General features: G+C 36.1%; 1 protein-coding gene across 5 annotated transcripts; it reads left to right on the forward strand.

The window, feature by feature from the left end:
- The first annotated feature begins 41,327 nt into the window (after positions 1 to 41,327).
- On the forward strand, positions 41,328 to 121,351 carry LOC150109983 (uncharacterized). Of its 5 annotated transcripts, none has more exons than XM_090397469.1 (5): positions 41,328 to 41,391; positions 58,168 to 58,342; positions 85,521 to 85,700; positions 94,272 to 94,466; positions 114,377 to 121,351. In XM_090397469.1, the coding sequence occupies exon 5, from the start codon at positions 114,456 to 114,458 to the stop codon at positions 119,880 to 119,882; it is 5,427 nt and encodes a 1,808-aa protein (XP_090253595.1). In that variant the 5' UTR covers positions 41,328 to 41,391; positions 58,168 to 58,342; positions 85,521 to 85,700; positions 94,272 to 94,466; positions 114,377 to 114,455; the 3' UTR covers positions 119,883 to 121,351. The 5 variants fall into 5 exon arrangements, with proteins under 5 accessions (XP_090253595.1, XP_090253605.1, XP_090253624.1 ...); XM_090397489.1 differs by lacking the exon at positions 41,328 to 41,391 and adding an exon at positions 41,553 to 41,670; XM_090397479.1 differs by lacking the exon at positions 94,272 to 94,466.
- Positions 121,352 to 142,293: the final 20,942 nt, after the last annotated feature.

Consider the following 142,293-nt stretch of genomic DNA (forward strand, 5'->3'; position numbering starts at 1 on the left):
AATTTCTGATTAGTTGGTTTGTTTCATTATGATTTTTAATTGTGGGGTCTCTGTCTAGGATTTTATAAGTTGAGGTGTCTGATAGTAATACGTTTAACTTATCATAATAATCTTTAGAGTTGAGGATAACTGTAGAATTTCCTTTATCAGCTTTTGTAATAATGATATCTTTATTTTTCTTCAAGTTGAGAATTGCCTTTCTTTCATAAGGAGACATGTTGAGAACAGGTTGTTTTGCTTTGGCTAGGATTATTGTACTTTTGAATCTAATAGTGTCTGCAACGTTTTTTGGTAGTGGATATAGGCCTTTTTCAATTCCACACATAAAATCCATTTTAGGAATGTTTTTGGGTGTAATCGCGAAATTAAAACCTTTTTTTAGAATATCAGATTCATTTCTTGTGAGGTTATGATTTGACAAATTGAAAATGACTTTGTCATCCGGGAGGTTGTTTTGTGTCTGATATTTTTTCTTGTAAAGTTCGTTGAATTTCCTAATTTGTTTATCCTTATAAAGTTTGAAAGTTTTTTCGTAATTGCGTTGTATCATTTGGTCTAGTTGATTCCATATGGTGTATTCTACGTTGTTGGAAATTTCATCAAATAACTTGCGGCAATTACTATCACTTTTATTAAGTTCGTATCTCGTGTGTTGTATCCTTTCTCTAACAAGCGCTAATGAAGTGTGAAAATAAATTTTTTTAGCTGATATAGAGTTGATATGACCTCTGATTATAAGGAACTTAGGAATTATGGAGAATTCCCGGCAACGTTTAAGGAACGTTAAGTGGTTCAAAAGTTTGGCTTTTCTGCATTTTTCTCTTTCCATACACCGAACTTTGTGTTTCATTAAACTATTCAAGGAATACATTTTTGGTCGTTTTTATAGATAGAAATACACTTTTATTAATACAGACCAGTATTTTACAAATAAACATTTATTAAAACCTACCAGTTTCGCCAGCAAACTGTCTGGCTTTTTCAAGGTATTACGGAGATATGAAAGTAAATGCAAATTAAAAGGAACATAAAAAACGTTGTAAACCAAACTAGTATCTATGTTTACACGTTTCGCGTGACAAAGATGGCTTATTGTTCTTATTCATTATCACGCATGCGTGTTTGTTGTAGACTTGTAATGTTATTACTGGCTAGCTGTAGTTCAGATTGACTGAGAGAGAGGATCAAGTTTTTCCACGAACTGTTGAGAATTATACCCTGATTTCTGTTGAGGTTTCCGCCGGTTATTAGTACTATTGTGGCTTCCTTAAAAACACGATGCCTGTAGTCGTCATCGAGATATGGCATGGAGCTGTTTTGCTAGGTTTTAATAAATGTTTATTTGTAAAATACTGGTCTGTATTAATAAAAGTGTATTTCTATAAACAAAACCTTTTTTTGTACCTGTCATGCCCGGCGCTCCATCGGTGGCAATAGATATTATTTTGTTAATATTAATACACTTACTTTTCAAGCAAGTGGTAACAGCAGATTCAATGTCTTCTCTACAAGTTTGTGCTGTAAGTGGCAGTATATCGAGTAATTCTTCCTGACGCCCCTGAGAGTTTACGTATCTACAAATAAGTACAATCTGTGCAATGTCATCCACATCACATGATTCGTCACAGGCAATGGAGAATCCTGGTGTTGAATTTAGATCTGTAACCTGATTTGTTATATCTTCTGCCATTCGTACAGTTCTGTCCCTTACAATCTTAGCAGATAATGGCATGTCTTATTTCTGTAATTATTTCCGCTTTGTTTTTAAAATCGCAAAAGAGAAATTCGGATATTTTAATAAAACATATTTTCACATATTCGCTGTCCGTAAAAACTTTACCTCGTTTAACAACTTCTTGAGCGGCCACAAAACTAGCAATAGTTGTATTTCTTGATGCTTTTATCCATTTGGAAAACGAATATTTAGTTAGGTTTACTTTGCGTTGCAGCTCCTCTACTGCATTTTTTCTTTCATCTCTCTCAGTGGATATGCTTTGTCAAATGTATTGTGTTTATTTAAAAAATGTCTTAGTATATTTGGTTTTTTTTATTGTTTGAAAGCTTTTCATGGCATATTAAACACATTGGAAATTCTGCTGTATTTGCTACAAATGCGTAGGCTTCGGTCCATTCACTTGTAAACTTCCGATTTTCTTGTTCTATCTTTCTCTTTTTTGCTGACATTTTAAATACTATAAAAATATTTTTATGTTGTTAATATTTAATTTATGTTACAATATTCGCGTTACCTAACACAAATAAATGAAAGCACTGCAACGTCCATTACAAAACTTCCTTTTTTTAGCAAAGCGAGCAGATTTACAGTCCACACCTGCACTATATATACGAAGACAATGGGCATGTTCAGACAGGCCAGCGCTACAGGTGATAGCCTAGCATGAACTATTTGATTTAATAAATTAAAACAACATAAAACATAACTTAAATAATTTTAATTGGCATGAATAATTAAAACATATTTGACAAATTAGTGGGTTTATGAATTCTTGCATTATCAATGATAATCCAAGACGAATGTAAAGAAGGATTATCGCTTATGATTTCAAAGAGTTCACACATGAAAGTATTAAACTTTTCAACATCGCATGTACTATTTTCAGTTGTAAAATATCCTTGACTTAGTGTAAAATGTCCTTAATTTATTGCAAATGCTATATTTAGGGACCCTGCAGAGGAAGCGGGAATAACGCATAGAAGAAGAAAGAAGTTTCTAATTTAATAAAAAAACATTCATTTTGCTTTATTAAAAAATAGATTGTTTAATAACGCAATTATTCATTCAAAGAGCCGTATGCTGCTCCTGAGCAGCAGGTTGCCGACCCCTGGATTAAACCATATCTCAACTATTGTATGCAAATCTTATCACCTCTGTTTCAAGAAGATAAAACTTCAAAAACAAGATACAAAGGTTAAGGTTAATACTAGGCATTTGAAATGTCAACTATGATGCTACATTAAAGGGAGGATGATATTGAGTCAAGCTGTGGAGATGTTCTAACCAACAATACTGGGAAGATTTACCAAAGGATTGCATGGTAAGAATAGGTCATCCTTTAAAGTTGAGGAAAGGATCGATAAATAGGTTTTTGAATGGATAGGGTGCATTTCTATGAAGGAGAGAAGAGAATGTGAAGAAATTGATTTTAAAGATCATTTGTAATAGTGGTGTCGTAGTATGAGAATTGAGTAGTAGGAAGGATGAGATGTATTATTATAGAGGCAACCCCATGGAGTCCAAAGACATCGTGGGATACTCAATCTATCCACGCAATCTATCATACCTCTTTTTTGAACCCATTAAAAGACAAAGCACTCAACCGACTTGCAACCATTCCACTCATTCACCACTCGAAGCAAAAAATCTAGTCCTTACTAACTATACCTTTATTCAACTTCCAGGGATGACCTATTGTTTTGATTCCTCTAGCCAAGTGCTGAAACATTTCCACTGCATCTATCCTATAAAATCCTTTAATTAGCTTAAATGTTTCTATCGTATCCCCTCTTTTTCTCCTATCAACCAAATTCTGCAATCCACACACACACACACACACACACACACACACACACACACACACACACACTTGTTAATCTATTGTCATAGAGAACATTCCACAGGCCACCTACTGCCGTGTCCTCATCCTCAAGGGGGGGGGGGGGTAATCCACATGTGGGCAATCAAGGCCTTTTAAAGAGAAATTACAACTTCCTTGTTTCTGCCTGTTAATTTGTTCTTCACTAGGAAAGTAATCTTATGGACTAATTTAGCAAAATTAGTAAAATGTCCTCTAAACTTTAACTATGTCTACCACCATCCTTAAATCTCGAGCTTCATCTATTTTCTGGAGTACAGTGCCAACAATGTGATACACAGCTTGTAATCTATTTCTTTCAAAATACATAACTACATTCATTTGTTTGCTGATGATGGTACCCATCATCAGCAAACAACTGAATATTCCCTTTCAAGTTATTTCCTATATCATTTATGTACAAAATATTTAGTATTTAGCAAAGTATAGTAGCTGCCCTCCTTTGATAAGTTTGGACTCCCTGGAGTTGTCACCTAATAAAAAAAACCGTGGAGTTAGGTCATAATCATTAAAGCTGATATTCAAACATAAGATATTGAACTTTGTGTATACTCTGTGTATGTCTATATGTGTGCACATACATAATCCTATAATGGAACATTTCAGGTTTGTTAATAACATCAAACCGGTGTACAGATGATAAGAAGCAGTATTTCACTGGAACAGTTGAATACTGGTGGTATTGCAATACAACGTGAGCTCAGTGACTTCGAGAGGTGTCATTGGCTGTCACATTGGCTTCTATGTGTGCCATTGCCACTCAACTGGAGCATCCAAAATCAATGGTTGGAGACGTGATCAACAAATGGAGACGTTCCGGCTAGTATAGGAAAACACCCAGGGCACCGGCCGAAAATGACTTACAAGGACAAGGTGGTGTTAAAATAGGTGGCACCCAAAAACCGGCTACAATCGGCACAGACCATCACAGATGGTCTGTGCAGATTCCAGAGAGTCAATAACACAATGAAGAATAATACTGTACAATAAGAGCTCCATTTACTGGGTTTTTTCATAAAAGAGCAGTAGCACACAAACTGAACATCACTACAATGAGCAAGGTGGGTCATCTGGCCTAGTGCAAAGAGCATATAAGCTGGACGATTAACCAGTGGAAAATGGTACTCTGGAACAATAAATGAAGGTTTGTCTGTTCCCAGTCTGATTGCAGGCTCGGAAAGCAGCCAGGCCAATGGCTGCTTTCCCAGCCGGCAATTAAAAAAAAATAATTACCACAGTGTTCTACCCACAGTGAAGTTTGCTTTGGTGTGCATTCAGCTGGTTTGGAGTGTCACTACTGGTCCATGGTTCCATGAAGGTAGCTCAATACCTTGAGAAATCTGGATAATGAGGTGCTGCCTACACTGGAGTTTTTATGGAATACATCCATGTTATTATCAAGATGACAATGACCCATGCTGCAAAGCTGCAGCTGTTATGGAACGGTATGAAGAGATGGGTGTTATACAACTGCACTGGCCTGTGCAGAGTCCTGACATCGGCCCCATCGAACACCTATGGGACGAATTGTAGCCACGATTGAGATCCAGGGCAGTACGTCCTCAATCTGTCATTGAACTCAGTGTCACTTTAATGCAGGAATGGAGACAAATTCACCTAATGTCTACAACACATTGGTGAAAAGCCTCCCTCAAAGGGTGCAGGAGGTGATCAAAGCCAAAGTTGGATATACCTAATATTATTAGGTTTCACCTGCTGGTATCAATGGTAAATTGATAGTGTGTCCATACAATTATTAGTAGATTGTGTGTGTGTGTGTGTGTGTGTGTGTGTGTGTGTGTGTGTGTGTGTGTGTGTGTGTGTGTGTGTGTGTGTGTGTGTGTGTGTGTGTGTGTGTGTGTGTGTGTGTGTGTGTGTGTGTGTGTGTGTGTGTGTGTGTGTGTGTGTATACACACACACGATCTCACTTTCAGTGCAGGTAGTCTGCCCAAATAATCCGTTTGAATTGGTTTTAGTTTTGTAATAAAAAATCCAATTCATACAGATCATTTAAAGTCAAGTTGTGCAGGGCTCTCACCAAATATACTGGTATGATTTGTCAAACGATTGCATGGAAAAAAGAAAACAAGAGGACATTCTTTGAACTTGTGTAAGGAATCAAGAAATGTAGTTACCAACATCTTTCATAAACCTTTTCACTTCGTTTATTTTATCGATATATCAAATGTAATACAGGGTAACCAACCTTAGTAAGTTACAAAGGAGTGTAAACATTTAATGACATTTTTATTTATTAATTACTTTATGTGAACTATGGGCCACCCTGTATATATCCCTCATATCATCTGTGCCAGGCTACCAGAAAACTTAAGTTTATTTCAAGTCTAGTCACCCACTGGAGGTGACTAGACTTGACTAGAGCCTTTTTTCATACAGTTCCCGAGTTAGTCGATCTCTGGCATCCGCAAGGGGATTTTTTTGTCCCATAAACTGAAGAAAATCGACTGTAGAACCCACATTATTTTAGACAGTAATAAATATATCCTCGTAGTATGGAAATGACTTCTATTGGGATTTATTGATCAAATATTTTTTTAGAACAACTATGTAATACCAACTAGTTTCACCAACTGAGGCTATTGGCATCTTCAGGGTTAACTGATATAAGGCACTTAAAGCTAAAAACTGTTACAGACTATAAATCAACCGATTCCAATTATATTTGATAAAACAGAACGCGTTCAATACATGCATAACGCGTGTATGATTTCACTTGTTGTTATTTAGGAACGTTCTATAATTGGCACTATAATTCAGTTCAAGTATGTTTAGAGATCTAATCTAATCAGGGTCTTCCAGATCTTCGGAAAGATTAATCTTTGGTTCCTGTTAAGGTTTTGTTCAGAACGGGCAACTGTTGTGGCTTCTTTAATAATTCTGGAGCGGAAATCCTCTATGTAAGCAAAGGTGCTTTTGTCCCACACTATGATATGGTTAGTTCTTGAGAAATGAAAGGATGAACCTCTTCTCTGTTGTTATTAACGTCTCCAAGGTGCTCCCTTTGTCTAATCTCAAGGCTTCTTGAAGTCTGGCCGATGTAATTGAAACCGCAAGAGCAGAGTATGTTGTGAATTCCAGCATATTTGAAGAAAGGATGGCCATCTTTTGGAGATCTTAAGCGTTGTCTAATCATTTCTGTAGGTTTAAAATCACTCTTATTCTATGGGGTTTGAGGAGTCTTGCAACCTTATTAGAAACTGTTCCCAGGTATGAAATGATGACTGTATCGTTCCATTGTCTTCGTGGGGGTCAGAGAAAATTATCTTGTGGACGAGTCCCTGAGGGTAGCCATTCATGATGAGATTGTTAGATATCAGAGATAATTCATCTTGGAGATCTTGTTAATCTGTTGTAATGAGGGAAGGCTTGCTTTTTTAGCATGTGTACAATGCTAAGTTTCTGAGAAATGTGGTGGGAGGAGCTAAAGTGCAAATAACGTCCTGTATTTGTGAGTTTTCGGTAAACTAAGTGGCTGAGGCGACCATTTATTTGCTTCTTAATTAGGGTGTCCAAAAATGATAATTGGTTATCTTTTTCAAGATCTAGAGTGAATTTGATTGTATGGTGTAATGAGTTGATCTTGTTCAATAGTTTTCGTGGTCAAGAAAATAACCTTTTAACATATCCTGTTAGTGTTAGGCACCAAGAGATGGCAGCACTTGTTTTCCCATCTCTCTCTCTCTCTCTCTGGGCGGCTACCAGTCGAGATTGAAATGTCCACTCCATCTCTAAAAGCTAGATGGGGGATAAAAAGGCCTCTACACTTTATAAGGAAATAAAAAGTTAGCTGATTATATACACTGCTTGGAAAGGTCAACATATCCCCCTCCCCTGTAGGTAAGGTGAATCATGCAATGTAACAAGTAATACAAACCCCCACATTGCCCGTGTTTGTAGCTGGTATTGGAGGAATATGCATCTCCCAAATCAGTGCACCTCTGTCTGGGTGAAATGGCTGCAAGATGGGAACCAATGAAGTTTAAAAGAGGCACTGTGATAGTATGCTATGTTGCAGGTCTGTCTGTTTGGCAATTTCTTGACAAATTAGGCCATCCAGGTCAACAATCAGTGATAGCATACTGAGATGGAAGTGCTTGAAGCCAACTGCTATCTGCAGTGGACAGCCCAACCATATTCACCGAACATGATTATAAGTTGCTATGAAGGATATTTGAAAACTTCCAATTGTCGGCCGAGACATTGAATGTGGAGTTCCAGGCATTGGCTGCAACAAGAATTGCACAAAAACACTAAGAACCGAGGCTAACAACACTGGTTTCTATGGCAGGACTGCAATATGCAAGCCCAACATTCAGTGATGACATTGAACTCTGAGAGTTAGTGTCGTAGCAAGGCAGATGCAACTGGTGCACAGGCACAAGGCATAAGACGAAGGGACCTGAAATGGGTTATCAAAAAATAATCAGTATTATTTTCATTTTTGAAAATTAAATTTTGCTGCCATCAGAGTTAATTCTGTAACATGTATGATGCCGTTTAGAATTTTTATTTGTATAAAATTCGGTGGCACAAATATCATTATCTACACCATCAGTCCAGTGTAGCATTTGCATACCACAGCGCTTGACCACATGAAGGAAGACTTGCTTTCAAATTTAGTTGGTGACCAGAGGAAAATTTTCTGAGCCTTTTTTTTCGACCGATTCCCGAGTTAGTCGATCTCTGGCACGGGCAAGAAGATTTTTTCCTCCTGTAAAGTCGGATTTTTCGTCTCATAAACTCAAGAAAATCGACCGTATAACCCACATTATTTCAGAAATTAAATATTGTTTTCGGGTGAGGGACCATGAGATTACAGCACTTGTTGAGCTGTCTCTCTTCACTGCATGCCGCTTAATTAGCCCAATCAGAGATAGCCTTGGACCAGCTATCTCTGATTGGGTACCAGTGGAGATTGAACTGCCCACTCAGCCTCTAAAAAGTTAGGGCTAAAACAGCCTCGCCTACTGCTTATACGGAAATTAAAGGCGTTATCTGATTTTTTTGACACCATCAGTCAGAGCAACTCATTAATCATCGCAGTATTTTCTTCAAGTATCCTCACCTATATTCGAAATTTCCTTGAAACTGGATAAAAACTGAAATATGTTAAAGTGACATATAAAGGGATCAAACCTTTCAGCTAAAGAATTAATAATAGTGTCCACAACTGGAAGAGAAAATGTAACTTTACAGTTATATTGCGGATCAACTGGCGCTTGGTCCGAACATTTACAACAGATCAATTTTTTTGTACATCTGCTTTAATGTACTGCTTTTGAACTCAGGAGAAATTTCTAAATCTAATGCTAACACGTTTGCCGATTCAAGTATATCATTAAAATTTTCATCCGACCTAAATTCTTTAGTAAATTCGATTGCATTCTTTAGCGCGTTTATGGATTCACTTAAATTTGTGTTTGGATTCGGAAGTATTTTACTCACCAGATTGATCCAAAATTCTAAGTAAACACAATCCATTAATATTGGATGAATGATTAATAATTGTAATGACTGGATAATTGGATTAACTGTATTAATGTTTGAAACGGAGATTCTTTTTTTAAAATTTACTTTTTATGTTGAGCCCATATATGAGAGGTTGGTCGATCAACCTCTAATACGTTAATACCATGTATAGTTCTTTCTGTAAAAGATATCGTCTGAAGAACAAAAGGAGTGGGCCCGATGAACCAGTGTTTTAATAGTTCCTGCCTTTTGACTGGGATGGTGATGAGATTCCGCATGGATTGTATGAGTAATGGCCTGTATGAGTCTTCTTTCTATAAACTGAGAAATGTAGGTTACCATCTAGTTGGCGAAGAATTAGAAGATCTAAAAAGACTAACTGCTTATTTGATTCTACTTCTAGGGTAAACTTGATCCTAGGATGAAATGCGTTTAACTAAGTGAGAAATTGTTGAAGTTCATCAGAAGAGCCATTCCATACAGCAAAAATGTCATCGACATATCTGAACCAATGAGTAGGTCTGAGAGAAATGTTGTCAAAGATACGTTGTTCAAAATGTTCCATAAAGAAATTAGAGATAGCTGGAGAAAGAGGATTTCCCATTGCTGTTCCTTCAATTTGTTGATACAACTTATTTTTAAAGGAAAAATAACCAGAATTTATTACAAAATCAAATACGTTTACAATGTCTGAAGGAAATTCCTGTTGTAGTAATTCAATACTTTCCGAAAGAGGCACATTTGTAAATAAAGAAACAACATCTAAACTGATCATGATATCAGAAACGTCCAAATGAAGATCTGAAATTTTATTTTTGAAATCCAAAGTATTTTTTATATAAGTATCCGTTCTTCTAGTTGAAGAAATTGAAAAATCTCAAAATTTTTATCAAATTTACTCTCCTCTTCAACTAGAAGAACTGATACTTATATAAAAATACTTTGGATTTCAAAAATAAAATTATAGATCTTCATTTGGACGTTTCTGATATCATGATCAGTTTAGATGTTGTTTCTTTATTTACAAATGTGCCTCTTTCGGAAAGTATTGAATTACTACAACAGGAATTTTCTTCAGACATTGTAAACGTATTTGATTTTGTAATAAATTCTGGTTATTTTTCCTTTAAAATAAGTTGTATCAACAAATTGAAGGAACAGCAATGGGTAATCCTCTTTCTCCTGCTATCTCCAATTTCTTTATGGAACATTTTGAACACCATATCTTTGACAACATTTCTCCCAGACCTACTCATTGGTTCAGATATGTCGATGACATTTTTGCTGTATGGAATGGCTCTTCTGATGAACTTCAACAATTTCTCACTAAGTTAAATGCATTTCATCCTAGGATCATGTTTACCCTAGAAGTAGAATCAAATAAGCAGTTAGTCTTTTTAGATCTTCTAATTCTTCGCCAACCAGATGGTAACCTACATTTCTCAGTTTATAGAAAGAAGACTCATACAGGCCATTATATCCATGCGGAATCTCATCACCATCCCAGTCAAAAGGCAGGAACTATTAAAACACTGGTTCATCGGGCCCACTCCTTTTGTTCTTCAGACGATCTTTTACAGAAAGAACTATAATATATAACTTCTTCCTTTCTATGTAATGGTTATAACAATTGCTTCATTAAAAGAACTTTGAGTAGTTTTGATATGTCTTCCTCTTCAAACACAGAGGAAATAACGCGCATTACTATCCGTTATGTACAGGGCATCAGTGAACGTATAGCAAAAGTTTTTAAACCACTGAATATTTTTGTTGCCTTTCGGCCGTTTAGAAAAATCTCCACCTTTCTCACTTCTCCCAAGGACAAGCTTCCACATCTTAATCATCCAGGTGTCTACCAGATTCCGTGCGCTTGTGGATTATCTTATTTCGGACAAACGGGAAGATCTGCCTCCATTCGGCTAGAAGAACACCAATCTTATATTGAATACTTTAAACCTGAAAAGTCTGGACTTTCTGAACATGCCATCTTCACTAGACACAGAGTTCATTGGAGAAAGACAAGAGTTCTTCACAAAAGTCAGTTTCTCATGGAACGCCTTTATAAAGAAACATGCGAAACTCTACTTCATTCTCCTAACTTAAACAGATCCGATGGCTTACGTCTATCCCCTTTATGGGAGATTGTACTTTACAAATCAGCTAATTTTTCCTAACTTTTTATTGTATTAATTTTTTTTAGGAAAGTTATTGACCTTTTTGTTATCTTACACCAGCTACTTATGTGGCGCTTTTTGGAATTGTCAGTTAGTGTTTAATTTTGAGCTTAATATAATGAAGATACCTGTGCCACAGGCGAAAATTATACTATTAAATAATCTTTTTACGTGAGTTTTTTCCGTTATTTATTTTGTATCGATATGTCTACTCACGGTATACCTCTTTTAAAACTTAGAAACTTGTTCTGTGGTTTTCAAGGTGTACTGTAAAGTGATGCTGGGTGGCAGATGCATGTGTACCCAGCAGACTTAGTAATGAGTGGAAATAGCATCAATAATTATAATTATTGATGCTATTTCAGATGAACATTTGCCATGGAAATATTTATAGAATACACATTGCAGAAACCAAACGTCTGTGCGAAAGTGAGAGGAGTGAGTTGGTAAGAGATGGGTCATTAATCAATCTAATTTATCTCTGTATCGAGTCAATCATTTCGAAGTGAGCTCTTAGGGGCACCAATCCAAATGTGAGCAGTATCAATAGTTTGGCACAGGCAAATTGGTTTTTCCACTCCCTAGAAAATGGGGCTTTAAACTCCATAACTAAAGAAAACGCATATAGTACATACCATTCTAGACAATAATATACAGTGGTTGGGAGCATGAGATTGTTGGAAGTTATCTACCATACTTCCTTGATAACCTTGACCTGACTGCCAGTGAAGCGAATGATGTATATTGGCTGCCTGCTATTTTCAAAAAGATGTTACATAAATCAACTTAACCCTTTTATTCCCTAATAGGGAATAGGCGAGGCCTTTATACCCTATCTAGCTTTTTGGAGACTGAGTGGGCAGTTCAATCTCCACCGGTAGCCAATCAGAGATAGCTGGCCCATGTCTATCACTAATTATAGCAGCTGCCGATGAAGAGGCTGGCAAACAAGTGCTGCCATCTCTTTGTACCTAACCCTAACAAGATATGTCACTGTCTGAAATAATGTGGGTACTACGGTCGATTTTCTTGAGTTTACGGGACGAAAAACCCGAGTTTCTGGGAGGAAAAACCCGCTTGCCTGTGCCAGAGATCGACTAACTCGGGAACCGGTCGAAGATAGGCTTAGAAAAAGTTCCTCCAGTCAGCGACTAGACTAGAACCTAGGTCTAATTTCAAGCGGCCAAGCGCAGAGGACGCAAGATGTTACATTGCCTCGACTATTTCCTTTGTGGCATCAAAAGCATTAGCGGTTTTATTTAGTTTATTTCTTAATACTGCCTAGATAAATTTAGGACATTAAAATTAATGGCAATTATAGTAAAATAAAACTAATTATATTTTTGAAAGTAATTGCATGATGGAGATTTTGTACACATCTATAAAAATGCCAGTTGCCAGTTATAAATATAAAAAAATCAGTTACTCCTTTTTATTCCTGTATAGGGAGTATGCGAGGCTGTTTTTAGCCCTATCTAACTTTTGGAGACTGAGTGGGTAGTTCCATCTTTACTGGTAGCCAATCAGAGATATCTGTCCCAAGGGTATCACTAATTAAGCAGCTTGCAGTGAAGACCGACTCGGCAAGTGCTGCCATCTTGTGGCCCCTACTCTAACAAAATGTTTAAATTTCTGAAATAGTGTGGGTTCTATGATCGATTTTCATGAGTTTATAGGACGAAATTCTGTGTTTCTTGGAGGAAAATACCCGCTTGCTTGTTCCAGAAATCAACTAACTCAGAAAACAAGGGAAATAAGGCTTAATAAAAGTTCCTCAAGTCATTGACTAGACTTGAACTTGAAGTCTATCTTTGAGCGGTTTAGTACTGAGGAGTGCAAACACCACTTCCACTGAGCACAGGTTCCCGTTGCCTGCTATATTAAAATGAAATTTTTGCATATTATGTTACAGTTCCATTAAAGTCTTTCTATATAGTAATATAGAGTTTTAATCAGTAGCAAAATTGGAAATCATTTTCATTATTATTACGTGACACCTTCAGGAAGTCCAAAGACTCATCAAGGGAGGACACCAACTCTACATCTCTTTGTCTCCACCACTTAATCCATCAACTACAACAACACCATCTACCACCCACCACCACCAGTAGTATTTTCACAGACAATCACAAACATCCATGCCCATGGTGGGATTCGAATCTGCAGCATTTTGGCTGGAGATCTGATACGCTAACCTCTTGGCCAAACAGGCCAGCAATCAACCGGATTAGGCACACTGCAGAGTGATCCACAATATAGCAGGAAATAAGGTTTTCCCTCCCAAGAAAATGAGATTTTAACCTCCATTACTGAAAAAAACCAAGCGTATATAATTCATACTATTCCAGACAATAATATACAGTGGTTGGAAGTGCAAGGGTGGGGATGTATATTATTTTCCCAATAAATAATAATAATAAACAAAATAAATTCGAGAACTGGCTGAAGAAAAACTTATAATAAGTTAGTATAGTTGGTGACACATGTCATTAGAAAAGTTGAAAAACATTTAATAAAAACTCAGATATGATAATAATAATAAATCAGCAGGACAGTTAGGAAGCTATAATAATAATAATAATAATAATAATATATATACATAATGCTAATTAATAATATTATGAATAATAATACATATTAGCCAAGCTGAATGTAACAACAAAAATGGAATATAGTACAGTGATTATTCTACTCATTAAAAAAGAAAGAGCTGCCTTTCTTGTTCCACCAATTTATTACTATTACTATTATTATTACTATTACTATTATTACGGGCAACTCCAGGGAGTCATTAGACTCATCGAGGGAGGCCCCAAATCATATTCATCACAACTATTTGACATTCATACAGTATCTATCATACCTCGCCTTAAACTCATTCACTGTCACAGCATCCACCACAGACTCAGGGAGTGCATTCCACTCATTCACTACTCTAAAAGTAAAGAACCCAGCTCTAACACCTTTACTAACCACACTTTTGCCCAGTTTCCATGCATGTCCCCTAGTCCTCCCACAACCAACCCTGTTCTCAAAAATATCTTCTGAATTAATTTTATAGAAACCCTTCAGTAATTTGAATGTCTCAATCATATCTCCCCTTCTCCGCCTATCAACCAATTTTTGCAACCCACAAATCCTCAACCTGTTCTCATACTGTTCATTCCACAGACCTGCTATCATCTTGGTCACTCGCCTCTGGATCCTCTCCACCTCCTCCCCATCAAGAAGAAACCTAGGTGACCAAATCTGAGCACAGTAGTCTAGATGGGGTCTTATCAAGGCTCGATACAGAGCAACAATAACCTGCTTGTCTGCTTGTCAATGTATTCTTCAGCAACCAAGTGATTTCATGAGCCGTTTTGGTCACTTTTGCAATGTGTCCCCTAAATTTCAATTCCTTATCTACCAACACTCCTAAATCTCGTGCCTCATCAATTTCCTGGAGCATAGTTCCACCAATGCAGTAAACTGCCACCAATCTTTTCACCCCAAAATGCATAACCTTACATTTTGCCACATTAAACTGACATCCATTCTTCTTAGCCCAGACCTGCAATCTATCCAAATCATCCTGCAAAATTCTGACGTTATCTGCATTCACTATTGCCCTACCCAACTTCGCATCATCCGCAAACAAATGAACTGTTCCTCTCAGATCATTTCCTATATCATTTATGAACAAATTAAACAGCAGTGGTCCAAGAACAGATCCTTGTGGCACACCACTAGTCACAGGCCGTCTTGTGGACTCTACTCCCGAGTAAACCACTCTCTGATATCTCTCCGTCAACCACCCTCCTATCCATCTCACCAACCCTATGTCCATTCCCATATGCTGCAATTTACTGATTAGAATTCCATGTGGAATCCTGTCAAAGGCCTTGGCAAGGTCCAGTAGAATCACTGAAAACCCATTACCCTTATCCAGTTCAGCCGTCACTGTGTTATAATACGTGAGCAAGTTACTGAGGCATGACCTACCCTTCACAAAACCATGCTGTCCCCGATACAGTATCCCATTTTCTTCTATCCAATCTTGTATTTTCCTCTTGACTATTTTCTCTAAGACCTTGACAATGATTCCTGATATGCTAATCGGTCGGTAATTTACAACAGCAGTCTTGGAACCACCTTCATGCAGTGGAACTATTTTCCCCTCTTTCCACCCGCTCGGGACTAACCCAGACCCGAGACTCAAATTAAACAAAATGGTCAAGGGTACTGACAATTCTTTAGCTGCTTCTCGTACAACACGAGCTGGTATACCATCCAATCCCACAGATGTATTGACATTAAGGTTATGCAATACACTACTCATCTCCACTTCATTAACCACAATTCCCGTATAATCTACTGGAAGCTGACCGTCTCCTTGCAGCCTTCAAACAAAAGGTGAGAAGTCGGATCCTACACGAGCATCACCACCACCACCACAGGCAAAACACAGACCTTTTCCACCAAGACTGAAATCCATGGAATCAACTCCTGGCTGAGCATTGCTACTGCATCATAGTCCACTTTTCGGCATAGAAGTGATACCATCCCCCCCCCCCCCCCAAAGAAAGGGAGAAGAAAGTTTTTTTTGTGATTAACAGTACGAATAATAATCAGCTGTCACTCTCATGTAAATAGATAATATTGTCCTATAGCAACTGTTATGTTCTTCCACATATATGACAGATTTTATGTTCTTATACAGTATCAGGTCAAAATAACTGTTATTTGCTAAAAAAAAAATTTATTTACCTTATAACTTATATTTCTATGTAATATACCTCAACAAGAGTATGATCATTTTACCTCTCTGCCTGATTGCAGAGAACCAAAAACCGGTTACAGGTTAATCCTATATATAAGATTGTTATATTTGCAATAAAAAACTCTCTCCCTCCCCCTCTCTCTCTCTCTTACAACCTGCAACATAAACTAAATCTACAACACTCTAACACAACAGTCGAATATATATATATATATATATATAAGAAGACTAAATATAAAATTTAAAATTTCTTAGTATTATAAAATACTAGCCGCAGATGGCAATTTAGCTTATGTTGCTGTACATAACAATGATCCCATTGTGAATTAATTTTATTATAATTTCCTTTAATATAATTATTCAAAAGTGAACCCACGATCTTAAACTAGCTCTAACGATAGCAGCTTACAACATGTCTTTCATATGGAGCAAAAGTGGAGTCATTTTCAAAATACACTTGTATTCAATAACTGAAACAGGTCACCTTCGGAATTAGTTCAGATAAAAAATATATCATACCTGGATGGATGTCTAAATGAGCAGAACATAAAAATAGTGAACGGTTAGAAGTTTAAATATTCTTAAATATTGTGCCCTTTCTCCTTAAATATTCTTAAATATTTTATTCTCCCTAATAACTATTCTAACTAGTAATAGAATAGTTAATAAGAATAATAGGAATATGTAAATAGTTAACTATAAATATTAGTTGGATATAACTATTTTCCCTAAATATTCTTGAATATGGTGCTCTTCTTCCTAACCATCCTATCTCAGTTCGGCAACAATTAATATTCCATTGTAATATTTATTCTTTTCTCTCCTAACGTCGTGCTTTATGATCTTAATCCTTACTTGTTCCCTCATATAATTTCCTTAGCCTAATTTCAATAAAAGTTCTTTACTCGATGCATCAAGTTAATATAGTGTAATTCCTATGCAGTCTCAATATTTAAACTGGGCCGTTAAACTTTCTTAAGAGAGTAGTGCAAGTGGATTGAAGACAAAGGGATTGCCGTTGGATAGCGCCAATTCCTTTGTTTCAGTACTGGAACCAATTCCTTTTCCGATTCAGAGAAAATTTCGATTATACTGAGCCACCCTAAATCCTATACTATTGAACAATGCAAAATCAAGGAACCAGAACTCAGTTTAGTACACTGTCTAATATCTCTTAAGCCCTGTCGTTAAACTCTAAATTCATCAAATAACTAAAATTCATTTCACAGTCGTAGCCTTCCTTGTATTTTACCTCCCGCCTTGGTTCTAAGTTTATGAGTGGTGCAATAGAAAGGAAATCAGGCAAGTCATCAATTAATACTAAAGAAAAACATTTAATTACAAAATCAGACAATTTACACTTTATGAACAAACTCTGACATAGAACTGCACTAACTTTAGGGAATGGGTATACTCAACTAAAATTTCTAATTCTCCAGTAATATGTTACAACATTATTTCAAGTAGGAAATTCTATCAAAGGTCAATTATCCATTTTACACATAACAATGCTAAAGGTCATTCATTTTTCAATAACAGACTTATCTCAACGAGCTTCCACACAATTTCTCCATTCAAAACTTAAAAAATTCCTCTACTTCCTTTAGCATAATCTCTAAAGTCCTTTCATTAGTCGAAACATTATAAACCTAAAGTCCTTTTTACAATTACAGGTTGTTCCCCTCAACACGATGATAAAACAGATCGAAATACTACATTACCAAAGACTGGGGAATTATTCGACCTTCGCATACATCTCGACAGAACTTCGTTTCCTTGATCTTTCTATTAATTAATTTCATCTGCACTATTCGATAGATGGACTCGGACTAGACACATCTCCACCACAAGGTAAATCTGGCTCGCCGCTCTCAGGTCGACTGTCTCGGCATAGCGTATCGATCTCTGTGGTGATCGGGAGCTTCGATCCGCTGGGCTACTCGTTGACTGTGGCGAACTTTCCATAGACACTTCAGTGTGCTCCAACGACCTCTATCTCGATGACCACTCCTGGGTGGGAAGAGAATAAAAAGCCAAGAACTAGCGCCGCTACGCTTTTTAAATTACGCACCCGATGTTTCCTCCCTACGTCATCCTGCTCTCACCCTTGTTTTTTTCCACGATACCTTACTTTTTCCAGCACCTAGCACCACACTCTCCCCTAGCATGCTTTACAGAAGGAACCCGCGTACGCGACCTACTTGGTGCACCTGTACTTGGTGCAAGAGGTTTAGTTTCAGGCCATCACTATCTAATCCGATTATCTTTCTCTCGGCAGTACACAAGTATTTGCACAAAATCCAGATAGTTTAAAACTTTCATTGCCAAGCTGAAAATTGGAATTTCGTGTGGTGACCAATTTTTTTTTATAATTTTATTTAGTTAGCGACGTCCACGCGATAACGCGTGATCAGCCGTTTGGTGAGAACTCGCATCGCGCGATATCGCGTGATTGGCAATGAACATGTTAAACATTAGAAAATTTACAATAATTATTTACAACATAATGCATAGACAAGTTTTACTTAAATTACTAATGCTGCTTATAACTTACAATTAGCTTTATTCCTTCTGATATACAGGGGTGTAGTCCTAATAGCAATAACACCAGGGCTCTACCTTGGAAACAAAAATCCAGTGCATAAAGTGCTGCATTTATTATTATTATTATATTAATTTTCATTATATTATATTATATTATATTATATTATATTAGATGATAATATTATATATTAGATAATATAATAATAGTGGCAAGCTGCTATTTTTTGACCGAAAGCAGGAACTGCATTATAAGTCTTATTATTATAATTCTGATAATTTATTATAAGACTTATAATAAGATTCAGATATATCTCATATACATAAATCAGAAATGAAGTTTATGAGAAAATTGGATTTAGAAAATTGGATTCAGAATTAGATTTAGAAAAGGACGATCATGTATAGACCCGGCCTTTTGCCTAAAATTAATAATAGAGAAAAGAGGAAAATACAATTTAGAAACACATATTGACTTTGAAAAAGCATTTGACAAAGTTAAAATAAACATATTATTTAACATATTAAAAGAAAGACAAATACCAAATAATATCCTAAAAGCTATCACAAGTATATATGAAAATAATCAAATACAAATAAGATTAAATCACGAGCTATCATACACGAGAGAGACAAGCCAAGGGGTCCGACAGGGATGGCCGCTCTCAGCGACCCTTCTTAATATCTACTTAAATGAAATAATAATAAAATGGAATTAAAATCTACTTCAAGGAATTAAACTTTCTCCTACAGTACACTTAAAAACTCTCCTCTTTGCCGACGACCAAATAATAATTACAAATTCTGAAGATAATTTACAGAAAGCTATTTTAGATCTAAATGAGGTATTCAAAGATTATGGTATGATAATATCAACAGAAAAATCAAAAACTATGGCCTTTAAAGGACAAGATCCAGCAAGAACTAAAATAGTAATAGATAACAAGATCTTAGAACAGGTGAATTCATTTAACTACCTAGGATGTATGATCACATATGAAAATGAAAAAGATATAAACGTAAAAATTGCAAAATATTTAAAAATAACAGGTGTAAGTTACTCTACATTTAAACCAAACCTAGTTCAAAAACAAATCAGACTAAAAGTATACAATACATTAGCCCTACCAGTGTGAATGTATGGAAGCGAAATGGACAATAAAACAAAAAGACAAACAAAGATTAACAACAGCAGAAATGAAGTTTATGAGAAAAACTGCAAAGTATACCCTATTTGATCACAAAAGAAATGAAGAAATTATGAAAGAATTAAACCAAGAACCAGTAATAGAAAAATTTTAAAAAATATAAACATAAATGGATAGAACACGTTCAAAGAATGAAAACAGAAAGATTACCAAAACAAGACTTAAAGTACAAGCCATTAGGAAAAAGAAAACCGGGACGTCCTCTTAAACGATTCAACGATGACTTCTAAGACCAGAACAGGCTATGCTAGGCCTAAATCCTTGATACGCATTATGATGATGATGATGATAATAATAATTTATTATAATGAATTTAAAATTTTTGATAGTTTTAAAAATGTACCAGGGCGTCGCCCAGGCCCGACTACACCCCTGCTGATATACCAATATTGGCCCAGGGAATGTTGTTGCATGTTAAATCTGAATGAAACATAAATGGATTTAATTTCAGTTTCATTCAGAATTTAACACCATCTATAGAGCCTGTAGTAAGAAAGAATATTAATAACTTTATACCGAATAAAAATTTTCAGAAAGCTAAATATAATCAAAATAATAAATAATACATAAAATATTTCTGAACTTTTTTTTAAATATTTCTTATATGGGAAATACAGTACTTAAATGATGCGATATCAGAATTTGTCCCGAGAGTTCGAAGAATAAATAGCGTAGTAGTCAAACGGTTGTGCAATTTATTAAATAAGAGATTCGTAAGAAAACGATGATTATGACGAAGGAATACCTTGTGCATAAGAATGATGTTCGTTATGAAAATTATAAGCAGTAGGCTAGAATGGTCGAACAATCTCAGAGCAAAGTCTGAGTATGAGAAGAAACTGGCTCTGCCTGCTAAAGACAACCTACAAGAATTCTATCGATATGCTGCAAGTAAAAGAACGAATGCATATAAAAGAAACTCTTCTAACTGCAGATGACCTGAAGGTTGCAGATGCAGAAGAGATTGTTCAGTTAATGAGCCCGTTTGTTAAAAGCTATCAACGTGGTGTGCAACATTGAGCTCATTGCTACCTCTTCACTGGATGAAGAAAACTGAGACGTATGAGGAAGAGGCATCAGATCTTGCATAGCTTGTTGCGTAGATCTGGGATATCAGCACGTGTAGTAAAAGAATGTTCAGCTGACCTGGCTATTCCTTTGACCAGACTGTTTAATATGAGTCTCAGAACAGGAAAGATTTCTCAGGAATGGAAATAATGTATGGTAATTCCATTGCACAAGAGGGAATGTAAAGGTCCAACTATAAACTAATTAGTATCTCAGGAGTGGTGGTGAAGATTTTGGAAAAATTGGTTAGGGCTTGGATTCAGAATTGGATTGACCATGCATCTCAACTTTGCAATTAGTTTTAGTATGTTTTATCATGTTTTGGCAACTTATTCACTTCTATAACAATGTTACCATTGAACTGACAATGTGATTGGATCCACCATGATACTTTTTGGTTTTTGCTAAGTGTTTGACAGAATACAGCATGGTAGACTGTTACATAAATTGCAGAATATGGGTTTGGATTATAGAATATTAGCATTGATGACAGGATGGTCAACTGTCAGATATCAAAAAGTGGTATATGAGGGATGTGTGTGTCTGCAAGATTTTAGGTAACCAGTGGTGCACCACAAGGATGAGTGCTTGGATCACTATTATTCAATCTCTGATAAGGACAATTTGTCTCCAGTAAAAGGCCATTAAACATTTTCATTTGTTATCATCCTCCTAACAAAGCTGGACCAAATCTTTGTTTAATTTCAGCATTTGTTTTGTTCTACTCGATCCTGGTTTCTATGGCGACCCTATCCCATCTCATTGAAGAAAATTCCATTATCTGAGGAGATATGAATAGCATACACCTGTTATAGGGTTCCAAGGAAATAAACTCAAGAGGAGAAAACCTGAGTAATTTCTTAGATGAAACAGGATTAATAACACTCAACAGTGGAGAACCCACTTATCTGTCTCATTCTTATTACACAAAAGGTGCCCTAGATGTTACTACGGTTTCTCCAGATCTTCATGACAAAGCTATTTGATCTTGGAATCATTAGGTTTTGGAACCATTAGGAACCATTTGGAACCAACCTGAACCCAAAAATGGCTAGATCTACCGACAACAGAAAATGTCATTGGAAATTCCAAAAGGCAAAATAGGAGAAATATGAGTATGGATTAAACAGAATGCTGAAAGATCACACGTACCATGATGACTTACACAAAGATTACATAACTTGGAAGAATAGGAAAGGTATTTTAAACTACACAAAGGTTCACCAGGAACTTGTCAGTAAAATAACTAAAATAAATGAATTATTTAACTTCTTAAATATTGGAAGCTTTCCAGAAATCAGGATCGAGTACAACAAAACAAATGCTGAAATAGTATATTACAAAGAACTAGCTGGCAAGAATTTTCCACAACTTAAATCCAAACATTTCAGATACCAAACTTTCGAAACTGACTGCTAATTTACAAAGAGACCTACCAAAAGCAAGTAGACTAACATGTTGAAAGACCCCGATGAAAATATCATCAGGGAAATCGCAACCTTGCCTTTCATTTTCAAAATATAAGAAACGCTGCAAATTCCCCAAAATATAAAAACAATTATTCTGGAATCCATTTACAATCTCTAAATTGAGAGATGTCTTGGAGAGGCTAGCTATAAATAAATCATGTGGACGAGATAACATAGAAGGAATTATGATCAAGCATCTTCCTTCCCTAGCCCTAGATTGGCTACTTCGCCTATACAACAATATCTTAAAACAAGAAAAAGTTCCAAAAGACTGGAAGACAGCCAAAATCATACCAATTTTAAAGCGGAACAATCCTCAAGACCAACCAGGAAGTTATATACCAATTTCACGGACTTCAATTCCAGGCAAATTGATGGACAAAATGATACTCCAAAGTTTCAATTACGATCTAAACAAAAATAGTATACTACCATATTTTTAGGCTGCCTTTGAAAGAAATCCCTCAAGAACTGATCAACTTTTCTACTTAACCCAGTCAATTCAAGAAAACATACAAGTCAAACCTAGCAAATCGACCATTGCAGCTTTCATAGATTTTAGAAATGCCTTTGACAAAGTGTGGAGGCAGAAATTCTTTTCCAAACTTTGTCATATTGGAATAGAAGGGAAAGTTCTAAACTGGATTTATGACTTTCTAAGAAATAGAACAATTCGAATTAGAATAAATAATACCTTTTCCAAGAAAGTGAAAATTAAACAGGGAGTCCCTCAAGGCAGAAGTTTGAGCCCACTCTTTTTTTTCCATCTACTTAAACGACTTAGACAAAAATATAAATTAAGAAACAGAGATAGCTATGTTTGCCGATTCTCGGACAACAACTTAGAAATAGCAGAAGGTCACTTAAACAAAGCCATTGAAAGTTTATCTACATACTGTGAAAACCAAGAAATCAAAATTAACCCTACTAAATCAGAAATTTGTGTATTTACCAATAATAATCACCTCAGAAAGTGGAGACCGAAGATTAAGCTAAACAATCAACTAATTACATTTAATGAAAACCCCAAATACCTTGAAGTTACTCTGGATCCATCACTAAGCTTCATTAAACATATCAACAGTGTTGCAGTCAGAGCAAAAAGAAGACTAAATATCATGAAATGTATCTCTAGGTGGGGACCGATGCTAACACCTTAAAAGTCACATATACCTATATTATCCGATCCATAACGGAATAGGCTTCGCCCATCTGGATGCAAACATCACAAGCCAATTTAGACAAGCATATGAAAATTCAGAAAATGAAATGCAGATAGAATCATAGGTGGACTAAGGAATATAACTCCTGGAAATATAGCAGAATTGGAATCCAACTTTGTTCCTTTAAAAATTAGGTGGCAAGAACATCTTACTAAATTTGTAAAAAAAGTGCCAACTTTGCACATTATAGAACAAGTGAACTTTTAAAAAGTGGCGACCAACAAACAGCATAAAGAAAAATCAACAATGCATGAAATCATGGAAAATAAAATTGCCTTGGACTGTCCAAGTAAAATTGCCTCCTACCCAGCATTTCTTCCAAATCAAGACAGGAGAAATTAGTTATTAATTTTGATATAGGTAAACATAAGAAAAAAAGTCTAGAAAACTCTGAAATCTTGAGATTATTATCTCTTTCAAAAATAATGAAATATGGACTTGACTCAATAAAGATCTACACAGATTGCTCCAAAAATCCAAATGGCAATTCTGGGGGTTGTGTACTCATCTATGGCTCTGAAAATATAGAACTCTAAAAACAACCAACGGTATAAAATGCAACTCATACCATGCAGAATTAATAGTCATTGACAAAGCACTGAAACATTTGGATAAACAAAACCAAAAGCAATTTATATTTTGCACAGATTCCTTAACAGCCCTTCAAGCCATTAGGAACTGCTACACTACTTATCAATAAATACTTAGAGACATAGCAAAAACATAGACAAACTACATACGGATTCCGAAATAATTTTTCAATGGATTCCTTCCCATGTGAGATTAAAGGGAAATGAAACTGCAGATGAAGTAGCAAAAATGGCTGCAAGATCAAGATATACCATAGATTTTGATATTTTAAAAACTACTCAATAAATTATTAGTTTTATAAATTGATTATCTAGGACATGACTCACCACTGGTATTCAGCAGAAAAACCGGGAGTTACATTAACTCCATTTATTAACTTGTATGAATATTTCTAAATGTGAACTTTATAACAACCCAGAAAAGGTGCTGTATAAAATACATCAATTTGACCTCAATGATCTGGTGCAATAAAACCATGGGATAATAATAATAATAATAATAATAATAATAATAATAATAATAATAATAATAATAATAATAATAATAATAATAATAATATTCTTAAATATATTTTATTGTATTTTATTGATTGCTAAAATATTTATACATACAATAAACATCTTGTGTGACATTGCATCTTATAATTTTACAGAATTCAGCACTAAGTGCTGCAATTCCTACATGGGATTTCAATTAAAATTTTTAATAATACTTTTTTGCCTTTATATTATGTATTTACAACACGTTCTAATATTAACAATGAGGATTATACAGAATGTTTTCGTATAATTTTTTATTTTTTGTTTAATTTTTATTTTATTATTATTTTTTTTTTTTAAGTTTGAGAAAGAGTGATTATACATACAAATTTCTGCATTTGCTTATAAGGATTACTTGTAGATGAGTGAGGCAAGTTAATCCCACCTACTTCGAAGCTTGGGTTAGCTTTTATGAAGAGAGTGGGATTTAGCCTTCACTATTTGTGTTGTTGCTACTGTTTATGTATGGGATGTATGCATTGGATGCTAGTGATTTGTGATGTGTATATTAGTGTTAAAGGTTTCTTAACTTTGTTGGTATATTTTCTAGAGTTCGTTTTTTAATGTTCTCTAGTTATCTACGTGTTTTAACTTTCTTGGTAGGTTGTTGAGTTGCGTGGGTATCTGATGTGATCTTACAAAAGAACTGTATGAGTTGTTGAAGGGTGTGGGGATGTAGAGAGTTGTTGTAGGTCGTGTTATACGATATGTGTCTCTGTTGTTTCGATAGATGATGTTGAAGTAATTCCTTGTTAATGTCATGTAGTGTTTCAGGTTTTTAATGATCAGAATCCTGTGTATCGCCATGTCCTTGTCGGATATTGGTTGTTGCGTGTAAGGTGTCCAGATCACTGTTGACACGATTTTCCTGTGTAGTGTTTCTAATTTTTTAGGTGGCTGTTTGATGTATTTGTATAGACTGTTATTCTGTATCTGAGTAGGGATTCGCAGATACCGCGATATAGAAGTTTTTTATGTTGGGTGGAATAATGTCTTTAACTTGAAAGAGTTTTGCTGCGATGATCCGGGGTTTGGTGTGTAGGTATTCTATATGTTTTGTCCATTTACGGTGGGAATCTATATACAGACCGAGGTATTTTGCGTGTGTTACAGGTTTGATTTCGGAACATTGGCAGGTATTTTTGTTGTTAATGCAGCGGTATGTGTGACAATGTATCGATAGTGTTGCGGGGCGTATGATTCTTGGGTTGTGTATTATCAGCATCTGTGTTTTGGTGCCGTTGATTAGAATTGCGTTTTGGTGGAAGTATGTTGTGATTTCGTTTAGGTCTTGTTGTGCTTTGCAGAGAGCGATGTTAATGTCTTTGTGGATTGCTAGTAGTGCAGTGTCATCTGCATATTGAAATATTTGACTTCTTATGGATATGTTATGAACATCGTTAATGTATATGTTGAATAGAGTGGGTGATAATATGGCACCTTGAGGTACATCGTGTTTTACCTGTATACTCCGACTGTGACATGTACCTATTTTTGTTACTTGTGTTCTGTTTGAGAGGTAGTTCTTGAACCATGTATGCAGTGTTCCTCTTATACTTATTGAGTATAGTTTGGTGAGTAGTATGTCATGTTCAAGTGTGTCAAATGCTTTGGTTAGGTCCAGCAGTATAAGCACGGCGTACATGTTTTTGTCGAGAGCTTTGTTTATTGTGTCGGCGATGTCTTCTAATAAAGTAATGGTGCTTTTTGTTTTCTGAAAGCCGTATTGGTTTTGTGAGATGATGTTGTACTTCTGTAAATAGTTCTGTAGTCTGGTGTGTGTTATTTTTTCTAGGATTTTTGAGATGACTGGTAGTGTAGCTATTGGTCTGTAGTTCTGAGTATCGTTTCTTTTGCCGTGTTTGTATATTGGCGTAATTACTACAGTTTTTAGTTGTTGTGGAATAATGCCTGTCTCGAATATTATGTTCACGAGTTTCGAAAGTATTGGATTTATTTGTTCAAAGTGTGTTATAAAGTCTGTGAGTCTTATTTTGTCTATTCCTGGAGTGGTCTTTGGTTTTAGTTTTAGGAGTGCTTCTTTCAGTTCCTGTTTTGTTATGGGTGGAAAATACATCGTTTGTTGTTGACTTTGTGTTGGTAGTTTTTTGTTGATCGTTGGTAGTTTGTCTTTTTTGAGTTGTGTTATGTTGTTTGTGAAAGCATGGTTGAATGAGTCTGCTAGTTCCTCTTGGTTTTGTGTCCTGACCGAAACTTTTTGCAATAAAATCTTGTGCTGAAGTTTTCTTTTTTCGGGTTACCAATTCGTTGAGTGTAGCTCATGGTTGCTTAATGTTGTCGTCGTTATATTCCATGAATTTTTGGAAGTAGTAGTGTCTTTTTGCCCTACGAAGTTTTTCTGTTAGTTGATTTTTTGTGTTTTTGTATAATGTTTGTAAATGTATGTTACTGAGTGACTTTTTAAGTTTTTTCCATAGATTTTCTTTTTCAGTAATAGTATTTAGTATGTCGTGATTTATCCATGGATTGTTGTCTGTTTGTCGCTTCGTTTGTGTAGGTTTTATTGCTTTTTTGTATATTTCTGTGAACTTTCTCAGAAAATTCACAGAAAAGAATTTTCACTGAAAATTCTCGTATAATGTTACAGGATCGTTTATTTTAAGTAGGGAATTCCAGTCTTTATTTTTTACTTGGTTATCGACAATGCTCTTTTCTATGATCGAGTTTTGTCGACTTTTGTGGTGGTGGGAGAGGGGGGATAGGAAACGTAATAAAACGAAGTTGAGACAAAGTAGTGATCGGCAATTTTTACGTTAATTACTGATGATGTATATGTATGGATGGGAACCCGTATATTGATATGATCAATGCATGATTGTGTTAGTGAGTTATTGAGTATTTCTTCTCTTGTTGGGGAGTTAATGGTAGGGTTTATGTTGTACTGACTTAGTATATCAAGATATGTGTTAGTGGTTGAAGAAGCGTGGTCAAGAGTAATAATAATAATAATAATAATAATAATAATAATAATAATAATGAGAAGGATTTGAAAAGCGACATAAAGCTATGTTGTTTTCAGCTATGGATTCCATTTCAATGTCAGTAAATGTAAAGTCATTCGCTTCGGCATGATTAGAAGAAATTGGTGAGCCTAGGGATCTTGGACTATTAGTAACATAGAAAGTTGCAGTTTATGGGCCATGTAGCAAAGATTGCAAATACAAAATACAAATACTAAAAAGATAATTGCAATGCTGAAACGAAAGATAAGGATGTTATTTTGCCTAATTTAGCCTTGATCAGTCCTCACTGGGAATACTGTGCGCACGTCTGGTCTCCTGGCTTCCTTTGTAATTCAGATATAGTTGAGACAGAATGCAGTGCAACGGTGAGTGCTATAAATGATATCAGGATTGTAGAATACTGATTATGAAGACAGATTGAGAATTTGTAGACTGCAGACACTAGTACACAGGAGAAAGAGAGATGATATGATTAAGATTTATAAACTTCTGAAAAAAGTTCATACAGGATTTCCGTTTTATTTATTTATTCATATGGAGTTTTCTCCCTTTTCTCCCCCATCCCTATTGGGGCGAGTTGAGCCCCCTCATGGGGGGTTAAGTATTTCTGGCTATCGATCCGTGTGTTCACGGGGCCGGTTTGCCTGCTTGCGGGATGAATATAACCCCGGATAAACTGGGGGGGAAATCCCTGTTGTCCACACCCAAGACCGGCTAACTTGGCTATGGCTGAGGAAGATCCTTAAGCTCCTCACGTCAGCGACGGGAATCGAATCAAGGACACTCCTTCCCCAGGCATATGGTTGCGAAGTGCAAAGCCACTAGGCTAACAGCGCAGACAGGATTTCAGTTGATTTATGGAGAATGGAGAAAGAAAAAGAGGGTATCCTTGGAAGTTAAGAATGAATGCCGCTCAGAAGGGAGCGATGGATAAATGTTTCTCTCATAGGGTGATACGTGATTGGAATAGATTGCTGTTGGATGTTGTGAGTGCCAGCAGTGTGAATGAATTCAAGAATAAGTATGATAGCTGGTGTGTGTATTATGTGGCCTCCCTCGAAGACTCCTGGAGAAAAAAAATCTGCTAATGCCTTTTATTCCCTTATAGAAAGTAGGCGAGGCCGTTTTAGCCATATCTGACTTTTCGAAACTGAGTGAGCAGTTCTATCTCCACTTGTACCCAATCAGAGATAGCTTACCCAAGGCTATCACTAATTAAGTGACATGCAGTGAAAAGACAGCTCAACATTGCCTTCGTGTCATGGTCCCTAAAACAATATATTTAATGTCTGAAATAGTGGGGGGTTCTACCGTCGATTTTCTTGAGTTTGCGGGACGAAAAACCCGAAATCCGGGAGAAAAAGATCCGCTTTCCCGTGCCAGAGATCGATCTGTTCCCGATCGATTAACTCGGGAACAGGTCGAAAAAAGGCTTAGAAAAATTTTCTCTAGTTCTAGTTGCTGACTAGATTTGAAAGCAAGTCTTCCTTCGTGCGGTCAAGCGCGTCTGATGCAAACGCTACATCCACTGAGTATATTTTATTAAACCAATAACAAATAAATACATAGTAGTAAAAATAAATGCACATCTTAAATAGATATATACATCATATATTTACATATGCTTTAACCTCCTTAAGGGTATTATTATTTGTTACAAGTAATTTATTTTGTGAATATACTTGTCATAGTCATTAACAGTGAATAATTACATGACATTATATTATTAGTTGCATTCAGGACATTAATCTTAATACCTTTGTTTCACTGTTATTAACTATTTAATTGTTAGCTATTTTAACACATCATTATTTGATTACACATTTTGAAGTTTTAAACTTCACTTAGCATTCCAGTTAATTGATGCTCTCTCTCTCTCTTTCTCTCTCTCACACACACACACACACACACACACACACACACACACACACACACACACACACACACACACACACACACACACACACACACACACACACACACACACACGCACGCACGCACGCACGCACGCACGCACGCACGCACGCACGCACGCACACACACACACACACACACACACACACGCACGCACGCGCAAAATTATACATAAAGGTTCTTTCTATTCAGCTATCTGAAAGGTAGCCTTAGTTAATTTGATTCACGTAAATTCCGAAGGACTCGCCTTCCTCTGCGTTCATCTTTTTCAAAAGGATAAAGTTCCTCATGACATGTTGAAGGTATCTATGGAACTTTAGAAATTTTCATCGCTGTTCTGTGAAACCAGTGGCGCACCCAGGATTTAATCTTAGGGGAGGCCAAGTTGAACGGATAAAAATATTTTTAATGTAAATTCATTGCATTAAAAATATTTTTATCCGTTCAACTAAAATTCGATAAATTTCATTCATTCGATAAAATTCATTAAATAAAATTCATTAGGTGATTATAAAAATTTATTTAAAGTTTTCTTTTCTTTTTACAAAGCTCTTGAATTATTTCGGTCGTGGTTATATTAATCTCTCTGTGTGAGTATATATAGCAAACCAGTCCGTTAAATCGTGATTGTGTCATGGTAGATCTTAAATAGCTTTTTAAAAGGCGTAAGTTAGAAAATGACCTTTCACTGACGCATGTTGTTACCGGAAGCGTTGCAAATATTTTTAAAAAGTTATAGATGTTAGGATATATCATTTTGTCACACCTTGAAACTACATCAACGGCATTTTTGCATGGAGCTATTGCAAACGGTTTTTCAAATTTCTTATACCACAACTTGAATTCGGATTTTTTTTCATTATATTTCATTATATTTCAAAATGTTGTGATGCTGAGTGAAACGTTCGTGAAGTTGAGTCAATATATTTGGTCAATAAATGGAATGAAATAGTTCTGAAATACTCTTCTACAGAATCGGCTGGAACATTGGACCTGAATGTTTCTTTTGATGTAGTCCTTGACTTTCTAATGCCTATATTAAAATTATTGGCTTTTATACATGCTTCATCGTAAATATCTTTAAACGAAGAATCTGGTGTTTCACGTACGGTATTTAGTTGAACGGTATTCATCAAAAAATTTAAGGCAATTAAGAGGTCACTGTCAGATTTTTTGCATTATTTTAGACAATGGTCAGGTCAGGGCCAGCTCTACCGACGGTGCAAGACGTGCATTTGCACAGGACAACAAGTTTTTTTGGGGCTGCAAAGTTGGCATAAACTATAGGAAAAATAAGGGAGAAGAAGCGGCAAAATATGCCACTGCACGGGGCAAAAAAATTCCTAGGGGAGGCCCTGGGTCAGGTGTACGCAAATATTTTTTGCATGCTAAAATTTGTCACAGATACAGCATTTCCAAGTGCCAAATTCAAACTATGTGATGAACAATATATATAAAGTTTAGGGATATTATTTTTATTATATAACACCTCCAAGTAGTCCAATGACACATCAAGGAAGGGCACCTACTCTACAACTCTCCACCAACCACAACTATAATCATCATCATCTACACCAATGCTATCTACCGCACACCACCACCACTAGTATTTTCACAGACAATCACAAACATCCATGCCCACGACAGGATTGGAACCTGCAGCCTTTTGGCCGGAGAGTGGATACGCTAACCACTCGGCCAACCAGGCCGGATATATTTTATTAAAACTTTGTTTCAATAGAAATTAAAACAAAGTTTTAATTTTTATTAAACAAATAAATAATATAATTTAATTATGTTATTATATACTTTTAATCAGATGGATGAGCTTCTCAGCCTTTCAGAGTTGCTGGATATCTGGCTCAATATTGGCCAACTTCAGTCGAAGATTGGCACACACACACGAAGACGATTTCTGTATTTTGTTTTATATGAAGGAGCGATGAAAATCCTTTCTCACAAAGATACCTTGTAGAAAACTGCATGACGATTTTCTATGCTTCTTCAGATAATTCGGGAAATTTACTTCTCACTGAAGGCGAGATCCAAAATCGAGACAAACCACGATCATTGAATTGCATTTTAAACCCACTGTCACTTGAAAGTCCAATGAGTTCTTTTTTCGATAACGAAAGGTCATTCTCGTGATTGCAAGCCTGAAATGGATCGTGACCCCACAGAAATTTTTTATAAAAGTTATTCGGAAAATATGTTTCCAAATTCAATTTCAGAGTTTTGAGGTAGACAGAAACCCTTTTCCAGTGGTTAAATTCTAAACTAGTAAGTTTCGGGGGCCCTATACAAAATAACCAATTGTATTTACCTTTTGAATACTATCCAGGGTAGCTCCAAACCTACCCTTCCCTTTCATCACGCGTTTGTAATCAGGCTACTGTTGATATTGACTTTATATACATATTGAGAACTGTAAACAATTGTTGAATAATAACACAATAATGGCATAATGACCATATTGGGAGAAAAGTCACAATACAGAAAAATGTTCCTACAAAATAACCAATTGTATTTACCTTTGAATGCGATCCACTGGTCGAGTGTCCCGCAAGTCAGCAAATTTTTCCGTTCGTTCAGCGTATTAATATTATCGCATTGCAACTGATGGGAATTCTGTGTTTCTGTGGATTCGTTACAGACCTCTTTCTCTTCGGAAACTACACACAAACTCGTTTTGTAATATCACTTTCATCCGAGCTATTTTTCCATTTGAAGAAGGTACCAATGTACTTATCCATAATGGAAATACCATACTTACTCACATATAACTCATAAAACGCATATAAGGACACATCGGAGGAAGGAATTAGATTTTATGCGGTTATTAAGGGATAACTATCTGGGACAGAATATAATGGAAAATACCAGGAGTCAGAAAGTTCTTAAAATATTACGAGTCAGCCAAATTCTCAGCTGCAATTACCAAGATGTTCTAGTTATTGCATCTGATAATTTGGCTCTAACGAATATGACCACTTTGCCGCCATTTGGTGAGAGTGATCATAGAGTCATGACTTGGGAGGTGGCTAAAGGTGTGGAATTTACAATTAAGACAGGGTACATGTGGAATTATCGGGCTGGTAAATATGACAAGCTTAGGAAATTGATTGGTTCAGTGCCATAGCATGTACAACTGCAAGGGCTAGAAGATGATAGTGCATGGAAGGCGGTTAAGACGTCTTTGCATGAAGCAATGGCTGGCTGACTATATACCTAGAGTCCGAATAACAAATCAAGTAAGGGTTAAATGGATGAATAACACCATTAAGTTTGAGCTGCAAAAAAAGAAACAACTATGGAGGGAATTTAAGGAGAAAGGTGACCGGCAGGCACATGAACGGTATAAAGCGCAGACCAGAAGAGTAACGAGTGTGGTAAGAAGGCAAAAAAGGATTAGGATAGAACATTGGCCATGCAGGCTAAAGAGAATCCTAAACAGTTTTTTCGATATGTTGCAAGTAAAAGAAAAAATGTATATGGCAGAATGATTTTAAAGAATGCCGATGGTAGGGAGGTAACCAAATCGGTTGATATAGTTGAATTACTGGGCGAGCATTTTGCAAGAATATATCTTCCAGGTGATGACATTGCAGAAATCAATGAACCACTAGATTACACGGGAATTGTGGTGAATGAAGTGGAGGTGAGTAGTCTATTGCAAAACCTCAATGTCAATATATCTGTGGGATTGGATGGTATACCAGCTCGTGTTGTACGTGAAGCGGCTAAAGAATTGTCACTGCCCTAGACCATTTTGTTCAATTTGAGTCTCGAGTCTGGGTTAGTCCCGAGGGGTGGAAAGAGGGGAAAATAGTTCCACTACATAAAGGTGGTTCCAAGACTGCTGTTGTAAATTACCGACCGATTAGCATATTAGGAATCGTTGTCAAGGTCTTGGAGAAATTATTCAAGAGAAGAATACAGGATTGGATAGATAAAAATGGGACACTGTGTGGGGGACAACATGGTTTTGTGAAGGGTAGATCATGCTTCAGTAACTTGCTGACGATTTATAACATAACACAGAGACCGCTGAACTGGATAAGGGTAATGGGTTTTCAGTGATTCTACTGGACCTTGCCAAGGCCTTTGACAGGATACCGCATGGAACTCTAATCCAGTGGATAGATATAGGGATGGATATAGGGTTGGTGAGATGGATAGGGGGGGGGGGGTTGATGGAGAGAGATACCAGAGAGTGGTTTATTCCGGAGTGGAGGCCAAAAGACGGCTTGTGACTAGTGGTGTGCATGGTTCTGTTCTTGAACCACTACTTTTCAATTTGTTCATTAACGATATAGGAAAGGATCTGAGAGGAAGCATTCACTTGTTTGCTGATAATGCAAAGTTGGGTTGAGCAATTGTCAGTGCACAGGATGTCAAAATTTTGCAGGATGATTTAGATAGTTTGGAGGACTGGGCTAGGGAGAATGGATGTCAATTTAATGTGGCAAAGTGTAAGGTTATGCATTTTGGAGTAAAAAGATTAGCAGCAGTATATCACATTGGTGGAATTGTACTCCAGGAGATTGATGAGGCCAGGGATTTGGGAGTGTTGGTGGATAGGGAGTTGAAGTTTAGGGGCCACATTGCAAAAGTGGCTAAATCAGCTCATCAAATCACTTGGTTGCTGAAAAATACTTTAACATGCAGAGACAAACAAGTTATTATTCCTCTATATTGAGCCTTGATAAGACCCCATCTAGACTGCTATGTCTAGATATGGGCACCATGGTTTCTTCCTGATGGGGAGGAGGTGGAGAGGATCCAGAGACGAGTGACCAAGATGATAGCAGGTCTATGGAATGAACCTTATGAGAACAGGTTGAAGATTTATGGGTTGCAGAAATTGGTTGATAGGCAGTAAAAGGGTGATATGAAATTACTGAAGTGTTTCTATAAGATTAATCCAGAAGATATTTTTGAGAACAGGACCGGTGGTGGGAGGACTAAGGGCCATACATGGAAGCTGGGCAAGAATGTGGTTAGCAGGGCTACTGGAGTTAGGTTTTTTACTTGGAGAGTGGTGAATGAGTGGAATAAGCTGCCAGAGTCTGTTGTGGGTGCTATGACCGTGAATGAGTTCAAGGCGAGGTATGATAGATACCGTGTGAATGTCGTATAGTTTTCTTGACATGATGTTAGGGCCTCCATTTATGAGTTCTGTCGACTCCTTGGAGTTGCCCGAAATAATAATAATAATAATAATAATAATAATAATAATAATAATAATAATAATAATAATAATAATAATAATAATAATAATAATAATAACTCGCACCCCTGATTTTACTTTAAGTATAAAGAAATTAAAAAGTTTTGGATATACCTCACAAACGAAAATAAGCTGAAACAGGTTCAGAATAGGGCGATAGCAACTTGCTCTCACGGTAAACATCATGCCCTCCCAAAAAGCCACTATATTGTACAAGCAAGAAAACCAAGTACTTTTATTATGTCAGCGAATGAGGTATAAGCAGTCTGTGTAATATATTTCTCAACAAATAGTACAATTAGAGACAACTGGGATAACAACTAATTAATGAATCACATGTCCCCTCATACAGAAACTATGGTGTATAGACTCAAGCACACCCATATGTTGCACTTTATATATTTATATATTTTTCGGAAATCACGTGAGGGAAATATAAAAGCAAGCTCACAATTGAGTTGAAGTTCTAACTGTCTTCAACCGAATTCCAATAATATGTGAAACTGCCATAACAGCATTCATCATATATATATATATATATATATATATATATATATATATATATTCAACATATATATGATATATATTCCAATAATATGATATATATATATATATATATATATATATATATATATATATATATATATATATATATATATATATATATATATATATATATATATATATCATATTTATATATATATATATCATATTATTGGAATTCGGTTGAAGACAGAATTTCAACTCAATTGTGAGCTTGCTTTTATATTTCCCTCACGTGATTTCCGAAAAATATATAAATACTGGGGTTAACTAACAACACATTTTGTCAAAGTATTACTTAGCACTTCTGAAGATATATTATAAATATACAATAAGCCTTGGAGGAAAACCTTCAACAATAAAAATTAATAAACAATAAGCAATTGGTTGAAATGTGGTCATGTGGATAACAGATGTTCACTTCAAATCTGTCAAAACAGCAAGGGAAGTTGGAAGCAATAAAACTACATTGTTCATCACTTCACCCCTCTTTTATTACTCGTCATTCCGTCGCTACAAATTAAAATAGTGTCAGAATGTTCATGAAATGAAATTTTTTTTAAGTATTCTTTTTATTTCAATAATTTTTACTTACTTATTCAATTTTAATTTCTTTTGTATACATAATTAAAATATTTAGATTTATTTGGTTAATTTAAGACTGTGGACCACCTGTCTCATCATCGCTGACCATTGAATGAGAAACGCTGCTAAGTGGTTCCCTGACCTATGTGACCCCTAATTCATAAGTAGTATAGAAATAGAAGACATGACACAACATAAAAAAAATGAATTTTAATTTGGAAAAGTATTTTGGAAAATTTTCTTGTGTTTTTGAACTTTTTATTTTCGGGGGGCCTCCTCCCCCTTGGTCCCCTCCCTGGGTGCGCCACTGTATGAAACATATGGTTAACATCTGATTGTTCAAATAGTAAACATAGTTATGATAATTATGATTGTTTGTACTCTGCTTAATTTTTCTTGTTTAGCCAAAATATTAGATTTTCATTTGATTCTGTGGCATCCATTGTTTCGCAAGACTTCAGATTGCTTCTGCTTTTTTACTATAAATCATCATGTAGTAAAATGTTGCTAGCTGTTTACACAACTGACAGGTTTAAATGACCATCCAATGGTAGTATTCCTTTTGCCACAACCCATATTTTGGTTGGCAAGCATATATGATGAACTTAAAAAAAAAATGTTTTATAGAACAGACTTATTGGAAGATGAAATACATTGTTTAAGACTGAACTTAATTTAATCACTCCTTTTTTTTGTTCTCGATGCTGAGGTATTGGAAAAATTGTTCTAATATGCTTTGCACGTATTGCTCTTGAATTGGTATCCAGTTACTTCTCAATGCCGTAATAAAATAAAAAAAATCAGCTAACGCTTTTTGTTCCTTTATAGTGAGTAGGCGAGGCCGTTTTAGCCCTATCTAACTTTCGGAGACTGAGTGGGCAGTTCAATGTCCACTGGTAGCCAATCAGAGATAGCTGGGCCCAAGGCTATCACTAATTAATCGTTATTCAGTGAAGAAGGCGGCTAACAAATGCCGCCATCTTGTGGTCCCTAACCCTAACACAATATGTTTTTTTAATGTCTGAAAATAGTGTGGGTTCCACGGCCGATTTTCTTGAGTTTACAGGACCAAAAACTGAGTTTCTGAAAAAAAAAAACTCCGCTTGCCGATGCTAGAGATCGACTAACTAGGAAACCAGTCTAAAAATGCTTAGGAAAACTTCCTCCAGTGAACGACTAGACTCAAACTTATAGGTATTCCTTCGTGCGGTCAAGCATCGCAGAGTGAAAACCCCACTTCTATTGAGCTACACAGGCCTTATTTTCTTCTATAAACCGGTATCCTTCAACCATTTCAGTAAACATTCTTGGGGTCTTTTTTTGATCCAAGAGAGAGATCCGATGACTTTGTCAGGAAGGTACTTTTGTAGAAAAGCATTTGAGTATGCGTGGTACGATTTATTATATGCTCTTACTGCAGTTATAGCTCTCATTATCACTGTTTATAGATGTATATTCACTAGAACGAGACCTCTAACTTCTATTTCGTGGAAGATATTGCGAACATATGCATGTCGCAAAGAGCCTATGAATTTTATCTGCCCATTGTCAGTGGTATGGAATGTTATGAATTTTGTACCACAGTCGAGAGGCTAAGTACATATTGAAAATCCTAGCTTTGTCTCTCACAAAAAGATGTCTATTTCTCATATTATTAATTTTTTAAATATGGCTTCATATAACTCTTTCCATTGATCTACATATGTATCTGGGTCCCAATTTTTTTTAGGGAAAAAAAATTGGGACCCAGATACATATTTATTCCAAATACATATTTATTCCAAATACAAATTATTCCAAATACTTGCAAGTAGTTTTTTTATCAACATTCCCACCAGTATTATAGGTTTCTATTTTCAGTCACCGACCACCTAACAGCAAGACTTCCCGACGTTCACATTAAGAGCTGAGGCCTTTGCAAAGGAGTCTAATATTCTTACTGTTTCCTCCATAGACTTTTCATTTTCTCGGGTGAGTGTTATGTCATCGGCATAAGCTAGAAATTTTCCTTCACTTTCACCATGAATATTTGTTCCTTGAATTTGTTTATTTATGTTTGTTGCTGTAATTAGTGGTTCAAGTGCTAATACAAAGAGGGGGGCCATAGAGAGAGGGTCACTTCGTCTTATGGAACAATTGATTTGGATAGGTTCGGAGAGTTTTCATTTATGATTATACGACTTTCTGCATTTTCAAAAAAAAAATTTATCCAGTTCTTGAAGCTTGCTCCAAATCCTATTTCTTTTATTACTTCAAATATGTATTCATGACTCACTGTGTCAATAGCTCTTTTGATGTCTAGACTTAGTAATATGCATGGTCTGTTATTATTGTTATTATTGGTATTATTGATCGTATTCGTATATACATCTAAGATGTGTTATGGTATCTGTTATAGTTCTTCCTTTAATTGTACATGCTTGATTAGGCGATACAAGTTTCTGTAGAAATCTCTGTATTCTATTTTTGAGAAATTTTGAAATTATTTTATAATCTGTATTTAACAATGTTATACCTCTCCATTTTTTATATCCTTCAGTTTTCCAGGATTGAAAACATTTAGTTTTAAGGTGATGTATCCATTGTTGAAGTTTTCTTGTTTTGTCTATGTTTCTAGCATTTGTTTAATCATCATAGACAAGTTTTCGAACTTTTGAAAATATCTTTTGTAGAATTCACCAGTTAAACCATCTGCTCCGGGAGATTTTCCTTTTGGGAGATACTTTATTGTTTTCTTGCATTCCAATATTATAATTGGGACATCAATCTCTTCAGCCTCCATTCTAGTTATCTTGGGTAAAAATGACACGAATTTATTTCATTCAATGGCATCACTCTCTTTTTCTGTGCATAGAGCTGTAAAGTGTTTATGAGACACCTTCAGTAAGCCTTCTTGCAATGTTTCTCCTTCATAATGCAGAGCATTTATCCTTTTTCTTTCGTTGCTGTCTCTTTCGAACAGCCAGGCAGTATATTTTTGCTTTTATCATTTTCTACAGCTTTCAAACACGCCCATAGCCATGCACCTTGCATTTCCGTGTATTGTAGTTGGAAACAGAATTTGAACAAGAGATTGAAAAGATTAGAAAAAAAAAACAGAAGAAAGTATTAAAAAAAAAACAACAACAACAGAAAATGTGTATAAACACACTGGAAACAGAATATGGACAGGAAAAGGATATTGAAATAATTTAAATTGATAAAAAATGAAGAAACAAAGGGTGTTTCTGGAACCACTGGTAACAGTAAAATGCCAAGAGGAATAAAGTATACACCTCCAGTGATAACGAGTGGCCTTTGTAAACCCAAAAAAGAGAAGGATGAAAAGAAAAGTCACTCCAAATATCACAAAAGCAAGAAATAAAAAAAAAAGCAGTGAAAAAAGCAATCTGCACGAATAATAATAAGTAACACACGCATGAAAGTTACGAGCCAAAATTGTAATGGTCTAAATCATGAGGTTGCTCAAAATTTACTATTAAACCAAATATTTAAATGTTTTCCAGATATTATAATACTACAAGAAATAAAAATTTGCTCTTATACCCATTAAAAATTTTGAAAAAAAGAATAACTGCCTATTATATCTTAATCCACGAATTCGCAAATAATAGTTATAGTGATGGGCTGATAACTCTAATAAAACCCAGACATTCAGTTACTTTCTCATGAGGTACCCATAAGGCATAAAATTGTAGAAACAGATATAGTAGTAGTAGTTCAAAACAAAGTATGCACATTTATTAATGTATATGGACCAACAAAACCTGCAGGAAAAAAAAAATTGGAAACAGATGAAACATCATCTACTGCAAAATATATTGCCATGGTAGCAGGAAACATGAATTTTATAGAAAATAAGCTAACTGACCAAGAAAAAATAACCGAAGCATCAAAAAGAAATACACTAACACCTTTAAAGACTCTTGACTTACTGATGGTTTCAGGATTTTATATCCGATGAATAAAGAATTCACCCACTTCACTCCAGGCAATTCATGTAGAATAGACAGAATTTATCTTCCAATACATCGAGGAATAACTGTAAGGAATGTTAAACATACTCCAGTCGTATTCAATGATCACCAAATGGTTGAGGCTAAATTTCAATATTACTCAAAAGAAAAACTAAAAACTTTTATTAATCGTAACTGTCCATTACGGAAATTCAATGGAAAACTAACAGAGGGAAATGAATTTAATATGGAAGTAGAAAATATAATAGCAGAAGCCGAAAAACATGAAAATGTAATCAGTGCTTTTGAAAAATTTAAATTAAATATCAAAAAGGCAGCTATCCGAATAGGAAGTAGAATAAAGAACCAGGAAAAAAGAGAACAAGAAATAGATCTTAAAAAGTTATCTAGCCTATACTACTCAGACAGAAGAAAAAGATAAATTATATATTTAGTTTAATCCTTTATCCAAGTGTAAGCAAATAAAGTTTGCACCTGAATTATCTTCAGGACTGGGACAACTCATAGCAAAGGTGAACAAAGCTTCACATCACTTGCCTTAGTATCCCATAATGCAAAGCACATTTCCTTGCAGACATGTTTAATGCTATGCATTATGGGAAGGGTCAGCCCACCTTTGCTACGAGTTGCCCTGTCCTGAAAATACTTCAGGCACAAATTTTGTGTGCTTACACTTGGATAAAGGATTAAACTAAATATATAATTTCTAGTCTAACCAAGTGGAAAAAAGCTTCCAACATCTTTCTCTAATCCAGAGTAATTTAATAATAAGGTGTGATACTTTTTGGCAATTCGTATAGGTAATCATGACTTCTGCATTGCTTCAACCTTGGTATGACCTCCAAGTCTAGCCTCCCACTGAAGAGAGACCTCCATAAAGGTCAACACCGGTCTGGGTAGTGACCCTTCCCATAATGCATTATCATTATACATGTCCGAAAGAAGGTGCTTTGCATCATAGGATACTAAGGCAAGTGATGTGAAGGTTTGGTCAGCTTTGCTACGAGTTGCCCCAGGCTTGATACTTCAGGCACAAACTTTGTTTGCTTGCACTCGGATCAAGGATTAAACTAAATATATAATTTACAGTCTAACCAAGTGGAAAAAAAAGAAAAACTTTCAAGAAAAAATCGATTAAAGAATAAAATAAAATCGAAAAAAGGAGAAAAAAATCGATTAAAGAATAAAATTAAAGAGCCACATCCACTCAGCTACACAGACTCCCTGGAGTCTCTCTTAATAATATATACATATAGTCAGCTGCTGTGAATTCTCTTCTTTATATGTATATATATGACTATATTTATCAGTTCAAGTCTCTTTTCTTTTTCTTTTCTTTTCTTTCTTTTTTTTTTTTTTTTGTGTGTGTGTGTCCTCGTTTGTTGCCACCAGATGGTTCGTAATCAACGAAAAACAAAAGAATGTCAACCATTGGTAGAGTACGTGTACAAAATTATTTGTTTGGAATGTTTTGAGGCTGTAAGTAAAGCTTAAATTTTGTAACGGCTTCGTAACATTTATCCAACGTTTTATCTATTAAGTTTTTATAAATATTACGTTATTTGAAAATTATTAACTTTTTATTTCTGACTTTTGGAGTAGTGTGTTCTAATGGGACGTTATCCGCCATGTTATTGTCAACACAGATTTTATTTTTCCTTGTTTTGTCTTTACACAGTTTTTCCCCCCATTCATCTTTAAAAGGCAACAATTAAGTATATTAGTATTTAAGATGTGTAAAAACTTATATTTTTCTTGGTAGGTAGTGGTATGTTTAGATTACCTTTAATTTCCATTTTATTCTATTATTAACTTAACTCCTCATACATTCATTATGCTAGACTTGAGAGATGCTCTTGCCTAATAGCTTCTTCATCTGCTAGGAAACTGTCTACTTTTCCACCCAAGGCATTACTTTTTTGTCTATACAGTTGATAGTGCTTTATAAATCCTAGTACCTACATATTTGGGATAGCATACTCAAAACCTCTCTGAAATTGCTCGATTCTGTCCAGAAGAGGATAATCCAATTAATTAGTGCTCTGTTTCATGCAGATTTTCCATTCTTTCTCATCAATGACACAGTTTCTGCCTTATACCTCTTCTTCAGGCACTCCCGTGGACAATGCGCTGCTGGGCTCACTGCTCTCATTCCTCCAATTCTTGTCTAGCATCAGACTAACTGTAATGTCTCCAAAGACTATAACCTTCAGCTGTTCATTACAAAAAAAAATTGCCAAGCAGGCTCCTGTCTTCTTACCTTCATGCACACTGAGAGCTGTTAATCTTGGAATCTTTCATTTATGGAGCAGATATGTATATTTCCATACTCAAATTTCCATACCAGTGGCAATTCTTGTTTAAGGCTGAATAAAATCTATGTGGAAGTAGAATGAAAATAAATAATTTATTAACTAAATTTACTAAACTGAAAAAGAGCCTCCGTAGCTCAGTCGATATAGAAGAAGCCCTTTGGTCAGAAAGACTTGGATTTAATTCCCATCAGTGATGTGAGGAACCTTTATCTTGTCTCTCTTTTGATGAAACGTGAGTTAGCTGGTCTCATACTGAGGTAGGAGGGTTTTTTCACCCAGAAACTAGGTTTCTTTGTCCCACAAGAACAGGCAAACCGGCCCACTGAACACATGCATCTACAGACATAGAACAAACCACGTTATCTTCAGAATGGGTATGGTTTAGAAGGGCTAAGGAGGGCTCTGTAACAGGCCACTAGGCCTAATATATATAAGGAAGAACTAAATTTACACAATCTCACTTCACCATCTCATGTTAGCATTATCAAAGGCCCTTTAAAGACAGATTCGGCAAAGACTATGAATGACGGTTATGTGTATTAAGAGGGTGATAGTGGTATCCTCTCTCATATGCAAAAAAAAAATTGTAGGATTACACTATCGGTTCTGTTTCAGTTTGCTGAGTTCTGTAGAACATGAGCCATTTCAAGAACAGTCTTTGATCTGAAATGGGATCTATGTAATAGCCTGGCTTTCATCCGCCTGATAAAATTGTTTATTCATCCAATGCATGTTGTGCTAGTCTGCTTTTAGGTTAGCCATGCTGGAAATACCATGTTCTTTTCTTCTTAGCAGTGTGTTCATCAGTCTGTCCAAATTATTTGGACCTACGTTGACAGGGAATACTGTGATATCCTGGAAGTCCTTGATTTGTCCCAAGATGATGAACACTATATAGATCCCATTTGAATTTGTAGAGACTGGTCCTGAAAGTAGCTCATATTCAATGAACCCAGTGAATTGCAGGAGAAATGGTGGTGTAATCCAACCAAATTTTGGCACACTGCCACATCCTCAGAGTAATCGCAGATTATCATGGAGACTACCACAATTGTCCTCTACACACGTGACTGTCCTTTTCTTGAGGTTGTTTCATTCCTAGTCTTTGTTGAGCGTGTGTCCTTAATGGGACTTTGATAATGCTAACTTATGCTAGAAAAATGCCATTGTGCAAATAAAATAATTTAGTGAAGTATTTTTATGGAAGTATTATATAGTTTTTATTCCAGAGACTTCAGCATGAAAAAAAAACAAAAAGTGTGTAAAGCTGGCAAAATGTCGAGGATATTGAAAAGAAAGAAAGCTCAGAAATGGACGAAGGATTACTGTAAAAGGAATCAGGAATGATAAAGATTACATGAAAACTGAAAATAAAGATATTCTAGGTGTCTTATGTAATTACTAGTGTAATAAACAGATTTTTTGCATGGAGAGTTGTGAATGATTGTAATGTATTGTCTGATAGTGTGGTGTCTGCAGAGAATCTGAATGTGTTTAAGGCAAGGTATGATAAGCTGTGTGTGTGTGACAAAAGGACCTCTTATATGAGTCCATGTAGTCTTAGGATAATAATTACTTGGAAAGATTGCTGAATGAAACAATATAACAGAAAAGTTATACCATTACTAATTTCCAATCAACAACTTTCCTCCAAATTAATCTGTTATTTGTTAAGATTCCAATATTATCAGATCTTATTTCTGTCTTTTAAAGCACTTTTACTGTATCAGTTCATCTACATGTTGGTCTTCCTCTGGATCTTTTTCCTGCCAACCTGACAAAGAACATTTGTTTTGCTAATCTTTCTTTTCCCATTCTGTTTAAATGATCATACCACCTGAGATTACCTCTACTAACACATTCCTGAATGCTGACAATTGCAAGTTCTTTCCTAATATCCTTATTTTTAATGTGATACTGCCATTGATGCCATCTGTTCATACCACTAATCTTCCTAAGAACTCTCATATCAGAGCTCTCCAGTCTTTGATCAAGTGTTTTATTTATAACCATGCTCTCAGATCCATAAGTTAAATCCGGTTTGAACACTGTGTGGTATTCAGCTAGTTCAGTGTTTTGACTAATTTTTTTAAAATTCCATATAAATTTATTTACCTGACTTCGTACCATACCATATCATCACTAATTCTGTTGTCTGTCTAGTTTTGTCATCACTAAAAATTGTGCCTAAATAATTGAAATGTATTACTTGTTTTATAGGTTCACCATTGAGGATATAGTTGATGTTTTCAATTTTTTTTGTTTATCTTCATTGTTTTTGTCTTTTTATCATTGCTAGTTTTTATACCAAATTTATTACAAACGGTTATTCAGTTTAGTCAGGGAATCTTGCAGACTTGTGCTGAATAAATTCAGCACAAGTCTGCAAGATTCCCTGATTAAATCCTTTATGCAGATGATTATAACATCATCTGCATAAAGATGATATCCATTATGTTCTGTTATTGATATTCATTATGATTTGCCCATCTCTTGGTGCCTAACACTAACAGGATATGTTAAAAGGTTATTTTCTTGACCATGAAAACTATTGAACAAGATCAACTCATTACACCATACAATCAAATTCACTCTAGATCTTGAAAAAGATAACCAATTATCATTTTTGGACACTCTAATTAAGAAGCAAATAAATGGTCGTCTCAGCCACTTAGTTTACCGAAAACTCACAAATACAGGACGTTATTTGCACTTTAGCTCCCACCACATTTCTCAGAAACTTAGCATTGTACACATGCTAAAAAAGCGAGCCTTCCCCCATTACAACAGATTAACAAGATCTCCAAGATGAATTATCTCTGATATCTAACAACCTCATCATGAATGGCTACCCTCAGAGACTCGTCCACAAGATAATTTTCTCTGACCCCCACAAAGACAATGGGACGATACAGTCATCATTACATACCTGGGAACAGTTTCTAATAAGGTTACAAGACTCCTCAAACCCCATAGAATAAGAGTGACTTTTAAACCTACAGAAACGATTAGACAACGCTTAAGATCTCCAAAAGATGGCCATCCTTTCTTCAAATATGCTGGAATTCACAACATACTCTGCTCGTGCGGTTTCAATTACATCGGCCAGACTTCAAGAAGCCTTGAGATTAGACAAAGGGAGCACCTTCGAGACGTTAATAACAACAGAGAAGAAAAATCAGGTTCATCCTTTCATTTCTCAAGAACTAACCATATCATAGTGTGGGACAAAAGCACCTTTCCTTACATAGAGGCTTTCCGCTCCAGAATTATTAAAGAAGCCACAACAGTTGCCCGTTCTGTACAAAACCTTAACAGGAACCAAAGATTAATCTTTCCCAAGATCTGGAAGACCCTCATTAGATTAGATCTCTAAACATACTTGAACTGAATTATAGTGCCAATTATAGAATGTTCCTAAATAACAACAAGTGAAATCATACACTCGCTATGCATATATTGAACGCATTCTGTTTTATTGAATATAATTGGAATCGGTTGATTTATAGTCTGTAACAGTTTTTAGCTTTAAGTGCCTTATATCAGTTATATACCCTGAAGATGCCAATAACCTCAGTTGGTGAAACTAGTTGGTATTACATAGTTGTTCTAAAAAAATATTTGATCAATAAATCCCAATAGAAGTAATTTCCATACTAAGAGGATATATTTATTACGGTCTAAAATAATGTGGGTTCTACAGTCGATTTTCTTCAGTTTATGGGACAAAAAAATCCCCTTGCCGATGCCAGAGATCGACTAACTCGGGAACTGTACGAAAAAAGGCTTAAAAATGTCCTCCAGTGGGTGACTAGACTTGAAATAAACTTAAGTTTTCTGGTAGCCTGGCACAGATGATATGAGGGCAATATACAGGGTGGCCCATAGTTCACATAAAATAATTAATAAATAAAAATGTTATTAAATGTTTACACTCCTTTGTAACTTACTAAGGTTGGTTACCCTGTATTACATTTGATATATCGATAAAATAAACGAAGTGAAAAGGTTTATGAAAGATGTTGGTAACTACATTTCTTGATTCTTTACACAAGTTCAAAGAATGTCCTCTTGTTTTCTTTTTTCCATGCAATCGTTTGACATGTCATACCAGTATATTTGGTGAGAACCCTGCACAACTTGACTTTAAATAATCTGTATGAATTGGATTTTTTATTACAAAACTAAAACCAATTCAAACGGATTATTTGGGCAGACTACCTGCACTGAAAGTGAGATCGTGTGTGTGTGTGTGTGTACACACACACACACACACACACACACACACACACACACACACACACACACACACACACACACACACACACACACACACACAATCTACTAATAATTGTATGGACACACTATCAATTTACCATTGATACCAGCAGGTGAAACCTAATAATATTAGGTATATCCAACTTTGGCTTTAATCACCTCCTGCACCCTTTGAGGGAGGCTTTTCACCAATGTGTTGTAGACATTAGGTGAATTTGTCTCCATTCCTGCATTAAAGTGACACTGAGTTCAATGACAGATTGAGGACGTACTGCCCTGGATCTCAATCGTGGCTACAATTCGTCCCATAGGTGTTCGATGGGGCTGATGTCAGGACTCTGCACAGGCCAGTGCAGTTGTATAACACCCATCTCTTCATACCGTTCCATAACAGCTGCAGCTTTGCAGCATGGGTCACATTGTAATCTTGATAATAACATGGATGTATTCCATAAAAACTCCAGTGTAGGCAGCACCTCATTATCCAGATTTCTCAAGGTATTGAGCTACCTTCATGGAACCATGGACCAGTAGTGACACTCCAATCCAGCTGAATGCACACCAAAGCAAACTTCACTGTGGGTAGAACACTGTGGTAATTATTTTTTTTTAATTGCAGGCTGGGAAAGCAGCCATTGGCCTGGCTGCTTTCCGAGCCTGCAATCAGACTGGGAACAGATGAACCTTCATTCATTGTTCCAGAGTTCCATTTTCCACTGGTTAATCGTCCAGCTTATATGCTCTTTGCACCAGGCCAGATGACCCACCTTGTTCATTGTTGTGATGTTCAGTTTGTGTGCTACTGCTCTTCCATGAAAAAACCCAGTAAATGGAGCTCTTATTGTACAGTATTATTCTTCATGGTGTTATTGACTCTCTGGAATCTGCACAGACCATCTGTGATGGTCTGTGCCGATTGTAGCCGGTTTTTGGGTGCCACCTATTTTAACACCACCTTGTCCTTGTAAGTCATTTTCGGCCGGTGCCCTGGGTGTTTTCCTATACTAGCCGGAACGTCTCCATTTGTTGATCACGTCTCCAACCATTGATTTTGGATGCTCCAGTTGAGTGGCAATGGCACACATGGACGCCAATGTGACAGCCAATGACACCTCTCGAAGTCACTGAGCTCACGTTGTATTGCAATACCACCAGTATTCAACTGTTCCAATGAAATACTGCTTCCTATCATCTGTACGCCGGTTTGATGTTATTAACAAACCTGAAATGTTCCATTATAGGATTATGTATGTGCACACATATAGACATACATAGAGTATACACAAAGTTTAATATCTTATGTTTGAATATCAGCTTTAATGATTATGACCTAACTCCACAGTTTTTTTTTATTAGGTGACAACTCCACGGAGTCCAAACTTATCAAAGGAGGGAAGCTACTATACTTTGCTAAATACTAAATATTTTGTACATAAATGATATAGGAAATAACTTGAAAGGGAATATTCAGTTGTTTGCTGATGATGGGTACCATCATCAGCAAACAAATGAATGTAGTTATGTATTTTAAAAGAAATAGATTACAAGCTGTGTATCACATTGTTGGCACTGTACTCCAGAAAATAGATGAAGCTCGAGATTTAAGGATGGTGGTAGACATAGTTAAAGTTTAGAGGACATTTTACTAATTTTGCTAAATTAGTCCATAAGATTACTTTCCTAGTGAAGAACAAATTAACAGGCAGAAACAAGGAAGTTGTAATTTCTCTTTAAAAGGCCTTGATTGCTCACATGTGGATTACCATCCCCACACTTGAGGATGAGGACACGGCAGTAGGTGGCCTGTGGAATGTTCTCTATGACAATAGATTGAAGGTGTGTGTGTGTGTGTGCGTGCGTGCGTGTGAATTGCAGAATTTGGTTGATAGGAGAAAAAGAGGGGATATGATAGAAACATTTAAGCTGATTAAAGGATTTTATAGGATAGATGCAGGGGAAACGTTTCAGCACTTGGCTAGAGGAATCAAAACAACAGGTCATCCCTGGAAGTTGAATAAAGGTATAGTTAGTAAGGACTAGATTTTTTGCTTCGAGTGGTGAATGAGTGGAATGGTTGCAAGTCGGTTGAGTGCTTTGTCTTTTAATGGGTTCAAAAAAGAGGTATGATAGATTGCGTGGATAGATTGAGTATCCCACAATGTCTTTGGACTCCATGGAGTTGCCTCTATAATAATACATCTCATCCTTCCTACTACTCAATTCTCATACTACGACACCACTATTACAAATTATCTTTAAAATCAATTTCTTCACATTCTCTTCTCTCCCTCATAGAAATGCACCCTATCCATTCAAAAACCTCTTTATCGATCCTTTCCTCAACTTTAAAGGATGACCTATTCTTACCATGCAATCCTTTGGTAAATCTTCCCAGTATTTTTGGTTAGAACATCTCCGCAGCTTGACTCAATATCATCCTCCCTTTAATGTAGCATCATAGTTGACATTTCAAATGCCTAGTATTAACCTTAACCTTTGTATCTTGTTTCTGAAGTTTTATCTTCTTGAAACAGAGGTGATAAGATTTGCATACAATAGTTGAGATATGGTCTAATCCAGGGGTCGGCAACCTGCGGCTCAGGAGCTGCATACGGCTCTTTGAATGAATAATTGCGTTATTAAACGATCTATTTTTTAATAAAGCAAAATGAATGTTTTTTATTAAATTAGAAACTTCTTTCTTCTTCTACGTGTTATTCCCGCTTCCTCTGCAGGGTCCCTAAATATAGCATTTGTAATAAATTAAGGACATTTTACACTAAGTCAAAGATATTTTACAACTGAAAATAGTACATGCGATGTTGAAAAGTTTAATACTTTCATGTGTGAACTCTTTGAAATCATAAGCGATAATCCTTCTTTACATTCGTCTTGGATTATCATTGATAATGCAAGAATTCATAAACCCACTAATATGTCAAATATGTTTTAATTATTCATGCCAATTAAAATTATTTAAGTTATGTTTTATGTTGTTTTAATTTATTAAACCAAATAGTTCACGCTAGGCTAGCACCTGTAGCGCTGGCCTGTCTGAACATGCCCATTGTCTTCGTATATATAGTGCAGGTGTGGACTGTAAATCTGCTCGCTTTGCTAAAAAAAAGTAAGTTTTGTAGTGGACGTTGCAGTGCTTTCATTTATTTGTGTTAGGTAACGCGAATATTGTAACATAAATTAAATATTAACAACATAAAAATATTTTTATAGTATTTAAAATGTCAGCAAAAAAGAGAAAGATAGAACAAGAAAATCGGGAGTTTACAAGTGAATGGACCGAAGCCATTCACTTGTAAACTTGTAAACATCCACATTTGTAGCAAATACAGCAGAATATCCAATGTGTTTAATATGCCATGAAAAGCTTTCAAACAATAAAAAAAATCAAATATACTAAGACATTTTTAAATAAACACTATACATTTGACAAAGCATATCCACTGAGAGAGATGAAAGAAAAAATGCAGTAGAAGAGCTGCAACGCAAAGTAAACCTAACTAAATATTCGTTTTCCAAATGGATAAAAGCATCAAAAAATACAACTATTGCTAGTTTTGTGGCCGCTCAAGAAGTTGTTAAACGAGTGAAAGCTTGTACGGACAGCGAATATGTGAAAATATGTTTTATTAAAATATCCGAATTTCTCTTTTGTGATTTTAAAAACAAAGCGGAAATAATTACAAAAATAAGACATGCCATTATCTGCTAAGATTGTAAGGGACGACTATACGAATGGCAGAAGATATAACAAATCAGGTTACAGATCTAAATTCAACACCAGGATTCTCCATTGCGTGTGACGAATCATGTGATGTGGATGACATTGCACAGATTGTACTTATTTGTAGATACGTAAACTCTCAGGGGCCTCAGGAAGAATTACTCGATATACTGCCACTTACAGCACAAACTCGTGGAGAAGACATTGAATCTGCTGTTACCACTTGCTTGAAAAGTAAGTGTATTAATATTAACAAAATAATATCTATTGCGACCGATGGAGCACCGGGCAAGAAAGGTACAAAAAAAGGTTTTGATTCTTTATTTAAAAAAGAAATTTTGCATGACGTGTTTTCATTTCACTGCATAATCCATCAAGAGATACTTTGTGCACAAACCTTTCCAAAAGAGATAACATTAGTGATGGATTTGGTTGTAGAAATTGTTAACAAAATAATGGCAGGACCGCTACATCATCGGCAATTTTGTGAACTTCTTAAAGAAATCAATTGCGAATATTCCGATCTTCTTTTGCATAACAGAATAAGATGGCTTTCCAGAGATGTGGTGTTGATGCGATTTGCCACCTGCCTTGGAGATGACAAAAGACCTTGAATATGCACAGTTAGAAGATACTCGATACTCCTTGGTTACAAACATTCTACTTTATGGTGGATGACTTCCCATTTAAACACGCTAAATAAGAAACCACAGGGAAAGGAAAATACAGCAATTCTGCTTTTAGAAGAAGTGATTTCGTTTGCGACAGACTTAGAGAAAGGCACATTATTACATTTTCCTACGTGGAAGACAGTGGCGCACCCAGAGGGGGGGAGGGGCCCGGCACCCCCCAAAGAAAACGAAAAAACACTAGGAAAATTTCCAAAAATCTTTTCCTAATTAAAGTTTATTTTTTTTATTTATGTTGTGTGCTACTTATGAATTAGCGATCACTGCAGATGCTCAGTTATAGGTCATATGCGATGTGTAGTGGGTATTCGCAAAACGTCTACTCAACTCTGCCCCCCCCCCCCCCCCCAAGGTTAAATTCTGAGTGCTCGGCCCCCCCTCCAAGATTAAATCCTGAGTGCGCTACTGGTGGAAGAAATATCAACAAGAAAACAAGCTGATAATAATTCCATAAATTTAACTTATTTCAAAGAAATTGTGGTAAATATGCGATCTGAATTTAATGGGAGATTTGAGGAGTTTAGAAAGAACAAGGCTATGTCATTTTTATTGCAACCACTTGAAATTAATCCTGCCGGATTAAATTTTTCACCTTTTGCTGGAATTGATGAGGCTGCATTTCAACTTGAGTTAGAGGACTTGAAAACCAAGGATTTGTGGAATTCAAAATTTAGAATTCTTGAAGTTGACCCGGAGGAGTTGGAAAGACAAAAACCTACCCTTGGAATCTGAAATAGGAGATCTTAAAAAGCAAGATCAGATTGTATTTGACACGTGGAATTGTTTACCGGACACTTGCATCCAATTAAAAACATACTTATTTGGACTTCTACCGATTTTCGGATCGACATATTTCTATGAGCAAATATATTCTAATATGAATTTGATTTAAGTAAGTTGAGATTGCTATAAGTAAGATGAGAAACCAACTAAACAACGTGAGTCTTCATGTTTGAAAATGAAAATTACTGCTTATTCGCTGCATATTGAGAAACTACCCCAAGAAATTCAACAGCAAAAGTCGCACTAAGAAGATATTTTAAATTAAAAAAAATTAAAGAAATAGTTACGTCATTGGATTTTATACATCTGTTTGCGTAAGGAGGAAATCTTTTATTTAATATTTAAAAATATCGTATAATTTCGTGTGACATGCCACCCGTGTTTTAAAGACAAAAATCCTAATTCTGCCGTTTTATAGTAACACGTTATCAAGTATGATAACGTGTTAAAAAACTGAAAAAAAAAACTGAATAAATAATTTAATTATAATATTTTTCAATGTAGTTTCTAAATTTAAAGCAGTGATGAGAATTAAATAGTAAATCAAATACTATATTCGACCTGCATAAAGAATATTTTCTTCTTCTTTGATAAGAAAGTATTAATTTATTTTCCATTATGTATATTTTAATTTTTTAACCTGCACAAATAAATCCACATGTAAAAATCAACATTCATAAAATAGATTTTTAATTAAAATATAGTAATTCTGCCGTACAAAGAGCCTGTGTAGCTCAGTGGATGTGGTGTTTGCACAAAACGGCGCTTGGCCACACGAAGGAAGACTTGGTTTCGAGTCTAGTCGCCGACTAGAGGAAATTTTTCTAAAGCCTTTTTTCGACCGGTTCCCGAGTTACTCGATCTCTGGCACGGGCAAGCGGGTTTTTCATCCTATAAACTCAAGAAAATCGACCGTAGAACCCACATCATTTCAGACATTAAATATATTGTGTTAGGGACCACGAGATGGCGGCACATTTGAGCCGTCTCTCTTCACTGTGTACTGCTTAATTAGTGAGAGCCTTGGGCCATCTATCTCTGATTGGTACCAGTGGAGATTGAACTGCCCACTCAGTCTCCAAAAGTTAGATAGGGCTAAATGGCCTCGCCTACTCCCCGTATACGGGAATAAAAAGGCGTTAGCTGGTTTTGGTTTTTTCGTAATTCTGCCGTACAAAACGAACATCGTGGACCGCATGTAGCCTGTGGAACATTGGTTGCTCATCACTGCGTGCGGCTTCCTAATTATTTTTTTTAGCAGATATAATTTTAAAAATGGCTCTTCACTCCAAAAAGGGTTGCCGACCCCTGGTCCAATCTAAGGTGCTGTACAACAGAACAACTTTCTTGTATATATATATATTAAGATAAATCTATCTTGGAGACTACATTAAGGAAATTTCTCTATATTCATCTCTTGTCAGATGCATTCTCAATGTCTACAACTTAACTTTAGTTTTGTTCCAAACTTACTTTCAGAGCAGAAAACAATGAGCAAAACTGAAGCATTTGACGGATTTTTCTGCATTAAAAGACAAGTGGTGGTGGTGGTGATAATCACCAAATACTTCCATATATTCAAATAAAAAATATAAATTGAATGAGAAAAACAGATGCAAGACACTCCCAATATCAGCCTATTTAAATCATTATTATGATTATTATTACAGGCTACTCCATGGTGTCTTTAGACTTGTCGAGGGAGGCCTTAACCATCATGTCAAACACTATCCAATGTGTGCAGTAACTATCATACTTTGCTTTGAACTCATTCGCAGTCATGGCGCCCACAACAGATGCAACCTATTCTACTCATTCACTACTCTCTAAGCAAAAAAACTTAGTTCTAATATCCTTGCTAAATATTCTCTTACTCAGCTTCCAAGGATGGCTCCTAGTTCTCCCACTGCCTTAGCTGTTTTGAAAAATTTCCTCTGAATTAATCCTTTAAAAACCCCTTCAGTAAATTGTATGTCTCAATCATATCATCCCTTTTCTGCCTGTCAACCAGTTTCTGTAACCCACAAATCTTCAAACCCACAATCTTTCCCGTTAAGTTCATTCCATAGACCTATTACCATTTTGGTCACTTGCCTCTGGAACCTCTTCACCTCTTTCTCATTGCCAAGAAATCCTGGTGCCAGATCTGCACACAGTAGTCAAGATGTAGTCTTATCAAGGCTTGATGAAGAGGAATAATAACCTGCTTGTCTCTGCTCATCAAAGTATTCTTCAGTAACAAAGTTATGCGATGAGCTGCTTTAGCCATTTTCGCTTTGTGGCCTCTATCCACTAACACTCTCAAATCTCTTGCTTCATCAATTTCCTGGAGTAGTACAGTTCCATCATTGTGGTATATAGCTGGTAATCTTTTCACCCCAAAATACATAACCTTACACTTTGCCACATTAAACTGAGATCCATTCTCCTTTGCCCAGATTGCCAGTCTGTCTAAATCATCCTTCAAAATTTTAACATCATTTGTGCTAACTATTGCTCTACCCAACTTTTCATCATCAGCAAACAATTGAACAGTTCCTCTCAGATCCTTTCCTATATCATTAATGTACAAATTAAACAGTAGTGGCCCAAGAACAGAGCCATGCAGTATGCCACTAGTCACAGGCCTTCTAGTGGACTCTACTCCTGAATAAACAACTCTCTGATATTTGTCCATCAACCACCCTTTTATCCACCTTGCCAGCCTTATATCCATCTCCCATGTGCTTACATTTACTGATTAGAATTCTATGTGGTATCCTGTCAAAGCATTTACAAAGTCCAGCAGTATCACTCTAAACCCAATCCAACTCAGCTGTCACTGCAGTATAAATCATCCTGCAAACGTTCTGCATCACCATTAACTATTACCTGCCGAACTCTGCATCAGCAAACAGCTGTATATCTTGCTGAATATCAAATTATTTCTTTTGTCATTTGTGTGCAAATTAAACAGCAGTGGTCCAAACATAGAGCCCTGCTGCACACCACTAGTCGCCTGCCTTTCCTTGGATTCCTCTAATCTATATGCTACTTTTTTAGTATCTATCCATCAGCCATGTTTTTACCTTGCAAGTTTCATATCCATTCCCATTTTTTTGTTGCAGTTTGCGTAACAGAGTTCCACATGGTATCCTGGCAAACACCCATTACCTGTGTCTGTCCCATGTTGAGCATTGATGTCATTGTCTATTACGGTACATTGTCACCCTAAAAAAAAAAAATATATATATATATGTGTAGAAAGTATTTTACCTTGGGTATAATAAATGTTAAGAATACCAAGCAATTTTTTGAACTGGTTTTACTCCATTTCCCAAGTAAGCAAACAGACAAATAAGTCAAGTTTGCGCCTGCAAGTGATGCAAGTCTAGCTGATCCTACAGGTAGTGCAAGACCAAGGCAACTCGTGGTAAAGGTGGCATGAGCTCTGATCACTAATCTTTATATTTACCCTTAATGCCAAAACACATCTCCAAGAAGGAGATGCATGATGTTTTGTATTAAAGGCAAGAGGCCACTACCCAGACCGGTTTCGACCTTTATTGAGGTCTCATCAGTGGGAGCTAGGCTAAGCTTTGGCATTAAGGGTAAATATAAAGATTAGTGATCAGAGCTCATGCCACATTTACCACGAGTTGCCTTGGTCTTGCACTACCTGTAGGATCAGCTAGACTTGTATCACTTGCAGGCGCAAACTTGACTTATTTGTCTGTTTGCTTACTTGGGAAATGGAGTAAAACCAGGATTAAAAAATTGCTTGTTATTCTTAACATTTATTATACCCAAGGTAAAATACTTTCTACATTTATATCTCCTCCAGAGATTTTTATTTAATAAGGTTAAAACACCTTATGGCAACTTGTTCTGGTAAAATACTTATGAGCTCTGTATTACTAAATCTTGGTATTTCTAGCCTAGCTCCCACTGATGAGATCTCAATAAAGGTCAAAACCGGTCTGGGTAGTGGCCTCTTGCCTTTAATACAAAACATCATGCATCTCCTTCTTGGAGATGTGTTTTGGCATTAAGGGTAAATATAAAGATTAGTGATCAGAGCTCATGCCACCTTTACCACGAGTTGCCTTGGTCTTGCACTACCTGTAGGATCAGCTAGACTTGCATCACTTGCAGGCGCAAACTTGACTTATTTGTCTGTTTGCTTACTTGGGAAATGGAGTAAAACCAGGTTTAAAAAATTGCTTGGTATTCTTAACATATATGTATATATATATATTATTATTACTATTACTATTATTACGGGCGACTCCAGGGAGTCCTTAGACTCATCGAGGGAGGCCCTAAACATCATGTCCACACAACTATTCGACATTCTCACAGTATCTATCATACCCTGCCTTGAACTCATTCACTGTCATAGCACCCACAACAGACTCTGGCAGCTTATTCCACTCATTTACCACTCTAAAAGTAAAGAACCCAGCTCTAACATCCTTGCTAACCACACTCTTGCCCAGCTTCCATATATGTCCCCTAGTTCTCCCACCACCAGTCCTGATCTCAAAAATATCCTCTGAATTAATCCTATAGAAACCCTTCAGCAATTTGAATGTCTCAATCATATCTCCCCTTTTCCACCTATCAACCAATTTTTGCAACCCACAAATCTTCAACCTGTTCTCATAAGGTTCATTCCATAGACCTGCTATCATCTTGGTCACTTGCCTCTGGATCCTCTCCACCTCCTCCCCATCAAGAAGAAACCTAGGTGACCAAATCTGGGCACAGTAGTCGAGATGAGGTCTTATCAAGGCTCGGTACAGAGGAACAATAACTTGCTCCTGATCATCATTATATATATATATAGATAGATAGATATATATATATATTTTTTTTTTTTTTTTTCAGTTATCGATGATTAACCTGTGTTTTCTTAGTTATACTGTTATGCTGCTGTATGTATAAGATCATGACTCTTTCTGTTTTAAATCAATCCATTGTTGGCATTCTACCTTGTAATAAATCTTCATTGCCACCAAAGATGGTCTGTAATTCTCAGACCAAAATATTTGGCTTTATCTAAATACATAGTATTATAAATAGCATGTGTTAAGTTTGGATAAGGAAAGAATAGTCAGATCAAGTAAGGATGGAGTAGAAATTCCAGAGGTCATCCTATATGGCATCTTTGTAGTGCTAGAGGATGCAAGGTTGGGAGTGGTTTGAGAAAAGCATGCTCTGAGTTGCCATTTAAATACACCTGTAGAGGTCACCTCGATGGTGTATCTGGAAAGATATCTAGAGTATCAGGAGAGCGAAGAGTGTTATTAGGAATTTGTGTTAGGTCATTGCTTATGGCAAAGATTTCTACTTCTCGTCCAACTTGGTCAATGGTGTTGGAAAAGTGGAGCCAGTTAGAATTGTGGACATTGTGGTCGCCTAGGAAGATAACCTTGCTATTTGGATGGCAAGGATTGCAGATGGTTAAGTTTCATGGAAAGGAATCTGAAGATATTTGAGTGGTTATAAGAGTTTGGATAATGGTAAATGCAGAAGGTGAATATTATTAAATGAGGGAAGGAAGCTAGAGGAGTTCAAAAGCAGGAGATTCTAACTTCCCTTCTCTGATGCGCAGTGTTTGATATCACAAAGGCACATGTCACTCTTGTGGCAAAAGGAATTGTAAAGTGTATAATTTGGAATGCTGGAAGTGGACAATAGTGGATGTGGATGCTATTTGGGTTTCTGTCAGGAGTAAGAGGTGTGTCTTGGATGACTAAGTGATAGCAAATGTCATTTATGTTGGTGTTAATATCATGGATGTTTGTAAAGTGGATGTGAAGATGAGTTTTTATTGAGGAGATTCTGGCATGGTTTGTATGTTTTGATTTGTGTGTTGAATCTTTTTTTGTTGTTGGGATTAGTTTGAGGGAAATTCCTTTTTGTCACAGTGCCACGGTCATTGTAAGATCGTAATTAATTCATTTGTCTCCCATAATGTGGCCTTAACAGTGTCTCCGTCATACCACTACTCCGACTCCTCATCCAGGTACAACCCAGCAGAGTATGGCTTACCTTAATAATTTCGTTCATGAGTCGGCAAGATTTTGATGGTCAAAACATGAAAAAGTATATGAAAAATAAAAAATCTTGCTTGCTCTTTTGCCTAACTTTGCACAAAACGTGATGTTAATGCACTGTTCTAAATTCTGTTTACTCATTTTTCTGCTGAGAGCAACAAGATGCACATGCAAACACTGCCACAGCTCATCAGCTACTGGCTTGATTGTTTTTATATGACTCAAGCCAATAGCATAGATATATCCAGACATACAGTCACATGGCTTTGCATGACTCTTTATATGTATGATAGCATGTGGTCATTGTGTGAATTTAATTGTCACATCTTTTATTAAAATCATAAGACAGACAGTTTTCAGATAAGTGTGATTAGTACGTAAGCTTTATTTTGTTTATCCATGTTTAGGACCGTTGAAGGAACGGATCACAAATATTCTCTTAATGAAGGCTTATACCAGGAACAGATGAAAAAAAAAAATCTACTCGGGTTGCCATTATGACATAGCAATAACAACATGCTACCAGTGTTGGATATCATCTCTCTCTAATGTGGCAGAAACCATCAGAAGTTTTTCTTAATGGTTTGTTTCATACCTGTAATTTTTTCTTTCTTTCTTTCTTTTTTTTTTTTAATAAATGTGTAAAGATCATTTGTATTAATCTACATATCTTGAGTAAAATAAAATAAATAAAAAAACATAGGAAAAGTGGGTATTAGATCCAACATTATTTTGAAGCCAAATTTAAAAAAAAGTGAGTCCTAGTAATTATTTTTATGCACCAACAGAGAGTTTACTTACAAAAAATACATTTCTCTGACATTTGATTTCCTTGGTACTAAATGAGAGGTTTTGCTCTCTTAAGATTTCTGCCTGGTCTCTGAAAAGAACCAACCAGTTTTTTACGGCTTGTTTCATTTAACAATTTTTCAAAATAATTACTTGATACACCAAGAATATCTTTATCTTCAGTCAGTACCTTCTACAGCACTGTTTCTCAAAGTGTGGTACGCGTCTTGAGAAAGGGCTTTGGGGGGGGGGGGGGTATGTGGAAATTTTTGGCTATGCATCATTAATGCATGGAATCATATTATATGCAATTAGAGACAGCTGGGATAAAAACAGCACTAACTAATGAATCACATCTCCCCTCCAACAGAAACTGCTATATAGACTCAAAGCAAAACCATATGTCGGCGGTGCAACATATGGTTTTGCTTGACACCACCTTGTCGTGAACATGTTAAAACTAAGAAATGAATGTGTTTCAGATATTATGGAATTCGGTTGAAGAGAATTAGCATTTCAACTCAACTGTTGAAATGCTAATTTGTCTTTGGTTCGCCTGATCTTTTGTTAATACCGCACCAATAATATACACCTCTTCATAGCTGCTCTACATATCTCAAGTCTCGTAAATTACTGGTAATTTCTGCTTGAAATAATGGGAAAGAAGAATGAAGCTATTTATTATTATTATTATTCTTCCGGGTAACTCCAAGGAGTCGACAGACTCATCGAGGGAGGCCCTAACATCATGTCAAGAACAACTATTCGACATTCACACAGTATCTATCATACCTTGCCTTCAACTCGTTCACGGTCGTAGCACCCACAACAGACTCTGGAAGCTTATTCCACTCATTCACTACTCTCCAAGTAAAAAACTTAGCTCTAACACCCTTGTCAACCACGCTCTTGCCCAGCTTCCATTCATGGCCCCTAGTCCTCCCACCACCAGTCATATTTTCAAAAATATCTTCTGGATCAATCTTATAAAAACCCTTCAGTAATTTGAATGTCTCAATCATATCACCCCTCCTTTGCCTATCGACCAATTTCTGCAACCCACAAATCTTCAACCTATTCTCATAAGGTTCATTCCACAGACCTGCTATCATCTTGGTCACTCGTCTCTGGATCATCTCCACTTCCTCCCCATCACGAAGAAACCCTGGTGCCCATAACTGGGCACAGTAGTAGATGGGGTCTTATCAAGGCTCGATACAGAGGAACAACAACTTGTTTGTCTCTGCATGTTAAAGTATTTTTCATAAACCAAGTGATTTGGTGAGCTGTTTTAGTCACTTTTGCAATGTGCCCCCTAAACTTCAACTCCCTATCCACCAGCATTCCCAAATCCTTGGCCCCTCTCCTGGAGTACGGTTCCACCAATGCGATATACTGCTGCTATTCTTTTCACCCCAAAGTGCATAACTTTACACTTTGGCACATTAAATTGACATCCATTTTTCCTAGCCCAGTCCTCCAAACTATCCAAATCATCCTGTAAAATTCTGACATCCTGTGCACTCATAATTGCTGTACCCAACTTTGCATCATCAGCAAACAAGTGAACACTTCCTCTCAAATCCTTTCCTGTATCATTGATGAACAAATTGAAAAGCAGTGGTCCAAGAACAGAGCCCTGTGGCACTCTACTAGTCACAAGCCGTCTTTTAGACTCCACTCCTGAATAAACCACTCTGGTGTCTCTCCTTCAACCACCCTCCTATCCATCTCACCAACCTTATATCTATCCCCATCTACTCCAGATTACTGATTAGGGTTCTATGTGGTATACTATCAAAAGCCTTGGCAAGGTCCAGTAGTATTACTGTAAACCCATTACCCCTATCCAGTTCAGCCGTCACTGTGTTATAAAACGTGAGCAAGTTACTGAGGCATGATCTACCCTTCACAAAACCATGTTGTTCCCCATACAATATCCCATTTTCATCTATCCAATCCTGTATTCTTTTCTTGACTAATTTCTCTAAGACCTTGACAATGATTCCTGATATGCTAATCGGTCGGTAATTTACAACAGCAGTCTTGGAACCACCTTTATGCGGTGGAACTATTTTCCTCTCTTTCAACCCCCTTGGGACTAACCCAGACCCGAGACTCAAATTAAACAAAATGGTCAAGGTTACTGACAATTCTTTAGCCGCTTCTCGTACAACACGAGCTGGTATACCATCCAATCCCACAGATGTATTGACATTGAGGTTATGCAATAGACTACTCACCTCCACTTCATTCACCACAATGCCCGTATAATCTACTGGTACATTCGTTTCTGCAATGTCACCACCTGGATGATATATTCTTGCAAAGTGCTCACTCAGTAACTCAACTATATCAACTGATTCAGTTACTTCCCTACCATTGCCATTGTTTAAAATCATTCTGCCATGTACATTTTTCCTTTTACTTGCTACATATCTAAAAAACTGTTTAGGATTCTCTTTAGTCTGCTGCATGGCCAATGTTCTTTTGTAATCCTTTTTTGCTTTTCTTACCACACTCGTTACTCTTCTGGTCTGCGCTTTATACCGTCGTGTGCCTGCCGGTCACCTTTCTCCTTAAATTCCCTCCATAGTTGTTTCTTTTTTGCAGCTCAAGCTTAATGGTGTTATTCATCCATTTAACCCCTAGTTGATTTATTATTCGGACTCTAGGTATACAGTGAGCCATTGCTTCATGCAAACACTTCTTAACTACCTCCCATGCACTGTCGACTTCTAGTCCTTGCAGTTGTACATGCCATGGCACTGAACCAATCAAACTCCTAAGCTTGTCATACTTTCCAGCCCAATAATTCCACATGTACCCTGTCTTAATTGAAAATTCTACACCTTTAGCCACCTCCCAAGTCAAGACCCTATGATCACTCTCACCGATTGGTGGCAATGTGATCATATTTGTTACAGCCAAATCCTCGGATGTAATTAGTAAGTCAAGCACTCTCTGACCCCTAGTATTTTCCATTACATGCTGTCGCAGATAGTTGTCCCTTAATAACTGCATAAAATCCAATTCCTGCCTCCCGTGTGTCCTCTCCTCACTCCAATCAATGCGACCATAGTTGAAATCTCCCATAATAATCACCCTCCTTCCACTCATTTCTTCTATTTGCTTGTGCATACTGTCACCACCATCTTTTCCATCACCTGGTCTATAGCAGCACCCAATTGTATATTTAGTTCTGTTAGCCACAATCTCACACCAAATGGCCTCAAATGTGCTCTTTTTCTCTATCCTGCAATTCAACTTCTATTTTCCTTGGCTGCAGCTCATCAGCTATCATCAACAATACTCCTCCCCCCATTTTATTCTCCCTGTCATTCCTGAACACACTATACCCATCACATTCAATCCCACTAGCTATGTCATCTACAGCCAGCCATGTTTCACTAATACCAATAACCTGTGGTCTGATAGTGCCAACCATGGCCAAAAACTCTTCCTTCTTGTTCTTAATACTCCTAGCATTAGTGTACATGAATTTAAGACCCCCATTAGCCCCAACCCTACCTTGATGCCTTATATTAACTATCCCACTCTGATTTGTTGTCCTTATTTGCTCGGGCATATTATATTCATTCTTACATTTAACTGCCTCCCTAAGGATTGTATATCTACCCCCCCCCCCCCCACTTAATAAATCTAGTTTCTCTGAATTTGCAAATCGACCACATTCAGCAACACTTTCTCAAGTCTTCTTACACCATAATCATTCAAATGCAAGCCATCCATCTTATATAGATCCTTTCGCCCATCGAACTCACTCCACACGTCCACAAATTCCACACCACTCGTCATACATAACCCACGCATAAAATCATTCGCAATTATGGCCCTCCTTTTAAACATTTCACTGTGATACCGCGACAAAAGACTAATCATTCTAACTCTCTCACTCTTTTCTTTTGCTACCTCAAACAATTCATTCAGGTCTTCTATCATTTCCATTTTGTCTCCTTTCAAATCATTCGTACCTGCCGCAACAATCATTTCTTTCACCCTTTCCTTTTGCTCTCTAATAGACTCAGTGACATCCTTTATGGTCGCACCAGGTTGGTACGATTTTGTCAAATCCTCTACTATCACACCTCGTACTAACAAGTCTCCATACAGCACTCTATCCTTCATTTTGTTCATGATCACACTCATATGTCTGTTTTTCATGTCATACTTTTTATTATTGGCTGGTTCATTCAGTCGACTTTTGCTCATACGCTCTAGCTGCTGTTTTGCCCTTTGTATCGCGCCATTCAACGACGAATAGGTCATCAAAGATACAGATGACAGAATAGGTCATCTGTATTTTTGATCATACAGATAGACGATGTTGTATGTAAATTCTGGAAATTAAGCAACACTACTCCATCCCAGGATGACATCCTCTCCTCACTAGATGCGACTTCATTATACACCAACGTGGATGTTCCCAAAACTTTAGACATCGTACACACACTACTCTCTGAGGACCACACCCTACACACATGCACAAAATTAACACCAAATGACATTATTAGTTTGATTAAACTCACTATCTGCCAACTTCTTTAAATTCAACAACTCCTTTTATGTTCAAATTTTCGATCTCCCAATGGGCCAAAACATCTACAATTAGGTCGTTATGGACTAGACTACAAGAGCACTTCAGGGATTGCAATATTCCCATTCCAGAATACCTGAACACAAAAAAAACATCGCAACATCAAAAAGAAAAACAAAACTCAGAATACAGGGAAGACAGAAATTGCAGCTCACACCCTTGAACTAAAACACATCCCCCAAATTGACAAAGCCATAATCATTGACATACAAGAAAACAAAACAATGCTTAGAATATCTGAAACTATTGCCATAAAATGCGATGGAAATTCTATCAACGTCCACCGCCCCTACCTAATTTCCGAATGTTGGACGTTCCAAAACTTACAAATTAAGTCACGCCTCTGGCCATTTAGCGAGCCAATGCCCAAATTTGGCAGATGCAACTTGCAGCCTTGACATAGCCCTACAGTCATTCCCACAAAGTTCCGACGATGGTCAGACGATGACCAAAACGGTCCACACCCCGTAAACCCTTGCCCCAGTTTCCACATAAGGATACCCTTCCCCTTCGTTTTTCCCCCTTCTCCCTCCATCTCCCCTCAACAAAATAATATATATATATATATTTATATATATATTATTAATAGTAAACTGGGTTTCCAAACTTATTTCCCCGTGTCTCAAGCACATCCCCATGTTCTCCCCCCCCCCCCCCCCCCGTTTACATACAACATTTCAGCAAGAGCTTGGATTTAGAAGGCATCTTTAAACCAAAAACAAGGTATGTACAATATTTTTCCACGTTTTTTATTCTGCCATAATTGCCTTCTATACTCGCCCGTAATGCCCTAAAATATATATATATACCCCTTTTTGAGTTATGTTAGCCAATGTATTAAATATAAGTGACACTCCTAAACAAAAACAGGCTAAAATAGCTGTTAATTTTATTAATACTTTATTTATTTGTTTATTATTTTGGTAAGAGGGTACGTGGTAATAATGAAAATTTAAGAAGGTGTATGCGGATATCTGAAGTTTGAGAAACACTGGTCTACAGGGTGTAGCATAGGGCAGCCTGCCTTATGGCGCAGCTTAATAAGGGCACTCGTTCAGCCATATTGCAGTAGGTGCCTTCACTACACTAACAATTCCTGTTAGCATAGCAAGTGCAGAAAGAAGTTTTTCCAAGTTTAAACTGATTAAAAATTATTTGTGAACAGCAATGACCCAAGAAAGATTGGTTGGTCTAGCAGCTATATCGATAGAGATGGACATAGCTTATTATTTAAATTTAAAAGAGCTTATAAACAGTTTTATTGTGCGATATCCTATCCCCATAGAGGAAACATTTAATTAATATTATGTAATCATTTTGCATTAATGTTTCTCCTGTAATAAAAACGAAATAGCAATTGGAGATTTTCTTTTATTTTTGTCTTATAATCCATCTGGGAGGAATTTAATTGTTTGCCTCAGGGCAAGATCTAATCTGGCAACGACTCTGTTCTTCAGTTTTCATGTCCCCTTTATCATCTCTGATTCTTTTTACAGTATTCTTTCCTCACTTTGTGAGCATTTTCAATTACCTCCAGAATATTTCACTAGCTTCTTGATATTTATTTTCTGTGTTCTTACCAAAGGCTTAACATGGCTTGTTTAGCTAATTTTAACAAGGCTTTGCTTTCTTACATTTTTACAAGCTGACTTACTTGCCAGGAACTTTTGATATATTTCTTCTTGTGTTTTGACTGCTTCTTTAACTTCCTGAGTCCACCATGGAGTTCTGATTTTTTTTCCTATCCTTGCAGATTACTTCGCCACATGCCTTTCAGGCTGAATCAATCAAAGTTTACTTTAGGGTTTGCCACTGTATCTCGAAGGTTAAGTTCTTGTTTTAAAGCTTTCAGTTTTTCTTGAATAATGTTTGTCTATTTGAGGCCTACTGTTCACATCTCTCAGCTATTCAACTTTGATTTGTTTCAAAACTTTCTTACACACCCTTCTTTTCAATATGAAGTTCAATTTTACTCTGCTCAACACTAAATGGTGATCACTTTCTATTTCAAATTCTCTTTATTGTAACGATAAGAGGTGTTTTGAGTGTTTAATGTTTAATGCGTTATTGTAATATCTTTACTATTCTACACTTTTTCTATATATTTTCCTTTCTTACTATTGTTTATCCACCTTTTGTATTTACTAGTCGTATGCCTATGAACATTGGAAAATTTATTTGTTGAGACTGCGCAACCAGTATTTCTAAATTGACATAAGATTCAGTAATACGTCTGGTAGATCTCTCACTAGCATTAGTTCCTTCAATAAAGTTAATGTAAGCAGTCATGGTTTCTTAAGTATTTAAACTACACTTTTAATACCTTAGTTGTTTCCTGCTCACAATTCAGAGTTTATTTAGGAGCAGTGCATTGTAATTTAAAGAATCAGGCGGCACTCTATTGACATTTAAATAAAACACATTTATTTACATTAATATCAAAGTACATTAATTAAACGATAGGGAGGTTACTCTCTACCTATTTGTTAGACTTTCAGCATAAAGAAACAAACTTTCCCTTTTCAATACTAATTAACTATACAATATAATTACTCAATTACTTCTCTGCTTATTAAATCAAGTTATTGAAACTATATATTTACTCACAAAGAGGTAGCTAGCTATGCCAAGTTATCTCACAAATTATATTCCAATTAATAATAAATCAGAATATTAATAAATTAATAATAAACAATCATCTAAAGGTCTTGCACTAAAGTCTATGCTTTTTCCTTTCATCTTGGACCTTAGGCTTCCATCTGGTGAGTCTTGCTTCAGGGGGCGTTTCGGCTAGATGTTGACAGGGTTTTGGACTGCAATTTTCCAGTACTCGAAAAGCTCAGGCAAGAAGTTTCAGCATATGGGCAAATTCTCTGGCAATTGAAAAATCGCTCTTCATTCCCAAATTTTCTCCTCTGGCATGGGCTCGCCGTAACGTCCAGTCCTCTGGATCCTACTCCCGATATTTTTCTGATTCTAACTGCCGCATCCAATGGCTGTAGCTGTCGTCGCTCACTGGCTCCCCTGATATTATTATTATTATTATTATGTGACACCAACAGGGAGTCCAGAGACTCATCGAAGGAGAGTGTGCTTTCTATGAAATTGGAGAAATCATTAAAAATTAATACGATTTAATGTTTATTACCTACTTATGATACAAAAACAGATAGATTTATAAATCATAAGTCAAATCTTTATTGAGAACTCAACATGTGCTCTGAATGTATTCATGCAAATTTCATATCTATCCTTAGCATTGCGAAACACATTTTCAAGCATTTCAGGAGTTATGTCCTGCACTCAGTGGCATAGCTAGAGCAGTTGCCACCTGGGGCGGTCCCCGAGTTTGCTGCCCCTCTCAATACACACCAAAAAACTACAAAAAGTTAAAACAACGTATAGGGAAATAAATTAAAAACACTATGTTTATTTTTGAAGTAAAACTTTAATTTCAACATTCTAAAATGTTATATTTCTTACTTTTTTGTTAGCAAAATCGCCGATGACATTGGCAAATTCTATTTCATAGTAATTCTTAATCAAATTTTATTAAAAAAACTCCTCCCTCAACTAGCAACACTTACAGCAATTGTGAAGAAACTTCGCAGTAGTATTATACAATATTTGGAACTGAGTTCTCGAGACTGTATTTTAGAATTAACTAAAAGTTCAAAAAGGTTCAAAGTGCCGCCCAGGGAAGACCCCCCATCCAGCTACGCCACTGCCTGCACTGCCAACCAAATGCTTTCTTAAGTTTGGCTAAACTATTGATCTTTTGGCAATAAACCTTTCATTTTCTGAAATCCCATGCAAAGAAATCCAGGGGGTGTTGGAGAACATGGAGGCCAAGTTCAAGGTCCTCCATGTGCAATCCACTGATTCGGAAAGTGTCTGTTGACATATTCTCAGACATTTAATGCAAAATGACATGGTGCTCCATCTTGTTGAAACACATCTGTTGCCCTGACTGCCGATAACGAAAACTCTCACTGCCGCTCTGATTCTGGTTGCTGACCCCAATGTTTGCTTCAGTCCCTTTTTATTTCCTGTTCTCTGGGAACTTAGATGAAGGGTTGTAACCTCCCGAAGAATTCGGCATGTCTCCTTGATCTTCTGTAAAGACCGACCGTGCATTCCTTTAATCCCATCTTGTCGGGCAGCGGAAATTTATCTGAACTTTGCCAATCTCTTAGACACTGATTTTGAAGGTGTGTCTACATGCAGAGCTTGTAAGCAACTTTCTCATGCACTAAAACTTAAACAACTCTCTTATTCCCCTACATAGAGCTGTTATACAAAGTTCCAGTGGCAAAGCATTGTTTTTGTTTTTGACATTCTAAAATATTCTTGTTAAAGGAGTAAATACAGTTAATTCCTATAGGGTTATTTACAATGATATTTAGCATAAAACATATAGAGACAAAGAAGGTTATTTTTGTAACATTCTCATGGGAAATTTTACCTATTTAAAAATAGATGTAAATCGCGTTGGTATTTCCAAGCTACATTAGTTTTACAGTATATCCTTTTATTATTATTATTATTATGATTCAGTAACATCAAGTTAAAATGGAGTCAAAAGACTCATCGTGGGAGGTCCTTCCTAGAAAACACAAAGTCTATCATACCACTCCTTGAGCTGATTGACCTTTCATGCTCTCCCCACTATCAGACAATGCATTCCATGGTTCAGCCACCCTCAATGCAAAGAGACAACTCCTCTCCCTCACAGCTTCCTTTCATAACTTCCAGGGGTTCCCCTTGTCCTCACTCCGTCCCCCGTTCCACCAAGTCAAAGAGTTCCCCAGCGTCAACCCTGTAACTCCCTCTCAACAGCTTAAAAGTCTCAATCATATCACTTCTCCTTTTATCTGCCAAACTCTGCAGTCCACATTCCCTCAGCCAATCCTCATACCCATTGTATAGTCCTGAAACCATCCTTTATTATCCACCTCTGTACCCATTCCACAGTTAATTTATCCCCTTGAAATCAGGGCTTTATACAATGAAATGACAACTCTTTTATCTCTGCAGATCAGTGTCCTTCTCAGTATTGCAAGAATCCTCTGTGTTACCTTCACCTTTTGCTATATGTTCCCTAAATTTCAGGTTTCTATCAATCATCATCCCCAGATCTCTTGTCTCTCCTATTTCCTCCAGTACATCTCCAACAAAGTATGCTGCCTCCCATCTATGTATCCCAAACTTTTACATTTTGCTGCATTAAATTGAAACCCCCATTCATTTGCCCATCTGTCCAGTTTATTCAAATCCTCTTACAGGGCCACCACATCTGCACTATTACTAATAACCCTTCCTAGCTTCATATCATGCGCAAACAACTGAATATTCCCCTTCAATCCACTGACAATGCCATTGATATAAAGGCTAAATACAGATCCCAGTACTGGTCCCTGTGGGACTCAACTTGTAACCTTCTGCCTCCTTGATATTGTCCCACCATACATAACTCTGATACCTATCAGATAGCCAATCCTGAATCCATTTGACTAACTTGGCATCTAAACCCATGTGCTGCAACTTAAATATAGCTTATCATGTGGCACCCTGTCAAATGTCTTTGCAAAATCCAAAAAAAATGGTAGTATATGCCTTTCCCTCATCAACCACTTTTGTCATGTTATTATAAAAGGCAATCATATTACTCAAGCAAGAGCACTCCCCCCCCCCCTTAACATATCTGTGTTGACTCTCACAGATAACATTACTCTCATGTGCCCAACACTGTATATATGGTTCTTCACTAATTTCTCCAAGATCTTAACAATTACTGATGAAACACAAACTGGTCTATAATTTGAACATTTACAGTCTGCTGCCACACTTATGCAATGACACTATCTTACCTTCCTTCCATTCCTTGGGTACCTTTATCATAGCAAGACTTTGAAAAGCCAGGTCAACTGAGCTGTTAGTTCTTTACGACATTTCCTCAAAACCATGGCGAAATTCCATCCAGTTCCACAGCTTTATTAACATCCATAGTACTCAGAATTTGAAACACATTCTCCTCTTGCACCTCGAACCTGCCCTATCCCTCTAGTATTAAAACCTTCTCCAGGATGAAATACTCCAATTAAGTGTTTTGAACAACTATGCTATATCCTCTGCATCAGTCACTCTATTCCCATTTTTATCCAACAATGTCATTTCTTCCACAATAATTTCTCCTCCTACTGGCCCCATAACTAAAAAATTCCCTAGGATTTTGTTTGAATCTCTGGGCCTTTCTCTTCTCATATTCCTGTTTTGCCTTTCTTACCATACTAGTCACTCCCCTGGCGTGAGTCTTATATTCTTCATGCATCTGCTCTCCACCTATTCTCCTTATATCTCTTCCATAATCTCTTTTTCACCTACAGTTCCTGTTTGATATAGTTTGTCATCCACTTTAAACCAATTTCTGTCCTCTTCTTCACTCATGGAATACAGCTTACTATGGCTGCTAACAAATATTCATTCATAATTTCCCGAGCAACAATCCAACTCGCCCTTCCAATTCCTCCCTCCATGTAACCAGCCCAAGTTGATTTCTAAGTCTATTATAATCACCTGTCTTATAATTCCACATATATTCCCTTCTCTTTGATACTCCTGCATGGCTATTCATCTTCCAAGTCAAAACTACATGATCACTCTCTCCAGCTGGGGGAAGAGATGCCATCTCAGTTATAATCAGCCATTCTGATGCTTGAACCTTGTGTTCCTTCTATTACATGTTGCCTAAGACAGCACTTCCCAAACTGTGGGCTGTAAGTTTTGTTGAGAGGGACTGTGAAATAATGAAAACAAATTTAAAATGTTTTAAGACTAAGTAGATTTTTTTTTTAAATCTTAATAGAAATGTATTTAATTTTTTTAATTTATTATTTCTTTTTTGTTCTTTTTTGTTCTTTTTTATATTTCATCATCATCATCATCAAATTCCTGCCATGTACCCTCAAGGGGTGTACAGAATATGATAGTACTACATGAAAAGAAATTACATCATTATTAATTTCCTATCTATAATTTTCCTCCAAATCAGTCTGTTACTTGTCAAGACTCCAACATTATCAGATCTTATATTTCTATCGTCTAAGGCACTTTGTACCGTATCAATCCACCTACATCTTGGTCTTCCTCTGGGTCGTTTTGCTGCCAACCTGGCAGAGAACACTTGTTTTGCTAATCTTTCCTTGCCCATTCTGTTTAAGTGACCATACCACCTGAGATTAGCTCTGCTAACACATTCCTGGATACTGACAATGTCAAGTTCTTTCCTAATATCCTCGTTTTTAATATGATATTGCCATTGATGCCATCTGTTCACGCCTATAATCTTTCTCAGAACTCTCATATCTGTGGTCTCCAGTCTTTGGTCAAGTGTTTTACTTCTGACCCAGCTCTCAAATCCATAAGTTAAAACTGGTTTGAACACTGTCTCGTATACAGCTAATTGAGTGTTCTGACTAATTTCTCTCTTATTCCATATGAATTTATTCAATTGAATTACAACACCATACCAGCTTTGTTGATTCTGTTGTCTATTTCTATATTTAATTTACCATCTTCACTAAAAAGCGTGCCTAAATAGCTGAAATGTTTTACTTGTTCCACAGGTTCTCCATTGACAACACAGTTGACATTTTCAATGATTCTGCCTATTTTCATTGTCTTTGTCTTTTTATTGCTGACCTTCATACCATATCTATTACAACAGCTATTCAATTTAGTCAGAGAATCTTGCAGACTTGTAGCAGATTTATTTAGAAGTATAACATCATCCGCAGAAAGCAAAGAGCTGACATTAACATCTCCAATTTTGACATCATGTTTAATACCACTTTCCTTCATAATGTGATCCATATAGATAATGAATAACAGAGGGGATAATGTACATCCTTGTCTCACACCAGATTTAACATTAAACCATCTTCCTGTACTTCCTTCAATTCTAAACTGCTGACTTACAACTCAAATAATGACTAAGTATTGCTTGATATAATGCCCTATTGACACCATATAACTGCAGCATATTGAATAGCTTCTCTCTTGGCACCTTGTCATATGCCTTTTCCAAATCAACAAAACTTAGTCATTATTTGAGGATCAGATCTTTGTTATATTCCCATGATTTCTCAACTATTTGTCATAAAGTGAAGATCTGATCCTGACAGCCTCTGTTTGGCCTGAATCCAGCTTGTTCTTCACCAAGCTTTCCTTCCACAATTCTTCTCAACCGTTTCTCAAGTATACTTGCATAGATCTTGTCAGGAACACTCAGTAGGGAAATACCTCTGTAATTCTCACATTCAGTTTTATTTCCCTTTTTATATATGGGTACTATGAGAGCTCTACTCCAATCATCGGGAATTCGTCCCTCTGTCCAGGCTTTCTGAACTATGCAGTGCAGCCACTGTAAGACTCTTATACCACCATACTTCAGCATTTCTGGTCGAATATCATCTACTCCTGCTGCCTTTCCACATTTTATGCCTTTGATGGCTTTTTCTACTTCAAGTATGGATATGTATTCCTGACTGCATGCCTGGTCAGTGTTTTTTACCACTGTGCTGTCATCACTGCTTGTTTCATTTAGCAGTTTTTCAAAGTAATTACTCCATACTTCAAGGATATCTTTTTCTCCCTTTTTCATGTCACCTTTATCATCTCTAATTCCTTTTATAGCACTCTTTCCTCCATTCTTAAGCTTCTTCAACAACCTCCAGATATTTTGCCACCTTCTTGATATTTATTTTCTATATTCTTGCCAAAGTCTTCTCATGACTTTTGTTTAGCTAATTTTACACAGTGTTTAGCATTCTTGCATTTGTCTCTATATTCTCTAAGAGCACAAGCTGACTTATTTGAGAGAAACTTTGGTATGCTTTCTTCTTTTCCTTCACTGTCTCTTTAACTTCCTGTGTCCACCAGGGAGTTCTGATTTTTTTATCCTTACAGACAATCTCACTGCATGCCTCTCTGGCAGAATCAATCAATGTTTTCTTCAGAGTTTGCCACTGAATCTCCAAGGTTTGATTCCTGTTCTCAAACTCTTTCATTTTTTCTTCAATAAACTTTGTGTATTTTAGTCTACAGCTCACATCTGAGAGCTGCTCAACTTTTATTCGCTTTAAAACTTTCTTAATGTTATTCTTTTCAATATGAAATTCAATTTTATCCTGCTCAAGACTAAATAGTGATCACTTCCAATTTCAAATCCTCTGTACACTCTGGTGTCCTGCACCAGGGAGAAAACATCACTATCAACAATAACATAGTCAATGAGACTTTTCTTATTCCTAGCCTCTTCTCTCCATGTGAATTTGTGCACATTTTTATGTTGGAACATGGTGTTAGTAATAACCAGTCCATGTCCTGAGCAGAAATCCAACAGATATTTGCCATTATTATTAGCTTTGCTCTTTTCTCCAAATTTTCCTAAAATATTTTTGTATGTCTCACAATCATTTCCTACTCTGCTATTTAGATCCTCAACAAGGACCAACTTTTCATTTTTCATTGTGTCATTTGCTTTGTCTAAAGCCTCAAAAAATTCCTCCCCTTCTACCTTATTAGAACCTTCTGTGGGACCATAGGCACAAATAAGTCTCATTGTCCAGTTCACCATTCTCATATTTGCCCACATTACTCTACTTGAGACTGACTGCCATTCAAGAAGATTAGCCTCGTATTTTGTGTTGAATACTATGGCTACTCCTTCTTTTCCTTGATTGTCATTGCCTGAATATTACATTTTGTATTTATTGCTCAGAAAGATCTCACCAGTTTTGGTCTTTTTTGTTTCAGTCACCCATATTATGTCGATCTGGTACTTATCTAATTCCTCAGCTAGCTCCATTTCTTTGCCATTCAGGCTTCTTACGTTGATAGTACCGATCTTTAACTCTGGTGATGTTGAGTTGGGATTTATTTTCAGATTTGTTCCAGTAGCTGAGTTTTCGCTGTTCGCCCTGGTTCCCTGGCAAAAACAACGGGGGCCTTGTTTAACCGGGCGACGCCCCAGCCGGCATGAAATTTTGTCATGTTGTACCATCATTCTATATTTTGGTTTAACCAATAAGAATACAATTTGGTCGGCTAAATCCCAAATTGCCAGCCCATCCTCGTCCGTTCAGTATCCAAATAGATACCCAACAGGGTGCACCACGAGAAGGTGAGGATTGGACATTAGGTCAGAAGCTCTGGTCGGTTCTCCGCATTCCTTTAAAGGCTATGTGGAGGTCTCCTCTCAGTTATACAGCTTTGACCCTTAAGCACCCCCTTTTTTTATATTTTAATGGAAAAAATCACACATTGGTGTTCACAAATTTTGCTTCTTGCATATTTTGGTGATTAATAAATATTAGTTAATATATGCTTATTCATATAAGTTTAATTTCAAAGGTATTGATAAGAAACACAAAAGAAATTACAAACGCCAAATCTTGAATATAAATACAATAAATATTATAATAATATGTCTATATTATGATTTTTTTTCGATGGGGCCATGAAATATTTTAATTTTTCCAAAGGGGGCCTTGGCATCCATAAGTTTGGGAAGCACTGGCCTAAGACATTTGTCCCTCAGGAATTCTAGAAATTCCATTCCCTTATTAGTACATGCATTTTCCTCTTCCCAATTTATACTGCCATGGTCAGTGGTTAAATTCTAAAAGAATAAGCTCTGGGGGTCCTTAAAGTAATGATCATAAACGTTGAGGCTATTGCTAGATTGCCACAACATTTTTTAAAATTTTATTTATTCTGGTGGAGTTAAAGCCTTGAGTTCTCTTCCACACCAACATAAATACAAGTACAGATACAAATACAGAATTACAAATTAATATAATACTTCTAACATATTAAAAGATAATTCAAATTTTTTTTTCATCATCAATTTCCTAATATGTATCCCCCCCCCCCCCAAGGAATGTTCAGGTATTATGACAGCATGAAATTACATACCATCATGTGCATTTATGGTTTAAGCCAATAAAAAGTTCAATTTGGTTGGCTAAGCTCCAAATTGCCAGCCCATCCTTGTTCGTTCAGTACCCTTTCCTTAATAGGTTAGATCCCTACTAACAGGGCACACCATGTGAAGGTGAGGATTGGTCAGAAGGCCGAGTCGGTTCTCCGCATTCCTGAAAGCCAATGTGGAGGTCTCCTCCCAGTTGTTTGGCTTTGACCCTTAAGTAACCCCAATTCAAATTAAGATATGGTAATTAAATTTAAGATTAAGTTATATGAGCGATTTAAAAAATGGTAGGCCTATTCAGCTTGTTACTCAAATGCGTATTTACATGTTACTCTGCACATGTTGTACACCTCAACCCTCCATCCTTACAAAATAACCAATTGTATTTACCTTTGAATGCTATGCACTGGTCGAGTATCTGGCAAGTCGGAAAATCTTTTCTTTCATTCTTTCATAATGTATTAATATCATTGCATTGCAACTGATGGGAATCCTGTGTTTCTGTGGATTCGTTACAGACTTCTTTCTCTTTAGAAACTACAAGCAAACTGTCATTACAAACTTGTTTTTTATTATCACTGTCATCCAAGCTGTTTTTCTGTTTAAAGAAGGTACCCATGTACTTAATCATAGTTGAAATAGTAGGCCCTACATAAACGCAAAAATATTGCATGATTTTCTTTGTGCTTTGCACAATCACGAGCTCTGACAAACATCTGCTGTTCTGTTGTTGGTTACTGGCTGTTGGTGACAGTGTTGCCAACCAGAAAAGACAAAATATCGCTACGAGCCTCTCAAAATTCGCTGCACTACGCTTTAATAATGTTTGCTTGTCAATTGTTGCAAGATGACGCGTTACAGGAAGCTCCAAATCTTTCCGTTCCTTTCATCATGCGTTTGTAATCAGGTGACTATTGATATTGACTTTATATATACATTCAAAACTGTAAACAATTGTTGACTAATAACACAATAATGAAGGCATAATTACCGTAAAGGGAGAAAATTCACAAAACAGAAACATGTTCCGGGGCCAGGCCCTGGAGGGCTCCCAGCTGAATTTAACCACTGGCCATAGTTAAAAGATAGCAGTCACTCTTCTTGCACGGCTCAACTGCCTAAACATTTCCCACTCCTCACCCTCTGTGCACCTTGGCTTTTAGCAACACCCCACTAAATATCCTCTTGCCCACCTCTACCTCACACCATATGCTTTCAAAACCATTAGTGTCACTTCCCTCCAAAGTGATGCCTTATGTCCTCTCCACTCTGAGAGGACATAAGTCATCACTTATCATAAGCAGTGCTGCGCCACTGCGTTTTCTTTTCCTATCCTTTCAAAAAATGCTGTACTCTGCTATTTCTATTCTTGTTATTATATTGTCTTCCGTCAACGACGTGTCAGAGATCCTAATAATCTTCGGACAGCAGGACCAATTCTAGATACTCCTGGCATTAGTATAAAGCATAAAAATGTCACTGTTTTTGTACCTATCCTTATTCCCTCTTGACTCTACTGGACTCAGTGTTACCAGATGTATTTTCCCCTTCTCCTAAGCACCTCTTCCCACAGGAGGCCACCCCATCCACTCTAGTAGTACGTCTAATTTACCTGCACTGACACACCAACTTGTTCAGAGAACAGCAATTTCTCCAGATGTCTACATCCTTCCTCATTTAAATGTAAACAGTCTCTTGCATACAGTTCCTATCTGCCCTCAAATGCCTACCATCCATGTATTCCAAGCCTCTCTTCTAACACATTCTGGCTATCATGCTATTCATTATTAATGCTCTTCTACTCTGCTCATCATTATCATACCTGGGCAACACACACACACACGCACACACTATCTTCCCTCAAGCATGAATCTCAGATCTCTCACCACCTGATATACACTGCCGCTCAAGTCATTTGTGCCTACCATCACAGTCATCTCATCCACCCTTTCACCCTGCTTAATTGCCATAGCCACACTTTCTGTTGTATGTTCAGGCAAATACTCTTCTGGCATCCTATCTTGCACACCACAGATTGAGTCTCCATACATGATACTTCTTACTACTCTGTTCCTTGATTGCTCAACTGCATCCCTCTCTCTCTCTCTCTAACACTTCTTTTCCATCTTCCTGTACTTACCTGCCATCTTGGCATCTCTCTCTCTGTCCCTGGTTCCAGCACTCCCTCACATTCTTCTCATCTCTCCTACTGTTTCTTTTCTCTCTTCTATCATTCCCATAACTCTCTCTCACTCTTACTCTGATTCGCCTTGCATTCATCTCTTCCATTTGTTTAATGTCATCTTTCATACTTCTCAACTCCTTTCCAAGACATTCCACCTCCTCTTTCAGTTCATCTATCTCTCTCTCTCTCTCTCTCTCTGCAAGCTACCCACTCTTGCTCGCCATTCATCCTCCCAGTTAAGACCATCCCCAATCCGTCACAATTATTCAAACTTTCCACTCTTACTTTTTCATTTATATTTTGCTCGTTATTCTCTCCGTCTATCGCACTACTCATCTCTCTAGGTCGATATTCTGCTTCCTCAGATGCAACTCTACCGAGGTTGGTTATGGTTATCTCTAATTCAAAGTTCTTCCCATTTCCTACATTTTCTGCATATATGTACTCCCCCATCTCTCAACTGCCACGTACCCAACTGCCAGGATACATACATACCACAAGCACTGCATACTACAAAATCCTGTAGTATGCTATGCAAACTGTAGTCCTTAAATTGGGACGACTTGGTGACATGCCATTCACAATTTGAGCTGTGGCTGCCATCATCATCATTCAAATAATTCTGAGTACTAGGACTGCTATAACTATATACTAAATGTTCTACTATAACCTATGCTTACGCGATACTATACATATATACCATACTAAATAAAAAAAAACTTATATTTTTCTTCTCTTCTACCACAGAACGTGTCCGACTCTGACCTTGCCCTCTCAGTAAGAATAAACCAAAAATAAAAGCAATATACAACAACTAAACTCCAAAAGCGATATCACTGAAGGACATTTATATCACTGAAAAAATATAGCACAATTTGCGATAAAAGCCACACAATATTTATTAAAAACGCTTTTTTTTAGCACAGCTTAAATCTACTGCCACGTTCTTCTGTGACTCTAGCGCCCATTTTTGTGTCATGAACAGGGGCGGCTTGTGCATAGGCACTGCGGAACTGCAGCACCCCCAATTTTTCTCTCTATATAAATATATTTATTAATTTATTTATATTTGCTTGTAATATTTAATTTTATCATCAACAATTCTATAACATTCTCTTATTTGGTATAAAAAATAATAATCCATCTTGTAGCACTTAGTAGGGGGTGAAGGACGCTAGCATCACTGTGTTTACCTCAGTGTCATATTGCTATGCGTCCATTGCACAGTTCCACTGTTGTTTATATGCATTTTGTGCCCACCAGTAGCACAGTGTTTGTAGTGCTCTCCGTCTCTTTAAATATTTGGACATTATAATTAAAGACATAACATTTGTTATTTTAAATAATTTTGAATTATATCAAATTGTATAATTTTATCGATAATAAACAATATTTTTTCATGTTTAATTTTTTAAAAAAATTTTACCATAATTTTGATATTTTATCCAAACAAATGTACACTGTACTTCACTGGTCATGAATGAGTGGGAAAACATCAATGTCAATAATAACATACTCAGTGAGACTTTTCTTATTCTTTGCATCTTCTTGCCATGTGAATTTGAAGTCCATATCCTCAGCAGAAATTTAGCAGGTACTTACCATTATTATTAGCATTGCTCTTTTCTCCAAATTTTCCAAAAACTTCTAAATATGTCTGGTAATCATTACATACTCTGCTATTTAGATCTCCAACAAACGAGGGTGTGGTGAAAGGAGTGTAGTAGATTTGGAGGATATGATGATTGGATGGGTGAATGGCAAGCAACAATAGGTTGCATATAGAGAGAGGTATTGAAAGATGTTGAATATGAAGAGCTAGTTCAAATGCGTAAAAATGATTGGGAGACTGGGAAGATTAGCTGATATGAAGCAAACAAGAGGGTTCATGGACAGTTCATCGTGAGGAAAAAATGATTGTGCAAACTATTCATTGTGGAAAAAATTTGCTGAAAATGTTATTCACTAGAAAATTGAAACGATTTGCATTGATACTGATATTTGAAAAGTAAATGCAGAGCAAGATAAATTTAACAAAATATAGATTATTTATGTATTTATATAAATATATAAATTTAGATTGTATATATATTTAGATTTTAATTAATTTTCATAATATTTTTATTCTTATACAGTGAAAGTAATATTTTATTGATCACTGAGTTTCCCAGTTGTCTGTTTTGTCTTAAAAACTTGTAATATTCTTTCTTACATAGATACTACAAGTTATATTGATGGAATATTAATATTCCATCAATATTTACAAAACTTGAACAGGGTAGTTTAGGGAGAAAGAGTACCATATTTAAGATTATTTATTCTGCAAACCGTTCACTATTTTTCTGTGCACTTAGACACCCATGCAGATGTGATATATATATAATATACATTTTATCTGAACTAATTCAGAAGATGAGGCATTTCAGTTATTGAACACAGATGTATTTTGAAAATGACTCCATTTTTCTTTCGTAGGAAAGATATGTTGTATATTGTTATCATTTAAGTGATAATTAAATACTTAAGGAATTGACAGCGTATACTAGAAATATAAATTAAATCAACTTTAATATATACTTTCCAATATTTCGGCAACGTCACGTTGCCATCTTCATGGGAACTTAAGATAAAGACACGTGCACACAAGTACTACATAACAGCAAATGAGAAATGAAGCGAGGAAGCTACCATTTTTTTAAAGTCCTGATGGTGCCCCCTGGTGGGCTATATTGGTAATTATTGGCCTTTGGGCTGAAGTTCTTCTGATGTATGTTTCCCAAATTTGGGGCAGTCTCATGCATCCAAATTTGTTGAGGTTTGGCATGTTCCTAAGGGCTGAGGCTGATTCAATGAATAGCCTTTCATATTTGAACTTGTTGCCGTGTATTACTGTGGCTTTTTTCCACCTTATTCTGTGGCGAGTATCCAGAACATGGTCTGCAAGCCCAGAGCAGCTCTAATGGTGAAATCGGATGTGGTCCTTGTGTTCTGAGATTCTGATATTTGCTGTCTTGCCTATATGGCCAAAGTAGGACAATTTACAGCTGCAAGGACCTGGTATACACCAGGTAGGTCTAGGGAAAGTTGTTGGTCTTTAGTGGAGCTTATAAGGGATCCCAATTTTCTATATGGTCTGTAACAAGAGGTCAAATCATGTTTTTTTAGGATTTTGTTGATTTTTTCCGAGGTGCCTTAGATGTAGGGAATGGTGATGGATTTAGAGTAATCTTTTTTGTGAAGGAGGGGGGAGGTGACTGGTTTTAATATTTTTTGGATTTTTTTTGGTTGGTAGCCATTGGTTGAGAAAGTGTTAAGGATGTGATTTAGTTCAGTGGTTAGGGCTTTGTCATTTGAACAGATTAGTTTAGCCCTGTTGAATAGTGTTCTTAACTCCATATTGTTGTGAGGGGGGGGGGGATTGTTGGTGAATGTATCTGCCTGTATGGGTGGGTTTTCTATAAACTGAGGAAACCAAGATTCCATCAGCTTGGCGGGTGACTAGTGTGTCTAGGAAGGGGAGGCTATTGTTTTCCTCTTTTTCCAGGGTGAACTTGATTCTAGGGTGTTGGTTATTTAAGTGTGTTCAGAAGAGGAGGAGTGTATCCGGGCCATGTGGCCAAATTGCGAACACATCATCAATGTAGCGAAGCCATATGGTAGTTTTTTGTGGGGCACAGTTTAAGGCTTCCTCTTCAAAAGTCTCCATAAAGAACTTGGCCAAGGGTGGGGAAAGTGGTAAACCCATGGCTGTCCCCTCTATCTGTTTGTAGAATTTTTCCTGCCAAACGAAATAGTCTGAGTTCATTGTGAACTGAAATAGGGCTGAGATATCGGGAGGAAATTTAACTTGGATTAGCTCTAAAGTTTCTTTGAGGGGGACATTTGTGAATAGGGAGGAGATCAAAACTGACCATTATGTTGGAGTGTAAGGTTTTGTATACTGGCTTTGAAGTGAGCCGACGTAAACAGAGCTATTTTAGAGCTAGAGAAAGAGCTTTCTAATACGTAAATCACGAACTTTGGTCAATTCTACATAGTGTCTCGTGCACTGCTGCAAATAAAGAATTCTAAAAAATACGTAGCCAACATATCAACAAGTTTGATAAATTAAAAAAGAACTCAATGTCCAAACTAAAACTACAAACTAACACTGTAGTTAACCTTTCTTCTGTTATCTTGAAGCCCGAAGCACTCGACATTCTGTCATGTGGTCACAACTTTGCCATTGCTCCTAGGAAATTACCCGCCCAGGAATTAATGATCCAGATTGAACGCAGGATTCACCACCTTCCAAACCACATCACCAACGATATCAGATTGGATGTAGCCTGTGTTCTCACAAAAGCAAGACCACCAAAAACCAATATATCCAATAGTGTATACAAGTCTCTACAGGAAATGAAGAAATAGTTATCACCAAAGCAGATAAGGGGAACGCCACTGTGGTACTCAATCATACTGACTACACAGGTAAGCTTAATGCTTTACTATTAGATCGAGTTACTTACCTCCCCACTGAATACAATCCCACCAACTCACAAACTAGAAAACTCCATAGGCTCCTTAAGAAGGTCACTTCTTGGCCTGTCGAGATTACTAACAGACTAAAACCATCATGTTGGAGGCTTAATGGATTTTTTTACAACACTTAAAAAGAATTAAAATAGAATTTAATACTTCCTATATTTCGTCCTAGTCAATAGGACATCTACGGGGATTACAAAAACAATTAATGTAACATGCACACAAATATCATACAATACTAAGCCCAACCATGTGGGTGACACTCAAGTCCTATCTAGGTGGAGCGCCTTCTAAGGGCGGTAGTAGGTGGCCTGGAATGTAAGGTGGAACCTCTGGTGATGAGTGTTTCCCAAATCTTCGGAAGCTTAATGCAACCGTATTTATTAAGATTTAGTTGGTTTCTGAGAGCTGCTGCTGCTTCTAAGAAAAGTCTCTCTTTCTTGAATTTGCTGTGGTGGAGCATGGTGGTTTTCTTCCGTGATAACCCTGTGGGTGGTGTCCAAAACATGGTCAGCCAAGCCTGAATGGCCATAGTTGTGTTTACAGATGTAAGACTTGTGTTCCTCCAGGCAAACCAACCAAATCTTAATAAATACGGCTGCATTAAGCTTCCGAAGATTTGGGAAAGACTCATCACCAGAGGTCCCACCTTACATTCCAGGCCACCTACCACCGCCCTTAGAGGGCACTCCACCTAGATAGGACTTTAGTGTCACCCATGTGGTTGGGTGACACTAATATTGTATTGTATGATATTTGTGTGCATGTTACATTAATTGTTTTTGTAATCCCCGTAGATGTGCTAGTGATTAGTGAAATATAGGAAGTATTAAATTCTATTTTAATTCTTTTTGAATGTTGTAAAAAATCCATTAAGCCTCCAACATGATGTCCTCACAGCACTTAAGCCTCTACACACGAAGACTAAAATCATATAACCCTAGACCCCCCCCCCCTCTGTACATATGGGCTCCCAATAATACATAAAGAAAATGTGCCATTACATCCCATAGTGGATGGCATTGATTCCCCCCACTTACAAACTAGATACTGGCAACACACCATCACACATAAAAAAACTCAACCCACTTCAAAGCCAGTATAGAAAATCTTACGCTCCAACACAATGACATATTGTCAATTTAAAATAGAAATTTTAAATTTTATATTTAGTCTTCTTTACTATATATATATATATATATATATGTAGAAAGTATTTTTACATATATATTTGGGAAAGAGAAAAGCATGCATTTATATATATATATATAAATGCATGCTCTCAAAGTGAAATACGTATTTAATTTCTTCTCTTGTGAACCATTCCAAAATAAAGTGTAATCAGAAATATCATGTCTTTAACAACCGACTAGATAGCATACCTTCTCCCACCAGTGAGCTGTGAATTCAAAACTTGTGATGGGCGTTGATCTTTGGAACTATTTTGTATTTAGAACTATTCTATCTATAAATAGTTAGAATAGTTAATAGGAATATGTTAATAGTTAACTATAAATATTAGTTGGAAATAACTATTATGCCTAAATATTCTTAAATATGGTGCTCCCCTAACCACCGTATCCCAGTTTTGTAAAAATTAACATTCCATCTACAGAGCCTGTAGTAAGAAATAATATTAATAACTTTATACGGAAGAAAAAATTTCAGAATGTTAAATATAATTGAAATAATAAATAACACATAATATATTCTTTTTTTTTTTTTTTTTTTTCATATATGGGAATGACATGACAATGGGATTTCACATTTTCTTGCAAAGAATTTTTTTCTCGCAATGAATTTCTCACGATTTATTTTCCCACAATAAATAGTCTCTGCAATTAATTGTCGGTCATGAATTATCCGGACACAGAACAAGAGTAGAAGTTACAGAGAGAGTGTGAGTGCCATAGGAATGTTAGAAGGGAAGAGAGAGAGAGAGAAAGAGGGGGGGGGGATGTAGGTGATCAAGGAAGGAATGGAGCAGTTAGAGATGTAATTTTCCCATAATGATTTACTATGTGCAAAATAGAATGGCAGGAGAGTACTTGTTTGGAGGAATGTTAGATAGTGTGACTATGGCAATTAAGCTAAGCGAAAGTATGGATGAGATGATTGTGATGGTTGATATGAATGACCTGATAGGTAGTGTGAGAGGCAGGACAGTGAGCATGTTACCCAGGTTTGATACTGCAGAGTTGAGAAGAAGAACAATAATGAATGGCATAATAGCAAGAATATGTTGAAAGAGAGACTTGGATTATGGTGATACCTGGAGTGCATTTGAAGTTGTATGCAAAAGATGGATTGCATTTGAAAGGACATGTATCTGGAGAGAATGTTGTTTTCTGGGATGGAACACCCAGTAAAGCGTAAAAGGGAACACGTGCTTTTAGTATGGGAAACTACAGTTGTCAGTGTTATAGGTAGCAAGGTGTGGCCTCTTTTGGATATAGTCACTTTGGAGAGGGGATGGTGGAGAGTCCTGAAATCTGAAAGAAATAATAATAGGAATAGAAACACTGACAATGCAGTGATGTTTCTTTATATAAATGCTAGCAGTATCAGGAACAAAGGAGATAAATTAGTAGCCTGAGCTTGCTTTTCAGGATCATTGGAGTCAGTGACACATGGTTGACATAATTGTGATGTGTCCATGATATGCTAATGATATATTCATTATATACATATATCATTAGTATATCATGATGATATACTAATGGTTTGGAGAGAGCATATGGTGTGAGATGAAAGTGAACAGGACAGGATATTTAGTGAGATGTTGCTATAAGCCAGGGAACACAGAGGATGAAGAGCAGGAGATTTTGTAGTTCAGTTTTGTAGTCAGTTCAATTTTGTAAGTGGAAAATGAGTGATCATTATGGAAGATTTTAACTATAGTAGCATAAGTTGTGAAGAGGAAACAGCATTTAGTAGTGATGGAATGGAATTTCTGAAATTCTTGAGGAACACATGGAAACACATAATAGAAGGAATATGAGGTTAAGAATTTTGGATTTGGTCAATAACATTAGAGGATCTGATTGCAATTATGATATTTCTGCAACCAGATCCATATAGTCTTGACTTTGGGAGATTAATTGACATGCAGAAATATCTCGGAGAATGGAATTTCTGTGGAATTATAAGATAACTGATTATAATAATCTAAAAAATCAGCTTGGAGTAGTTTTGTGGATGGAAGAATGGAAGGCCAGTACATGGGAACTAATAAATAATTATTTGTTAGCAGCAATGGCAAGTTGTATACCTTGAGTGTAAAAGAGAACACAATTTGGCTTAATTTGTGGTCCATTTTACACTAAATTGTGTAAAATGGACCACAAATGAAGCCAAATTGTGTTCTCGTTTTTAACATGATATTGCCATTTATGCCATCTGTTCACGCCTCTAATCTTTCTCAGGACTCTCATATCTGCGGTTTCTAAGTATATATAAATATATACTTATATAAATAATATATATATTTTTTTATTATTTATATTTATATATATATATATATATATATATATTTATATACTTATATAAATAATATATACTATATAAATATATATTTAAATGTAAGTTAATACATTTCATCCTGGAAATGTATTAACATACATTTCCAGGATGAAATACCCAAAGAGCAGACAATGCCCTATAATCTTTTCTCATATTCAAGATTAGCCCTGAGATCCAAGAAAAGACAAAGGGCATTGTCTGCTCTTTGGGTATTTCATCCTGGAAATGTATTAACATACATTTAAGTATATATTTATATAGTATATATTATTTATATAAGTATATAAATATATATATATATATATAAATATAAATATAAATTATAAAAATATATATATATATATATTATTTATATAAGTATATATTTATATATACTTAGAAACCGCAGATACGAGAGTCCTGAGAAAGATTAGAGGCGTGAACAGATGGCATCAATGGCAATATCATATTAAAAACGAGAACACAATTTGGCTGAAATTTGGTGAAAAAATGACATTGCTAGATGAAAATGGAAGTACAGCAACTAATGAAGAATAGCATTATTTAATTATCACTTTATTCGGGTATATCATCTTGGAAATATAGGTTTTGTAACTAGGGAGAGGGGGTGCTGAAGGTTTAGATGTGCATGAAGAGAGTGTGTTTCAAATGCTAAATACTCTGGATATCAATAAAGCAGTGAGAATGGATGGATGGGATTTTGTCATGTGTGTGTGTTCTTTCAAAACACATGGCAAAATCCCATCCATGTGTTTTGAAAGAACAGGCTAAAGAACTTGCAGTTCCATTGACTTGGCTTTTCACTGAGAGTCTAGCTATGGGAAAAATTAGTGAGAGACTGTAGGAGTGGCTCACAAGCCGCATGCAGCTCTTCATGATCTAAAAGGAAAAAAGAAACAAAAAGAGAATAGGAGACAACAAAAAAGAGGAACAAAATAAAAAAAAAAAAAAAAAAAGAGAGAGAGTGAAACAGGGTTAATAAAAATTACTGCAATAAAAAAAAGTTTAATTCGGAACACATTAAATGAAGTTTGCTTTGAACAATTAGAATAATTTTAAAGTCAAAACACAATAATTTTAGTTACTTATTTACTAATAGAGGCCTTCCTTGTATTCATTTTCTCCTTACAAGCTCGTTACAACCTTGCCATGTACACACTCACTCCCATACCATCGCATTGGTCAATGATTGTGACTCTTTTAAATCTTACCGGAATTATTTTGGCTCCAAAAGGATGCGTAGTTGGCTTTCCCTGGTATATATCATTGAGCAGACAAAGGTGATGTTATCTGTGCAGGTCAGCATAATTTGGTAAGTGATACTGTTGTTTTAGTTTTCCGATTGTGTTTTATAATTAAGTTACAAGAACAGCTGATGAGGGAATGGCATATACTACCATTTTGCATGTGTGTGTGTGGGGGGGGGGTTACTAAAGCCTTTGACAGGAGTTCCACATAATAAGCAGATGCTTAATATATAGTGTGTGGGTTTAGATTTAGACATCAGAGTTAGTGATTTGGATTGGGAACTGGCTGTCTCTGAACGATATTAGGAAGTTGTGTACAAGGGAGTGGTATCAAGAAAGCAAAAGGTGACAATTGGGGGGGTTCTACAGAGTTTGGTATAAGACCTGTATATCAGTGGATTGCTGGGGGATATTTAGTATGCAGATGATATAAAGTTGGGATGAGGTTATTAATAATAGTGTGGGTTTGGTAGCCCTTCATTAGCTGGACAGATGGGAAAATGAATTCGATGTCAGTTTAATTCGACTAAATGTAAGGTCTTGAAGTTTGGGACTCATAATAGGAGGCTGCTTATACTCTGGTGGTGAAACTGTACCAGAGAAGTGGAGGAGGCAAGGGGTGATGATTGATAGAAACTGGAAGTATAGGGGATATATTGCAAAGGTGGTGAAGGTACCCCATAGGATTGCTGCAATGCTGAGAATGATGCTGACCAGCAGAGATAGAAGAGTGGTGATTCCATTGTATGAAACCTTAATTGAGGGCCATTGCCAGATTACATCGTGTCCTGAGGCAAGCAAACAAATATTGCACCTGATGGATTATAAGATAAAAATATAAGAAAATCTTCAATTATTATTTTGTTTTTATTACAAGAGAAACATTAATGCAAAACGATTACATAATGATATTAATTAAATGTTTGCTCTATGGGGATATAGCAGAATAAAACTGTTTATTGTGCTCTTCTAAATTTAAATTATAAGCTATGTCAGCCTCTATTGATATAGTTGCTAGACCAACCATTCTTTCTTGGGTCATTGCTGTTCGCAAATAATTTTTAATCGGTTTAAGCTTGGAAAAACTTCTTTCCACGCTTGCTATGCTGACAATCACTAACAATTCCTGTTAGGGTGGTGACACCGCCTACCGCAATATGGCTGAACGAGTGCCCTTATTAAACCATGCCATGAGACAGACTGCCTCTATGCTACACCTTGTCAATGGTACTGCCTTGATCATACCGCATCTAGATTATTGTACTCAGATTGTCAGTGAGATTTGAAGGGGATAAATTAAACTTGGAGAAGGTGCAGAAGTGAATAACAAATTATATCAGAATTATGTAGTGTCAGTTATCGTGATTGGCTGAGGGCACGTGGACTGCAAAGTTTAGTAGATACAAGAAGGAGAGGTGATATAATTGAGACATTCAAATTGTTGAGAGGTAGTTACAGGGTTGACACTATAGAGTTCTTTTTTATGGCAGAACAAAGGACAAGGGACCATCCCTGAAAGTTATGAATAGAAGTGGTGAACAAGAGGATGAGGAATGGCTTTTGTAAATGGAGGGTGATTGGATTATGGAAAGCATTGCCTAATAGGGTAACAAGAGCATGAACAGTGAATGAGTTTGAGGAGTGATATGATTGACTCTGTTGTCTAGGAAGGGCCTCCCACAAAGAGCTTTTTGACTCCATGGAAAATAAAGTCAGGAGCCGTTCTTTTTTTTTTCCCTTTTTTTTCCCCTTCATTAATCATTTGGTTTGATGTGCACATTATTTATTTCTATTAACAGAAGATTCTTACTTATGTGGGATGGAGATTAAAGAATCAAAAAGTTAACAAATGACACACTGCTTGTATTTGTCCAGAAATGAATGCAGTATTAATAATTTTTCTACTAAAAGTGCAGAAAAGGGAAGAGATTAGTTTCAACATCATTTGCCTACTTGATATCAAATAGTATTTATTTATTTATCACATAATGCTTTTGTCCTCTTTTGAAATAAGATTCTTAGGCCATTTAAGAGTGTTTTGGTTAATTGCAGGGAGAAAAAAAATTAAAAGGTTAATTATTATGAATATGCCTAATCCTAAATTTTGAGGATAAAAAATTAAAACAATGTACATGTCGCATTTTGTTTTTTCTGCAAGTCTTTACAATTTTAACTTTCAATTTTATAGAATCATCATAGCTTTTTATGATAATTCTATTTCCAAACCCTTTAGCATTACTTCTAAAGTTCTACAGTCTAAGATTTGGTTCCCAGATGGCAATCCATTCTGATTACATGCGTACATTGATGAAATGCATAAATGTAATTAAAGAAGGAAATTTTATTTATCTACTAATTACATTTATGCATTTCATCAAAACATATGTCCAGGTCAGTTATGATTAGGGATCCCAGATACATTGGAAAAAAATACAGGACACTTATGACTGAGGGTGAAAGTTTAGTTTGTGCATCCATCACATATGCCAGTCCTACAAAATGATTCTAACTTTCCAAGTGTGTGTGTGGCAAGGTTTACTATGCACAACATGGCCCCTCCCCACAATGTCAGCAGTAATATACACTCATGTTCATAGAAACCGTATCACTTTCTGTAACTATGTTTTTTTGGTAATTAAATTTGAATGCCTATTTGAAAAGGAATAATAACACAATAATTGTCACAAATAATGAAGAAGGTAATATAACATTTTTATTTTTGATTAAGATTTGGCTCTTTTTAGTGCAAAATGTGACGTAATTAACAACAAACTTGACAAATTTGCAAATATTTCAAAATGGAGTGGGGCAGTGCTATTTTCAGAGTAAAACAAGTATTTTTAGTTCATCTACACAGTTTACTAACATTCAAAGCTAAAATTTCACTTTTTGCTGTTTTGTATGCTTTGTGGATCCTCCTCTTGCCTTTATTACAGCTTGGCATCAGCAGGGCAATGACAAAATCAATTTCCTGATTGATGCTGCAACTGTCAATTCATGGTTCCATACCCTTATAATGACTTCTTGGAGCATCCAAAGTGTTTTGGCTTCTTGTGTATTTCAGTCTCCATTTCTTACCACAAATTCCCAATGGCGGTTGAGATCTGGGCTGTTTCATGGCCACAGTAGTCACTGAAGCAAGTATTCATTAGCCATTTATTAACCTGCAATAAAAATTAAAACTTTTTTAAGTACTAAACTCAATTCGTATGGTACATTTTATGGTTATAATATCTTTACTTACACTTTTTGTCCTATGACAAGTAGCAGAGTCTCTAATAGTAGGCAGCAATTCTAAAACATTCTGGTACGTGTACATTCACTGAACCTTTTGTGAAAAGCAAGCAACCAACACCATGATATGACTTGCAGCCTCAGATCATGTGATTGGCTGAGAATTTAACTATTGACACTGGACAGTCGGAGTTGAATTTTTTCCCCTGATTATCTGCGAACTGTCTGTCTGCTGTCGGCACCCTGCAGACTTTCTCACAACAGAAAAAAAATTACTCTTTTCCACTGATCAGGGCCCATTTGGCATGCTGTTTGCACCAATTTAATTGAGCCGATCTCATTTTTTTGGTTAACAAGAGCTTCTTTTTAGGGCTCCTGACTATCTGTTTTTATTGGATGAGTTTTCTCCTGAGAGTTACAGAGCTTGCCACAATTACCATTTGTTCTTCCTAGTCCTGTTTCAGTTTTTAAGGCAATGCATGCTGATTTTTGAGGTAGAGCCACTTTAGAACTCAATCTTGCCATGGTGTAGACAGCAGCTTTCTATCTGTTCCCTTATGGATATAAGTGTCATATCCATCCCCATTTGTTCTAATTTGAGTAACAGTTTTCCATAGCTCTAGGGAGTCTTGGTGCTCTGATGCAAATTTAAGTTGAGCACCCACCCCTTATTTTTTTTTAAATGTTAAAATTTAAAGGTTAAAAACTCAAAACACATATTTTTATGTAAAATTGTACACTTTGAAAAATACATATTAATACAGCAAAAATTGCAAAACATAAAAATGCACATAGACTACAATTACAGATACATAAGCTGCTGATTACTGGCTATGAGCTATTATAACTACAGATGTACAAACTAGAAAAATTGCACAATGATAAGAATAGTTTAATTTTTTAATGGGAAAAGCAATGTATGGAAAAAATGAAATGATTTAAAAGTTTACTTTATTTGATTTTATGGAAGCAAATTTATCCAAAACTTCACTTGTTTCTAGTTTCTCTCAGATATCATTGTGATCTCACAGATATTGTGATTTATTGACAGTCCTACCAGTCTTTCCAGTGAAATACTAGATCTTAGATATGTTCTAATTAGTCTGTCATGAAAATGATCATTCGCCACTTGCTACTGAAACTGGAAGTGTTAAAAATATTCAAAGCAAAATTTTTAAATTAATAAAGATGGTACCTAAATCATTTCCATATATATATATATATATATATATATATATATATATATCATCATCATGCGTATCAAGGATTTGGGCCTGGCATGGCCTGTTCCGGCCTTAGAAGTCATCGTTTAAGAGGACGTCCTGGTTTTCCTTTTTCCTAATGGCTTGTACTTTAAGGCTTGTTTTGGTAATCTTTCTATTTTCATTCTTTGAATGTGTTCCATCCATTTGTTTATATTTTTAAAAATTTTTCTATTACTGGTTCTTGGTTTAATTCTTTCATAATTTCTTCATTTCTTTTGTGATCAAATAGGGTATACTTTGGTTTTTCTCATAAACTTCATTTCTGCTGTTGTTAATCTTTGTTTGTCTTTTTGTTTTATTGTCCAGATTTCGCTTCCATACATTAAGACTGGTAGGGTTAATGTATTGTATACTTTTAGCCTGGTTTGTTTTTGAACTAGGTTTGGTTTAAATATAGAGTTAATTACACCTGTTATTTTTAAATATTTTGCAATTTTTACGTTTATATCTTTTCCATTTTCATATGTGATTATACATCCTAGGTAGTTAAATGAATTCACCTGTTCTAAGATCTTGTCCTTTAAAGGCCATAGTTTTTGATTTTTCTGTTGATATTATCATACCGTAATCTTTGGATATCTCGTTTAGATCTAAAATAGCTTTCTGTAAGTTATCTTCAGAATTTGTAATTATTATTTGGTCGTCGGAAAAGAGGAGAGTGTTTAAGTTCACTGTAGGAGAAAGTTTAATTCCTTGATGTAGATTTTTATTCCATTTTATTATTATTTCATTTAAGTAGATATTAAAAAGAGCTCTGAGAGGGGACATCCCTGTCGGACCCCTTGGTTTATCTCTCTCGTATATGATAGCTCGCGATTTAATCTTATTTGTATTTGATTATTTTCATATATACTTGTGATAGCTTTTAGGATATTATTTGGTATTTGTCTTTCTTTTAATATGTTAAATAATATGTTTCTTTTAACTTTGTCAAATGCTTTTTCAAAGTCAATAAATGCAATATGTGTTTCTAAATTATATTCTCTTCTTTTCTCTATTATTAATTTTAGGCAAAAGGCCGGGTCTATTCATGATTGTCCTTTTCTAAATCCATTCTGTACTTCTAGAATAAAGTTGTCAGAATATTTCATTAGTTTGTTATTTAAGATTCTGCTATATATTTTGTAACAGGAATTTAGTATACTGATACCTCTATAGTTTTTAGGGTCATCTCTATTACCTTTTTTAAAGATAGGAATTACAATTGCTTTTTTCCATTCTATTGAGGAGGGGGGGAATACCAGTTGAGTAAATTTTATTTAAAAATAATAAGAGTCTTTCTTTGAATCTTGTTCCTGCGTATTTATATAGTTCTGAACCTAGCTTATCTTCTCCAGGTGATTTTCCGTTTCTTGTTTCTTTCAGGCTGATTTCTAATTCTTCTTCAGTTATTTCCTTTTCATTTTTGTTAATTGTTTGCGAGTTGTCTTTTTTAAAATATTTGTTTGTCCACAGTTCTGTGTAGTAATTTAGAAATTCTTCTAATTTCAATTCAGTGTTTAATTTTGTTTTCTTTGGTATCTGCAATTAAGTGTTTCAAAATCTTATATACATTGGGTTTTATTTTACATAAATCATGTTCTAAATTAGAAACAAATTTATTCCATGATTCTATGTCTTTTTCTGACTACTCTTTTAGCTATGGCTTTTTTTCTTTTATATTCTATTTCATCTTCTAATCTTTTACTGCTTAACCATTTGTGATATGCTTCTTTTTTCTTTTTGATTATTTCTTTGATTCTATCATCCCAGATCTTCAGTTATTTTTTTTTTATTGAATTTTTTGGTCTTTCCTAAGCTTTCATTTGCTGCTGCATTTAGTATCGTTTTTATATTAAGCCATTCTATTTCTTTATTTTGTTTTATTTTATCTAGATATTGGTTAATTCTTTGTTCATATAGCCATTGTACATTTGTGTCATTCAATAGTCTAGTTTTATAAACAAATGTTTCAATTTTTCTTTCTGTTCTTGTTACTTGTAACCATTTAGGTGGTAATCTTAATTTTATTTTAACATGGAAGTGGTCACTGGTTATTTCATATCCTCTGTGAACTCTAACATCTAGTGAAAATTTTGATGTCTTTTCATTTAATATGAAGTAATCTAATATTGATTTCCATCCTCTTGCTGCCCAAGTATATTTATGCAGGTCTTTATGTTTATAGAAAGAATTCATTATTTTTAGGTTATTATAAAATACAAAGTCAATCAATTTTTTACCATTTCTGTTTAGCATGTGTTCTCCATGTATTCCTATATTATTATTAATTTTCGTGTTTCCAATTCTTGCATTTAAGTCTCTTGCTAAAATTATGTAATCATTTTTATTTATTTTATTATATATGTTTTGTAGCTGATTATAAAAATCAATATTATCCTGTTCTCTTCCTTCTTCTGGGGCATATAAACCAATTATTGTTAAATAGCCTCTATCTATTTTTATTCTAGCTTCTATTATTCTTTCATTCCATAATTTATAATGTTTTAACTGTTTTAAAAGGGAGTTATGAATCCAAATCATGACTCCTGCTTGTGCTCTTTGGTCTCTGTCAACTCCACTGTATATCACATAAAAATTTTCAGTTCTCATAGTTCCTTTTAATTTCTTTTTCATTTCAGTGATTACTGCTATTTTAAAATTTCTTTCATTTAATAACTGGTCTAATTCTATTTCTTTATATGTTATTCCTCTTGCATTCCAGTTTGCTATGTGTATTATATTTTGTCGTTTCCATTTTTGTTTTACCTTTTCCATTCCAGGGTCGTTTCCCATAGATTCAATCCGATTATCTTTTTCTGTCAGCTTACAAGTAGGATTATGTTCTCCATGTCAGGGGATTACCTGATGATGGAATAGTTCAGTGGTAGGGCTGCTACCTTAAGACTTCTGAACTAGCCTTCTTTCGAATTTAAACCCATAGGAGGAATAGGGTATATTGAATGGGAAAGAGTAGATCATAGAAGAATTATAGTAAGGTTTATAGAGAGGGCATAGTTGTAAGGCCAGAAATGAAAAGACCCCATGGCCCTCAAGTACTCTAATAGCATAAGGGTCATAAAATAAGAAGAGTTGGCTGATAATCCTTATATAGGAAAGATTAAAGTAAGTGGATCTTCCTCAAAGTAGAAGGAGAGGATAGATCCAGTTAGAGGTCCATGGGAGTGCCACTTCCCTTATAATCAAGATGATGGCCCTGTTGGTCCACGAGTCCTTATTCAGTATATTTGGACCACCCCACCATATATATATATACACGCGCGCATGCGCATGCACACATGGTGGGCTCCCCTATCCGCCACCCAGGGTCCCCCGAGAGTCTATATATATCCTGTCTATATATCCTACATCTCCCGAGTATATATGTGTGTATATATATATATATATTGCAATATCTTCAGTGGGTCTAAGCTGTAACTATCCTGTATGATGTCCTTTAGAATGTGTATTTCATTGTATAATTCATTGACATAAATATCCTTTTCTTCACCATCAGTCAGTGCAATTTCTAAATCATCACAGTGTTTTCTTAAAGTGTCTTCATCCATATTAGAAATTTGGGCAAGAATTAATAATAGTGTCCACAATTGGAAGAAAAAAATCTAACTTTAAAGTTAGATTCCAGATCAACTGGTGCTTTGTCTGAACATTCATAACAGAACAGTCTTTTCTTATGTCTGCATAATATACTGCTTTTGAACTCAGGAGAAATTTCTAACTCTAATGCTAGCTCTTTTGCTGATTCAAGTATAACATTAAAATTTTCATCTGATCTGAATTCTTCAGTAATTAGCAAATAGACATGGACGGCTATCTCTGATTGGCTACCAGTGGAGATTCAACTGCCCACTCAGTCTCCAAAAAAAACATAGATAGGGTTTAAAGGCCTGGCCTACTCCATATAAAGGAAATAGATGGCTGAAAAGGGTGAGTCATGATGAGAGTGGCATGAGGTAGTAGACCAGTTTTGGTGATATTATTACCTCCTCTTTTGCCTAGCGTGTGCATGTATGACTGATGAAAAAAGATTACAATTTATGAGATCTGGATTGACTGTGGTGACCGTTGAAGTGTTAGCACCATTTTTACTTGGGATAGTGATTTTTATCTTTAGGCACCCACCATTTTTCTTTTCAGAGGTGTTTCGTGATTCTTGCACTGCGCTGGCTACTACCAATTTGAAACCTTCATTCTCCCCTCTGCACAAAAAGTATGTCATATGGCCGCATAGGTCTCACCTGCTACAAGGAGAAGTGGTGGATTCTCGATTTATTAGGGAGGTTGTAAGTAGGATTGGAGGCCAAGTGAGGTCACGGCAATCTCTCCCCTATGGTAAGCATTTTATTTTTTGGTATATAGAATTTTAGCTTTTAGGTCTAGATATGGAGAACTTTCCTTTCAAGGACCTAGACCTTCAACAACTTCTATTAGTGTTCCGAAAAGTTGGAATAATACTTAACACCAAATGGCCTGGCAGAATACAGCTCCACAAGATACCGACAGCTGAAACAGAGCAATGCAACCCCTCTGACTCTCTCCCCCCTTGCACTTATCAAGACAACGTCTCAACAGCTGACGCCCAGATCTTGGAAGACCCTGACGATTACCAGGTAGTCAGCAGGAAAAAGCGACGGAAGGAGGCTCCAGCTGTAAAGTAGAGCTTGAAGCACAAATGAACACAGCGGTACAAACCAAAGAATGAGTCCCACCGGTAATTCTAAGAGCTAAAGAATAATGGTCGACAGTTGCGGAGGTTATGAATAACTCCAAGATTAAGTTTACATTGGCTAAAAACTCCATTGAAGGAGTCTGCATTCAGCCCGAAGGGGCAAGACTACCGTTGGCTTATTAAACTCATGGGCGAACTGGAAATCCCATATAATACCTTTCAACTAGAGAGCGAGAAAAACCTAAGTTGTTATCAGAGGGCTAGTGGAAACAATAACATCAGAAAAGATAGCTGCTCACCTAAAGTAACAAGGCCTAGAGCCTATAAGAGTCTTGCGTATGTATCGATCAGACAAACATCCCATTCCATTGGTTCTAGTGGAAATCAGCAAGGATCAGAGAGAGAGAGATCTACGATTTAAAGACTTTTTTTTAATCTCATGATAAAAACTGAACCACTCAGAAGGAAAACGTCTGCAGGACAATGTCAATGCTACCAGAAATATGGGCACGCACAGAAGCTTTGTAGAGCGAAGTACAGATGCGTGAAGCGTGGGGACAAGCATCCTTCTCATACATGTTCCAAACCACGTACTACTCCTGCTAAGTGCGCAAACTGTGGTGGCCCACACCCAACTACAAAGGCTGCAATTTCCACCCAGCTAACCTGTCAAAAAAGAGAGAGCAGGAACCCGACCACCTCAGAAGCATGCAATGCATCCTGCAGCGGAAAACCCTTTGCCGTCATCAACACACAGCTTGTACGCCACAGCAGTTGCCTTGCATACAAAACTGGCAGAACCTGCACTAGGCAGTCAAAAACTCTACTGCTATTCTAACTGCTCCCTTAGGAGAGATGCTAACTGTATTTTAGCAAAACCAACCCCAACCAGAGTGAAACAAACAGGTTTCTGAAAAATACCCAAGTCATGTTCTCAATGCTTAATAATGGATAATCAGGTTATCCTAAATAACTCCATACAGATTGCATTCTGGAATGCTAATGGTCTCAGTAACAAACTTCTTGAGCTACAAGAATTTTCAGACCACTTCAGAATCAGTATCATCTTAATGAGACATATCTTCAGCCCTGCAACAACCCGAAACTCAGGTATTATTCACTTGCTCAGAAATGACACTCAATGCCAGAGGAGGCAGCACAGTTATTTTTGGTAAGAAAGACATCTGATACAATGAGATTAAGAAGACCACAACCACAAATCTGGAAGAAACTGGAATTGAAATCCATACTAACAATGCAGATAGCCTAAAGCTATACACAGTTTACAATCCTCCTGGCAAACCTTTCCTCACTTCCGATCTCTCTCAGTTACTAGATACTAATGAACCAACAGTTGTGGTGGGAGATCTGAACTCAAAGCATTCCTTATGGAAAAGTTTTAATAATAATGGGATGACTCTCTACAGCTTCACTATGCTAAGAAACATCGTCCTTGCAGGTCTAGTTGAACCAACGCACTGTGGACTGCAAGGCAGACCTGATGTGTTGGATATAGCCATATTCAAGAACATCTCGCATCAATTTCGATTACAGGTGATTAATGATCTTAGTTCTGACCACAACCTGGTACTACTAAGCCTAGGTGGGGATGCAGAACTCATCCCCAGTCAGACCTGTACAAATTTCACAAAGTTCAATATTGCTCTCCACATTCTTATAAGCTCCGTTCCGACTATCTCTTCCCCTGAAGAAATAGATACAGTGGTCAGTAATCTAGAAAGTACAATGCATGATGGCTTAGCAGCAGCCTCCACCATTACTACCCCAACTCAAGCCAACCTGCTTCCAATCCAAATAAAATCAGAATCAGATGCCGTTATCACAAAACATTATCCCCCCATGATCAACAAGAGCTAAATAGGACAACAAATTTAGTTTGCAATGTGCTCAAAGATCATAGGAACCAGCAACCAGCAGTGGGAAAGAAAGCTGCGTGCCCTAAAAGCCGAGGATAACTCGCTCTGGAAAATGGCTAAAGCCTTCCGGATTGCTCCAACATACAGCCAGTTCACGGAGAAAGAGGCATGGGTTACAGAGATGATGAGAAAGCAGAAGCTTTCGTGGATGCCCTGGAGTTACAATGTAGTCCTAACTACATGCATGCAGATTTTCTTTTCATTCAAAAAATCCACCGGCATAATCGCTGTGCGCTTAAGGAAGCATATACAATCATCAAGAAACTCAACAACAAAAAGGCCCCAGGACCTGACGAAATTACCAACAAAACTATAAAGCCGCTCCCTCATAAAACAGTTATGCATCTGGTAACCATTATAAATGCAATGTTCAGGCTCAATTATTTCCTCAGTCGCTGGAAACAGGCAGATATAATCCTCGTACACAAACCGGGGAAAGCACCTCAGTTCCCTCAGAATTATAGACCCATCAGGCTTCTATCATTCCTGGGAAAAATAATTCTTAACCATCTGCAAGATGACATGAACAAAAACAGCCTTTTCCCTAAAGAACAATTTGGATTTAATATAGATCACAACACAAATCAGCAGGCCCACAGATTAATAGAGTACATAACAACAGGATTTAATTGGAGGCAACATACAGGAGCAATCTTTCTTGATGTAGCAAAAGTCTTTGATAAAGTGTGGCACAAAGGCCTCATTTAGAAATTGATAACAGCCAACTTTCCATTATACCTCACTAAACTCATTGACTTTTATCTGAAAAACCAGAAATTCAAAGTTAAACTGTGTGGACTCAGATCCTCTACTAAAAGAATCATAGCAGGCGTCCATGCTATTTTGTTTATTATATGAATCCTAACCACAAACTGCAGAAAGTATTTTCGCTTGGGTACAAAATAGATTATAAAAGACAAGAAATTATATTCCTGGATTCATCCAAGTGTAAACAAACAGGTGTTTGCGCCTGAAGTCACTTCACGACTGGGCTACTTGTATATGGAGGCTAATGACTTCACATCCTTACAGACATGTATAATTATTATTATTAAGAGAGAGAGACCTCCAGGGAGTCACGATTCATCGAGGGAGGCCACATACTACACGCACCAGCTGTCATACTTCATTCACACTGCTTGCACTCACAACATCCAATGGCAATCCATTCCAATCACGTACCACCGTATGAGAGAAAAATCTTTATGCGTGTTGTCTAGCTGTATGGGTTAACATGCAGTGGGAGATTATAAGAACCATGTAGCTTTAATAGCATTCACAAGTGAATGCAGCCACCTGTTATTTTCAACATGCTGAAAACACCTATGATCAGTTGGATGTTTCTGTATTGGACTATTAACCATTATAACAATACAAAAAACCTAATCTGGTTACCAGAGAACAGGTCGATCATGCTATGTTAGGACATAACAGCTTGTGAGGGCTGTGAAGGCATGCCTCTGCTGTAATCCTGTGAGAATGCAGAAAGTGATGTCGTGAGAGATGAATGTTTCACAGAGAATGATGTCGCATGTACTGACTGGTGACCTGAGGAGAGAGAGAGATCTTATCATCATTCTACCGGACACTTCTGAACACCACAACTTTTGCAGCAGAGGGTGATAAAATCGGGCATTTCTCCGGCAATATACGAAAAACAGACATGGAGATATCCTCTTCACAGATGAGAAGATTTTCATCTTCTCAACTGTGAAGAGTTGTTTAACCTCCAAAATGATTGGGTATATGCCCAATCATTTTGGAGGTTAAACAACTCATCATTATGGATAGTTGAAGAGGTCATCACCCCCATGCCAGCGATTGTTTCGTGGGGAATGGCATATCAGGGGGAAATGTTCAACCTCCACAAGAGTGCATCTAAACACCATTCTGGAATCTGTGGAAAGGCCCTTGAACAATAACTTGTTTCACAGTAGGCAATGGACCTTCCAACAGAACTCAGCCCTGCAAACAAGGCGAGAACTGGCACAACAGTGGCTAGAGGCAAATGTGCCTGACCACATATCACCATCTGATTGGCTGTCTGGAAGTCCAAATCTTAGTCCATTGGACTTCAAATTATGGTCAGAGCTTGAGAGAGTAACCTGCAAGAAATGACGCCCCAGCATCTCCAGCCTGAAGTTGGATTTGGAGTGAGCAGTGGTGTTTCCGTTGGATGTTGTGTGTGTGTGTCATCATTGATATGTGTCCTCACAGACCTCGGGCTTTCATGAAAGCAAAAGGAGGACATTTTGAACATTAAGTGCTGTTATATGCATGTTATACATTTGGTTTGTATTTGCTAGAACTGTAAATAATTTTCTGATAGATTAACGATTTATGTACTGTTCAAGTTGTAAGAGTATTTATGGCTTAGCTAAGTACATGATTAACTTTTACCTACTAAACAGTGAATCATTAGCAAACAATTGAATACCATATTTCAAATAATTTTCTGTATTATTTATACAAATTAAACAGTAATGGTCCAACCACAGAGCTTTGTGACATATGTATTCTGCTCATATATGGTTTTTTCGTATCTGTCATTCAACAACCCTCATATTTATATCTGGTTTTATATTAGACTCCTTTTTTTTTTCTATTCCTTTTGCCCACACATGGCACTAAGTGCTATAGGTCTTGTGGCCTTTCATGTGGGGACCAGATAAAAATCCTTTTATCCAACTCTGCTATCACTCTGTTAAAAAAGTTAGTAAATTAAGGCACAACTAGCCCTTCACTGAGCCATGCTGCCCATAATGATTCAAATTGTAATTATGTTATATTTCTTATTTATGAATTGATTTTAATTATCAGTGTGTGTTTTTTAAGTTGCATTCACATTGCTGCAGTGGTCTAGTGTGGAGAGATGGTGCAGATGGTTTAGAGGGACATGTCAAGTGACTTCATCTTTGGTGTCAAGCTCTTCATGTTGTGATATGAAACAAAGGAGTATAATGATTATTGCAATTATTTAAGTTGTTCAGAAGTATTTACTGGACAACTTAGATAATTACATTATCTAAATAATCTTAAATTATCTCTCTCTGATCTTGTCAGGAATTTGAAGATGAGATGTAGAAATGAGAACTGTGGAATGTTTTCTTTGACAATCAGTTTGGGACACATAATCTATAGATTGAAAAAAAGGAGTACTGTTATTATTATTATTATTATTATTATTATTATTATTATTGCAAATTATCTCCATGGAGTTCTAAGACTTATTATCAGAGACCCAAACTGTCAACATATATCTATTGAACTGCTTCTTGAAAATCATTACAGACAAAGCACTCAAAACTTCACTCACAACTCTAGCAAAAAGTTAGTTCTTATGCCTTGGTAACCAACTCTTACCTTACCTAACTTCCAGGGATGATCACTTGTTCTGCCCCATTTAGCCAACTGCTGAAACATTCCCCCTACATCAATCATCAAAATCCTTTAAGCGACTCAAATGTTTTCTATCATATCCCCCCCCTTTTTTTTTTCTCTCCTATCAACCAACTTCTACAATCCACAAACCCTTGGTCTGTCCTCATATCCCCAGTCTTGGAATGCTACTGCATTCTACAGACCACTCACTTTCTTGGTCACGCACCTCTGGATCCTCTACCTCATTCCCAAGAAATCCAGGTTGACCAGACCTGAGTGCAGTAATCCAGATGTGGTTGTAACAAGGGTTTAAAAAGAGGAATAATAACTCCCTTATCTCTGCCTGTTAGCAGAGATCTTCAATAACCAATGATCCTGTGAGCTACCCTGGCTACTTTAGCAATATGCCCACTAAACTTCAACTCTCTATCTACTACTGCTACTACTTCCAAATTCCTGGCTTTGTTAATTTCCTGGAGTACAGTTCCATCAGAGTGGTACACAGCTTTTATTTGTATCCTAAAATGTATAACTTGACACCTTTCTGCATTAAATTGACATCCATTATGTTTTGCTCATACTGTCAACCTATTCAAATCATCTTTCAAGCTCCACCTTGATTAACTGTTGCCCTGCCTAACTTTGTATTATAAGCAAACAAATGAATATCTCTTCAAGTTATTTCCTGTATCATTTATGTGCAACTCAACTCTCACTCTATTATAAAAAGGATCATTATTTAATTAACACAAAGGAATAAGTCATACAATTTTTAAGGCCATATGTTTCAACTACCTCGTGTTTTTCGTGTTAAATAAAAGAAACCTTTCATGACAGAAATTAAACAGTAAATGTTCAACCATAGAGCCATGTAGCACACTACTATTCACCTTCCTTCTCCTGTTTCTGCTCTTTTGTGTACTACTTTTTGGTATATGTCTATCAGCCACTCTCTTATCCATATCACCAGTTTCATATCCATATCACCAGTTTCATATCCATCCCCATTTGCAGTTTGTGCAGTAAAGTTCCATGTGGTATCCTGTCAAAAGCACCTTTGCAAAATCTAACATATTGCCATTTAGCGATTCCCTTTATCCAATTCAGCTGTCACTCTATTATAAAAAGGATTCTTTTAGAAATCTTTCATGGTATAAATTTCTTTTAAAGAACAATCTATTATAAAAGTTAGTAAATTGCAAAACATGACTGATCCTTGGCAAAGCCATGCTGCTCCTCATAGAGTATTATATTATTATTCACCAATTTCTGAATTCTCTTTTTTTCCAGTAATTTAACCACCAATACTGAGATACTGATTGGTATCCATAATTTGTTACCACAGTCTTAAAACCTCCATTATGCAAAGGAATTATTTTGCCCTCCTTCCACTCTCTTGGGACTTAGCCAGAACTGGGATTAAAGTTGAACATCCAAGTCAAAGGCATTCCCAGTTGTTCCCCTGCACATTCTCTTAATATGCGAGCAGATATCCCATCCATTTCCACAGTTGTATTTGCATTCAGATTCTGCAGTGTAATGATTACCTCCAATTCTTCAATATCTGTTTTCACATCAGCCTCTGTCATAACAGTATCTTCACTTGGATGATATACTTTTGCAATTGGCATTGCCAGTTTCCTTGTACATTCTCTTAAAATGTGAGCCAATATCATGTTGAATCCCACAGCTGTAGTGTTATGTACTTTTGTACTATGATTTTAATGTTTAACCTTCATAATGATATTTACTGAATGGACCAGGAAGTTTTTCAGGGGTGGGGGGGGTCATCCCTAGCTTTTGTGTAAGGGAGTGATAAGAGGGTGGGAGGAGGGTTTTTTTTTTTTTTGCTTGAAGCATGGTCAGTTTACACAATTTGTTGTCTTGAAAGGATAATGAGAGTGCAGATTGTGAATAAGATTAAGAAATGATGTGAAATTGACCTCCTGCAATGAATCTTCTGAGTATGAAAGTCCTGTGATGTTAATGTTCCTTCAGACATTATTGGTGCTTTCTACCAGTTTCTGCAGTTACTTATTTCATTGGCTAACTTAATGATTTATAAACACTGCAGGAGGAGTCTCTCTCTTATTTTTATAAACTGGTGATGTCCAAGAATAATTGTTAATAGGCTGCTAAGAGGATACATTGCAGGCCTAGTTGTTTCTCTGCATTCTTTAGAGTATATATATAAGTCTCTAAATTATCAGTAATGTGGGGGGTTGGCTCCACTAACCCCCCACATTGTTCAAGAGTCCTCGTATATATTTTTTTTTATTCAGTGGATTTATACGATTCTATGACATAAAGAAATTTAATGACTAGATGCTGAGAGATACCAAAATAGAAAAAAAAAAAAAAACTAGTTTCATCTTTAAAAACTTCATTGAGTGCATAACATGAAATAAGCAAAAAAAAGTTAATACTTAATGCTAATGTAGTTTTATTTTTATTCTTTTTTAAAATAGGGATGTATGTATAATATTACACAGAATAAAACAGAAAGCTTAGGTTAAATTTAATCTTTATTAGTAGAGTTTTTCATGTAGTACTGCCATGATGTTGGGATTTGAGCCATTCACAAGTCAAATCGATTAACTCCACTTTTTGAATTTTTTTAAATTTTAGTCTCAAAGCACTTGATTATTTCCCTAATAATAAGGATTAACACCACTAAATGACAAAATTTCTGTTGGCCACCGAATAATAAATAATTTATTTCAGAAGTCAATCTAATTAACTCCATACTCTAATGTAAATCATTGCAATAATGCAATTCAAATGCAGAAGCAAGTACTTGATGATAATGGTAAATTGTTTAGTGCTGTCTCATCACAAAAAAGTAAAATAATTAATCAGTTACAGTCTAACTGCTGCAGAAGTAAGTACTTGTGAATTTTTGTGTCAGTTGTTTTTAGAAAAAAGAAAAATTATACCATTATAATATCAAGATGGATGAGATTAATAATAATTATTTGGATGTGGAAAATGATGGATCTGATGGTTCTTCAATACGATTTATTAGCAGAAAGCTTGGCAGAAGAAAACGTTTATATATTTCTTCGGATTCATCATCTGATTGTAGCAGTGAAAACATTACAACAAATAATTCGATTGGGTGGAAAAGAAGTTGTAATCCTGATAAATGGGCTCGAAATGTTCAAAAGCATAGAAGAATAAAAGGTTTGGAATACAGAAATAGAAGGGGAAATTTGATACCTTCAAAAACATTTGTAGATGTAATATGTCGATGCCGTCAGAAGTGCAATGAAAAAATTACTTAAGATGAAAGAGAACCTGCCATGGAGGCATTTTATAATTTAGACAGTCAACTTGAGCAAAATATTTTTTAAGAGGTTATATTAAAGTTAACGAAATAAAAAGAAGGCACCCAAAGGATTACAGTAAAATGCCAAGATCATGTTCTTTCACATGTTATTTTTGAAATAGCCGAAAAAATGATATTTATGTTTGCAAAAAATATTTTAAGGATACTTATCAGATAAGTGACTGACGAATATACAACTGTTGTTGTAAAGAACAAGTTTCGTCTTTGATTGATCGTCGCAGTCGCCATGTTCCAGGCAATAAAATCGATGACACACATGTTATAAAACATATACTCATTTCCAGCCTACACTAGTCACTACACAAGAGCTCACAATCCAAGACAAAAATATTTAAATCCAGACCTAAATATTAAGAAAATGTACAAACTGTACATTGCACAATGTGAAGATGACGATATGGTACCGCTGAATAAAAAATATTATTTACTAGGTATTCTCCACTAAATTTAATTTACATTTCAAGCAACCGTCTAAAGATACATGCCAAACTTGTGATTATTTGCAAATAAAAATTCAGTCTTTGTATAGTGAGGGAATTCGGATGACAAAACTTGAAAAGGACACTCACAAGAGGCTGAACAGGCTTGTAGTCATATGGCTGCAGATGGAATGGCAGCATCTGAAGAAATTTTTGTATTTTCTTTCAACTTAGAAAAAGCTTTAGCCTTTTCTAAATTTACTACATCGGTAGCTTATCATAAGCGAAATTTGTGTTTATAATTTAGGTTGCTACGATTTTAATAAAAATATAAGCCACATGTTTGTTTGCCCAGAAACTGAAGGCTTTTGCGGGTCTCAGGAAATTTCATCATGCCTAATAAAGTATATAAAGACTTATGCTAAAAAGTATGAAAAAATAATAACCTATTCAGATTCGTGTACCAGACAAAATAGAAATATCAGAACTGTCTTAAGTTTATTGAAATTTGTTCAAAGTACAGAAATAATAGCTGAGTCAATTGAAATGAAATTTTTGGTAAGTGACATAGTTATTTGCCTAATGGTTCAAATTTTGCCATTATCTAGTCACATGCGAAAAAAACTGAAAACATTTTTTCACCAGATGATTGGTACAGTGTAAACAAAACCAGTAAAAAGAAAGCACCATTTAATGTGGTTCAAATGACTCGTCAAGATTTTTTCTCAACAAATCGATCCTTTAGAAAATTCTATCATTAACAGAAAAGTAACAGTTACAGGATTACCAGTGAATTGGCTTAAAATGCACTGGATAAAATTAGAAAGGTTGAAACCCCACATCATACAATTCAAATATGACTTGAACAAAGATTCAGAATTTCATGCCATTAATATAAGAAAATCTGTAGCAGGTAGACTACTAGGTCTGAAAAATGTAGACCAGCCTTTGTTATATCCTACAGGTAAACTGTGTAAAGAGGAAAGATATGATCGACCTGTTGAAATTCATTCCTCCTATTAAACGTGATTATTATAAAAACTTAAGAACAAATCAACATGACAAGGACCTCAAATACAGCTGACGAAGAAGAAGACATCGTTTATGTTGCTGATGAATCAATTTAAACAAACTAATAATTGTAACAGTAACAGAACAGTTATTCATTTTTGCAAAAAATCTTTAATAAAAAATTTATGATAATGAAGTTTTTCTGTAATAAAAAAATAATTTGAAGACTGAATTTTATGTTATTACTTTTTTTTCACTTGCCAAATTGATTAACTCCCTTAGTCATGCAAAAATTGTAATAATAATAATAATGATTACTCCAAGGATATTCTATCTTATACATTTTATATGTTGTTAGATAAAAGCTACATCTGCAATAATACATTCTACAATGTTTATTTGAATTTATATTTTAAACAGAACTTGATGATTAGCAGAAATTTTGCCCATGTTTCACAGGCACAAGCAGTTAACAAAGCACCACAAGAACTGTAATAACATAATGAACAACCAATGAATTCCTCTAGTAAAAACTAGGGAAAATGCAGATTGAATTTTTCATAAGGGGAAATAAATGTAGGCCATCAGACCTGTTAATGTTAGAGCAGTGCAATGTTTTGCAACTTTTTTTTTTTAATGCTATTAAATAAAGAGTATCATCTTATGCGGAATTTGTGTAAAGTATATTTTTGTATTTCTGTTTTCATGTTATGCACCTAATGAAATCTAAGAAGACAAAACTAGTTGTGCATTCAAATAATAGTTTTTTCTACTTTAGTATCTCTTGGCTTCTAGTCATTAAATAGCTTTAATATATATATTTAATAACAAATTTATAATCATAGTAATATATTACTATTAAAGAACTCATCAGAAAAAAAGATGGAAGACTTATTTAAAATTAAATTTTGATTTGTAGAATTTACACGTCCATGCTGTTAGCCAAGTGGCTATGTATTTTGCAGCCATATGCCTGGGAAAGGACTGTCCTGCGTTCGATTCCGTCGCTGACGTGAAAAGCTTAGGATCTTTCTCAGAGATAGCCAAGTTAGCCAGTCTTTGGCGTGGACCACAGGGTATTTCCTTCTGCAAACAGACAAACCAGCCCCGTGAACAAACGCTTCTACAGACATCGGATACCTCCAAGAATAAGGAGTAACCAACCTATTCCTTAGGATTTCAGTTCTGAATGCCTACATGGTAAAATGTGTAGGTCTATGCGTGAGCGTAAATCAGAATTTACACTCATGTATCTACACTAGGGATCCCAGATACATTGGAAAAAAATATGGGACACTTATGACTGAGGGTGAAAGTTTAGTATGTGCATCCATCAAATGCCAGTCTTACAAAATGATTCAAAATGATTCTAACTTTCCAAGTGTGTACGTGGTAAGGCTTACTATGCACACATTTTACTAAGTATAAGTAAACAAATAGTAAATCCAATTGTTAGGCTGCATATTTTCATTAAGCCACTTTAAGTTGCCTTCAAATGATTTTTTACTTACTATTATAGATACAAAATAGATTGTTAATACAGTAATGCTCTTCTCACCAGACAATGTTCTTATTAATCAATCAGTCTTGCAATACTTTTCTGAAGAATGAATTTCGTAAAACATCCGTAAAATACAGGACGTCTGGGATCCCTATGTATCACAGCCATTGTTAGTACAAAAAAAAATATAAAAAAAAATAACGAACTTAAAATATAACTTCACAAAAATAAATAAATTCGAAAGTGCTATGACAGTTTATTTTTGAAGGTGATGTGATAGTCAATAAATCACTTGAGTTATTAAACAACAAAAAAAAAGCTTCAGTGAGCTTTTTATCAATAAACCATTCAATAGTTACATCATTCCTTCTTCTTCTTCTGGTCAAGAAGGAATTGCTTGCATTCCACATGTCAAACGAATATGGAAAATGCATTGCTGGAATTCTCAAGCAGCTCATCATTGATGTAGCATTTCCTCCTGTTCTGAAAATGTTTATTTTTTCTTCACCTAAAGACTATGGACACCACCAGATTCCTTGCTCTTGTGATCTATTTTATTTTGGACAATCTGCCACTCTTTGTCATGAGAAGCATAGAACATGCATAAACTATAATAAATACTGTCCTTGGACTACTGAAAACAGGATAATTTGGAAAAATACATCTTCCACATAAGGTAAGACTCTTTATCGAATAGCATCAGGGAGGAAAAAAAGTTGCAAAACATTGCATTGTCTTAACATTAACAGGTCTTATGGTCTATATTTATTTCCCTTATAGTAAATAGTATTGCTTCAATCTGCTAATCTTTCCTAGTTTTTACTATAACAATTCATTGGTTGTTTATTACCTTACTACAGCACTTGTGGTGCATTGTAAACTGTTAGTGCCTGTGGTATATGGACAAAACTTCAGCTAATCAAGTTCTAGATATGCATTTTCAGGGATGTTCAGGATATTGCAATAGTACTGCATGAAAAGTTCTACTAATAAAGCATTTTTGGAAATTATGGAGACAACTACCGTGTTTGAATAAAAACTTTAGTTTACTATTACTAAAATTTTACAATTAGACCTTTATGTCAAGGTCATCTTCTGGAGCGTACAAATATACACAGGAAACAAGCTATACTACAATCATACTGGTTCGTTAAAGACACTGACTAATCGCTACCACAATTGTCGGCCTGACCTCTGGTGGGGAAAAAAAAAAAAATTATATATCAACGCTAAAGTCCTATTATTTGTGTTGTCTACTATATACATACATTAATTTTATATTAACATCATTCCAGCCAGTTGGAGTGGAATGGTTTCTAATAATAAAGCAGATTGGCTAGAGTCCTGACTTGTGTTGAATCTTTCAAATTAGGTTGGCTGAATGTGTGCCATCCAGATCCTTGGAATTTTCATACCATCTTTATTGTTGATGTTTGGGTGGTTTATCAGGTGAGTGCGTGGTCTGAGAGACCTGCTTCACCATAATGGTTATATTTAATGTGTCTAATGTGTTCTTTTTTGCGTATAGGGATTGTCCGTCCTGTTTCACCAATGTACGGTAAGTTACAGGTGCAGCGGATGCAATAGACTCCAGGATGTGCTAATGGGAGGAGAGGGTCCTTAGAGGAGCTGAATATGGTTTTAAGTTTAGTGGGTGGTTTAAAGGTGGCATTAAGGTTATAATGTTGTAGGATTCTGTTGATTTTTTCTGATAACCCTTTAATGTATGGGATGGCTATGGTTTTACTGTAGTCTAGATTCGTTTTTGTTGTGATTTTATAGAGTATTTTATTGACAGTATATTTGTTATAGCCATTGTTTATGAATGTGTCACTAATGATTTTTAGTTCTTGTTTCAGGGCCTGCTGGTTAGAGCAAATAGTTGTGGCTCTGTTTTTAAGGGTGTTTATGACTCCATATTTTTGTGCTGGGTGGTGATATGAATTCGCATGTATGTATTGGCCCGTGTGTGTCGGTTTTCGGTAGGCCGTGAAGGATAGATTGCCTGAAGGAAGACGTGTAACTAGTGTGTCTAGGAACGGGAGGGAATTTTGGTTTTCGATTTCGATGGTAAATTGTATGCGTTCGTGTTGTTTGTTTAGGTGGCTGAGGAATGTGTTTAGCGTTTGTCGACCGTGCGGCCAGATCGCGAACACGTCGTCAACGTATCTGAGCCAGATTGTCGGTCGAAGCAGGGCGGAATCAAGAGCCCTTTGCTCAAAGGTTTCCATGTAGAAGTTCGCGATTGGGGGGATAATGGTGAGCCCATGGCCGTACCTTCGTTTTGTAGGTAAAATTTGTTTTGCCACACGAAGTAACCAGACTTTAGTATGTGGGTAAAGAGGGCCGTAATGTCGGGCGGAAATTTGTTCTGTAGTAGGAGAATTGTGTCATTGATGGGGACATTAGTGAAAAGGGCAGAAACGTCAAAACTGACTAATAAGTCGTCTTTGTCGAGTGTTATGTTTTTGATTATGTTTATAAAGTGTTGTGTGTTTTTTACTTAGGAGGGGGAATGACCTACCAACTCCTTCAGTGTTGCCTCTAATTTCTTGGCTAGGTGGTAATTGGGACTGTCTATTCCTTCCACTATTGGTCGAAGGGGCACATTTTGTTTGTGTATTTTCGGAACCCCATATATTCTGGGGGGGGGGGGCGTAGTGGGGTTTGAGTTTTTTAACTGTGTCTGGTGGCCAAGAAGTGACGGACTTTAATAGTTTTTCTGTTTTGTCCTTTATCCTCTTTGTTGGGTTATAATTTACCATTTTATATGTGTTGTTATCGGCTACTAGTTGGTTCATTTGCAGTATGTATGTTGACCTGTCAAGGACAACAGTGGCACTGCCTTTATCAGCTTTCGTTATTATTATGTTTTGTTTGGCTTTTAACGATTTAATTGCTGCTAATTCTGTTTTAGTCAGGTTATTCTGTATGGTTTTCTTGGTATTTAGGACATTACTGGTTTCTAGTCGTATTTTGTCTGCTATGTTGTTAGGTAGGGATCTGATGCCTCTTTCAATGTGGTAGATAAAATCTAATTTGTTTACCTTTTTAGGCGCTATTGCGTAGTTCAGTCCTTTATTCAGCAGCGTGAGTTTGCCGTTGTTCAGGGTGTGGCTTGATAAGTTAATCACATGGTTCTTGCTTGTCGGTGGTTGGTCGCTCCTTGTCTCCCTTGTTTGTTGTTCATTGTTGTTTCTCGGGGAGGAAGTCCTCTGATCGGCCGCCATATTTTGCCGTTGTTTCAACCTGTGGAATTTTTTCTCGAGTTTTTCTTTGTTCTTTTCCAAGGTATGCTTGGCCGAATTGTCAGTAATTCTTTCAAGTGTTTGTAGAATGTCTTGGTTAACATAGTTCGATAGTTCTAATTGTAATTCAGAAACTAGATTTTGTGTTGTAGCTAGGTTTCGGCGGGTTGTTTGGATCTGTTCTCTAAGCATTGCTTTTTCTGTGCGGTCATAGATACGAAGTGCCTTAGCAGACGTAAATTTCTTTTTTAGCCTGATGCAGATCGGAATGAGGTTATTGTCTCTGCATCTCTTTAAAAAGGCCAGCCCATTGATCAGAAGAGAAATACGAATCTTTAGCTTACCATAGCGATTGCAGCGCTTGTGGGTATCATTTCCATGGATGATCTGAATCCTTTCTTTTGGGCTTGCACGGTGATCCGAATGCATTTTTGGAAATTATGGAGACAACTACCGTGTTTGAATAAAAACTTTAGTTTACTATTACTAAAATTTTACAATTCGACGTTTCGACCTTTATGTCAAGGTCATCTTCTGGAGCGTACAAATATACACAGGAAACACGCTATACTACAATCATACTGGTTCGTTAAAGACACTGACTAACCGCTACCCTTTTCTCTTCTGATCAATCGGCTGGCCTTTTTAAAGAGATGCAGAGACAATAACCTCATTCCGATCTGCATCAGGCTAAAAAAGAAATTTACGTCCGCTAAGGCACTTCGTATCTATAACCGCACAGAAAAAGCAATGCTTAGAGAACAGATCCAAACAGCCCGCCGAAACCTAGCTACAACACAAAATCTAGTTTCTGAATTACAATTAGAACTATTGAACTATGTTAACCAAGACATTCTACAAACACTTGAAAGAATTACTGACAATTCGGCCAAGCATACCCTGGAAAAGAACAAAGAAAAACTCGAGAAAAAATTCCACAGGTTGAAACAACGGCAAAATATGGCGGCCGATCAGAGGACTTCCTCCCTGAGAAACAACAATGAACAACAAACAAGGGAGACAAGGAGCGACCAACCACCGACAAGCAAGAACCATGTGATTAACTTATCAAGCCACACCCTGAACAACGGCAAACTCACGCTGCTGAATAAAGGACTGAACTACGCAATAGCGCCTAAAAAGGTAAACAAATTAGATTTTATCTACCACATTGAAAGAGGCATCAGATCCCTACCTAACAACATAGCAGACAAAATACGACTAGAAACCAGTAATGTCCTAAATACCAAGAAAACCATACAGAATAACCTGACTAAAACAGAATTAGCAGCAATTAAATCGTTAAAAGCCAAACAAAACATAATAATAACGAAAGCTGACAAAGGCAGTGCCACTGTTGTCCTTGACAGGTCAACATACATACTGCAAATGAACCAACTAGTAGCCGATAACAACACATATAAAATGGTAAATTATAACCCAACAAAGAGGATAAAGGACAAAACAGAAAAACTATTAAAGTCCGTCACTTCTTGGCCACCAGACACAGTTAAAAAACTCAAACCCCACTACGCCCGCCCCCCCCCAGAATATATGGGGTTCCGAAAATATACAAACAAATGTGCCCCTTCGACCAATAGTGGAAGGAATAGACAGTCCCAATTACCACCTAGCTAAGAAATTAGCGGCAACACTCAAGGAGTTGGTAGGTCATTCCCCCTCCTACGTAAAAAACACACAACACTTTATAAACATAATCAAAAACATAACACTCGACAAAGACGACTTATTAGTCAGTTTTGACGTTTCTGCCCTTTTCACTAATGTCCCCATCAATGACACAATTCTCCTACTACAGAACAAATTTCCACCCGACATTACGGCCCTCTTTACCCACGTACTAAAGTCCGGTTACTTCGTGTGGCAAAACAAATTTTACCTACAAAAGGAAGGTACGGCCATGGGCTCACCATTATCCCCCCCAATCGCGAACTTCTACATGGAAACCTTTGAGCAAAGGGCTCTTGATTCCGCCACGCTTTGACCGATAATCTGGCTCAGATACGTTGACGACGTGTTCGCGATCTGGCCGCACGGTCGACAAACGCTAAACACATTCCTCAGCCACCTAAACAAACAACACGAATGCATACAATTTACCATCGAAATCGAAAACCAAAATTCGCTCCCGTTCCTAGACACACTAGTTACACGTCTTCCTTCAGGCAATCTATCCTTCACGGTCTACCGAAAACCGACACACACGGGCCAATACATACATGCGAATTCACATCACCACCCAGCACAAAAATATGGAGTCATAAACACCCTTAAAAACAGAGCCACAACTATTTGCTCTAACCAGCAGGCCCTGAAACAAGAACTAAAAATCATTAGTGACACATTCATAAACAATGGCTATAACAAAAATACTGTCAATAAAATACTCTATAAAATCACAACAAAAACGAATCTAGACTACAGTAAAACCATAGCCATCCCATACATTAAAGGGTTATCAGAAAAAATCAACAGAATCCTACAACATTATAACCTTAATGCCACCTTTAAACCACCCGCTAAACTTAAAACCATATTCAGCTCCTCTAAGGACCCTCTCCTCCCATTAGCACATCCTGGAGTCTATTGCATCCGCTGCACCTGTAACTTACCGTACATTGGTGAAACAGGACGGACAATCTCTATACGCAAAAAAGAACACATTAAATATAACCATTATGGTGAAGCAGGCCTCTCAGACCACGCACTCAACACCTTACACCAAATCAACTGGAAAAGCACCTGCTTCTTACACCGTACAAAAACATGGTACGAAAGAAAATTTAAAGAATCCTGCGAAATCCTGATAAACCACCCAAAGATCAACAATAAAGATGGTATGAAAATTCCAAGGATCTGGATGGCACACATTCAGCCAACCTAATTTGAAAGATTCAACACAAGTCAGGACTCTAGCCAATCTGCTTTATTATTAGAAACCATTCCACTCCAACTGGCTGGAATGATGTTAATATAAAGTTAATATATGTACAGGGTGTTCGGGATAAATTTGACATATTTATAATTAATTATATTTTTCCGTAAGTTACATGTATTAACACACACTTCTCTTCATTTAAAAGTTTGGACCCTTCTTCATTCATATACAAGATGTCAGAAAGGATGGATAGCTGGAACCCACCTGAATCATGGAAGAGAATAACTTGTATCATGATGATTCGTGCCCGCCATCAAAATAAGGATATTACGACTGCTGCCCAATGCTCCCTGAATACAGTAAAAACAATCAGGCATGAACTGGAGACTTGCAATGGTGACTACGAGGATGTAGCAAGAAGAAAGATCCCTAGCAGACGATCTGATTGCGTTCGTACAGCAGAATTCCTCGCAAATCTGCAGGAACAGGTGTTGAAGAACCCTGGCATTGGAATTCGGGCTTTGTTCGTGGAGTTGCTAACTGTAGTCAAGCCCTGGATAACAAGGGTAGCCAATGGTAGGCCGTATGTATGGCAGCAGGATTCGGCCCCTTGCCACACCTCTGGGAAAAGTCAAAAATGGTTGTCTGAAAATTTCTACGACTTCACCAGTCCAAATGTTTGGCCTCCAAACTCCCCAGACCTTAACCCCATGGATTATTTTGTATGGGGCGCAGTTGAAAAAGACACCAATCGCACTTCCAGTAATACAAAAGCCCAGTTAATGGATAAAATTAAAACAGTTTTTGCGGCCCTTCCCAGGGAGACTGTAGCATCAGCTTATTCGAGGTTCCGAAGCAGAATTGAAGCTGTGATCGATGCTAATGGTGGTTATTTTGAGTAAATCTTGTTGATAGTATTGTAATTAACTCTGCCTGTAATGTTTTTTTGTCAATTCATTAAATTTAATAGATACAAAGAAGATTTTCTTTTTCCTTACGAAACTGTCAAATTTATCCCGAACACCCTGTATATAGTAGACAACACAAATAATAGGACTTTAGCGTTGATATATAATTTTTTTTTTTTTTTTTTTTTTTTTTTCCACCAGAGGTCAGGCCAACAATTGTGGTAGCGGTTAGTCAGTGTCTTTAACGAACCAGTATGATTGTAGTATAGCTTGTTTCCTGTGTATATTTGTACGCTCCAGAAGATGACCTTGACATAAAGGTCGAAACGTCGAATTGTAAAATTTTAGTAATAGTAAACTAAAGTTTTTATTCAAACACGGTAGTTGTCTCCATAATTTCCAAAAATGCATTCGGATCACCGTGCAAGTCTACTAATAAAGATTTGATTTTAACCTCAGTTTTGTCTTTTATTTTGTGTAGTCATGTGTACATATATTCCTATTTTTTATTTTTTTTTTATAAAAGAATAAAAATAAAAATACATTAGCATTAAACTAATGTTTGAAGTTATTGTAATAGACTGAAGAAACCACAAGTGTTGTGTATGTTTTTTCGTTGTTTAAGCCTCTTAACCTCTTGTATGCAAAAGAAAACTGTATGGAAAACTGATATTTTGTTAGATAAGTATTTTAATAGAAAGTGAATATCATGGTTTTTGCTTAAAAGATTCATATTACTGCTGTTTTTTTTTTTTTTTTTTAGATTAATAGCATCTTAAGTATAGTAATGGAATGATACAAAGATTAATTGAAATAACAAATGATTTTTACAGAATTTGCCAGCTTAAATTGTTTGTATTTTCATTTTAAGTGGTTATTATTTTACTTATTTATTTTATATTTAATTTTTTTATTTTTAGCATTTTGGAAATCATTACACTTGAGATCTGCATTTCTTCTGTGAATAAACACCAAAGAAAGTAATTTTGTTGAACGAGCATGGATACAGTTAAATCATTCAATCAATCTCCACCTGTATTTTACAAGAACACTTCAGAAATTCCACAACTGCAGTGTTCCAATGAAAAGGACAATTCAGCATCACAGAATCAGTTTCTGATATATGATTGTATTGACATATCAGATGGTGAGGATGCCAACAATTTACAACCAAATCATTTAAATGAACTTCCTGATGCAGTTCTTAGAAATTCAAACCATTCAAATAAATCACTACAGAAGGAAGATGATAATATAATAGAAATTTTCAGTTCAATAAAGCAAAAAGCAGATGCATCTAGAGTAATTCATCATGATACAACTATAGTAAAGCGACTTCAATTCCAGTGTTTTGCATGTTCATTTATAACTCTGGATGAAAAAAATTTCATTTCTCATTATACTAAAACTCATCCAACTGGAAAACGTGTGTTTTGCTATTTATGTGGGAAAAAGTATGTTTTTTTATCGCAGTTACTGAAACATGTTAAAAAAAATAAATGTTCAAAAAAGTCACGCTATAAGTGTGGTGCAGAACATTGTAATTTTAAGTGCTATTTTCGTGAAACATTTGTCATTCATGTAAAGCAGTGTGGTAATCCGGGTCAATCTGTTATCTGCTCTTATTGTGGAAAGGACTTTATTCGACCATTAGACTTGGTAAGACATATTGATAAAAGTTGTCCTTTAATCTGTGGCACTCATCCAAACTTGTCTTTGGATATTTCTGTTGCAAATCCTGAACGGTCTGCAGATGTTTCCATATTACCTGCTGCTAAATATTTTGTATCGACTAGCAAAGAACAAAATGTGGAAACTTCTGTTAATTCTTCTGAACCTGCACTGCAACACTTTGATTATTCTGTACTAACTGCTGTTCCAGGCTGCTCTAAAACATCTCCTGCACAAACTTGTATTTCAAATACACATAGTACATGTACTATTAGCAGTGCATCTAAACAGTTAGCACCATCTGATAAGGTTGTTTGCAATACTAATAACAAGTCTAATGCTTCAATTTCCATTCCAGCTTCAAATTATTCTCAAAATGGTTCTGTCGTATATATCACTTTACCTAATTCAGAAGACACTTCATCCAGATCTTGTGCTGATTTAGATCTTACAGTGAAATCAGTATTGCCATTGACAACTAAGGCTCCATTTATTACCTACAAACCATCAGAACTTTTAAAGCAAACATGTACCGGTACTGTATCCTCAATTGTTTCAAAACTAGATGACACAGCCAGCTTGTCTAGTTCTATTTTAGTTCAGTCACCGCCTTCAAACTCAGTTAATCAGCAGATTCCTACAACTTCCCACATTTTGAATTCTGAGCATACTTCTTTAGCATTCTCATCACTGCTTCTTTCAGGGAAACCTCCATTGACTAAATCTTGTATGGCCTTAAATCCTGCAACTCCAAGGGTATCAGAAGAGTCTCAAAATCCATCAGATGTTCTAAATAACCTGCTTGAAACTGCTGTTATTGTAAGCAAGAATTCATCTATACCAACATCACTCTCATCTGGAACATGCAATTTTGAAATTCTAAAGCAAAAGTTATCAACACCAACATTAGAAAATAAAGTTTCATCTGCAGCATATAAACCATCTGAAGATATGACAGTTACAGAATTAAACACAAAAGCAGTACAAAAAAAACAACTTTTTGTAGGATGTAATACTTCTGCATTAGAACAAAGATGCATTGTCAAATATTTATCTGCAGATTGCCCATCAGATGCAAAATTAGAAAATGGAAATGAAGTGATATCAGATAATACCAAACATGATGATAAAAACTTGATAAGCATGAAAGAAACCGCCAGAAAATCTAAATCTTTTGAATCCTTTATTAAAGACTCGTTAGGAAATGCTCCTGAAAACATATTTTTAAAAAAGTCATTATTCCATACAGATCTGTTAAATGATCTTAATGATTATATTGCTGAAGGTAGAGCATTATCAATTGAACACAGAGATTCTGCGAACACTTTATCAGTTCTTGCTCAGAAAATAAATTCCATCAGTACAGATGATTCATCTTCACACAGTCCATTTGTGAAACAAGATGAACACCAGCAAATCAGCAAGCAGTGTCATCTTGATGGTTTAAAAAACAAATCATTGGTTTATAGTACTGCCGTTGATCAAAAATCTTTAACTGGAAACTCAAATGAATCCAAAAGCAGCTATTCAAAGATTCACAATATGCCTGTTAAACAAATATTTGGACTTAAACACCTCAAATCTTTGGCAGCATTGAATGAAATGTTAAAAAGAGAGAAGCTGGCACATTTCTTTAAATGCACAAATAAACACTGTGCATATTCTTGTGATAATCAATACAGGTTTTTGGATCATATTAATTTGCATACAACTGAAAAAATGAACTGTGTATATTGTCCAAAAGAATATGAAAACAAAGCTCTTCTTGTTAAGCATATACTCGACATTCATGGAAATCAAATCTACCAGTGCTGTTTTTGCTTTTATCGTGCCACCAGCGAAATTCATCTACGATTACACTGGCACAAAACACATTCCGACATGCCATTTGAATTGTTGAAATACCAAGTAACACATCCCAATAATGCTGATGATCCAGACTTGATGAATAATTTTCGACTAAGCAAATTGTACTGTACTGTTAGGGATTGTAAGTATAATACCTATAACCCTGCAAGTTTACAGGAGCATATTGTACTGAAACATGGTTTTATTGTATTTCCATGTTTTAGGTGTAATTTAATGTTCCATATTGATACGCTAATTGAACATTTTCGTTCTCACGGCTTTAATAACTTTCATTGTGTCTACTGTCCATACAGCTGTAACAATAAAGAAGATATTCTTTATCATGTGGCAGATTTTCATACAAATAAGCCACCCAGAATTTTTGAAAGGTCTTTAAAACATAAAAGTCCTGATTCTGTGTTCAGTGAAATTACACTTGACGATTTACATTTTATATCACTCCAACCTGAAAACATTCCAAATCCAGTGAATGTCCTAGATGAATATAAAATACATTCTTCTGTATCTAATGAAGAAAGTATTGAAAGGGGATTGGGACCAGAACTTGTAATACAGAATGTATTTTCCTGTAGTGAAAATTATAATTGCTGCTCCTCAGCAGATACTCCTGACAATGTTGAATCTGTAGCCCATCCAATATGCTCAGAAACTGAAGGTACACAAATTTGTGAAAGTTTTGAACTTGAGCCAAGTTGCTTCATATGTTTTCTGTGTTCACTGAAATGCCCTGATTTGAAGGATATGCTTCATCATTTATATTTATTGCATAACATTGAAGAAATATATAAATGTGACAGCTGTAATAAATGTTCCATAACTAAAACTGAAATGATCATTCACATAGACACACACCACTCCTCTCAGAGTACGTTTTCCTGTCTTTGCATAGAAAAGGATAAAGCTTCTGAGTATGAGGCAGCTGGAAGTAAATTTAAAATACTGCATTGTGTGTTCTGTGGTTACAAAACCAAGGTTGATAACACTGGTGAGTTTATTCAGCACCTTTATAAGGAACTGGACTACAAGCCTTTTATATGTAGTGCATGCAGGAAAACATTTGTTAACAGGGAAGAAGCTGAAAATCATTTGAGTTGTCATGATAATTACAGTACTTGTGAAATGCAGTCAGCTAAAGAAATTGAACAATGGATTAAAAGTTATATAGAAGCTAATGATCAAAATATTTATCCCATTAGTGAGAATGCAAAACATGTGTCACGTGATATGAATGCATGCATTTGTTCTGTATGTGGCTGGCAGAATCCTGATGTATTTGATATTCAAGCACATCTTTTTAATCATAGTCACTATAAACCATATTTGTGCAATCATTGTGAAGCTCCATTTTCAGATTTTAGGAAGTTATTTGAACATATTCACAGTGACCACAGTAATGCAGATTTCAACATTATAAAAATCACTATAGAATATATTGAAAATTGGGCATGGAAAATCATTGAAAAGCAGTTGAGAAGAAAGAACAGTGTGTCTGATGTTGAAACTTTGCCATGTAGTCTTAAAAAATGTAATTTTGTAACTCATAGAATAAATGACTTAAACACTCATGTTATTGGTCACTTTGCTATTATGAAATATAGATGTAAATATTGTTCATTATTGAGAAATAATTATAGTGCCATTTTGAAACATGAATTTCAAGATCATATTGCAAATGATGAAAAAGTCAATGCTCAGTTGCAAGTGACTACAGCCACACAAAATGATGCTGACATTCAGTCATTAATTAGTGCTACAAATAACACTTTCAGAAAAAGGTATGCAGTAACACAAAAAAAGAGCTGTGTCTCTAATGAAACAGTACACCAATGTATAGTAGATAACCAAAGTGCTTCCTTTCATCCTAAAATGAAAAAATATTACATTTGTTATTACTGTGTCCATAAAAATTATGACAGACTAAAAATGTTTGATCATATCAAGAAAGTTCATAATTTAGTAGTATTTGTAGTTGCCCATAAATGGTGCAAGACTCTTGAATATAAAAAATTACTGCAAACTGAACAAGCATTTAATTTTTGTTGTATATATTGTTCATTTTATTGCTTTAAAATGCTTTTGTTCATTGATCATATTACTGAACACCATGTGCATAGATTTATTTGTGGTTCTTGTGATGCAGTATTTTTACATGCTAGCAGTGCAAAGAAACATCATACTCGCTGCCATCCAGAAAGTGACAGTGGTGTGCTTTTATTGTATGATCAAAGCATAATTGACATGATTTTATTACCTTCTTCAGTAAACTTACCAACTTATCTTCCATCTGCTTTGCCAAGTTCTGAAATACTTATGATTGATACAAAGGTTTATTTACAAAGAAACTGGAAATTAGAAAACAAAGCATCTGCAATAGCATTAAAGCCAAAGAAAAGGAAATCAAGTTCTTTTTCCAGCACAAAAAATTCCTCATTTAAAAGGGACATGAAAATTAGAAACAAGATTCATAAATTATATAAGGATGAAATGCAGCTGTCAAGACATTCTAAACAATTGAAGAGCAAAGCAAATTCCAAATTTAAAGTAATGGACATAAGTGATAATAAATTGTATATGGCAAATAATTCACTAGATATATTAAAAACATGTGGTGATTCATTTATGGTAAGAGAACCTGAGATTCCAGGAAAATGTGCTGATATTAACACTCTTTCAGAATCATGTCAAGAATATTCATTTTATGGCATGAAAGAAGAGCCAATTGACCTAAGTAAGATTGCAGTTAATATTTATATGGCTGAATCAACTGTTCCAGTAAAGTTGCCATTAGAGTATGTGGCTCAGAAAGTGAACTTGCAACCAAAACTTATTTTAAATGATTTTAAAGGTGTGCTGTGTAAAATGATTACTACAAGATCTCAGAGGTGATAAGATTTTATATGGAATTACAGTGGAATTGTTTTTGTTGGAAACTATTCCATTAATTCTTTTATTAAAGGCTGAGTATTCCATCATTGCACTAATAGTATATTAAAATAAGGTGACATACTGCAGAACATTATACCCAAATTAGTATGCTGCCAAACTGAGAAATCATTTTCACATTTTGAGAATTCACCCAAATTCTCAGAATTTGAAAAGCAACATTGTGAGTTGATATCCTCTGCTACTTTCTCCTTTGTAGTTTCTCAGACTTAATCTTAGATTTGTACATTTGATTTGCTTACAGAATAAATTGAACAACAAAAAAGCATTTCATATAAGTGTCTGCTGTAAATGTTACCAATCCTTATTTCAGCAATGCTTTTCACACAACTTCAGAATTTGGTTTTGGAATAGCCCATTTAGCTGTAATCCTGTGAATAGGTAAATTTATTTGTAAATTAACTCTTGTATTGATTAATATCCTATAATTGCTAAATATGATGTTTGAAGAATGAAAATGTTTTCCTGTCTGTTTCTTATTGACATTTTATATATTTTCTCTTATATTGAAGAAATTATTACAAAATGTATTTCCAAGATACTTTAAGAAAGTTGATCTTTTAGGTAGTTCATTTCAAAGTTGGCACAATCAAATGACATATTTATTATTTCAAATATCATTATTTCGTAAATATTGTTAAATTTACATCAAAACTATTATTAAGTTTTAGCAGTGAAATAGCTAAGAGTTGACATTCTAATGAGTGGCTTGTTTATGTGTTTACTATAGATAGTAGGTTAGTACGTTAAGAAATGATTTTACATATAGTAATTATAAAAAACCCTCTAGTATATGGAAACTTTGCTATACAGGAAACTGTCTAAATTTCATGATTCTTCAGATCTCAACTTTCTTTTTATTGTTGTTAAATTCTTCAAAACTGGCTTGAAAATAAATTAGACATAACAAAAAAATGAAGAAATCAGATTTAATAATTTGCTTTGTGCTCCACACTTATAACAGTGTTTATTATCAGCTGTGGAATGTGCGATTCATTGATTGTGAATTCCTCAATTGAAATCCTTAATCACCTGCTTATATGCAGTATATTCACTAAATTTGTTTATCCATCATAATTTAAAATAATTCTTTGAAGTTGATGCATTCCCCTTTGGTTTGGTGAAGATTCTAGCTTAAATTGTCTAATGAATTATTTCGAAAATATCTAACATTAGGTCATGTGGTCATGCTGTTAGTAATATCATACTGACATTAGTTTCTTTCCTTTAAGGTTACATGGTGGTCAGCATTCATAGTGAAGAATTTGTGGAGACACAAACACACATGGCAGAGCAGTCTTTATAATTAAGACATTAAGTCATGTCAGCATATGATCTTATTTGGATTAAGTGTGTGTGTGGGGGGGGGAATCATGTTTTATATTAAATTGTGTGCATTATTGGTGGGTGTTCATAAAGGACTAGGCCAGGAAATTTTGTATGAGAGACAGTAAGAAAAACTGCTTCATTAAAAACCATAATAGATATACACAGAGCTCGACAAATATGCACACTCACTTGTCCATGGCGAATAACTGCAGACTGGACAAAATAGAATATTTTTTTTTTTATTATTGTTCATTTAGGAAAACACATAAGAATATGCATAATCTAAAAGGCTGTTCTAGTAACACTGTAATAAATTATATTTTCATAAACATCAACGTTGATTTATTTATTAACTTCTCTTTCTTGGAATCTCTCACCTACTAGGCAAATGGCCATTCATCAAACAGTGATGCAGTACAGTCATCATAGTTTATTCACAATGTGATACAATATGAAAAGGGGAAAGAGATTTATATTAAAAATTAAATATTGCAAATTATGGTCTTCCAAGTCTATCTTGAGTTAACTGGTAGATGTCAGATTGAGTTTTACAGTTCAGCCTACTGATGGTTTCACATATGTATTGACAAAATTGTTTGCATGGCCTTGCTCTACTGCGATTGCCAACTTCTGGTTTGTACAGGACGAGCAATTCCAAGGATATCTGAGTTGTAGTTTTTTGACTACAGATTTTCCCATTGCGGTTAATTAATCCCTCGATGTTACCGCGTATATCAAAATTGCGTTAATCAGATCTAATAATCAATGGTAAAAATTACAATTCGTCCATGATCGATTACTGTATTATTAATTTGTTTTATATATATATATATATGGTACTCTTTTAGGAAAGATAGAAAATTAATGCAAAGTAAATGTTTAATAAATACTTGTACCTACATTATTTACTGCAATTTTTTTATCAAAAGAAGTTATCAAGAGTCGTTTGAACAGTTTTAGTTTTTTCTTATTGGCATAAATTCTACAATAACAACAAGCAAAATGACTCTCCGGACCTTGGCAAATAAGCAATAAAACAAAAAAACACTGCAAATATAATACATGATGGTACAAATTAAGTTAATATTGAATCCAACATTATTTCATAGCCGAATATAGAAACTACAAGAGTATTGTGTCGAATATATAGACACGAAAAGTTTCGGCGGGTGCAAGCATAAGCAACCTTATGGGCAACTCATAGTAAAGGTGGAGTAAGCTCCGGATCACTTAGTATTTTCCATAATGTAAAGCACATCTCCTAGAGGACATGTATGATAAATTAGCCTTTGGCTCTCTCTATTTCAGTAATACATGATGGTTTATTTATTTTCAGTTACAATCTAGAAATTATTGAACAAAAAAAAAAAAAAAAAAAAAAACACTATACCAACATTGGAGTTCGTGGCAGCTCTCAGATACAATTTACTGTCAAATATCACAAACCTTTATATAACGTGTTAAACCAAACTGACAGCAAAAAACAGTGCGGAATATCACTCGTAACATGAATGCACAACTACTCATGATCTCCAAGCTATACACTGAATTGTATAAGAATATTTATATTAAATATTTTACATGTATCTGTCAGATCAGCTGAGAGCTTCATAGGGTTAAAGGCACGTTAATCAAAACTCTTGCCGTGCATATCAAGGGATTGTTGCAATTAATTTCACCTCGTTAATCACATCCGTGTTAAGTAAGGAATACCTGTATATTGACTAGTGGTTCTTGCTTAGCCAGATTTAGCACAGCAGAGTTAGTGATACGGTCTATCCAAGGATCAGTCTGATACATGTAGTTTCAAAGGAGTTAATTAGATCTGTAGTTTTTGGTGCTTATTGTCCACGTTTGAGAACCATACAAGAAAATGGATTTGCTGGTTGCATGATAGTCTTAATTTTGTCTTTAATGATATTAATGATGATTTCCAGATGGGGCAGAGTTTGTTATGGAAGACTAGAGCCAGCTGTTTATGTTTCCTAATATTTTCTGTATTGCTGATGTACGATCCAAAGTATTGAAAGTCCTTTACACTTTTTAAGGGTTTATTGTTGATATGAAGAATAAAGTTTTCACAACCTGTTAAGAATACTTTTGGATGTTGATATGCAGACCAATAAGTTTAGCCTGTACCTCTAGTAGATTGAGATGTTTTTGTGCATTTGTTGGTTCTGTATCAGGAAGTACAACATCATCAGCAAAGCTAAGATCAGTTATTTGCAGGGCATAGGTGGATGTTCTGATGTTAAAACCAAGATCTTCTGTGTTGATGGTCCGGAAGATGTAGTAGCATACTAAAAACAAATAAGGTGCTAGTACATCACCTTGCAGGACTCCTGTTGTCACTGGAAAGGATTCAGATGTTTCAGTTTCACCATAAAATAAATATCATTTTATGGAACTCCTATTTACTTATTGAGATGTATAATTTAAAAAAAAAAAACATCTCAATAAGTAAGTAGGAGTTCCACCTATTTACTTATTGAGGGGGGAGGGGGTTTAGACTGGTATATTTTTTTGTGGCAAGTAGGATGTTGCATAATTTGTGGATATACATACCAGTGCTGTTTATGTATACAATTATATATAGTAATATGTCATTACTGTATATATCATTACTAATTTTTAGTGGAACTTGTGGCATAGTAATTAAATAAAGTAACACTTAAAAACTACAGTGATATCTTTAATTAGTAAAAGACAGATATTTCGTATTAAAATTAATAGTACATCTTCAGTGTCTGTAACAGTAATAGGAATGGAATACAGGCAAAATGTTCGGTGGATCACCTATTAAAATACAATTGTTACCACATGCTAGGAAATAATAGAAATAACAAATTTAATCTATTAAGATAAATGGTTTTTTACATAAGATGAGTCTCCCAGATCTTTGAGAGAGACATACAGTCATTTCTATTTAAATTCGGTCGGTGTAAGATAGTTTCACAATTTTCTTTGAATAAGCGTTCATATTTGAATCTGCATCTATGGAGGAGAACTGCTTTATCCCACTGGACACTGAGTAGAGTCAATACTGTGCTGTGCCAGACCAGCCTTCAGAGGTTTGTTATAATCAATATAATATTGATGTTCTTTTATTCTTTTTTCCAAAGAACGGCCAGTTTGTCCAAAATAAGAGACATCACATTCGCAAAGTATTTGGTAAACGCTAGCCAAAGATCTTCTTCTGCAGCTTCTCCCACTTAAGTGGGGTCACTGTTTGTAATGAGTCTCCTCCACACCTTCCTGTCTTGGGCTGTCACCACATCCAAGTTCTTCATCATCAAATCCTCTTCTACCAGCTCCCTCCATCTCTTCTTTGGCCACCCACGCTTCTGCCTTCCTTGCACATCCATCTGAATGACCCTTCTTCCCACATATTCGTCCTCCCTCCTCATCACATGACCAAACCATCTCAACCTTGCCTCCTGTATTTTTGCTCCTAAGTTCGTAACTTTCACTGTCCCCCTGACATAATTTCTCAGACGATCCTTTCTGGTCACACCGCACATCCACCTAAGCATTCTCATCTCTGCTACTTCCATCCCGCTGATGTTGTTTTTCCTCAGGGCTACAGTTTCTATAGCACGTCATAGCTGGCCTCACTACTCTCCTATAAATTTTGCCTTTCAGATTGATCGGCACCCTCTTATCGCATAACACTCCAGCCATCTCCCTCCGGTTCCTCCAACCCGCTTGTATCCTGCATCCCACTTCCTTCTCAGCTCCTCCATCTTCTTCCACTGTTGAACCTAAGTATCTAAAGTCTCTCACCTTCCTGATGACATTTCCTTCCAGCTCCAGATCTGTCTCCTGGCTGCCGCTGACTGCGCAACACATACTCTGTCTTACTTCTGCTCAGTCTCATATCTCTCTCTTCCAGTACTTTTCTCCATCTTTCCAGTTTAGTTCCCGCTTCTCTTGAATCTCCACACAAGATGTCATCTGCATACAACATTGTCCAAGGCACATCTTTTCTCACCTCCTCTGTTACCACCTCCATCACAATATTAAACAGAAACGGACTTAATGCTGACCCTTGATGCAAGTCAACTGTTACTTGAAAACTTTCTGTCTGTCCCAAACAGGTCCGAACACTTGTCTTCACATTTCTGTGCATTTCCCGCACCAACCTGACATATTTCTCCGGCACCTTCTCCCTTAGACACCTCCAGACTTCTTGCCTTGGCACTCTATCGTATGCTTTCTCCAGATCAATAAATACCAGATGTAGCTCCCTTTGTTTCTCACGATATTTTTCCATCATCTGCGATAACCCAAAGATAGCATCTTGTTGATCTACCAGGCATGAATCCAAATTGTTCCTTTGCAATCTCCACCTCCTTCCTCAATCGACCATCAAGAACCCTTTCTAGAATCTTCATTGTGTGGGACATCAACTGTATTCCTCTGTAATTTTTACAGTCTTGTGCATCCCTTTTACCCTTGTAGTTGGGAACAAGAGTACTCTCCCTCCATTCCTCGGGTATATTTTCCTGCTGGCAAACTTTCATGAACAGGTCCCACAACAGGTCAATTCCCTCTTCCCCCAGTGCCTTCCATGCCTCCACTGGAATTCTGTCGGGTCCCACCGATTTTCCATTCCTCTTCACATTTCTCTTCAAAGATAGAGAAGACAGTTTATCCTTTATAGAAGGTAAAGAAGAAATTTTGTTGATAGGAAAATATATGTTGGAATCATTTGATACTTTTTTAGAATTCTACCTATAGGTTCTGAGATTCCTGGAATGTACGGAATAGGAACTCTGCAGACTGTTGAAGAAACTAGGTGTTGGAACATAAGAGTCAAGTATCTTGCATTTGATTGGATTTGTGATCATTTGATTCCATTAACTTTTTAATGATGGAAAGTTCTTGTTGTAAGATTATTGGGGAAGAGCAAACTTTGTGCTCTATAAATTTGAGATTTAAGAATGCCGAATTTTTGAGACGTGGTGCACAGACTTTTTGTGAATGTATCTGCCAGTAAATGTAGGTTTTCAAAAGATGCTTGTAGATAAGGTACCAGAAGATGTTCTAGTAAAGAGGATGTCCAAAAAGAGTAAAGTACCAGAGTTTTCTTTTTCCATAGTGAACTGAATGCATGGGTGAAGGTTATTTATCTGTTGTAGAAAGGTGGAAAGTTCATCTTCAGTGTGTGGCCAAACAGCAAAAACATCATCGATGTAGCGGTACCAAAGAGATGGTCGAGGATGAATGGATGAGAACATAGTATCTTCGAATTGTTTAAAATAGTTTACCAGAGGGCTACCCATGGCAGTACTTTCAATTTGTTTGTAGATTTTGTTTTTCCAACTGAAATAACCTGAGTTGATGACATATTCGAATATCCTTGCGATATCTGGAGGGTAATCTTCATATAAAGAATTGACTGTGTCGGTTAATGGGATATTGATGAACAGAGAAATTATGTCAAAACTGACTAATATTTCAGAATCTATAATTTTTATATCCTTGATTTTTTTCAGGAAAATCTGTTGAGTTTTTTATATAGGATCTAGAATGGCCAGTGAAAGCACTTAAGGAACGTGATAATACTTTTGCAATCCGATAAGTTGGAGAGTCAATGCAATTAACGATAGGTTGTACAGAACAGCCTTTATGGATTTTCGGGAGTCCATAAAGACGAGGAGTTATTCCAAAGTAGGTGCGTATTTTATCCACATAGTTAGGATCCCAACTTATAATCTCGTCAAGTAATTTATTTAGCTGTTTAATTTGTGAATTAGTAGAATTATGTGTGATCTCTTGGTAGGTCGTGGTGTCTTCTAATAGGCTGAATACTTTTGTCTCATAGTCAGTCTTATTCATAATTACAATAGCTTTTCCTTTATCGTCCTTAGAAATGGATATTGTATTATCTTTTCTTAAAGAAGTTAGACCTTTAATTTAAGCATTTGATAAATTGCATGGAGGTAATTCGCTTTTGAATAACGAAGTCGCAACTTCAAAACGTAGTTGGCATCTTTGCTAGGAAGTCCTGACAGATTGCGTTCTATATGCAGGATAGTGAAAGGAGCTCATTTGAGGCTATTTGGTGTGAGATTGATACTGGCAGAATAAAATATACAGTTGGATGCTGCTATAGACCAGGTGATGGAATAGATGGTGGAGATGGTATGCATAAACAAATTGATGAAATGAGTGGAAGGAGGGTAATTATTATGGGGGATTTCAACTATGGAAACTTTGATTGGAAGGAGGAGAGGACACATGTGAGGAAGGAAATGGATTTTATTCAATTATTAAGGGATAACTATCTGAAACAGCATGTAATTGAAAATACTAGGGGTGTGAGAGTGCTTGACCTGGTAATAGTATCTGAGAATTTGACTGTAATGAATATGACCATGTTGCCACCTATTGGTGAGAGTGATCATAAGGTCTTGACCTGGGATGTGGCTAAAGGTGTGAAATTTGTGATTAAGACAGGGTATATGTGGAATTACCGTGCTGGCAAGTATGACAAGCTTAGGAGATTGCTTGGATCAGTGCCATGGCATGTACAACTGCAAGGGCTGGACGTCGATAGAGCATGGGAAGTGATCAAAGAGCATTTACAGGAGGTTATGGCTGATTGTATACCTAAGGTCCGAATAGTGAAACAAGGAGGGGTTAAATGGATGAATAACACCATTAAGCTTGAGCTGCAAAAAAAGAAACAACTATGGAGGGAATTTAAAGAAAGGGGTGACCTGCAGGCACACGAACGGTATAAAGTACAGGTCAGAAGGGTAACGAGTGTGGTAAAAACAGCAAAAGCCGATTATGAAAGGAAACTAGCTATGCAAGCAAAAGAGAATCCCAAACATTTCTTTCAATATGCTGCAAGCAAGAAAAAAACTACATGGCAAAATGATTTTAAGGAATGACGATGGTAAAGAGTTCACTGAACCAGTTGATATAGTGGAGTTACTGAGCGCGCACTTTGCAAAAGTTTATCATCCAGGTGGTGACGTTGAAAAAATGAAGGAACCATTAGTTTATATGGGAATTGTGATGAAGTGGAGGTGAATAGTCTATTACAGAACCTTAATGTGAATACATCTGTGGGATTGGATGGTATACCGGCACAGGTCTTGCATGAAGCGGCTAAGGAATTATCAGTGCCCTTGACCATGTTGTTTAATCTGAGTCTCAGGTCTGGCTTAGTCCCGAAGGCGTGGAAAGAGGGGAAAATAGTTTCACTGCATAAAGGAGGATCCAAGACTATGGTTGCAAATTACCGACCGATCAGCATATCAGGAGTCGTTGTCAAGGTCTTGGAGAAAGTAGTCAAGGGAAAAATACAGGAATGGATTGATGAAAATGAGATACTGTACAGAGGACAGCATGGCTTTGTGAAGGGTAGATCATGCCTCAGTAACTTGCTCAAGTTTTATAACAAGGTGACGGCTGAACTGGATGAGGGAAATGGGTTTACAGTGATACTGCTGGACCTGGTAAAGGCGTTTGACAGGATACCACATGGAATTCTAATCCGTAAACTACAACATATGGGAATGGATATAGGGTTGGTGAGATGGATAGCTGGGTGGTTGATGGAGAGATATCAAAGAGTAGTTTATTCAGGAGTAGAGTCCAAAAAACCGCCTGTGACTAGTGGTGTGCCACAGGGTTCTGTTCTTGGACCACTGCTGTTTAATCTGTTCATTAACGATATAGGGAAGGGTCTAAGTGGGACAGTTCATTTGTTCGCTGATGATGCAAAGTTGGGTAGGGCGATAGTGAATGCAGATGTCAAAGTCTTGCAAGATGACTTAGATTGGAGTTCTGGACTAAGGAGAATGGATGTCAATTTAATGTGACAAAATGTAAGGTTATGCATTTTGGGGTGAAAAGATTAGCAGCAGTACACCACATTTTTGGAACTGTACTCCAAGAGATTGATGAGGCCAAGGACTTGGGAGTGTTGGTGGACAGGGCGATGAAGTTTAGGGGGCACATTGCAAAAGTAGCTAAATCAACTCACTTGGTTGTTGAAAAATACCTTGACGAGCAGAGAAAAACAAGTTGCAGCACCTCTGTACCGAGCTCTGATAAGACCTCATCTCGACTACTGTGCCCAGATTTGGTCACCTCGGTTACTTCTTGATGGGGAGGAGGTTGAGAGGATCCAGAGGCGAGTGACTAAGATGATAGCAGGTCTATAGAATGAACCATATGAGAACAGGTTGAAGATTTGTGGGTTGCAGAAACTAGTTGATAGGCGGAAAAGGGGAGATATGATTGAGACATTCAAATTGCTAAAAGGATTCTATAGGATTAATTCAGATGATATTTTTGAGATCAGGACTGGTGGTGGGAGAACTAGGGGACACCCATGGAAGCTGGGCAAGAGCGTGGTTAGCAGGGGTGTTAGAGCTGGATTCTTTACTTTTAGAGTGGTAAATGAGTGGAATAAGCTGCCAGAGTCTGTTGTGGGTGCTATGACAGTGAGCGAGTTCAAGGCAAGGTATGATAGATACTGTGAGAATGTTGAACAGCTGTGTGAACATGATGTTTAGGGCCTCCCTCGATGAGTCTAAGGACTCCTGGAGTAGCCCGTGGTAATAATAATAATAATAATATGTAAGAAATCAAGATAAGGAATGCGTGAAGGAATAACAGCGAAATCAAGGATTGTTGCTAAAGCACTGGTTTCTGCGGTGGGTAATGGGCGATCGGAAATGTTTACAATCCATTTATCTGTAGACGTACTGTCAGAGGTAAGGTTTTTCTTTTGTTTGTTATATAAAGAGTTGTATTTTTGCATAAGATTTTAAAATTTTCTCTCATGAGACCGGGATTAGGATTGTTTTGATAAGCGAAGAACAATATCCAGTACTTCATAAGAACAGCTGAAACGTTTTCTTCGAGAACTGATAGAATTGATATTAGAAGCTAATTCTTTTTTGGCAGTACAAAGTTGATTACGAATTAAGGAAAAACTTGCGCATATATAAATAGAGGTGGGCTCCAGGAGACCGAATTATTTCTTTAAATCTAGCGAAAGTGGGAATAACTTTAGTATCACGGCACTTTTTGAGGAAGGCAATCAGTGCTCGAAGCTCACCTTTGTAGAACCGATAACTTTCCTAATTTTCCTGTTAGTTTAGTAAACTCTTCCCCGTGAAGGATGATGATTCTAATTTTTAGTGAAACTTTTTGCCTGTAATTAATTTTAGTACGAAATATATGTCCTTTTACTAATTAAAGACATCACTGTGGTTTTTACGTGTTACTTTATTATTTAATTACTATGCCACAGGTTTCACTAAAAATTTCAGTGGAATTTTAGTATTACTAATTAAAGATATCACTGTGGTTTTTACGTGTTACTTTATTATTTATATATCCTTACTGTACATTATATGTCATGTATACATATATACAGTAATGTATACATTATACATTGATAGACTTTTAAAGCTGAAATTTGATTAACTCTCGCTATAGAAAACTCATAGAGACCAAAGGAATAGTTTTTATAGTGGAAGATTCACTATAGTAAATTTTCTCTATCTGCTTTGGCTGGAATTTTCATAATTTGAATGAATTAATTATAACAGCATTTGTTGTAATGAAAGTTGACCAGTGGTGCACCCAAAGGGCCCTGCCCCAAAGAAAAAGGGGGGGAAAACTAATTACCAAAAATCTTTTCCTAATTAAAATTCTTTTTTTTATTTGTTGTGTCGTGGCTTCTATTTCTATACTACTTATGAAGTAGCGATCATTGCAGATGTTCACTCATAGGTCATATGCGATGTGTAGTGAGTATTCTCAAATCGTCTACTCAATTCCCCCCCCCCCCCCCAAGATAAATCTTGATTGCGCTACTGAAGTTGATGGGAAATATATATGTAGGCATATATTGGTATTGTGTTTTATAGGGACCTTCTATTACTCACAAAGTTTTATTTTTATGTAATAAATTCCACTGTTTTTACATGTTTAGGACCAGTTCCTTGACATTAACTTAAAAGAATGTTTCCTCAAAGATAAATACTACAGATCACTGCTTAATGGAAACAGTGTACTTTCACAATGCAGAATATACTTGTATTTCTAAATTAATCTGGGAATTAATGATGGAATGCCACATGATCCCATTTTTGAGATTTCGTAAATGCATTTGAGAATGCCACATGATAAATTGACACTTAACAATTGAAGGCAGATATTCATTTATTTGTGGATGACGTTAAAGCTTGGAAAGGTTTGTAGTAATAGTGCCAATGTTGTGTCCTTTAGGAAGATTTGAATAAGCTAGACAGGTGGTGAATATGGATGCAAGTTTAATACAACTTGCCATGTATCTATATATCCATTATCCATTACTGATCCACACTCCAATCAACAGGCTGCATGTTTGAATCCTGGTGGGCAGGGATATTTGTTTTTAGGTAGGAGATGAACTTTATTGCCTAATGCATGATCACTGTCCCACATATTTGAGGTCTGAAGTGTCTTATAAAAGTTCTGTGTTTGATCACTATAGCATGGTTTCTAGACTATATAATAGAAATAAAAAAGACAAAAAATGAAGTAAAAAATTAAAAAAAAGCTTTTAGCCTACCCATGTCACTAAGGTTTATAACCTTTCATAGGGTGGAAGTTGCATAAAAAAAAAAAAAACTTTATAATCTTGGATCCACCATGAGAGATTTCATATTTCAGTTGTGGAACTGCATTTGAGGAAGTGTAGGCAAAGGGATCTTGTAGTGATGATTAATAGCAAACTGAAGTGTAAGAGACATACCACAAAAGTTGTGAAGGTAACCCAGAGTATTGATGCAGATGTTGAAGGGCAGGGATAAGAGTGGTGATTCCATTGTATAAAGACTGATCACATCAGGTGTGAATTATTGTGCTCGTATGTGGTCACTGGAATTTGAAGGGATTGAAATAACCTCAGATAGTACAGAGGTTGGTAAAAGACTATACCATGGTAATTATGAGATTACTTAGATTATGTAATCTGAGTTTGGTGGATAGAGGATGAGGGGATTTTATGATTGCAATATTTAAACTTGACAGTTATTTACAGGATAGACACAGGAATGATTTTTCATATTATTATGTTAATTAATTGCTCATATTTTATAATAATGTTATGGCTGAGTTTTGGATAAAGGAAATTGATACTCTATATTGTACTTTGCTAAGGCATTTGATAGGATACCACATGAAATGCTGTTTTGAATAGGATTGAAATATAAATTGTTTACTTGGATGAGATGGCTGGTAGACAGGTATCAAAAAGTGGAGGCGGGGGGGGAGTTGTATCTGCAAAATTTAAGGTAAGTATTGGTGTACCCCAGGGATCAGCCCTATGCGAAACATTTTCATGAATACAGCCAAATGTGGACAAATCTATTGACAGCATACTAATAAATTATATTACACAAAATATGTATTATAAATTTTATACAAACTGCAATACGTTCTTGGCGAAAGTTATAAATTTCCTAAGGACATAGTTAAGAAATTAATGTACAGTGCTTACAAAAAAATCTATTTGGGGAGACATTTCAGTATGGAATCTGTCCAACTAGAACTATGCTGCAGTTCTCACAATATCGTACCATGCTTAGTACCTGATTCAAGAGTTCTTGAGCAAACTGGCCCACGCCTCCAGAGCAAGGATAAACCTTGTTTATTTTCCTGAGGGGAATTTTGAGCAGCAATCATCATCATCATACGTATCAAGGATTTAGGCCTAGCATAGCCTGTTCTGGCCTTAGAAGTCATCGTTGAATCGTTTAAGAGGACGTCCCGGTTTTCTTTTTCCTAATGGCTTGTACTTTAAGTCTTGTTTTGGTAATTTTTCTGTTTTCATTCTTTGAACGTGTTCCATCCATTTATGTTTATATTTTTTAATTTTTTCTATTACTGTTCTTGGTTTAATTCTTTCATAATATCTTCGTTTCTTTTGTGATCAGATAGGGTATACTTTGCAGTTTTTCTCATAAACTTCATTTCTGCTGTTGTTAATCTTTGTCTTTTTATTTTATTGTCCAGATTTCGCTTCCATACATTAAGACCGGTAAGGCTAATGTATTGTATACTTTTAGCCTGGTTTGTTTTTGAACTAGGTTTGGTTTAAATATAGAGTTAATTACACCTGTTATTTTTAAATATTTTGCAATTTTTACGTTTATATCTTTTTCATTTTCATATGTGATCATACATCCTAGGTAGTTAAATGAATGCACCTGTTCTAAGATCTTGTTATCTATTACTATTTTAGTTCTTGCTGGATCTTGTCCTTTAAAGGCCATAGTTTTTGATTTTTCTGTTGATATTATCATACCATAATCTTTGGATATCTCATTTAGATTTAAAATAGCTTTCTGTAAGTTATCTTCACAATTTGTAATTATTATTTGGTCGTCAAAGAGGAGAGTGTTTAAGTTAACTGTAGGTGAAAGTTTAATTCCTTGGTGTAAATTTTTACTCCATTTTATTATTATTTCATTTAAGTAGATATTAAAAAGAGTTGCTGAGAGGGGACATCCCTGTCGGACCCTGTGGTTTATCTCTCTTGTATATGATAGCTCGTGATTTAATCTTATTTGTATTTGATTATTTTCATATATACTTGTGATAGCTTTTAGGATATTATTTGGTATTTGTCTTTCTTTTAATATGTTAAATAATGTTTCTTTTAACTTTGTCAAATGCTTTTTCAAAGTCAATAAATGCAATATGTTTTTCCAAATTATATTCTCTTCTTTTCTCTACTATTAATTTTAGGCAAAAGGCTGGGTCTGTACATGATCGTCCTTTTCTAAATCCATTCTGTACCTCTAGAATAAAGTTTTCGGAATATTTCATTAGTTTGTTATTTAAGATTCTGCTATATATTTTGTAACAGGAATTTAGTATAGCGATACCTCTATAGTTTTTAGGGTCATCTCTATTACCTTTTTTAAAGATAGGAATCACAATTGCTTTTTTCCATTCTATTGGGGGGGGATACCAGTTGAGTAAATTTTATTTAAAAATAATATGTGTCTTTTTTTGAATCTTGTTCCTGCGTATTTATATAGTTCTGAACCTAGCTTATCTTCTCCAGGTGATTTTCCGTTTCTTGTTTCTTTTGAGCAGCAATGAATCTCCTTATTGCATCCCAAAAGTGTTCTATGGAATTGAGGTCTGGGAAGCATGCTGACCACTCAATTCGATTAATATTCTTGGTCTACAGAAGTATCTCCACTGCTTATGTACAATGTAGTGTGGCGTGGTCATTCATAAAGACGAATTCTTCACCTACAGCACCACAGAACGTTTGAGCATGACATTGAAAAACTTTGTTACAATATCATTCACCAGTTATAGACCCTTTTTCCAGCACTCAGAGCTTTGCGTGTCCATTAAACATAATGTCTCCCTGCATCATGACCTCAGCACCAGTGTACAGTATCTATCCCTTCAAGAACATTCTTGCAATGGTAAGCTGTACCATTTTCGTGCAGATTAAGTGTCGTCTAGAATCAGAAGAAAGACAACTCCCATCTGTAAAAAGTACATTATCCTATTGGTGTCGTCTCTAATTTTTATGGATACATCATTGAAAATGTTCTCTACAATGAACTGTGGATAAAGGGACACAGACTACAGGCATTTGGGTGTTGGACTACTTGACACAGTTTATTTAGATATCCGCATACCTATGCTTGAATGGAACTGACTTGCAAGCTGAACTGCCCTGTTGCATTGATTTTGTTTCACTGTTATAATCAGAAATCAGTCTTCATGTTCCATGGTAGAGCAAGGGCAACTTCTTAGCAAATGTCTGGAACATGTAAAAAAAAATCATAATTTAAAATTATGAATCTTTTTTATAATTGTTCCTCTGCATTAGTACATTATTAGTTTTGGTTTCGAAACAAGTATGATCACTACTTGTAATGTGTCCCTTATTCATTTGTAAAAGCGAAATATAAAGCATTTGGAAATGATGTATCAACACTTTTGATAGTTTGTAATAATTTCAATCTTTATTATAATTTGAAATTGTTAAGTGTTGAGATATTTGTTGTGGTTTGTAAAGACATTCTCTTCATGCTAATGAAGACATGTCAGCCATTACCATCTAACTTCTTGCTTGCAATTTACACCCTCTGTTCAAAAAGAAACCGAACTTTTCGAAAATGGAAGAAACTAGTTTCGCCACCTGTTGTATCTTTGTGTTGTCGAAAGCGGTAACCGTCATTAGTGTTGTGTCAACTGTTTATGACATTTGTTTCATTAGAAGCCGAGTTATAGTGACTGTGTTTTGACGAACAGTCCGACAATGAGTTTCAAACAGAGCTGCGATTCACTTTTGTGTTAAACTTGCTAAAAGGTTTATCGAAACGCATTAAATGCTTCAAAAAAGCATACGGTGATGAATACTTATCCTGTACTCAAGTTTACGAGTGGTTTCAGCGATTTCAAAGTAGTCGTGAGACTCTTGAGGACAACGAAAACCAGGCCATCCAAAAACTGGACTGAGCGAAGTTAACATCCAAAAAATGCGTGATTTCATCAATGAAAACCCGAAATCATCCGTGAGATTGATTGAAGATGAATTGGGGATTCCAAGATCAACTGCACAACATTTTGACCGAGAGTTTGGGCCTTCATAAATTGAATTCGTGATTTGTTCCCCACAAGTTGATCGACGACCAAAAAATGTATCGAATTGAACACTGAAGGACCATATTAAAACCGCTCGTAAGGACTTAACTTCTTTGAAATGATCGTTACTTGTGACGAAATGTGGTGTTTTGAGTATGAGCCCGAAACGAAGCGCCAGAGTGCTGAGTGGAAACCACCAGAAGAGGGGGCATCCGAAAAAGAGTCGCTTGGAGAAGTCAAAAGTAAAGAGAATGCTTATTTGTTTCTACTATTCCAAGGGCATTATTCAAAAAGAATTCGTTCCGCATGGCCCAACGGTCAACAATGAGTTTTATCTCGAAGTTTTGAAGCGATTGATAACGAAATTTCGTCGCGTACGGCATGAATATCGTGACGACCGATTGTTCGTCAAAACACATTCACTGTTGGCACTATAACTCGGCTTCTAATGAAACAAATGCCATAAACAGTTGACACAACACTAATGATGGTTGCCGTTTTCGACAACAACAAAAAAATACAACAGGTGGCGCCACCAGTTTCTTCTATTTTCAAAAAGTTCGCTTTCTTTTTGGACAGAGGGTTTACATGCGTGCATGCTCACTGAGGAGATTGATGGGTGATTGAGAGCTGACAGAAAGAGAGCTTTTGGTATCCAAGTAAAGGAAAGAAGTAGAGAGAATGGTAATTTGATAACAGTAGACAGAAATTTGTTCTGAAGAAGTTTTTAAGAAAACATGTCAGGAAAATATTATAAGATTCTGAAAAGGAATCTTAGCACTGAATCTTTAAATTAGAAGAATTGAGACTATTCCGTCGACAAGTGTTTAATAAGTAAAAGAAGACATTAGAATTGATTGATATTCTTATTCAGTGTTCAACGAAACACTGAATAAAAAGTTTGTCTTCATTAAGGATGCCAGATCTATTTTTATTAATCTATTGGAAAAAGCGACAGAATTAGTAAAATCTGAGACTGAAGTGGCTTAATGCGAAGAGCTACTTAAAAGTGTTGTTTATGAATTAGAAGAAGAAACTTTCTCTGATACAAAACTTGGGAGAGGTAAGAATATTTATACTTCATTAGGGCATTAGGGAAAGAGGAAGTCTGTTTCGGAGTATTACCATAAACTTTTGAGGATTGCTCATAAATTTAAGCTTTCATCTGAATGGTTGCTGTTTTATCAGTTTAGGCATGACCTTAAAGATAATTTGAAAGAAACAGCTTACAAGAAAAAGGTTAAAGATCTTGAACAGTGTTTTCACCTTTAAGGAAAAAGAGGAGAGTCTTAGAGACCACAAACGCTCAACAGGTATCCTTTCAGCTAAACTCCTTTCAGTACAGGTATCCCTCGTTATATGCGATCTCACTTTGCGGTTTTTCGCTATGACGCGATTTTAAAAAGTTAATTTAAAAAGTCGCAACCATTTTGTTTTGTAAGGCAAATTTGTCACTTCCTTCAACATAGCACACTGTATGTCGGGTGTTTCAACAGCTAAGGAAGTAAAGTATAATTTTGTCGTGAACACCACAATATGGCAAAACGTACCACACAACGATTGAAAAAAGTTTGATGTCTTTTTTGTTTGATGCATCTAAACCGAGTTAATGGTTTTGTTTTATTCAAATTCTCTATTACTTTGCCCAATATGTGTGATGATAAAACGTTTGTAATCCCTTTTTTAATGATTTGGTACAGGCTGAAGAAAATTTTGGTTCATAAATTTTATTAATGTCGAGAAGCAATCATTTGCACAAAAACGTTTGTCTGTGATGCACAGTATAATAAGCAACAAGAACTTCACTTGCTGCAATTTTATCGCTTTCACTGTCACCACGTCTCACCATAAACTAGCTGATGTTTTTAACTGAAACCAAAGTCTTTTCAGCATCCTTATGTTTCTGGCTATGCAGATGTTGGTTAATGTCGCTTCTGCCTACATGAGCAATGGAAAAATGGACATTACAATGTTGGCATACCACTTTTGTTCCATCACTACATTTCTTGACATTGCATGGATAGACTTAAAGCTTTAAAAAATAAGACTTAAAATTAAAAAAAAATATGAAATTTAAACCACCCACCAGCATTGAATAACAAACCCCCAGTTAGCATACAGGCAAAACAAAAACTAACACTACAGCCGAACAGACGCTGTGTGTCTGAGACACACAAGTGTTGCCAACATGTACTTTTTATTTTCTCTGAATAAATCACTGCAGATATTGATATTTAGTATCGAACAATGCGACTCCTTGGTTATACAAATTACTGATATCCATGATATTGATATACGATTATATGTTATGAATAATAATTTATGATTGAACAATATTTATAGTTTTTTTATTAAAAATGGGACAAAACTGACATTTTTTATTAAAAGGACCGGGGAATATGAAAAAACGTTACTTTCCCGTTCAAAACGGTACGCATGGTCAGCCTATGCATGAAGGGATTTTGGAAGAAAATTTGGCCTGGAGTTTCTGATTCGAATGATTTTGATCCTGAAAGTGACCTTGCCAACTCAAGACATGGCATAGTTTAAATGGCAAAATCTGTTGGATTTGGGTATGTAGATGAGACAAATGTGGATGAACTGCTCGAGTCCCACTCATCAGAGCTCACTAATGAAGATCTGGAAATGGAAAACAACATGAATGATGAAAGTCAGGAGCCGTTTGTTGGCGTGCCCATCAAACCGCTTTCAAAAAAACAAATGACTGAATTTTTTAAACACATTTACAGTGCCATCAGAATAATTGAAGAAAATGATCCTAATGGGACTAGAAGCGCCAAAGTTGGGAGAGAAATTCAGAATTCTTTGACTTGCTACAAAGAACTTTATAGAGAAAGGAAGAATGCTGCCCTTCAGCTGAGTCTCGACTGTTTCATTAAAAAAGTGGAAGGTCATCAGCCTATCATCCCAGGGACTTCAAGAGAGTGATGATCCAGACTCACCAGACCCAGTCCATTCATTATCCGATTGAAGACTATCGAAAGTATGTATTGTTTAGGTGTTTATGACATTGTATTAATTAAATTCATTCATTCATTAAAATTTGTGTGTTTTGTTTATAAGTTTAAATAATTCATTCATTAAAATTTCATTTGCTCACAGGTGTGAAGGTTTAATTTTTTTTTTATCCTTCTGAAGAAACCCCTATCTCATCCATGCTAAATTCAACTCACTTTACGCAATTTCGTGTTACGCGATTATTTCATAGAACCAATTTATCGTGTAAAACGAGGGACACATCTATAATGAAACTTATCTTCTAATCCAGTGGCTGCAGATAAAGTGAGAGAAGGGAGTTTCTAAAATTAAAATGTGCTAAGAAAAAGAAAGTATGGAAATTTCTGTGAATGTAACTGAATATGTTCCAGAATCAGAGTCCAAAGTAAAATTACATTATATTTGGGATTTTTTTTATCTCTCTTAGATGGCATATGATATTATTCCTCTTTTCTCACTGAAGTATAAATATTCTTACTTCTAGTTCAATTTGAAACACAAATTACTGAATCTGTGTATTGGAGAAAGACCGTTTTTTCTTCTAATTCATAAACGACACACCTAAGTAGAGTTCTTTATGTTAACCACGCCGCCGTCAATATGAATAAAATACACCACTCCTCAACACTTCGTATCCATCATATATTTCAATGTAATATCAATAGTATTAGAATTTTAATATGCACTTCGCATTCATGGTAACCTGGACGTATATATACGTGTTGGCCGGTTGAGTGGTTAAGAAGCCACTTCACAGTTTCAGATTTTGCTAATTCTCTTGCTTTTTCCAACAGAAAAAATAGAAGTGGCATTCTTAAGACAGAAGATGAAACTTTTCAGTGTTTCCTCGAACATTGAATTAGGACGTCAGTTCGATTAACTTCTTTTATTTACTAAACAATTTTTAACAGTCTTAACTTTCAGTTTGAAGATTCACAGTGCTACAATTCCTTTCCAGAATCTTATATTAATATTCTCCCGAATGTCACGTTTTCTTAAAAAAACTTATTTAGAACAAAAAAAATTTTCTGTTTGCTGTTCTGAAATTTCCATTCTCTCTCTACTTTTTTTTTTTTTACTTGGATGCCGAATGCTCTCTCTCCCTCTCTGTCATCTGTCAATCACCTCAGTGAGCATGCGCACTTCATGTAAACTGCAAGCAAGAAGTTAGGTTGTAATGGCTGACACGTCTTCATTAGCATAAAGAGAGTGTCTTTACAAAGCACCACAAATATCTTAGCACTTAGCGGTTGTATTATAAATTAAAGATACCAAGAAATTATATATTTGGTTTAATCCTTTATCCAAGTGTAAGATTCGATTTGCATCTGAAGTATTTTCAGGACTGGGGCAACTAGTGATAAAGGTTCTATGACTTCACATCACTTGCCTTAGTATCCTATAATGCAGAGCACATCTCCTTGCAGACATGTATAATGCTATCCATTAAGCGACGGGTCTACCAGACCGGTTTCGACCTTTATTGATGTCTCATGAGTGGGAGCCAGACCCAGAGGTGATACCAATGTCGAACTAATGCAGAAGTCATATTTTCTATACGAGTTGATAAAACTTCAGGCGCAAACTTTGTTTGCTTACACTTGGATAAAGAATTAAACTAAGTATGAGCTTTGCAGCCATATGCCTGGGAAAGGAGTGTCCTGGATTCAATTCTCGTCGCTGACTTGAGGAGCTTAAGGATCTTTTTCAAACATAGCCAGTTAGCCGGTCTTGGGCATGGACAGCAAGGTTTTTCTCCCCAGTTTATCTGGGGTTTTCCCTCCTGCAAGCTCCATGAACTCATCATGGATTACAGTCAGGAATACTTAAGAACCAGCCATAGGCCTAAGTATAACCAAGTGGAAAAACTTTCAACAACTATATTTCTCTAATCCAGAGTATTATAATAATAAGGTGTGAAACCTTTTGGAAATACGTATAGAAAAATATGACTTCTGCAATACTTCAACCTTGTTATCACCTCTGGTTTGGCTCCCACTGACGAGACCTTAATAAATGTCAAAACCTCTTTGGGTACTGACCCCTTCGCTTAATGCATAGCATTATACATATCCGCAAGGAGATGTGCTTTGCATTATGGGATACTAAGGCAAGTGATGTGAAGTCATTCCACCTTTACCACAAGTTGCCCCAGTCCTGAAAATACAGGGTGATTATAAAATAACATCAAGTGTGAAGAGCCCTCTAGCGAATATTCGGTAGCGTACACCAATATTCGGTAGACGTACACAGTGGAACATGGGGATTCGATTTAACGAAAAAAAGTAAAATAGTACCAAAAGTCGCCAACATGGGAAATTTTGGTGCTGCCAAATTAATTTTATTAGGTGTGACTAATGAATGACTAAATGGCAAATGAGAGACAGCACACATCAATTTCATGACGTTTATTGTTAATTACAAATGAGGTTCAGTATGACCACCAATCTGATGTTCCAGGAACTGAATACGGTGGACGACATTTTCCACAGTGGCTCGAAGCATATCAGAATTGATTTGTCTCACGTGTAACGTTATTCGATCTTTCAAAGTTGGAATATCGGGTACATGTCCTTGATACACAATGCTTTTAAGAAATCCCCACAGCCAAAAGTCACAAGATTGAGATCAGGCGATCTCTGTGGCCATGGCGTGGGAAATGCATGACTAATGATTTTTCTGTCAGAGAAATGTCGCAAAACACGCTGTACCTGAAGTCCGATGTGGGGTGGTGCACCATCCTGCATGAAAATGGTCGAATCGAGATATCCTCTTTGCTGCAGTTGTGGAACCACAAAGTTCTGTATGATATTGGCATACCTGTTAGCATTGACGGAACAGGTCACTGGTCTATTTTGGCGATTTTCCTCATAAAAGTATGGACCGATGATAAAAGATGCCGTAAATCCGCACCACACTATGACTTTGGGCGATTGGATAGGCATCTGCAGACACACGTGCGGATTAGTTGCATCCCAAATGCGACAGTTGCGTGTGTTAATATCGCCGTTCAAATAAAAGTGCGCTTTCTCACTCCATAAAATCTGCCACAGCCATGCATCATCCAATTCCATGCGCGCTAAGAATCTCAAAGATAAGTTGATTGATATGGCCACATCACCAGGGCGGAATTCTTGAACATGATCGATTTTATAGGGGTAAAACTTCAAAATATGATGTAGGATTTTCCACACCGTTGTGTATACGATATTAGTTTGCCGGGATATTGCTCGTGCACTGCTGGTACCCTGCACATTCGTCATCTCCTGTTCCACAATAGCAGTTGCAACGTGTTCAACTTGTTGGTGATTGATTGGTTTGCGTCCCCTGCCTACCTGCACTGCTAGAGTTCCAGTAGTTTCAAATCGGC

This window comes from Typopeltis vanoorti, chromosome 1 (genome assembly GCF_054136105.1).
Source record: "Typopeltis vanoorti isolate ZY-2024b chromosome 1, IOZ_Tvanoo_1.0, whole genome shotgun sequence".
NCBI lineage: Eukaryota > Metazoa > Arthropoda > Arachnida > Uropygi > Thelyphonidae > Typopeltis > Typopeltis vanoorti.

What these genes read in the sequence shown, in the direction of transcription:
- LOC150109983 (XM_090397469.1), top strand. Translation starts at nt 114,456, where the DNA reads ATGGATACAGTTAAATCATTCAATCAATCTCCACCTGTATTTTACAAG.